The following is a 144,179-nucleotide window of genomic DNA, read 5'->3' as shown; positions in this document are numbered from 1 at the left end:
GTTATTTTACATAACTTTATGGATGTCACCTGTTACAGCAGAGTCGATTGTGACTGGGCTTTCACAGCCACCACCCTGGTTCAATACACCTGTCCATTTCAATATCTTCAGATTCTTCTATTTTTATCTCCTTCTCTTTCTTCTTGACTATTTACATCAACTTTGTGCGTGCCACCTATCAACATCAGTTCAGGGTGTAGCCCACCACCTGCCTGCAGTAAGCTGGGATAGGCTCCAGCATGCCCGCAACCCTAGTGAGGATAAGCGGTGTAGAAAATGGATGGGTGTTTGCACAACATGCATCCTTGACTACCACTGTGCTACTAACATTTGGGGGCATAGCAATGGAGTCTTTATACATGAAAACCAGCTGCTCCCCTTCCTGCTGCCAGCTGCCACTGTGGTCTTCTCTGTGCTGTGTGTAAAGACAAACGAGCCACTGGTGACTAAAATTTATGACTCCTTTCTTCAAAACTTGCTTTTTGACTGAACTTTCTTTCGTATTTACAATCGTGCTCAAAAGATTATTTTAGCCATGACTGTATAAAAAGTCACATTATGCTTCTTTTTTTTTACTATCTGACATGATATCAGAGTAAAATTTCCTGTGTTAGGTTAATTAGGATTGCTAAAGTTATATATAAAATTATATATATATATATATATAAACATTGGCACCCCTCGGGTACGACTTTATATGTTAAATTTTAGAGTTCCAAAGGAAATTCATTGGGTCAGTCGCTTAACATGTTTGCATAACTTTTGCTTTGAGGTTTTTAATTATTTACCACTTCGACTGCTTGCATATAGTTTCATAAGAGATTCTGCCTTTAGAAAGAGAATGTTGCTCAGTTTTAATGACTGATGACATCATAACATTCAAGTATCCACAGATTATTCATTTTTAAAGGTTAATAATGCTGAGCACACTGCCAAAGAGGGTTTAATTTAGAATGTTTATTATGGTGAGGGGCGGCACGGTGGACGACTGGTTAGAGCGTCAGCCTCACAGTTCTCAGGAGCGGGGTTCAATCCCTGGTCCCGCCTGTGTAGAGTTTGCATGTTCTCCCCGTGCCTGCGTGGGTTTTCTCCGGGCACTCCGGTTTCCTCCCACATCCCAAAAACATGCATTAATTGGGGACTCTAAATTGCCCGTAGGTGTGAATCTGAGTGCGAATGTTGGTTGTTTGTATGTGTCCTGCGATTGCCTGGCAACCAGTTCAGGGTGTACCCCGCCTCCTGCCCGATGATAGCTTGGATATGCTCCAACACGCCCGCGACCCTAGTGAGGAGAAGCGGCTCAGAAAATGGATGGATGGATTATGGTGAGGGTAGTTTGCCTGGGAGTTTAACTGACTTTATACTGAGAGATGTGTCTACACCACTGCAAAGCACAATCAAGCCATTCATTCTGTGTACTGCGTATCTTCTTTCTGGTTGCCTTACTTTGTCGCCAGCCAATTGCAGGGCACATAGAGACAAATGAGCAGTCTTTAATGAACCTTAACATGCATGTTTTTGGAATGTGGGAGGAAGCTGGAGTACCCGAAAAAACACCCACACAAGCATGGGGGCAAGGCCGAAGCCTAGATTCGAACCCCCAACCTCAGAACTGAGGCGAATGTGCTAACCACTGGCCCACTATGTACAACAGTGAACATAATTATAAAATAAATTGCTCTCTGCCAGTTTGCTACATGATCTTACATAGATGGCTTGTACTTGATCTCATTAGATTTGTTAGTCTGTCATTCTCATACTGAAGTCCTCCGAGGATCTATGACATGCTTTGTCAAAAAAGAATTAAGTTAATTTGGACTGTGCAAGTCTTGTTCTTGTTTCTTGAAAATGAGAATTGCAGTTAAATTATATATTTTGAAGAAAAATAATCTATAGTACATTTAATTTGTAAATTGATTTCTATATAAACATAAGTAGGTGGAATTTGTTTTAATATGTTTAATTCCTTTGGCTTCTAGCAGCATGAATGATGGTCCCTATGTACAAAAAAAGGGGTCCTTGGAAAATCTCTCCTCTAAGTGCTCTCTTGTCCCCAAAAGTAAAAAAAAAAAAAAAAGAGAGAGTTTTAAGAGGGCATAATGCTTTGGCTGGTCAGAACACACCTGACCATTGACACATGAACATTTGACATTTGCATGTAATTGTAATGGTCTCTCAGTAGTGAAGAAACAAAATTAAAATGTCACAATTATCTTGACCAAAGTCATCACTATTATTGGTATTATCATGATATTACTAAAATACTTGTAAATAAAAATAAGATACACACTTCAAAAACATTGAAAAATGTGTTATTTTGACCACAAGAAATATCAATCAAACAATCAGTAACCCATTGTATTTTTTGATATTCGAAATTGAAGTGAAGTGAATTTTCATAAAAGGATGTTGATATATTTGTGAGTCTATTAAATCATGACTCTTGTTTATAAGCTGTGAATAATTTCCTTTTAATAAAAAATAGATATTTGACACCAAAAAAACAAAAAAAACTTTTTTTGTCGTTGAACAGCCATACTATGGAAGTGCACATAATCAACAAATATCAATCCAAATTGTTTTTTTTCAATCCGACTACTACATAATCTACACGAGCAGCCAATTTACAAACAGTGCAATGATAGGAATACAATTTCAAGCTGAATTTTGAGCTGATAATATTTATAAACCACAAATTCACTTCAACTCACTCAAATTAAAGTTTGCTTTCGTTAGCCTTTTAAGGACTTTTTTTTTTAACCGAAGCACTTTACCCACGTGACAACCCTTTCTGCCTGAGTTTCCAGACAACTTTGTCTGCTGCTCAATGACTTACATCAGGGACACCTTCATTGTAGGGCTAATTTCCTGTTTTTCCCGCAGTACCTAAATGAGTGGAGACAGACACCGTTTGTAATTTTCTCCATGGAACCACCTTCTTTTTTTTATATAAAATATGTTGCGCGCACAGAGTAAGCCTAGATTCCTTTAATTTCACAATCGTCACTAATGCAGCCACCATCCCTTTCCCCTCTGCTTCGGACAGGCAAAAGTGACCCAATAGTGACATGGTGAAAGTTACTTTTTAAATCCCGGGCAGGCTCAACTGCTCGGGATGAAAATTGCTAAATTTGTCACTGGTCACTGGTCACTTTCTGAAACAGAGTTCCAAGAGGGGTCTGTATACTTGGTAAATATGGTGACTAAGTGGGCAACACTTGTTCCTGTATATAATCTCGTTCAATAAAAATGTTACAACCTTCGCACAGCTGGTCTTGCTATTTCTCATAAGAAATTATACATTAATATTGGTATGACAACACAATTTTGTTTTTTTGCACTGGAAAATGTTGGCTTTTATGTACTTCCATGGTTAGAATTATGTACCATTCAGAGAACACATTATTTTCCCTACATACTGTAGAATGTAATAGCCGACCTAAGCATGTGGTATTTGGAGCGTCAGCAATAGTAACCAGATTTTTATAGCATGCAGTAAGTATAGCATTGCAAAGGTCAAGCGAACTGCCATTCTCTGTAGTCCTTAAAAATATGTAAATAATCTTCAAAATGTATTACACTTATGGTGATGATGACACAGTGGAGTGCAGTAAACCAACATGCTTCACGATTTTAATATACTTTTAGTATTGTACCTTAGCGGTGTACGATATATATATTTTGGTATCGATCTGACACCAAGTAAATACAGGGCCAGTATTTTTATTTTTCCATGATTTTTTTTATTTTTCCATGATTTTTTTTTTTAAATATATTTTGGCAGGGTTGTTAATGACACTCTTCTTTGTGGTGTGCCAAATTGAGAAGATATTTATTTTTACTTTACAGGGACTTTATTTAGTGTCATTAGTACCTCTCAAACACCTGCCCTAACATAAAAAAAACAATATTTGTAGTTCTGTCACCATTTCAGCAATATTTGTTTCTTCATTCCACTCTGTGCTCCGCCATGTTATTGTCTGTACATATTTAATCTTTTTTTGAAACTGTAAATGCTTTTACACAAAGGATGTGTTTGTGTCTTTCATCATTTGTTTTGTGAAACACTTTGTGTTGCTTTTTAGGTATGAAAGTTGCTGTTCGAATAAAGCTTGACAGATTGATTAAATGGTTGGTTGATTGATTGCGTGATTATGTTTGATCTTATGAAAATAATGTTAATATGCTTGAGCACATACAATGGATGCGTTTCCTGTCCTCCTTATATCTTTTTATTTCTTGTATACACTATTGCTGCTGAAATGAAGCGAATGTCCCCATTGTGGGACCAATAAAGGTTATCTTATCTTGTGTTATTTTATGTACTGCACTTTGTTAGAATTGTGGGTGTTTTTTTAAAGTGCTCTATAAGTGCTTTATTTCCCAGTTTATATTTTGTAGCATTCTGAGTATGTGCATTACTAAAGTGATATAAATAATATATATTCTATATAATATATTTTATAATCAATTTTATTATCACTTCATTTTAGGCAAAATTTGGTAATAGATTACCGTAATTTCTCGTGTATAATGCGCACCCATGTATAATACGCACCCCCAAAGTTGACCTCAAAATTGTGGAAATACCTATGTATAACGCATTTTTTAAATGCACGATTTTGCTTCTACCTATATGATCAAAACATGAAGTATTATCTGTAATTTGTTAGTTTTTTTCAAAGAATTATTCTGAAGTTAGGCACTTTATTTGAACACCTAATCCTTTTTTTTAAATATACTTGCTCCTATTTTTAAATTCACAGCCCTACTTTTATTTAGTAAATTAGAAAAAACACTGTTGTGCTCATATGTTTATTACCCAGGCAGAATTTAAATTCTTTAAAGAAAACATGAAGGAGCAGGCAAATTTTTTATTTCAATGGGATTAAAATTCAACGGTCAAGCATTCCTGAAAAGCATTATCATTAAACAAAACATAACCAGAAAGAAACTAATGATGGTTGTTTGTTCAGTCATCAATCATATAAAAAAAAAAAAAACATTTCACAAATTCTGCCAGGGTATGTCAACTTATGAGCACAACTGTACATATATGCAGTCACCCGTACGCACGTACCTTTGTCATATTGGAATGAAAGTGTAGGCTACACTTTTTTTTATAACCACTAGGTGGCGGTGGGATTTTGGAATGAAAGTGTACAGCTTGTTCATAACCACTAGATGGTAGCATACATTTATAAAATTGGCCCATTTGGCCCTATACCCATGTATAATGCGCACTATTGACTTTTGAGATTTTTTTGGGGGGGGGATGCGCATTATACATGAGAAATTACGGTATTTAACCCAACAAAAAAAACATTTGTCACTTGAGAGCCAAAAGAGTCGGCTCTTTTTGAGGAAGATGCGACGCTTGAAAAAGAGCCAAAATTCACACCACTAATTCGGTGAAATGTGTTTAAGTGATCAAGTGTGCTGATTCTACAAGAAAGACTTCGCCGATGTTGGTTGCAACCAAATGGGTCAAAAGGATCTTGAGGATAGTAACAACAAAGAAGATAACTGACTCTGTGCAATTAATGTGACTTGTCACTCCTTTTGAAGGGTTAGGATTAAAGGTAAATTTTAATTAAGGTTAAGGGTTAGTTTAAGAGCTTGTCATTCTAGTACAATCACCTATTATGGATTTTTATTCACAAAGCATAATACTTACGATTTCAGGCCAATTTTGTAGTTGTATCAAAAGTGTGGACTTTTGAGATTTTCTTGGAGTTCCTTGGAGGACCTCTTTGAAATGCAACTTTTTTTTCTCCCAAAAAAATAGACTCTTAATTGCTTAATAAATATTAATTTGGAATACCCTAAATAAAAATTATTAACTTTAACCTGGAACAAGAAATAACCATTAAAACCCCACAAATTTCACTCAATTCACAAAAAAAGGAAATATCTGCTTTTGTGTTTGAACTCAGTACAGTTGCTCGATACTTCCAAATCTAAGCCCGGACTTTTCTGAGGAGTTTGCATGTTCTCTTAGTGCATGTGTGTATTTTTGTAGGATACTCCTTCTTCCTCCCACAGTCTAAAGTCAAAGTTAATTATTCTACCATTGGTTTGAACGTGAGTGTGAATGGTTGTCTCGAACCATTTTGACACTGCCTGCTAAAGTTGTTAAAAAAAATAAAGTTTCTCCCTTTCTCCAAGTCGCTATTCTACATAAAAACTGACAAGACAAGTCATCCGGGCTATTTTCCTCTGGAGGTACTATCAGACCCATAATGAAGGTGCAAACTGAATACTTCCACTGACCTGTTATTTTAAAAGCAATGTCGCTGTCACACCAGCTGGCATGTACAACACCATGTACAGAGTGTAAGTACAGTATTTGATTGCACTGAAGCCCATATGGTTAAATCACACTGGGTTTGTGAAAAAGGAAAGGGCAACATATTGCCATAATTAATGTTGAGGCTCTGATGTGGCTATTTTGTGGAATACCTGTCTAAAAGAGGCATAACATTGTTTGTGCTTATGCCCTGCAATGGAGTGGCCTGTACCCTGCCTCTCCCCTAAGGAAATTGGGTTAGGCTCTTGGTCTAGCTGTGACCCCAAACAGGATTAGCAGGATAGAAACCGGGTCGATTATATAATTACGTGCATAAACTGACCTTGAGGCATTATCCATAAAATATTTGTTGATTCAGCTTTGTTATCAGCCTCTGGAAATTACATAATGATTAATACATAATCATGCTGTAGCATTAAATCAATAACTATAACCACATAACAAAGTTGAAGGTTATTTTTCTAATTCCTGCTCGGTAATTTATTGTATAGCAAGCAGAAAACGCAACCACATGCAAACATTTTCCAACTAGATTAATAGATCACCTAACATCATACAGCTGTGATGATACACATAAACTTATTTACCAGTAGAAATAGTGGTTCAAGTAAAGCGTTCCCGACAGCACCTGCACACATTTCCATCAGCTTCTTTATGACTTTTTATGCAGTACAATGTAACCTCCAAAGTCAAACACGATTTGAAATTTTCTTTTCTAGAACAGATAAAATAACTTGAATTATTCAGCTCTAGACCCAACCTCTCGCCATCATAAAACCTTTGATGATGCCTGAAAGACACAAAATGGTGACAGAATAAGGACGTTTGCAGGCCAATTCTATCAAATATTTTTTGGGGAATTGCTGGAATCAATAAGCCTTGTTGTATTTCTGTCGTCAGGCAGCATTTGCACACATCTTGTGGTTTGCGGTTGTTTTGGTGGTATGCACTGTTAAGAAACTCAAATCCAACATTTTTAGACGTGGAAAAAGACATGTTTTCAGTACAGTAATATGTACTGCTTCTTGGAGAGTTTATCTGGTCATTAACAGGCTTTTGGCGTCGGCTTGGGAAGGGGAAAAAAACTTATGCAATTGTGCAGCCAGGACAGAGATGTGTACCTCTTTCCTATGTTGCATTTAGTTAAATATCGAAGTTTATAACACTGAATTTAGATTCAAGCATGGTTACAGTAATGCCATTTAATTTTGAAGGTCTAAATCCAAATTTAATGCTGAAGAGTGAGTGATACCACCGAAGGGTGTGCTGACTTAAACTATATTAAATAAATGAAATATTATTCAATGACCAAGTCAGCACATGATTCTTATTTACAGAAGACAGAACTGAAGGCGGCGGCACAGTGGACGACTGGTTAGAGCGTCAGCCTCACAGTTCTGAGGACCGGGGTTCAATCACCGACCCCGCCTGTGTGGAGTTTGCATGTTCTCCCCGTGCCTGCGTGGGTTTTCTCCGGGCACTCCGGTTTCCTCCCACATCCCAAAAACATCCAATTGAAAAACTCTAAATTGCCCGTAGGTGTGAATGTGAGTGCGAATGGTGGTTTGTTTGTATGTGCCCTCCGATTGGCTGGCAACCAGTTCAGGGTGTACCCCGCCTCCTGCCCGATGATAGCTGGGATAGGCTCCAGCACGCCCGCGACCCTAGTGAGGAGAAGCGGCTCAGAAAATGGATGGATGGATGGAGAACTGAAGGCAGCGAGAGGTGGATGCAATGGAGGCCTGGTGAAACAACTCCAGAAACAGAATCCTCATTAAGCCTACTGGCCAAGTATGTTAAAACATGTACAAAAAATATATATATATATACAAGGAATTTGTCTCCATGCTTTAGAAAGACACTGTAGCAAAGTATACATTTAGGACATATTCACATATTTACGAAATACAGGGAGTTATTCACAGCAGCTGCCAAGTGGCAATAATATCACTTATCCACAGTACAAAAAAAGTATTAGCTTAACCGTACCCATTATCTGGTAATATGCCACACAAGTTACAGAATCATGTTATCAACATGAACCAATCACATATTAGTGTAGTTGAAGCCACATTACATCAGCAACTTAATGCAGACTTGACATGCCAACATAGTACAGTAAGTACCTCAACGTAAACAAGCACACCGTTCTCAGTACACTGCCGATTGTGGTCCATGAACGCAACAGTGTGTGTGTGTGCGTGTGCGTGCCTTTGTCCGTGTGTGTATGTAAACATGAAAGTGAGTGACACACACACACTATTGCTCCCACCACAGTAATTTTGAAGCGAAGAGCGAGAAAACTTGTTTTCTTACTACGTGACGTCCACCAGCTCAAAGACGAAGTTGAGAGTTCTCACTTTTCATTGTAAATGTTATTAAAGCTAACTATTGTAAGTCCTTCAGTGAGTCAGTCCTGACCCTCCATGACCAATTGATGAACGCATACTCGGTATGAATAATTAACCTACAATGCATTGCGCGTTTAACACACCAGTAAAACTGTATTCTTAAGGTGTAAATAAAAACTTAACTACAATCAAATATACTTTTTACTAAGTAAAATAACAAAAAGAATGTGCCGACAGTGACATTGTGTATTTATTTGCACTTTTAAGGTACTGCACCGTCACTGTGCATTGTGTAACAATCACTTCCCAATCGCTTTCTTCTATTTGTTGGAAAAAAAGGGTGGTCTCGGTGAAATGCCAAATTTGGACTGCTCTTTGTTGGAATCACCAGCTACAAGTTACAGTACAGTGACAGCCATTGATGATGCAAAAGTAACTATTGTTGGATAGAAGAAGTAACTGTAGTCTAATTACTTTCTCGGGAAATGTACTCAAAATGGTGGCTTTTTGGAGTCATACTTTGTAACGCGTTACTAGCATCACCATATAATCAGAATCAGAGTCATTAAGCCATATAAAGTGTGCAACAGCGCAGCAATAATGATCAACAAAATAATTTAATAAATGATGCAGTGTCGACGCTCCAACAATGAATACAGTAGTAGTAGGACAATAGAAATGTGCGAAATGGCAAATTCCTTAAAATTCCTTTAAAGAAGTTAATGGCAAGGGGAAAGAAGTTTTTGGAATGTCTGCTTGTTTTGGTGTGCATTGTTCCTACCAGAGGAAAGAGTTGGAAAAGTGGTGTCTAGGGTGGCATGATCCTTTTAGCAGTCCTAACTCTTCATTTGTCTTTATTTGTAGCAGCACCAAACTAGATTGTGATGGAGGAACACTGAACTGACCAGACCCGTGTAGAACTTCCTCAACAATTCCATGCTTCCCCAGCAGCCGCAGAAAGTACATCCTCTGCTGGGCCTTTTTGAGGATGGAGTTGATGTTGGATACCCACTTCATGTTCTGAAAGACTAGTTCCCAGGAACTCGCATGTCTGGATGGTTGACACAAGGAAGTTAGACAGTGATCTGGCAGGCATGGAGAAAGTTTCCTGAGTCCACCATCATCTCTACGGTCTTGAGCATGTTCAGCTCCAGGTTGTGCAGGGTTGCACCAGAGCAACAGCAGCTCTATTTCCCATCAATATGCATGCTCATTTCCATTGTTGATTCGGCCAGTGACTGTGGTGTCATCTGCAAACTTCAGGGGTATGACAGATGTGTTGAAGTGCAGTTATTTGTGTAGGGAGAGGAGTGGAGAGACCACTGACCAATTTGATCGGTAGGCAAACTACAGGGAGTCCTACGGGGTCCTGTGATGCTCTTAAGGTGTCCAACATTAGGCGTTAAAAAGACGTCATGACCACAGATGTCAGAGGGACAGGCCTATAGCTATTCAGTCCTAAAATTGGGATGCTGGTTGAGTGTTTGAAGTGGGATGGGACGTCACACAGTTCCAGAGATGTAGTGAAGATCTGAGTGAAGAGCTGATCAGTGCAGACTTTCAGGCAGGAGGGACAGATGCAATCTGGGCAAGGAGATTTATAATATTAATCTGTCGTCGCTTGAAGAGCTGACTCATGTCCTGTTATTGACTGGTTGAAGTAGGTTCGGTAGCAAGGTGTGGGGGGAGTCAGGTGTGTAATGGCAGCCGTTGATACAGGTTCAGTAGCAGGGGGGAATCGGTGGTGGCAGAGGTGTGATGACGGTCACTGGTGGTCTGGACAAGTGTGTTGTGAATATGTTCTTTTCAAATCTGCAGTAGAACATATACACAACACACCAATACAGTACACCAATGGCCTGAACACCTGAATATGTTCTTTTCAAATCTGCATTAGAACTTATTCAGGTGTTCAGGCCATTGGTGTACTCCACTTTGGGCGATGGTCTCCTTGGTTGTTTCTTGCAGGCCTAAAAAAAACTGGTTCTTCATTTTATCTGCAATTCTGCATTGGTAATGTTAGTTTTCTTTGTCAGCTGGTTTCTGGCCATTCTTGTAGGCGTCCTCCCTAGCCCAGCGAAGTATTGAACGCGGGGGACATCTTGGTTGGAACAATCACATCTTTACAAAAGCTGATAGAGGAGGAAACTCAGTATGCGGTTATGTTCAGACTTCAGTAATTGGGTGTTATGTTTTTGTCATCCTATACTCAAAATTATAGTTATATCTACAAACATGTTGCATCCAAATACAATAAAGCACGCTGCCAGAATCAGACTAACTCAATGAATTAGGAAATTAAATTAATTAAGAAAGACTGGTCTTGATTCAATTCCTCCCACCATCAACACCATCCAGACATAATCTACTGCTCACATAATCTCCATCTGTTTCCATCCTTCACTTAGACTGGGGTTCTGCACTGAAAGCCTTTCAGACATGTTCATACTATCGCATAGAATGTACTATCATGGCAAGAATATAAATAAGCATTCAAACTCACTCGAAAACAGCTAGATTCCCAGGCTACGATCCACCCCATGCTGTCTACATAAATCACCACTTGAAGCCAGAGGCCTGCCATCTGTTCGCCCCTTTCCTGTGGTTCCATGAGTGAAGAACACAAGAGACACATCTAATCCGCATCTTCCCTTAGAACTGCAAAGATCTGATAGTTTTCCCTTTGTCAAAGTGAAGGACAGTCAACACACTTCTGCTATGTAGCTGCCAAGGTCACAAAGTCTCTAATCTCTGCCTCTCATTCTGCTGTGATTTTTTTCCTCCCCATCCTCTCTTCCTCATCATCAGGATTCACTACGTATTCCACCCTTTTCTGTCTTGGCTTTTTATGAGTACATGTCCTTTAAAGGCTTGATTACAGTGAACAGTGAAATGGAGCCAGTAAACTCTACAGAAACAAAATACTGTAAATTATATGTTTTTGTTCTCAAAGACTGCACAGTTTAAAGCAGACTATAAACTACAGTCATTTTACTTTTTTTTTTACTGTCCCTGTGATTCCCTCTTGGCCTTGTAATGAGTTTTCATAGAGGTACGGAAAGTTTTCAGACCCTTTAAATTTTTCACTCTTTGTTATATTGCAGCCATTTATTAAAATAATTTAATTTCATTTTTCTCTTCATTAATGTACACACAGCACCCCATATTGACAGAAAAAAACATCATTGTGGAAATTTTGGCTGATTTATTAAAAAAGAAAAACGGAAATATCACACAGCCATAAGTATTCAGACCCTTTGCTGTGACACTCATATATTTAACTCGGGTGCTGTCCATTTATTCTGATCATCCTTAAAATGGTTCTACACCTTCATTGGAGTCCAGCTGTGTTTGATTATACTGATTGGACTTGATTAGGAAAGCCACACGCATGTCTATATAAGACCTTACAGCTCACAGTGCATGTCAGCGCAAATGAGAATCATGAGGTCAAAGGAACTGCCTGAAGAGCTCAGAGACAGAATTGTGGCAAGGCACAGATCTGGTCAAAGTTACAAAAAATCTCTGCTGTACTTAAGGTTCCTAAGAGCACAGTGGCCTCCATAATCCTGAAATGGAAGACATTTGGGATGATCAGAACCCTTCCTAGAGCTGGCCGGCCGGTCAAACTGAGCAATCTGGGGGGAAGAGCCTTGGTGAGAGCGGTAAAGAAGAACCCAAAGATCACTGTGGCTCAGCTCCCGAGATGCAGTCAGGAGATGGGAGAAAGTTCTAGAAAGTCAACCATGTGTGTGTATTTGCATGCATGCGTGTATCTGTGTTGATTATTGTCTGTAAATCAATGGTGTGTGAGAATTGGTGAATGTAAGGTATGATAATAGAGGTCATGAGCATTATAAAGCTCTTGACCCCATTCTGTTGCCCGTTTGGTTGTTGTGATGCAAACCTTCCAAAATGTCTCAGGTTTAGAGGCCAACAATGTGAATCAAGAACCACCAACAGTTTTCAGTTGAAATCAAATAAATCTGTTTATGCATCTCTTCTGTTACAAAGTGATGTTTTTTTTTGTGGACTCAGTTATTGCTTTTTATTTTTAGAAGCACCACTCAGACCACTTCCCCAACAATTCTATACAAATTGAAGTGATACCTTCAAGCAGTGTTTATTAGCATGGCTGGGGCAATTGTGTCTTCTATCACTGAGATGCAGTTTTCATATTAAAAAGAAACCCCACTAACTATATCTTGTGAAGGCATGGCACTCAGCCAAATTTAGTGATCATGCTTACAGATAGGCGGCACGGTGGCCGACTGGTTAGCACAGTCCCGGCCCTGCCTGCGTGGAGTTTAGATGTTCTCCCCGTGCCTGCGTGGGTTTTCTCCGGGCACTGCGGTTTCCTCCCACATCCCAAAAACATGCATGGTAGGTTATTTGAAGACTCTAAATTGCCCTTAGGTGTAAATGTGTGCGCTAATGGTTGTTTGTTTATGTGTGCCCTGGGATTGGCTGGCGACCAGTTCGGGGTGTAGCCGAAGTTAGCTGGGATAGGCTCCAGCACGCCCGCGACCCTTCTGAGAATAACGCGGTAAAGAAAATGGATGGATGCTTACAAATAAATTCCCTTTTGATGAGCAGGTTTTGACTGCAGTCTGTATGCAGAAAGAATAAAGGTCACATATTGCACAAAATGCCAACAGAAATGTCAGAAGTTCAATTTCACAAATGTTACTGATCTATAATGTTTCAAAATAATAGTATGAAATACAAAAATGAGGTTCATCTGACAGTGATATAGCATGCCGGACCAGAGTATACTGCACATTTTTTCCCCCAAATACTTAACTAATCCTCGACATAGGATCTCCAGCTTTTTCAGGTGACATTTGGTTCCACATAACTACACCTATGGGTCCACTTGGCGCTTACTCTGGTTTACTGTGCTGTGAAATTACACACACAACCCTGAAATGATTCCCACAATAGCAAGTGGTCTCAGCCATGAAGAAAAATTAGATGTGTCCATTTCAAGGAGAGTGACAAAAAAGTGAGGTTGAGTGAAAAAGTATATAGGGTGATCTTGCTGAGGAAGAAAATAGGATTTAATCTTATTTCCTCTAGTTTTAAAATTACAATGTACATAGAAAGTTGTGAGACAAATAACATAATTAGATGAATGTATGGAATAAGCAAGTGTATTTTCAGAGTGTGTGAAAAGAATGAAACAACATTGCACTGCAATGTTCTATAATAGAATGCAAAGTACTTGTTTAGAAAATGCAAATCTGATAATCCCAAAAATATAGTACAAGCAAATGGCTGGAAATTCCAAAATAATACACTAAATAAGGCCTGCCTTAATCAGCTATAAGCACAGTGAAAACATGCTGATTCATTTGAAAAAAGGCTTGTTCTCAAGGAAAACCACATGATTTATGAGGTAAATTCAAATGGGACCATTTTGCCATTAAAGAGGACAATGCTGAACCAACCTCCTCGCTTTCATTTCCCAGACCTCAAAAGTGAATGATTAATGTCGATGCTGATGTGCTTGCTGCACATTCCTATTCTAAATTGCAGATCATGTCAGAGTATATGTGGCAAACACTGCTGCATTCAAAGTCAAATGATAACATTAGGGGTAAGTGTATCTACAATACTTATAGTTGTTGATTTATGCTATTTAATAACTACAAATAATCATCATCAACAAGAATTAACTTGCTGTATTTTTTTTCTTTCAGTTTGAGCTATAATTACAAACTTAAAAAGAAATATAACACTGAAATTGACCTTATCACTCAGTTTATTGTCAAACGAGACAACACACGTAAAAATCGGTTTGGCTGGATCATTTCTTGAACCAATCAAGTTTGAAATACTACCAAAATTTTGTAGTAAATAATGGATTAAGTTCAAAGGTTATGGGTTGAGGTTAAGTGAGTTAAATTCTAAATTATGTTGAAATGGTCTCGTTAAAAGGTATCAATGGCAGGAAAATGTTCTTAATTAATAACACCTTTAATTATAATGATTAACAAAAGGAGACACGTCTTCTCATAACCTTAACTGTATGTTTTCATATTTATTGTATTTTTTTGGCGGCACGGTGACTGGTTAGAGCGTCAGGCTCACAGTTCTGAGGACTCGGGTTCAATCCCCGGCCCCGACTGTGTGGAGTTTGCATGTTCTCCCCGTGCCTGCGTGGGTTTTCTCCGGGCACTCCGGTTTCCTCCCAAATCCCAAAAACATGCATAAATTGGAGACTCTAAATTGCCCGTAGGTGTGACTGTGAGTGCGAATGGTTGTCTGTTTGTATGTGCCCTGCGATTGGCTGGCAACCAGTTCAGGGTTTACCCCGCCTCCTGCCCGATGACTGCTGGGATAGGCTCCAGCACGCCCGCGACCCTAGTGAGGATAAGCGGCTCAGAAAATGGATGGATGGATGTATTTTTTTGGGACAGGTTGCACCTAATGATCACTAGTGGAGGAAGAAAGGTAATACTTGGCAAACAGCTCCCACAAAGCCCAATGAATAGTCCACCTGGTCCAGAGAGAGTCATGTAGCCCAAAGGTGTAATAACCAAAGTTATAGATCACCCAGAGTGGGGAATAATTGGGACAGATATTTAAAGACCCAGGTAAGTAATTTTCATGTTTTTTTTCTTCTAAATGCATTGAATATGGTATGTTTGAAGGTAAGTGCTGAAAGCATGCAAAACTGAGAAGCATATAGTCATGAATTGTTGAGATACAGCTTAAAACTCTTTTTCACCATATCAGATGGCTGGATTTTTTGGGTGGGGCTAAAAACTAGCCTTGTGATTAAAAGCAAACAGGGGCATATACTTTGTGGCATCGGCTTTATTCCATGCAATGGCCTTCTTATTCTTATTCTTTTCCTGTCGGCTTGTCCCGTTAGGGGTCGCCATAGCGCATCATCTTTTTTCATGTAACCCTATCTCCTGCATCCTCCTCTCAAACACCTACTGCCCTCATGTCTTCCCTCACGACATCCATCAACCTTCTCTTTGGTCTTCCTCTAGCTCTGTTGTCTGGCAGCTCCATCCTCATCACCCTTCTACCAATATAGTCACCCTCTCTCCTCTGGACGTGTCCAAACCATCGAAGTCTGCGCTCTAACTTTGTCTCCAAAACATCAAACCTTGGCCGTCCCTCTAATGAGCTCATTTCTAATTTTATCCAACTTGGTCACTCCGAGAGCGCACCTCAAAATCTTCATTTCTGCCACCTCCAGATCTGCTTCCTGTTGTCTGTTTAATGCCACTGTTTCAAATCCATACATCATGTCTGGCCTCGCCACTGTTTTATAAACTTTGCCCTTCATCCTAGCAGAGACTCTTCTGTCACATAATACACCTGACACCTTCCTCCACCCGTTCCAACCTAGACGGTTGACCCGAAGTATTTAAAGTCCTCCACCCTTGCTATCTCTTCTCCCAGTAGCCTCACTCTTCCCCACCACCCCTCTCATTCATGCACATTTATTCTGTTTTATTTCGGCTAATCTTCATTCCTCTGCTTTCCAGTGTATGCCTCCATCTTTCTAACTGTTCTTCCACCTGCTCCCTGCTTTCACTGAAAATCACAATGTGCAAACATTGTTTGCAACATTCTGCAAAACATCATGGTCCACGGGGATTCCAGTCTAACCTCATCTGCCAGCCTACCCATCACCACTGCAAACAGGAAGGGGCTCAGGGCTGATCCCTGATGCAGTCCCACCTCCACCTTAAATTCGTCTGTCACACCTACAGCACACCTCACCGCTGTTCTGCTGCCCTCGTACATGTCCTGTATTATTCTAACATACTTCTCTGCCACTCCAGACTTCCACATGCAGTACCACAGTTCCTCTCTGGGTACTCTGTCATTGGCTTTCTCTGGATCTACAAAGACACAATGTAGCTCCTTCTGACCGCTGTACTTTTCCATCAACGTCTTCAAGGCAAATAATGCATCTGTGGTACTCGTTCTAGGCATGAAACCATACTGTTGCTCGCAAATACTCACTTCTGTCCTGAGTCTAGCCTCCACTACTCTTTCCCATAACTTCATTGTGTGGCTCATCAACTTCCTCTATAGTTGCCACAGCTCTGCACATCACCCTTGTTCTTAAAAATGGGCACCAGCACACTTTTCCTCCATTCCTCAGGCATCTTCTCACGCGCTAGAATTCTATTGAACAAGCTGGTCAAAAACTCCACAGTCACCTGTCCGAGATGCTTCCATACCTCCACAGGAATGTCATCCGGACCAACTGCCTTTCCAGTTTTCATCCTCTTTAATGCCTTTCTAACTTCCCCCTTACTAATCATTGCCACTTCCCGGTCCACCACACTTACCTCTTCTACTCTCCCTTTTCTCTCATTTTCCTCATTCATCAACTCCTCGAAGTATTCCTTCCATCTAGCTATCACACTGCTGGCACCAGTCAACATATTTCCATCTCTATCCTTAATCACCCTAACCTGTTGCACATCCTTCCCATTTCTATCCCTCTGTCTGGCCAACCTGTATAGATCCTTTTCTCCTTAGTGTCCAACCTGGCATACATGTCATCATATGCCTCTTATTTGGCCTTTGCCAGCTCTAGCTTTGCCCTATGTCGCATCTCAATGTATTCCATTCGCCTCTCCTCTGTCCTCTCAGTGTCCCACTTCTTCTTAGCTAACCTTTTTCCTTGTATGATTTCCTGTACTTTGAGGTTCCACCACCAAGTCTCATTCTCTCCTTTCCTGCCAGAAGATACACCAAGTACTCTTCTGCCTGCCTCTCTGATCACCTTGGCTGCAGTGGTCCAGTTTTCTGGAAGATCCTCCTGTCCACCGAGAGCCTGTCTCACCTCTTCCTGAAAAACTGCACAACACTCGTCCTGTCTCAGCTTCCACCACAAGGTTCTCTGCTCTGCCTTTGTCTTCCTAATCTTCCTCCCCACCACCAGAGTCATCTTACACACCACCATCCTATGCTGTCTAGCCACACTCTCCCCTACCACTACCTTACAGTCGGTAACCTCCGTCAGATTACATCATCTGCACAAGATGTAATCCAACTGCGTGCTTCTACCGCCGCTCTTGTAGGTCACCCTATGTTCCTGCCTCTTCTGGAATAAGTGTTCACTACAACCATTTGCATCTTTTTTGCAAATTCTACCACCATCTGTCCCTCCAAATTCCTTTCCTGGATGCCATACTTACCCATTACGTCTTCATCACCCCTATTTCCTTCACCAACATGTCCATTAGAATCTGCACCAATCATGACTATCTCTCTGTCTGGGATGCTCAGAACTACTTCGTCTAGCTCCTTCCAGAATTTCTCCTTCACCTCTAGGTCACATCCTACCTGTGGGGCATAGCCACTAATCATATTATACATAACACCCTCAAGTTCAAGTTTCAGCCTCATCACTTGATCTGATACTCTTTTCACCTCCAAGACATTCTTAGCCAACTCTTCTTTTAAAATAACCCCGACTCCATTTCTCTTCCCATCTACACCATGGTAAAATAATTTAAACCCTGCCCCAAAACTTCTAGCCTTACTGCCTTTCCACCTGGTCTCCTGGACACACAATATATCAACCTTTCTCCTTATCATCATGTCAACCAACTCCCGAGATTTTCCTGTCATAGTCCCAACATTCAAAGTCCCCACATTCTGTTCTAGGCTCTGTGCTTTCCTCTTCTCTTTCTGCCGAAGAAACCGCTTTCCACCTCTTCTTGTTGTTTGACTTTGACCCACAGTAGCTGAATTTCCACCGGCACCCTGCAGGTTGACGGCGCCGGTTGCGGACGTTGTTAACCCGGCCCACGACCAATCCGGTATGGAATTCTTTGGATGAACGCTCACATTTGTTTGGGAAAGTTGTAAGCCGGATGCCCTTCCTGATGCAACCCTCTGCATTTATCCGGGCTTGGGACCAGCCTACAGTTTGCACTGGCTTGTGCCCCCCATAGGGCTGCATTATTCCATGCAATGGCCATTCGGCAGAATTGCCACTTCCTTATTCATAATAACGGGCCAATTATACCACTATAAGGCTTCTTTATACTCACGCGGGCGGCGACCGTGCTGATGTCACTGCGGCGGTTTGCCTTTATATTCAAGCACAACCCGCGCAAGCTGTTTTGAAAATGTGCCGCAGTTTTCCTCCAAGTCGGGGGTGTCGCTACAGCTGGTATTGGCTCATACACCCCTCTGCATTTTATGGCCATTTTCAGTAGCCATTTTTCCTTTCCTTTCCGGAACAAGGAACAAAGCAACAACAACAGCAACCGTGGAACAGTGTCAGCTCGAACAAATGGCCCTAGATGACTGGATGATACGTTTAATTATACTGCAAAATCAATCAAGAAGTCGTCGGCGTCTGTGGTATGTGGAACCAAGGGGAAAGCTGAGTATGTCACAGTACGTGACTAAAACGGACCAATCACGAGAGAAGATCTCCGCGGCGACAATTTGTGCCGTGTGCGCGTCAAGTGCCGCATAGGGGACGCGTGGCCCAATGCGTCGGTCACATGATCCAATGTGGGCGCTGTCAGCCGCGCGAGCGCGAGAGTATAAAGAGGCCTACAGCCTGCAGTTAGCCATCAACCGATTTCTATAACTCGAAAAAATACATCTTCCCAGAAGTGTAATGTGTTTTGTGTTAGTTGGGCTACAGTGTATCTGCCGTGGTGTGACCATACTCACAGTGCGTAGCAAGGCAACGTTAAAGCTGATGGCTCCGCCACCCTGGCAGCCCCTTCCCAGCCCGCCAGTGGCTAAAGCAGGCACCGGAGGTCCGGCGCAACGGCGTTAAGGCCGTCTGCGTCACAGTTGGGGACTGCGACGTTGCGGGGTGAGGAGGATAAAAAAATCATCCAGTTAGACTGCTGTGTCTTCCAATTCTGTGGCCGCATATGGTGCACCCTTTGGAGGCTACAGCAATGCAACTGATGGCCACTGAATATCAACCGAGGAGTGCCTCTCTGCGGCCTGTGAGAACTTATGCAATATGCCTCGCTGGGACACATATTTGATCGACGACTGAAAGTTCCAAGGGGTGGGGTTTTCAGAGCATTCAGGGACACACCCACAGTGTCTGGAAGCTGATAGGACATCTTAATTCTTGACTATTTTGGAGCCTGATTTCACATACTTTCCCATTTTTTTGTTCTTTCGATTTTGTCCAGGTTGTGAACAATACTCTTCTCGGTGGAGTGTCAAATTTACAAGACCTAAAGACCTACTTGAGACTTTAAAGGCAATAATACAGGCAAGCTGAAGTATTGGAACCACCTATTTTTTTATTAATTAAGTGCCACTGTGGTAATCAGGTATGTTTCAGCATTTTTCACCCTTCATTCTGTGGCAGCAGAAGTTTTTGGGAGACACGAGAGCATGCGTGACATGTAACAATCCACAGAACACAGATCAGCATTATCTCATTAAAGAATGATTTAAGGTGCAAACCAACTCAGCATTTGTGCATCAGCAGTACTGCTATTGCAGTCGATATGCTGCTTTAGAATTCACAGTCGTGAGTCATTACAGTAGTCTAACAAGGTCACTCTGAAGTTTCAGCCGTGCACTGTCAGTGATGATTTGTTAGGGGTTTTAACAACAAATTCAATTACATATGACCAGCGAGGCGTGTTTGCTCTGACACACTCACAGTTACATATAACTGCACCCCAGTGAACACTGTGGTCGAAAATACAGTTCAACTTAAATGTTGTTTTGTAAACAAATAGCACCCCTAAATAATTATTTTTTAATCCAAGGTTAAGGGTGAAATGTGCGCTTTGGCTTAATTCCTCCTCCACATTTCTATTATTTTTAGTTACTCACCATTCTCTCTTCCAGTTATTTCAAATCATTCTCCTTACCCAACGTTCTTTACATCTTTTATTCTGTACAAGTTTCACAGATGGAGTGACTCGAGGCTATGGCAGTTATGCAAAATGTAGCTCTAATGAATTCAGGGCTCCCATGATGAATGTCATAAAAGGAACACAAAAAAATGAGACCATGGTGGAGGTAGAGAAGTACATTTTGCATTTCATTATATTAAAAGCATGGGGAGCATTTTTTTCTGTGCATGGCTAGAATGAAAATATAAGCAGGCACCAAACTTTGATGCTCACGATCATGTTTACTGTACATCAGAAGTCATTCCTGTATGAACTAATAAAGATTCTAACTTTATTCACCCGACCTATCAAACCAACAGGTTGTGCTGACTCCCTGTTGCAGGGGAGAGGGGAAAGAAATCACTTGTCCTATGCAAAAATAAGACACAAATACAGTATAGGTGCAGCGTGATGACTCACCCTCTTCATTGTGTGTCTCAACCCACGACTGTTTGAGGCTGTTTCTGCCCAAGATTTCTTCTCATTAAAGTTCTACTCTGTCTGAAAGGTGTCTTGAGTTACCTGCTGTTGTTATTATATATGAATAAGATTACCGGTAGGTTGAAGCATGATTATCGCAACACATAATGAAATTAATAATTTAGCGTCTATTCATTGAATTGTAGATTGATCCTTACATTATCAAAATGTTAAATAATTATTTCAGCATACAGCTGTACTCAGAATGGGTTTTTGTGTGCTGCTCCATGCAATGATACACCAAAAGGAAGATTCTCCAAATAACACGCATTCTATTGAATGAGAGAAATTCAAGGCCAACTTCAAAGTACCAAGTAAAGGCACATACGATAAAGTGGTATTTTGACTTACGAATGCCCCAACCTACGAGTTTTTTGAGTTACGAGCCATCACTTTGGTTTATTTTTTTGCTTTGTGTTGCAAACTAAAATTTGATTTGAGCGAGCTTCAGATACATGTGGACTGGAGTGAAGTGAAAAGACAGGAGAGCAACAGTCTCTTTTGCACTTTCAGCTGTTTATTGCACAGAACAAATAGTCAAACACAATGTAACAGCCTTTTAGTTTTCTTTTGTCGCTCAACTCCCCCTGTAAAGGTAAAACAGGAGTGGTGAATTTTTTGGTTCATGCATGAACACTGCACAACAAATGTGTGGAAGTGGTTTTCTACCTCATATTTCTTCACTCTCTCAGACGGACCTAAAACACATATATAAAATGACAACACTTGCTGGGGTCTCCAATAAGCCACAATTCACAGGAAGAAGTGAACATGAAGACTAACTACTCTATACTTCACTACACTTCATCTGTTGTTGTGACTCGGCTTGTCCCATTGTACTTGACCAAACCAATTTATTTCTTAACATTCAATCGCCATGTAGGTACGAAAGTGCTGGCGTATCCAGTCTTCATATCTATGGTTGGGAACATTGGGACCAGTGCTGGAATACACTGCCGTTAGACAGGGATGTCCAAGGTTTGAGATGACTTTCAACCAAAATGGATGAAAATTAAGTGGTTGCAATTGCTGCAAATACAGAGGTGTGCTAACATAGCAGGAAAGATAACGTTCCCAGGTCATATGAGCTTCGCAATGTACTATGGTACTGTCATGTTTGTTTGTTTTTTACTTATTAGCCAGTTTGCTATATCCTACAATCGCTAGTTATAACGTAAAACGTACTGTAACCCTACAATCGCAAGTTAGAATGTACTGTCGCATGTTTGACTGCAGTCAATGACGCTTGTGTGTGTTTCAGTGCTTGTGACATTGAAGCTGACACTTTTTTTGACACAATGCTAAGATTGAGTAGGAGTGTTGTGTAAAAAACACAAAAGCATTATGACCTGGCTTCTCCTGTGTTTGTTTCCTTGACTTGTGTTCAATATTCCTGAGTGAACACTGCTGCCATGCCGCTCTCTCTCTCTCCACTGTGCTCAACAACACAATAAACAATACAATAGATAGAATGATCATGACATGGCCGCCATGTCAATGCTCCACATTCAACATGGCCGCTACGTAGGCACGGGATGTACGTGTAGACATATTGTATATCTGTGACCTGTACGTCAGTCCCATTCTCTGGCTGCATTACGCCATAGAATCAGAATCATCTTTATTTATTATTTATTTCTTTATGAGTATGTCAAAAACACACAAGGAATTTCTCTCCGGTAGTTGGAGCTGCTCTAGTACGACAACAGACAGCCATTTGACAGGAAATACTTTTGAGACATAAAAACATAAAAACACTGTACTGAGAGTCATTGAGCAATGAAAGGTATTGTGGTAATCCCGATGTTTCTTTTTTTTTTTTGACAATTGTGCAAATGATGCAGAGTCCTCTCGCAATTTAGAGCAGTTTGAAATGTCTAATAGAGCAATAATCTGGTACAGTGACCATTGTGCAAATGGCGCAGATACTTCTCAAGCACTTGAGTGGCCAGTATTGCAAATACTGCTGAGTGGGGAGACTACTACAGTGAGATGTGACAACAATCTCAAGACAAAATTGGCAGCATGTTACAATGGAATTGTAAGTTAACTGTTTAAGAAGTTAATGGCAAGAGGGAAGAAGCTGTTGCAATGTCTGCTAGTTTTAGTTTGCATTCTTTGATAGGGAAGGAGCTGGAAGAGATGGTGACCTGGATGTGGAGGGTCCAAGAGGATTTTGCATGCAGCGTGCAAGTTCTCCAGGGTGGGTAGGGGATACAGACAAATTTTTCAGCAGTTTTGATTGTCCGTTGCAGTTGGAGTTTGTCCTTTTTTGTAGCAGCACCAAACCAGACTGGGATGAAAGAACACAGGACTAATTTGATGACTGCTGTGTAGAACTTCTTCAACAGGTCCTGTGGCAGGCCATGCTTCCTCAGAAGCCGCAGGAAGTACATCCTTTGTTGGGCCTTTTTCGGATGGAGTTGATTTTGGTCTCACACTTCAGGTCCTGAGAGACTGTAATTCCCAGGAACTTCAATGTCTTGACGGTTGACACAGGGCAGTTAGACAGTGTGAGGGGCAGCTGTGGTGAAGGATGCCTCCTGAAGTCCATGATTATCTCTACAGTGTTGATCGTGTTCTGCTCAAGGTTGTGTTGGCCGCACCACAGCTACAGCCGCTCCACTTCCTGTCAATATGCAGACTTGTCCTTGATGAGGCCGATGACTGTGGTGTCGTCTGCGAACTTCAGGAGTTTGACAGCCGGGGGCATTGAGGTGCAGTCGTCCGTGTAGAGAGAGAAGAGCAGCGGAGAAAGGACACATCCTTGGGGCGCCCCGATGCTGGTGGTGCGTGTGGATGAGGTGGTGTCCCCCAGCCACACCTGCTGTGTCCTGCCCATCAAGAAGCTGTAAATCCACTGGCAGTGGCAGGCAAGACGCTGAACTGGAGAAGCTTGGAGGAGAGGAGTTTGGGGATGATAGTGTTGAACTCAGAGCTGAAGTCCACGAACAGGATCCTCGTGTAGGTCCCCGCACTGTCGAAGTGTTCTAGGATGAAGTGCAGTCCCATGTTGACTGTGTCATCTGCAGACCTGTTTGCTCAGTAGGCAAACTTCAGGTGGTCCAGCAGGAGACATGTGACGCTCTTGAGATGATCCAGCACGAGGCGTTCAAAGGACATCATGGCCACAGGTGTCAGGGAAACAGGCCTGTAGTCATTCAGACCCAAGATTGCATGATCTTTGGGACTGGGATGATGGTGGAGTGTTTGAAACAGGATGGTGCTACCACTTTGTTGATCTTCTGTCGTTTGAAGATACTGTCAACACAGGAGGGGGAGTCAGAGGTGTGATGTTGGTCGGTGGTGCGGCTGGGTGAGTGTGTGATGTGAAAGTGTCTTTTTCAAATCCGTAGTAGAAGGTGTTCAAGTCGTCAGCTAGTCCTTTATTGTTCTCTGCTTGGGGGGATGGTTGCTTGTAGTTGTTTCGCGATTGTAATACTATGTTCCCACCGGATGCGAAAATCGCTTCGCCTCGTGTCCCTCGCGTGACACATTTGGACACATTGAACGTGCATGTGCTTCATCGGCGCTGTAAACTTGGCAAGGGGTGGGGCTTCTCCTCCGGGAGGCGCCGACAACATTTCCTCCCGCCTTCACACTAGCAGCAATGGACGACAACCTGACCTGCATTGTGGCTTTGTAGATGTTGTGGAAGAATTCCAAACGTCCTAAAAAAACGCCGTTTTTTCTGGATACACGACACCATCCAGAGGTGCAAACAACTTGGAGAATACCACCGCCTTCTCCATGAACTGCGTCTGGATGACTGCCGTTTCCAGCAGTGTTTTCGAATGACCTGCGCCCAGTTTGACCACCTGTTGGCTGTTATTGGTCCCAGGATCAGATGCCAGGACACCAACTACTGGCGTTTTATCCCACCTGCGGAATGCCTGTCCATTTGTCTCCAATGAGTGGCAGTTTCGTTTGGTAAATATTCACTGTATCAACTGAGTCTCACGGCACTTCATTAAAGTGCTAAAATAATTATTTTAATATCCAAATGATATTGAAAAACCTACACCATCCAAACAGTGACTCTTGACTGTCTGACATGAAATCAGACTAAACTTTTCCTGTTTTAGTCAATTAGGTTTACCAAAATTATTCTAGCTGATAAAATACAGAATAGTGAGAGAAGGATTTTTTATAGACATCCATCCATCCATCCATTTTCTGAGCCGCTTCTCCTCACTAGGGTCGCGGGCGTGCTGGAGCCTATCCCAGCTATCATCGGGCAGGAGGCGGGGTACACCCTGAACTGGTTGCCAGCCAATCTCAGGGGACATACAAACAAACAACCATTCGGTCTCACAGTCAGATCTACGGGCAATTTAGAGTCTTCAGTTAACCTACCATGCATGTTTTTGGGATGTGGGAGGAAACTGGGGCGGCACGGTGGCCGACTGATTAGAGCGTCAGCCTCACAGTTCTGAGGACCCGGGTTCAATCCCCGGCCCCGCCTGTGTGGAGTTTGCATGTTCTCCCCGTGCCTGCGTGGGTTTTCTCCGGGCACTCCGGTTTCCTCCCACATCCCAAAAACATGCATTAATTGGAGACTCTAAATTGCCCGTAGGCATGACTGTGAGTGCGAATGGTTGTTTGTTTCGATGTGCCCTGCGATTGGCTGGCAACCAGTTCAGGGTGTACCCCGCCTCCTGCCCGATGACAGCTGGGATAGGCTCCAGCACGCCCGCGACCCTAGTGAGGAGAAGCGGCTCAGAAAATGGATGGATGGATGGAGGAAACTGGAGTGACCGGAGAAAATCCATGCAGGCACGGGGAGAACATGCAAACTCCACACAGGCGGGGCCGGGGATTGAACCCAGGTCCTCAGAACTGTGAGGCAGACGCTCTAACCAGTGCATCACCGTGCCGCCTTTTTATAGACAAATATATATAATACACAATACAGTCATGCTCGTGGGGTGCCAATATTTTTTAACACGACTGTATGTTTTATAGACTACTACTTTTATAAACTACTACAGTTTCTTCAATACGACTCTAGTAAATTTAATGTGTTATGTATTTGTTAGAGGTCCAGCGAGTAGTACCACAGTAACAAAAATGTTTACCTGTATGAGCAGGTGTAAAGTAGAGCAAATGAGGACGATGCGCATTACTCATTCCCAGATTGCATGTGGTTGTTTTATTAAACACAACTACAATACATATACTCTTTGTATTGTAGTTGTGTTTAATAATAATATAAATAAATAATATACAATATACTCATCTCAGTATATTTCTGTCTCTCTTTGTCCAGTCTTCTCAATCCTTTCTAAATTCACCTTTCACAATATTTTACAATTATCACATTTCCGAAGACATTCATTTCCCATAAGCAATGAAAATGATTTTAAAATGCTTACTTTTCCAACCAATAAACCTTTGTAAATGAAATTACAACTTGTCACAGTACCAGACTCTTTAAATGTTTCACATTTGTGTAAATCAATGACATGAAATGTTTCATTGGTATAGTATATCGTACCCTTCACTTAACTTCTGTAATCTATACTGGTCACTGAAATGACTATGAGATATTTGCTTATCATGTTCTAACATTGTAGCTTAACAGAAAATTATCACCTAAACAACTCTTATTCAATCAACCTTACTGGTCACATAATTCAAATCTTATACATTGTCGTCAGGGTGGCATATTTCTAGAAAATTCACAGTATTACAAACATTTTCCTGAAGTAACGCTTCAAAATCGTAAGTGCATCATACAAAATGGCACCGATGAAAACTTAGGAAAAAAAACAATCTTTCTGTGCTGTTTTTATACGTTAATGTTATCATCGCGACTCCAACACCTAATAGTTAAACAACCATTCACATATAACTTCATAACAGAGGTAGTGGTACATAGTCTACTGTCTACTGACCTGTATGAGCAGGTTGAAAGTAGAGCCAATGAGAACGATGCGCGCTGCTCACTACTAAATTGCATCTGAGGCAAGCGGCGACGTCCAGCTTCCTTCCAGGTCCCGACCCAGAATAACTCCTCCGACTACTTCCCCATATTTCCATCCCAAAGAAAATGCCATTTAAGTTATTAATACAATGAAAATTACAATTTTGACCCCAGCATGAATGTAAACAATAGCATAACAAATGTGATCACCCTAGTTCACGGGTGTCACATATTGCAGATACTTTGCCACAGGTGACTCCTTCAGGACCATCGCCAACAGTTTCCGTGTTGGGGTCGCCACCTTATCCTAGATTGTTCCCGATGTGGCAACAGCAATTTGGGACTGTCTAGTGGATGATTTCATGGCTGTGTCCACCAGAGAGGAGGGGAAGTCCATTGCAGAGAGGTTTTGAGAAGCAGTGGAATTTCCTTCACTGCTGTGGTACTCTGAATGTAAAACATGTGGTCCTTAAAGCCCCTGCCAACTCTGGATCGCAGTTCTATAACTACAAGGAAACATATTCACTTGTTCTCTTGGCAGTTGTAGATGCTGAAAAATGTTTCAGGGTCATTGATGTCAGGGGCTACGGAAGAACCAGCGATGGTAGCATTCTGGCCAACTCAGTTTTTGGTCAAACACTGCGCTCCGGCACCGTCTTACTGCCCGCAGAACGGCCACTACCAGGAGCTACCCAACGAGGACCCTAGCCATATGTTTTCGTCGCTGATGGCTTTTCTGCTCCGGAGAAATTTGATGAGGGCATTCCCCGGACGCATTATTCCGCCCGAGCGACAGATGTTTAATTACAAACTCTCCCGAGCTCGGCTGGTGGTAGAGAATGCCTTCAGGAGCCTCTGCCCAGTGGAGGATGTATAGGCGTGCCATGGAGGTTCATCACCAATTTGCAGAGAAGTGTGTGAAGGCCACCTGTGTTCTCCACAATTTCCTGCGGCAAACCCAGGCATCTGCTGGTAATTTGTGAAATTGAAATTTTACAAATTCATTCGTCTCTGGTGGGAGTCTTTTCAAGCAAGGAATCATGCTCGTAGCGGCACGGTGGACGACTGGTTAGAGCGTCTGCCTCACAGTTCTGAGGACCGGGGTTCAATCCCCGGCCCCACCTGTGTGGAGTTTGCATGTTCTCACCGTGCCTACGTGGGTTTTCTACGGGCACTCCGGTTTCCTCCCACATCCCAAAAACATGCATTAATTGGAGACTCTAAATTGCCCGTAGGCATGACTGTGAGTGCGAATGGTTGTTAGTTTCTATGTGCCTTGGGATGGGCTGGCAACCAGTTCAGAATGTACCCTGCCTCCTGCCTGAAGATAGCTGGGATAGGCTAGTGAGGAGAAGCGGCACAGAAAATGGATGGATGGACGGATGGAATCATGCTCGTCATAAAAAGCGTACCCTCACAGGGGGGTGGTGGTGGACGATTTGATTCTTGTTCCTCAATTCTTCTCTCATTTCCTCCTCTCTTTTTATATTTCCTCTTTCGTGCATCAAATGTAAACATTTTTTTTGATACAACACAGTTTGTAAAGTTCATATTTGTTAATTATATCAGTAATGCATTTATTTTGGGTGCCTACAGCAGCGGTGTCAAAAGTTCAGGGGCCACATAAAGCCAAATTAGATGTGAAAGGGCCCAGACCACAACAGGCACACTGTGCTGGTCTTAATATAATAGAGAAAATACATTTCCCCTTTGTTTTAATGTAAAAGAACACACGTACATTAGAAAAATCTTTAGAATGAATGACGTTTTTTAAATTTGAGAGGAAAATCCCGTTTTCTTATTTTGCTTCAATTTGTCATCTACATGTGTGCATAATACCCGATCACAGTGATTGTATTTCTGGCTGTATTTCAACTATTTGGGACTGATACAGTATAGCACTTTAAAATGAAATGTGAAGACCAAGAAATTATTTCCTCTCCATTTTCTAGATGAGCATAGTATTGTATAAATCTTAAAATCATCCTTGTCCCCATAACCGCAATGTGTTGTATGTTTTTTCACTTTCAAATTAAAATCAGAGCCGTTAAACCGGTAGTTGAAACAGGCTGTATTGTACAGTTCCGGGTGTCCACACACAGCGATGATAATTTTCTCCTCCATTTTCCTCTACTCGACAAGTGTACAGGATGATGTGCGTGACGTAGTCTATTCTCGATGCGGATTGGCTGTCACGATATGAATGTGGCTTGAAGTTCACCTTGTCCCAGCTTCAAGAGTTCTGGTGGAGGAGGGGAATTTGCATGTGTCCGGCCACACGCCATGTCATACGCCATGTCATACGCACCGCTCCGCACGGGTTCGTATCCATCTGCGTGAACTGCATCGACTTTCTATGTAATCACGTCACATGAAACACCCAAAACGCATCCGGTGGGAACGTAGCATAATCCATGCCAGACTGACTAAGAGTTGTTAGCAGTAAACTGTTTTTCCAGCTTTTCTGCATAATTTATCTTTGCGATGTTAATTTTTTTCGTCAGCTTGTTTCTAGCACAATTATACAGAGCTCTAACCCCACTTGGATAGGTGTCCTCTTGAGCCTGGCGTATTTAGGGAGTTTGTGGTTGAGGTTAGCTTTGTTAAAGTCCCCAAGAATAATGAGGGGTGAATCTGGGTGCTTTTTTTCAAGTTTGTTTACAATGTACTTGTTCAGCGAGCCTTAGCAGTGCGGCATTCATTTTAGCTTGAGGAAGAATGTAGACACCCGCCAGTATGAATGAAGCGAACTCGCATGGCAAGTAGAATGGCTTATTGGGCTAGGTTGTGGAGCTCTGTGACGTTGGTACTCAATTTTTCATTGAAATAGAAGCATGCCTTTTGTTTTCCCCGATAACTTTGTGACGCGGTCTGCCTGGTGTAGTTGGAAGCCCAGAAGCCTTACGGCACCATCGGGGATGCGTTCCCAAAGCCATGTCTCCGTGAAGCACATGGCGGCGGAACGTGCAGTCTTTACTGGTCTTTGTGAGATGATGAAGCGCGTCCATTTTGTTGGGTAGGGAGCATAGATTTACGAAGTGAATCGAAGGGAGTAGCATTTGGAATCCTCTCTTACGGAGCTTGACCTGCTCTCCGGCTCGCGTCCCTCTGTGGCGTTCGCCTCCATGTGTCGTAGACCGTGGCTTCCCCGCCGGTGAGTAACTGAGAAAAAACTAAGCAGATTTGTGAAAGCTGGTGAAATAAAGTCCGGGGTGGACTCCCTAAAGTCTTCCCTTGTTTATGTGAGTTTCGTAACGTCTCCAAAGACGAACGAAAAACTGACAGAAAGCACGTAACCAAGGCAACAGCACGGCTTGCCAACGCCGAGTAAACAAATGCGGCACATTCTGGAATGAACAGACTTTGTCAACAGCAGTTTAAATGACAAATGGAAACTATTTTTGGACACATTGTTCAGTCCCAACGGTCTGTTTTATGCGTTATGTCATGGTCCATTTTATCGAGGTTCCACTACTGTATATCCCAGCTGACTTTGAACAAGTGGCGGGCTGCAATCTGAACTGGTTGCTATCCGGTCACAGGTCGCATAGATGACGATTCACATTCAAAGAACCTAACATGCACATTTTTTGGAATGTAGCACAAAGCCAGAGGACCCAGTGAAAGCCCATGCAAGCACAGGGAGGAAATACAAACCCCACACAGAAAGGCCTGTATTCCGGATTCGAATCCCCAATCGCAGAACTGTGAGGCGGATGTGCTAATCATTTGAACACCTTATATTATTATTATCATTATTATTGTTCTATTTATTGACACTGACTATGTCATCACATTGCTTTTATTTATTTTTTTACTAATCTTCTGATGGTCAAAATGGTCAGCTATCTGCCTGTTTGTGTTGAGCCTTGCACAGCTGTTATTTCAGTACATTCCATCATTCTTAGATAAGACCAGTCACCACTTTTCATAAAGAAATTATGGATTTTGGCTTTGGACATACCAAACTTCAAACCGACTAATTGCTAGCTGTAATTGTATAAAATTGAAATTAGTTTTTTTAATGACTGTACATTGCTTGATATTATCCAGTACACTGTATGAGGTGCGGTGCAACTAGTGTAAGAGAATGGCTCATTATTTAGGAAATGTACAAATGTAATCAATATCCTTGTGTCAACACCTCTTATTTCAGTCAAAACAGTTGAGAGATGACACCAAGTCACCTCTCTCGAGAAGAACTAGAGAATTTTAATGGGCTGCAAAGATTTATTTGCTTTCACTACAGACCTAACAGGCCATGTTGAATCTGTTTTTAGATTATTTTCTCCTTCGGCACTAATTTAAAATTTTCTTAAAATTGTGTAACAATCCAATCTGCTCCACTATCCTATCAATGCTCCAATCCTAATTGCTCTTTTTTTTCAAGAGTTCTCTGTGTTACTATCTACATTTTTACATTTTGTAGGTTTATGCTCGGTCCTGTCAAGTGCTAGGTCACACTCTTAATTCAGTTTTCAATCTGAGGGTTGACTTTCAAATAAGTGTATAAATTAGACCTTGTATCAGATCATGAGTACATTTTGTTTGACGGACCCCTACCACAAAATCCAACAATGCTGTACATGCATTTATATGCATTGACTTAAAAAACATAATTACAACATGCATTTGTGTCTTGTAGCAGACAAGTGTTATTTCTATGTGTATGTGTGTGCTGACTTATTCATGCCCCATCAAAACCTAAAGAATCACAATCATCACAATAATTTTTATTTGCCAGGTATGTAAAAAACACACACGGAATTTATCTCCAATCTCCTCAAGGGCCTATCTCACTAGCCTGGGGACTAGTTGATGACTTGATGGTGATTTGAGTCTCTGCTGGTTGCGCCTCCTGGAGACTAGCCAGATTGCCAGGGACACGCGGTAAATTCAAACATGTTTGATTTTTTGGAGACTTTTTCAAGTCTCCAGCAGTTCTTACAGACATTGTGGATACTAATTCTGTCCACGACTGGGGGAGACGTCTCTGCATAGCAACTTCGGGCCAATTGGTCTGAACGAGACAAACATAAACAAGCACACACACGCGCGCACGCACACACACACACACACACGCGCGCACACACAGAACACTTATTTTTTTATTATTTCAAACTAACACCTATTTCGACAAGAAAGAGTATGATGAAGACAGGCAGAAACATAAAGGCAATAATTTGAGTAGCTTGATACTTCATGCATCCCAGGTCACCCCAAAAGCCAGGGTGTCCTCAAATACTTACACAGAGCACTCGTGGCCACAATCACTTATGCAGCACCAATTCTGGGTCCAACCAGCACTCGAACTTGGGCCTCAGTGGTTGCTGTCATGTAGTCAACCAACCTTTGCAGCTAGGTGCTCAGCCTATCCTGCTTCCAAGCTAGGCAAACATCCCCCAGGACACAGAGGCCAAGGATGCATGGCAGGCAAGCCCCATGGAGACAGCAGAAAAATATTGGGGAAGATTGAGACACTCATTTGGGACCTTCCCCAAATAAAGCAGACATTTCTAATTGATTATTGGCTCCGTATTTGTGCCACATTCATCTGTGTGACACAGCATGATAGTGGTGTGCTCCACAAAAGCCTAAAAAGTGAGAGAAGTGAACAATATCATAAAAGAACAGTGGTGAGATATTGTGTTACACCTCAGTACAAAAATTGGCCACAACTTTATGGCCAGATATTAAATGAAAATACATACAGTGTATAGAATTTTGTAGTCGTACATTGATTATTAATTTATTTTGTTGTGTAGTGTCTTTCTGGCAGCCTCTTCTGAATCTAAGGAGCCACGGCCTTGACCAAGACTTCAGTCTTTTTGTCACTGGTCTTCCCATACCAATGGATGCTTGGTATTGGAACGAACAGCCTTAGTTCACTGGTAACAGTAACAGGGTCATTGATATAACAACAAAGAGCAGGGTGCCTAAAACACTGCCCCTCAGATGTATCTGAGAACTTCTGCCCAGAAGGATGTGTTCCTCACTTCTTGCAAGACTACTGGTAAATCTCTAATCTATTTCAGGAAGGCATTTATTTAGCTTTTCTTTTATTTCTTCTATTTTTTTATACGTTTTCCTCAAATACAAATGTAATTAACTACAGGTAAAGGCAAGATAAAAGCTTGTGATGATGGCAGTACTGTAACTGAAAAAGGAATGCCAATAAGCTTCACAGTTTTTTATTTAAAGACCCCCAAATTGAAAATATGTTTTGTTTCTAAATGCATTAAACATACTGTATTTGAAGATAAGTGCAGGAAACATGTGCAAATACTGAGAACAATGAACTCGTAAGATATGTTAAGCGCTTTTTCACTTTCTAAATGTTCCTGATTCTGTGGACGGGGCTAAAAAGTATCCTCGTGATGTCTTATGAATGCGGCTCCCCCACTATATAAACATCAAGCACCCTTATTCCATGCAGTGGCCATTCGGCGGAATTGCACTTCCTTGTGCACCCAGTTCTACCAGTATAGCATGCAATTGACCATGAAACTATGGCCACAACTGGGAAAAAAAATCTTCCCTTTAAGAATAATGTGTTTTGTGTTATTTGTCAGTAAAACAGTGTTACGGCCGTCAGCTTCACAGTTGCCCAACCGTAAGTCGCAGGGAGTAGGAGAGGCAAAATTTATCCATGGGAACCAGTGTGTGTCGCGAGCTATGGCTGCAAATGGGGCACCCTTAGGCGGCCACAGAAGCATGTTGTCCCGCTGAATTTCAATACAGGGAAGATTGGTGGGGCAGCCTAGGGTCATAATGTCAGCACAGAGGCTGCTTCTCTGCAGCCCGTGAAAGCGTGTGCTATCTCCGTAGCTGGAAATTCCACTTACAAGCCGTGACAGAAGGAAGTAGCCTCTGTTTATTTGATTGAAAGCTGAAAGGTCCGGGGAGGCGGAATTTTCAGTCTCAGCGACACGCCTACAGCACCTGGAAGCTTAAAGAATGCCTCAATTCTTGACCATTTTGAAGCCTGATTTCACATACTTTGCAATTTTATCCATTCAGTCATTGTTCAGCTTGTTAAAGAAGAGTCATTTCCATACAGGAAGGCCAGAGCCCGGATTTCAACCCATAATCTCTTAACTGTGTGGTGGATGTGCTAACCAGTCGGCCACCCTGTTGCCTATTAATTAATTATTAACTATTTTTCCAGGCAATTTGAGAGCACTACGGAGAGAGGACTTGAGAGACACTGGTTTTCAAAGTGTGGACACAGGAGGAAAGAGAGACAGATGACGATCCTGCGAGCGAGAAGAGTGAAATACAAGCAAGTGTGAGACAGACAGACAATTTACAGGTACTGCATGTGCATCCAGAAGGACTGGGCCATCAAGTTTGTGATGTTGAAAAAAAAGAAACATTTGCCTGCTTAATGTGCATGTGTGCAAGTGTTTGTGTGTGTGCACGTCATGCGTACATGCGTGTTATTGTTTTTATTTCATTGGCGTTAAAATTAACATTGTTTATTTAACAGGAGTCGCGGCGGACGCGGAAAGCGGTCGCCGACCGGCCGGTGAGGTGTCAGAGCTTGGTCCGCATTGCCAGCAATAAGTCAAACTCGTTTCCAGTGAGGGTTGGACTCCGCCAAGGCTGCCGAGGCGTAGAGCGGGTCCGGTTTGGTGGCCTCAGTATTGCATGTCTGCTTTTTGCAGACAATGTGGTTCTATTGGCTACATCATGCCGTGATTTCCAACTCACTGGAGCGGTTCTCAGTCGGAAAAGGGTAGCGTGCCCTCTCCAGGTCGGGGATTAGATCCTGCCCCAAGTGGAGGAGTTCAAGTATCTTGGGGTCTTGTTCACGAGTGAGGGAAGAATGGAACGAAAGATCGACAGGCGAAACAGTGCAGCGTCTGCAGTGATGTGGACTTTGTATCGGTCCATTGTGGTAAAGAAGGTGCTAAGCCAAAAGGCAAAGCTCTCAATTTACCGGTCGATCTATGTTCCTACCCTCACCTATGGTCACGAGCTGTTGATCGTGACCGAAAGAACAAGATCGAGTGGAGCCAGATGAGGTGGGGGGGGGTCATGTGATTCGGATGCCTCCTGGACGGCTCCCTGGTGAGGTGTTCCGGGCATGTCCCACCGGGAGGAGACACGCTGCAGAGACTATGTTGGAAGAGCTGGTTGAAGTGGCTGGGGAAAGGGAAGTCTGGGCGTCCCTGCTAAAGTTACTGCCCCTGCGACCCGAACTCGGATAAGCGGAAGAAGATGGATCTATCTCTCTCTCTCTCTCTCTCTCTCTCTCTCTCTCTCTCTCTCTCTCTCTCTCTCTCTCTCTCGGTCTCTCTCTCTCTCTCTCTCTCTCTCTCTACATATATATATATATATATATATATCCATCCATCCATCCATTTCCTGAGCCGCTTCTCCTCACTAGGGTCGCAGGCGTGCTGGAGCCTATCCCAGCTGTCATCGGGCAGTAGGCGGGGTACACCCTGAACTGGTTGCCAGCCAATCGCAGGGCACATAGAAACAAACAACCGTTCGCACTCACATTCATACCTACGGGCAATTTAGAGTCTCCAATTAATGCATGTTTTTGGGATGTGGGAGGAAACCGGAGTGCCCGGAGAAAACCCACGCAGGCACGGGGAGAACAAGCAAACTCCACACAGGCGGGGCCGGGGATTGAACCCGGGTCCTCGGAACTGTGAGGCTGACGCTCAGTCGCCCACTGTGCCGCTCTCTCTCTCTCTCTCTCTCTCTCTCTCTCTCTCTCTCTCTCTCTCCCTCTCCCTCTCCCTCTCTCTCTCTCTCTCTCTCTCTCTCTCTCTCTCTCTCTCTCTCTATATATATATATATATCCATCCATCCATTTTCTGAGCCGCTTCTCCTCACTAGGGTCGCGGGCATGCTGGAGCTATAATCTCAGCTATAATCGGGCAGGAGGCGGGGTACACCCTGAACTGGTTGTCTATATATATATATACATATATATATATATACATATATATATATATACATATATATATATATACATATATATATATATACTTTCTTTTTTACTTACCGTAATGAAAATGTAAGGAGCACACTCTTGCCGTTGCCGTAATATTGTTGGTTAGATTTTTTATTATTATTATTTTTATTTTACAGCTGAAATCAAAGCCACCCAATATAATCTGAAACTACTAGGAATTCTCTCTTGCCCCCATCAGGTAGGAAAGCTGTAAACACGTAGTCTGTTGTTGATTTTTTTCCTTTTGCGATCATGTAACACAGCATCGTCTCACCATACTTCAATTTGAAGGACAAAATATGAAGTAAACGGTGAGGCAACACCAAGCACGTCTTCAGTTGTAAACAAGAGCCTGATCGCGCCCCGTCTCCAAGCCCTCACTTGTCGAGGAAAAAGCTGGCAACTTCAGCATCACTTTTAAAATCTTTTTCTCTTATGAACTCCTTTCACCTGGGGAAAGCTAGGCCGATATTTATCCTCTTTTGAATGCTCCGCTGCTTTTTTGCTTTCTCGTCGATGGCAAAACTGTCTCCATTGCATATACTGCATTATGCTGCTGCAGTAGTGCAGATTTGTCTGGGTATGGTAATAAGATGATCTTCTCCTCTGGTGTCTCAATCTAAAAGCATAGTTATTCTGCGTTTGGTGCTGCTTGTCCCATCCGGCAGCTGTAGTTTCAAGATGGCAGACTGTCAGGGCACTCCCCTACTTGGTCACCACTCTTATGTAAAATACTTCGCTTTCAAGAATGTATCATATTATTAGCAGAGGACATAAATGACCAATGATAACACATATATAAACAGAGACATAAATTTTGCCCAGTAAACAACTGAAAATGTTACACACTGTCCCTTTAATATTTATGACAAGTTCCACATTAATGGGTCTTTATAACCCTATATATAACCTATATAAGAGATAATGTCTTATTTTCTGCAGTTGACCTTATATTGCTCAACATTGCTGGGAAAGAAAACAGATGTTGCAGCCATAATGTATGCAGGTTGTTAGTTTACCTTGGTCTTGCGCATGGAAGTGATCTGTCCTCTCTGTTTGGCTGCCTCATCTGGACTAAGCAGAGACCATGGTGTGCTTGAGGTGAAGACAAACCCCCTGGAGTATCACCAGCTGTACATAACATTTGCCTAATGCGTTTTATAAATGAGGCATCTGAAATTATTTTATTTTTTTCGGGAGGTGTGGGGGGGCAGATAACTATCATTAGACACAGAGTTGGATAGAGTAGCCAAAAACGGTTCTCAAGTAAGAGTACTGTTTAGAATAATATGACACTTTTTTAATAGTAAAAAGGAGTCATCCAAATAATTGCTTGAGTAACATTAAGGTAATATGTAAAAAAAATATTCAAGTACTCAGTAACCGGTGTGAACTTGGGATTTATTTTTTTAATCAGAGCATGAACATCAACAAGACAAAAATGCAAGCAAGGAATGTCCTCACCAGGCAGAAATAATTAAGAGAGCTCCAACGGATAGTTGGATAGAGTAGCCAAAAACGGTTCTCAAGTAAGAGTACTGTTTAGAATAATATGACACTTTTTTAATAGTAAAAAGGAGTCATCCAAATAATTGCTTGAGTAACATTAAGGTAATATGTAAAAAAAATATTCAAGTACTCAGTAACCGGTGTGAACTTGGGATTTATTTTTTTAATCAGAGCATGAACATCAACAAGACAAAAATGCAAGCAAGGAATGTCCTCACCAGGCAGAAATAATTAAGAGAGCTCCAACGGCACTAATTGTGTCGGACGAACTGCAAATTGCATTCACGTGCTGTGGTTGACCTCAGGGGTGAGTCCAGGTTGAGTATTGTGGGTGGCCTGAGCCCATGACCTAATTTTGGAAAGTCTTCTTCTTTTGCTGCTGTCATGTCTTCCCTCACTATATCTATCAACCTTCTCTTTGGTCTTCCTCGAGCTCTCTTGCCTGGCAGCTCCATCCTCATCACGCTTCTACGAATATACTGACTATCTCTCCTCTGGATGTGTCCAAACCATCGAAGTCTGCTCGCTCTAACTTTGTCTCCAAAACATCTAAACTTGGCTGTCCCTCTGATGAGCTCATTTCTAATCCTATCCTACTCCTAGAGAGAACGTCAACATCTTCATTTCTGCCACCTCCAGCTCTGCTTCCTGTTGTCTCTTCAGTGCCACTGTCTCTAATCCTTACATCATGGCTGGCCTCACCACTGTCTTATAAACTTTGCCCTTCATCATAATAGAGACTCTTCTGACACATAATACACCTGTCACCTTCCTCCACCCGTTCCAACCTGCGTTGACCCATTTCTTCACTTCCTGACCACACTCACCATTCCTCTGGACTGTATTGTAAGTATTTAAAGTCCTCCACCCTCACTATCTCTTTTCCCTGTAGCCTCACTCTTCCCCCTCCATCCCTTTCATTTATGCACATACTGTATATTCTGTCTTACTTCGGCTAATCTTCATTCCTCTCCTTTCCAGGGCACGTTGCCACCTTTCTAACTGTTCCACCACCTTCTCCCTGCTTTCACTGCAGATCACAATGTCATCTGCAAACATCACAGTCCACGGAGATTCCAGTCTAACGTCATCTGTCAGCCTATCCATCACCACTGCAAGCAGGAAGAGGCTCAGGGCTGATCCCTGATGCAGACCCACTTCCACCTTAAACCTCTCTGTCACATCTACAGCACACCTCACCGCTGTTCTGCTGCCCTCATAAATCCTGTACTATTGTAACATACTTCTCTGCCACTCCAGACTTCCGCATGCAGTATGTAACTCCTTCTGAGCTTCTCTGTACTTCTCCATCAACACCTTCAAGGCAAATAATGCATCTATTTATAGGCATTAAACCAGGGGTGTCAAACTCATTTTTATTTGCAGGCCACATTGTAGTTACGGTTTCTCTGAGAGGGCCATTAAACCATATAAATGTTTTATCGCATCCTCATATTACTACAGAGACACAACAAATTGATGGATAGCTAGTTTTGAAATCAGAATTCAAGGATAATAGTTTGTTCAGCTATTGTTCAAGTTACTGTAAAGAGGGGTTTGGTCAGCAAAAAGTGCTTTAAATTTTGGTGAATATTTTAGAAAGAATCATGGAAGTTGCACCTGATTTGCTTTCGCGGGCCACATAAAATGATGTGGCGGCCCGGATTTGGCCCGCGGGCCTCGTGTTTGACACATGCATGAACCCATACTGTTGCTCACAAATACTCACTTCTGTCCCAAGTCTAGCCTCCACTACTCTTTCCCATTACTTCATTGTGTGGCTCATCAACTTCATTCTTCTATAGTTCCTACAGCTCTGTACATCACCTTTGTTTTCTGTTTTTCCTCAGGCATATTTTCACCTGCTAGAATTCTGTTGAACAAGCTAGTTAAAACCTCCACACTCACCTCTCCTGATGCTAGTCATCAGGACCAACTGCCTTTCCATTTTCATCCTGTTTAGAGCCTTTCTCACTTCCCCCTTACCAATCATTGCTACTTCCTGGTCCACAACAGTTGCCTCTTCTACTCTTCCTTCACTCTCATTTCCCTCATTTATCAACTCCTCAAAGTATTTCCATCTATCCGGCACACTGCAGGCACCAGTCAACACATTTCCATCTCTATCCTTCATCACCCGAACCTGCTGCACATCCTTCCCATCTCCATCCCTCTGTCTGGCCAACCTGTCGAGATCAGTACCCTTCTGAAATTTGATAAAAATATTTTTAGACCTTTGCTCCATTACATTTACTTGTCAGAGTACTCTAATAATAATAATAACAATAATAAATATATTATAATAATAATTATATATAATATGCAGTAATTGTATTATTAATATTATATCCATCCATCCATCCATTTTCAACACCGCTTATCCTGGTTAGGGTCACGGGACGCTGGAGCCTATCCCAGCTGACTTCAGGCGAAAGGCAGACTACACCATCAACTGGTCGGCAGTCAGTCACAGGGCACATTCGCACTCACATTCACACCGTCACTGAGTGGGAACTGAACCCACGCTGCCCGCACCAAAGTCAGGCGAGTGTACCACTACACCATCAGTGACTTAATATTATATTATTATTATTGTATAGTATATATAATATAATATATAATATTCATTTTCCGTACCGTTTATCCTCGCTTGGGTTGCGGGCATGCTGGAGCCTATCCCAGCCAATTGCAGGGCACGTACATTATATATTATTAATGATTACATATATATATATAATATACAGTATTTTTTATAATAATAATGAATACATAATAAAATAATCCATCCATCCATCCATTTTCTGAGCTGCTTCTCCTCACTAGGGTCGCGGGCGTGCTGGAGCCTATCCCAGCTGTCATCGGGCAGGAGGCGGGGTACATCCTGAACTGGTTGCCAGCCAATCGCAGGGCACATAGAAACAAACAACCATTCGCACTCACAGTCATGCCGACGGGCATTTTAGAGTCTCCAATTAATGCATGTTTTTGGGATGTGGGAGGAAACCGGAGTGCCCGGTGAAAACCCACGCAGGCACGGGGAGAACATGCAAACTCCACACAGGCGGGGCCGGGGATTGAACCCGGTTCCTCACAACTGTGAGGCTGACGCTCTAACCAGTGCCGTGCTGCCAAATAATAATACATATAATCAATTTTATATTTATTTAAATATTATATTAATAATCCATCCATTTTCTGTACCGCTTATCCTCATTAGGGTTGCGGGCGTGCTGGAGCCTATCTCAGCTATCTTCGGGCGAGAGGCAGGGTACACCCTGAACTAGTCACCAGCCAATTGCAGGGCACATATAAACAAAAAAACATTCGCACTCACCTATGGGCAAATTGGAGTTTTCTATTAACTACCTAGTGTAGTATGTTCCGAGTGTTTCATTCCATCTTTTTCGCGCGATGTGAATGTAAGAGCCGCAAGAAGCTGATCAAAGAGCCGCATGTGGCTTCCGAGCCGCGGGTTGGCCAGGCCTGTGCTACTTGTAAGACAAAATCTCAACTTCAACTTCTTTTTTTCTTCTGCACCTTTAATTCACTTGTTTCAGTTCTGGTTCCTTTCCAACCAAACAATCATACTTAGTGGTTAATGTTAATAATCTGTTCCAAAGACTGTGGCTTCTCATTGTTTATGTAATGGGTCACAAACACAAGGTTTCAGGGCATACACATGGTGATTGGTAAGGTACCTTGACTCCCATGTTACTGTCTTAAAGTGCATTTATTAACATAATATTCTGGTTAACTTTTGTATATATATCTACTCAGACGTCAATATGAAATTGACAAAAATCGGAAACTGCTTTTGACCTAGAATTTCTCAGAGCCTGAACAACAAATCTGTATCTCCATGTATAATATAAACTTGATTTCAATATCTGTTTAAAAATATGCTTGCTTTATTCAAATTTGCGTGTATCTGACATACCTCACATTGCACTTTAGGGAGCTGATTAAGAATTCAAGGCCAATAACTAGTGGTCTGTTTTTTAGATTAATTAGATGAATTACATTCACTATTTTTCTAGATTTAGTTACAGTAGAATAATTGGGAGTGAATTAGCATATTCTGCCTCTTTGAATAGCAATTGTGACAGCAGAAGCTATATGTCAAAGTGGGATTTTGTCTTGCTTTTGTAAGGTTGTTGTACAGCAATATATCTGCATCAATACTTTTATATGTAAAGCTTTCTCTATGCAGCATAACACGACCAATGTTCTGTCAAGACAGTAAATGAATACAAATGCTCAGTCCCAAGCCTGCCAGCCTGCCTGCTAACATTCTGGGGAAATTCAAGGGGGACAACTGAAGAGCCACAGTTATTTGGTCCCAAACTTTAAATGTTTTGTTGTTGTTGTTGTCCAGACCTTGTGTTTGCCTTAATCAGCAAAGACAGTCAGATCTTTACAATGCTAAAACATTGCTAACTGTTCTCATTATTATTTATATTTAATAATCATTGTCATCTAAATTGTAATGTTAATAATGTCAAAAGTGCATCTGTTTTATACCAATGACGGACAGTGAGGGCCTTCAGACCCTTCCCTGCTGCCCTAAACATTATCAAAAGCACTGATAAGCATTTACAACTTACATAAAATTGTATTCATTTATTTTCAACAGTCTCTGGTCTTCATTTCATAGCGTGTGTCTTGGTTGGGCAGCTTCCAGTCGTTTTTGTTTTTTGTACAATTACATTTGAGCTTCAATGTGTTGCCATATGAATGTAATCCTCCCATGGCCTTCAGAATCAGGATTGCTGGCTGATGCCAAATAGACACAACAGAAATGGCTGGTTCTTTTTTTTTCTTTTCTTTTTTTTACTTTTAAAACCATTCTGAACCAATGAGATTTCAGATTCAATGTCCGAATTGTACGGCCCGCCACTGGATCAATCACACTATATTGTTGTTTGTAGTAACCAAACTATACAGTTGTAAAACATGACTTAGTTTAGATGACTCCACCGATCCATCCATTTTCTTCCACTTATCCGAGATTGAGTCACGGAGGCCGTAGCTTTAGCAGGGAAGCCCAGACTCTCCTCTCCCAGCCACTTCAGCTCTTCCGGGGAGACCCCAAGTTGTTCCCTGGCCAGCTGGGAGACATTCTCTGCAGCGTGTCTTGGGTTGTCCCTGGGGTTTTCTCCCTGGTGGGGTATGACAACACAACACCTGCATCCAAGAGGCATCCTAATCAGATGCCCGAGGCGTGAACAAACTTCTGTCAGCGAATGGAGTTGAAACTCCTGATGGGATTCTGTTAGATGTTCCCAGCAGACCTTCACAATACGTTTGGGCCTGCCAGGTTGGACCGGCATCTTACCCCACCATCGTAGCCAACACACACCCAGGTGGTGATCAGTTTACATCTCCGGCCCTCTCTTCACCCGAGTGTCCCAGACATGCAGCTGCAAGTCCAAGGACACGACCACAAAGTCGATCATTAAACTGCGACCTAGGGTGTCCTGGTGCCAAGTGTACATATGGAAACCCTTATGCTTGAACATGGTGTTAATTCTGGACAACCCATGATGAACACAGAAGTCCAATAACAGAACTCTGCTCGGGGGGGACGTTCCTCCCAATCACGCCCTTCCACGTCTCACTGTCATTGCCCACGTGAGCATTGAAGTCCCCCAGCAAAACGATGGAGTCCTCAGCGGTAGCGCTCTCCAGCACCCCCTCCAATGACTCCAAAAAAGGGTGGGTACTCTGAACTGCATAGTTGGTGCATAGGCACAAACAACAATCAGGACCTGTACCCCCACCCGAAGGCGGAGGGAGGCTACCCTCTCGTTCAACGGGGTGAACACCAATGTATAGGCAGTGAGCCGGGAGGCAATAATAATACCTACACCTGCTTGGCACCTCTCACCGTGGGCAACTCCAGAATGGAAGAGAGTCCAACCCCTCTCGAGAGTACCGGTAGCAGAGCCCAAGCTGTGTGTGGAGGCGAGCCCTATTATGTCTAGTAGGAAATTCTTGACCTCACACACCAGCTCGGTATCCTTCCTTGTCATAGAGGTGACGTCTCACATCCCTAGACCCAGCTTCGGTAGGTCCGAAGCTGGAGATCACACTGCACCCGACCCCTATGGCCTCTCCCACAGGTGGTGAGCCCATTGGAAGGGGGACCCACGTTACCCTTCAGGCTAGACCCAGCTTCAGTAGGTCCGAAGCTGCAGCTCACACTGCACCCGACCCCTATGGCCCCTCCCATAGGTGGTGAGCCCATGGGAAGGGGGACCCACGTTACCCTTCAGGCTGTGCCCATGGGTGCAGACCCGGGCACACGGCGCTCGCCTGCTCTCTCCCTCTCTCGCTCTCCCTTCCCAGTAATAAGAACCACCTCGGCCTTCACCATCACTTGCATTTAAGCCTGCCAGATCCAGGACTGCCAGAGTATTAATGTTCACCCGTGGTACACCGGCGCTGTCCTCGCACGTAAGCCATGCCTTCTTCACAATTGTTTTGACCTCCATGTTCTTCCTCGTCTTCAGTGCTCCTTCCGTGTTCCCCGCCTTGCTGAGCTCTTCACCCACGCCGCCAAGCCCATCTACCTGCTCACGCCATCGCCTCCCGCACGTTCCTTGTCTTGACGATCCGCCATTACACCTCAAAGGTCCAACTCTAAATTCCTTCTCAATAAACCATTCTCCACAAACTTCTTCAGCACCACCTGCTTCTAGGTTCAGTTTAAATTGATACCCTTGTGTCGTGACAACAATTGTGGTTATCATGTTGGTGTGGCCTTCGATAACCATTCCAGTTTCCTACGTGGTCCCATTGGAAAATAAATTGCCCACCCCTTCCCTAAAGCATTCCTACTTTGAATGTTAGTGGACCATTATGGACAAAGGATTCCCGTGAAGTGTGCCAAAGGGGGAAATTAAATACCTGGCAAGGTAGCTGAGGGCATAATTGTTCCCACAACTCTGTTTAAACCCAGAGACAAACAAGTGATGAGTTGCAATGTGTAGGTTTGGAGCAAATAGCCTATACAGCACATACACAGACACCACAGACATATAACCAAATAAAATAAAAGTTATACTACTCAATTTTGCTATGATTGACTGGTGAGCATCCAGGGTCTTGCCTGGAGACCGCTGGGCTTGGCGCCAGCTACCCTTATGGGTATAGAACTAAAATGTCCCAAGAATATAATAATTATCATAATAATATAATCATAATCAATGCCATGTTTATGGGTCAACAAACATGTTTTATTGTTTTCTTGAAAAATGATAGTTATGGAGCTGTGAGGATTCTGCCCGACACCAGCGATATATTATTGCATAATATCTATGTTTGTACAGTGTGATGTTACTTTTGTTACTTCATTCATTATCATCAGATTGCAGGACTGCAGAGTTACTGAATGTGGCAACAGGGACATTCTGAGAGAGAGACAAAGCACTAAAGAGTTCACAACCACATCTGCAAGAGATCATAAATCTTTCTCAAATGAATAAGCACACTTTTTATTTCTCTTCCAAATCCATAACACCTCCCCCTCTGTGTCTACTTCCCGGCTCGTTGTGGCTCTCTTTTTCCTCTCTTACTTGCTTTCTCCAATTGTATACTCTCGTACGTTTTAGTGTCTGCATCCGAAAATGAGACTGAAGACAGTAATTTCATTCTCAGTCTCCATCTATTTAGAATATTATCGAATTATGGTTGTTTTTCGGTAAGCCTAAGGGGGTAAGAAGGCATGAAAGAATGTCATAAGAAAAGCCCAAGCAGTAAGACACTGTCAGGTACTCTTGCTTTGTTTTTCACAGCAAATATAATCTAGCCAGACATTACTATCATGTACTGTACATTATTGTCTATTATAAAACATAAGTACCCATTTAAATCATTTAACACAGAGCTAAAATAACTAATTATGGCAGTTGATGTGCTCCAACTGTCTTGGTGACCTTGGAATTTTATGTTTTGCTTTTCTTATGTAACTATCCATCAGCGGTTTAACTCTAATTAGTCAACTAAATGTTGCCTTAAAAGATGGCATGCAAATGATCCAAAGCCAAATATGTATTCATTTTTCTGCCCTAATTAAATGTTGAAGCACCCTCAGGATGAATGATTTCCCCATTTACTAGAACACTTAGTGACCAGATTAAATTACGTTTATACACACCGAACACAAATATGAAATATGGGGAACAGTTCAATTATATTTAGTAACAGAAATGTTAATTCATGAATTTCAAAGAGGTATAAATCATGTCCCATGCATGCTAGTGTAAGGTTTGTCATGCTTAGTAGAAAATGGCTATTTAATTCTGTAATGTTGCAATAAGATTTGCCACGTCAGCCTGATGACAGGGACAGCCCAGTTCACATGTGCCTGGTGACAAATTGTCTACTTCCACCAGACTGCCTCTGATCAAACAGATCAATTTTGAAAATATCACAGCACCCCCAGCATCTCTTGAGAGAAAGTCGCAAAACAACACTGAGAGGGGAAAGAAATCTCACAAACACAGGCACCTGATGTTGACAGGAAAAAAAAAATGAAATCAATATTCCTGGAGGGGCGACTGTCGTGTATGTTAGATATCAAATAACAATCACCTTTACAAGCCTCCCGGAGGCTCATGATAGAATTACGTATATGGGCAGAAACAACATGCAGTATTACAGACCCAGGGTTATGGATGTTGTCTGCTTGTTTTTTGGTCAGTTTTCAGAACTAAAGGTGTTTGCAGTTCAATACTTGATGAGATGAAATGTCATCGTCTGATGTCTGTCCTTTTAGTTTCTCTTGTTTTCAGTATTCCACATCCTCGGACTTAGAACCCACTAGCATTTTGGTTAGGGAAACACTTGCTTTAAAACTAAATGGTACCTTAAGACTATGGTTGCAGCCTGAATCAGTTTAAATAAAATCCACATCAAACCAAATCTAGTCATGATGAAATAAGTACTGTGTCAATATAATGTACTGTGATTTTTGTCTAGCCACGCTCAACTGCCCATGATTTGGTTGAAATCCTTATTTTGTGTGAATTTCTCAGTCCTGTGAATGACAGGTGACCTGGGTGCACCCACCTGTGATAGCACCTGTCGGCGATAGGCTGTAGCCTCCCCATAACCCTCATCGGAATAAGCAGCATAGAAAGCAGATGAATGGCTGTTGACATCTTGCAATCTTGAATCTCTATTGTGTTCCTTATTGCAAGTCAACCTGGAGACTGAGAAACAGGGATTGGTATCACTGAATAATCGCTACTGGAAGCCGTTTATTGCGTTTTACCACTCGTTTTGACATTTTGTATTAGCAACCAATGCAGATAGCCCCTGAAAAGAGAATCATTCTTCCTAAAATGTATTCTTGCAACAAGCTGAAAGGTTGACTGCTATTTATATGAGATAATGTATTACACACACTTGACAACCTGTCACAAGCTGGACATAGAATGAGGAAACAATACATGGAAAGCAAAAAAGATGAAGAGGAACAAAAGTAGTGATGTCCATCAGTTACAGGCACAGTACAATGTTATTAACAAACAATAACAGCCAACCAATTAAGGTCCACATTTTGCGACAGCCTTTGTTTTTAAGTGCACTTTTCTTTAAATTGTCCTCTGGCTTATTTTGTCAGTAGAAAAAAAAATTAGCAAAATAAGATGTGCTTTTAATTTGCATTTGCTTAGCATTTTTGGTAATCAGGGCAGAAGGTGTTACAATTAATGGCTTGGAGTAGAAACCACGTCGTGTGTATTTTGATGTGAAGAGTTTTAGTTGTAAAATGTTTTCTTTCTAATTAAACTGTAAAGGCAAATGTATCCTGTTCTTTTCTGAAATCATTTTTCATGGCAAAACACTACTTCATAAAGAAAAAATACCTGGCCAAGGACAAGCACAAAAGCTGATTGTGTGAAGCCACTGTGTCCACTGAAGCATCATATTACCAAGACTGAGCATTAAATAGATATCGACAGTGGTCTGATGCTGGTCAGCTCAAACAAAACATGTTGAAACGCCTGCTGAAGCTGAACAAGGTCGTCTGTAACTCGCACAGTCTCACAATGGGACTCATTTAGTGTCTTTTCAGTCGAGAGATGCCAACTCTTGTCCACCTTCAGATATTTTAAATCTCTGTCAATAAAAACCATGACTTTTATCTGAGGTTGTTTAAGGTTTGCAGTCTCTCAAAATATTTCACAGTGGTCAAATCATTGGCGGTACATGGGCCACATTGTGGGCTAAGATGCAGAACTGTATCAATTTGTCAAGAACAGTACTTTTTTTTTCTTAAAAAGAAGATTAGTCTGTGATAGTGTGCCAGTTTTTAATATTCTGAGGTCAATAGCTGAGAAAGTTCAACAAAAAGAGAATTTACAATGATATCAGTAGTAACGTTCAATTCTTATGCAAGAGATATATATATTTTTTATTACTGGGATGCAGTGTGATTGGTCATGATAATTTTTTTTTACACAAGGCTACTTCAAATAGTAATAACAGCACATTGGAATCAAGATTGTCAGCAGATTTTCTGAGACAGAGACAGAGACAGGCTCCTGGTACTTCCCAGTACATTGAGACACAGACCTGTTTTGGTTTACATCAAACCCTTTTTAACGTCAGATACTATTCCAAAGGGTGGTTTGTAAGTGGGGTCAACTCAAATATACAGAAGATATTGAAACATACAGTAAATAATGATTACCGAGACTGACATGATCATATCATTAGAGCAGAGACTGCAATCAAGCTGAAAAGGTTTTCAATCAATGTGTCGTATTCTCCTGTATGGGTAATGGCACACAATAATAAAACAATATATGTTGTATTTGTATGATTTGCCTGAATTTATGGAATTTTTTTGAACTGCTGCAGGATAAAAGGACTTCTGCATTTATTATAAGTATAAATGTATTGCTAGAAGGCTGGGGTGGGCAATTCATTTTCCAAAGAGGCCATGTGATAATATGAAAAGGCTGTCCAGGGACTCTATTCATTTATTTCCTGACAAATATTAATAGCTTTATTGTAATGCAGTAAATCTCATTGTTTTGATAAGATGTTACTTGTGTAGAAATGGTATGTTTTTATAATTAGGAAATGAAAATGTACACAATTATTAGCAGACATATTAAAATTACATATATGTACGTATATACACATATTAGCATTGTATCATTATTTAATCAACAAGTGTGCTGGCATGAACACCAATTGCTAACTCATATTAGAAGTTCCTAGTTGGCACTCTCTTCCCTCCACAGGGAAATAAGAATGCTGCTAACATGACGACCACTATCACTTGTTGCTTTTTGAAAAAGGAGTCGCCAGAGGGCCCAGAAAATTAAATACAGCGTAAAAGTTAAGTCACTAAGTTGGAAACAGTGAAGGCACAAGTTGTTGCTCTTTCTCGATTGGACCACCCACTTACATGCGCATCAAAATGAAACAACTACTTTCAAAATGAAAACACAACATATTTTAGATTGTATTTTTTACTTCATAACATCTTTGCCAGTCAGAGACTGCGGACAGGCTCGATATAGCCCATGCTCTGCTTAAAGCCAACTTTTGTAATACATCCATCCATCCATTTTTTGAGCCGCTTATCCTCACAAGGGTCGCGGGAGTGCTGGAGCCAATCCCAGCCATCATCGGGCAGGAGGCGCGGTACACCCTGAACTGGTTGCCAGCCAATCGCAGGGCACATATAAACAAACAACCATTCGCACTCACATTCACACCTATGGGCAATTTAGAGTCTTCAATGAACCTGCCATGCATGTTTTTGGGATGTGGGAGGAAACCGGAGTGCCCGGAGAAAACCCACGCAGGCACGGGGAGAACATGCAAACTCCACACAGGCGGGGCCAAGGATTGAACCCCAGACCTCGGAACTGTGAGGCTGACGCTCTAACCAGTCGCCCACCGTGCCGCTCTTTGTAATACAGTCACAAGATAGTAGCAAGTGAGCATGAAATGACTTGAAGACATGCATGCATGCTACTGTTGGTTAATTGAAGACTTGATTTATTATTCATAGGTGTGAATGGAAGTGGGGATGGTTGTTTCTCTCTGTGGCCTACAATTACCTGGCAATCAGTTCAGTACCCCTCCTCTTGCCCTAAGTCACCCTGGTTAGCTCACCAGATGAGCTTCATTTTCATTGACTCACAAGCACAGTCATTTGATTTACATTCATACAATGTACTCTATGTGATCTATCAGAAGTAAATTATTATTCACGTCATATTTTTGTATTTCTTATAATTGCACAGAAATATACATTGGTTATGGATCATGCTCATTAAGGATGTCAGTATTTATATACTTATACAAAAAATAAAAACATGTTTGAGAAGTCCATGATGTAATAACGGCCCATAACGTAATACATTTGCCCTTTTAAAAATGTAATCGGGCAATAGCGTAATAACCGGCCGATAACGTAATAGAAGTCCTCAATCTATAGCATAATAACGTTTCGCCTATTCATTGGATGATGATTATGACATTATTGGCCTGGTTAAAAAATAAAAATAAAAAATAAAATTTCCAAATGTAATAACTGAGCTCGCCGGCACGGTGAACGACTGGTTAGCTCGTCTGCCTCACAGTTCTGGGGACCGGGCTCCAAATCCCAGCCCCGCCTGTGTGGAGTTTGCATGTTCTCCCCGTGCCAGGGTGAGTTTTCTCCGGGCACTCCGGTTTCCTCAGGTTTGATTGGAGACTCTAAATTGCCCATAGGTGTGAATGTGAGTGCAAATGGTTGTTTGTTTCTATGTGCCCTGCAATTGGCTGGCGACCGGTTAAGGGTGTACCCTGCCTCCTGCCCGAAGATAGCTGGGATAGGCTCCAGGACGCCCGCAACCCTAGTGAGGATAAGCGGTAAAGAAAATGGATGGATGGATGGATAACTGAGCTCATAATGTAATATTAATTATGTTATGGGTGTGTTACAATTATCAAAAGGCCAAATTTATTATGTTTTGGGTCGTTATTATGTTATGGGCTTTTATTACATCATTTTCTCTCGTAGAAGCCCATAACGTAATAACGGCATGATAAAATTCCTGAACCTATAACATGCACTACATTTGGAGATAGCTTGAAAGGCGAAGGAACAGCAGAAAGGACTAGAGAGCATGCTCACCATCAAGTTAAATCGAAAAATACAAACCCCAATTCCAATGAAGTTGGGCCAAGTGTAGAATGTAAATAAAAAAAAAATAGAATACAAAGATTTGCAAATCCTTTTCTGCCTATATTCAGTTGAATACACTACAAAGACAAGATATTTAATGTTCAAATTGATTAACTATTTTTTTTTTGCAAATTGTCACGAACATGGTTAGGGCGACGGCGAGGAACGCAAGGCAAGAACATGGTGGACCCAATTGCAGGGAAGCAGGGAGGCAAGGCAGGAGTGCGGGAATCTCAAAATAATAATATTTTTAATTACAATGACAAAACAACTGGCGACTATGACAAAAACAACTGGCGACTATGACAAAAACAACTGGCGACTATGACATGGCAAGACATGTGACAACGACAATGAACCGACAAGGACTGAAAGAACCCAGGGAACTAAATACAAACAAATTGACGAGACAACGAGGACCACCTGGACAAGACACGAGTGGCTGGAGAGAGCTGATTGGTCGACACAAAATAGACGAGAACAGGTGGACTCAACAACCTAATGAGCACACGACAAACATGGAACACAGGAAAACATGGAACAAAACTAAACATAACCCAAACCAAAACACAGACCATGACAGTACCCCCCCTCTAAAGGAACGGATCCCAGACGTTCCCCAAACAACAACCAAAAAGTCATCAACCCAGGGTGGGCGGAAGGGGGCCTGGAGGAGGGTACAGAGTCCACCCCTCAGGTCAGTCTGGTGGCCATCCAGGCCACCCGAGGTGAGGTGCTTGGCTGAGCGGTTCAGGAGGTCGTCCAGGACGCCAAGCACCAGGGTCTTTACAGGGCCATTCAGGCGGACGGCCACGGACGAGCGCCGCCGGAGCAAGGACGGGTGGCGGCCGCTGGACGAGTGCCGCCGGAGCAAGGACGGGTGGCGGCCGCTGGGCGAGCGCCGCCGGAGCAAGGATGGGTGGCGGCCGCTGGACGAGCGCCGCCGGAGCAGGGTCAGGTGGCGGCCGCTGGACGAGCGCCGCCGGTGCGGGAGCCTGGCGCAGCTGCCGAGGAGCCGGAACGGGAGCCTGGCACAGCTGCCGATTAGCCGGAACGGGAGCTGCAGTCGCTTCCTCAGCCTGCCGCCATTGAGGTGTGGGAGTAGAGGGTACACACGACATGAGCACACGACAAACATGGAACACAGGAAAACATGGAACAAAACTAAACACAACCCAAACCAAAACACAGACCATGATACAAATATTCTCTGCTATTATAAAAACAGAATCTTGACAGAATCTTCCACAAAGGTGAAGAAAAAAAAGCCTTACTACATTTCACCTTCAGTAAAGACAATTGAGGCCACTGTTCCCTATTTCCAGCTTTGTTTGACTCACCAGTTGCATGAGATTCATTCCAAGTTTAAATTTTTCCTGAAAGTAGGACAATCTCAAGCCTCAATACCCAAAACAAGTGTGCTGGGTCAAAAATGCTCTGATGTCATGCAGAAAATGGCAAATTGATCAATTCCACTCACTTAAGTCACATAGCTTGATATATATGAGTACTTCAGCATTCATGAATAAAATATGTAGAAGTGATAATGGATGGCAAGAAATGTGCTACCTCTTTCTTTAACATGGGTCAATAATGTGTTGTTGGAATAAAAAAAAGTAGTAACAAAAAAGAAGCTTCAATTGAGACTTCAGCTTTCACCACAAAAAAAAACATATTTCAGGTTTATGCCAAAATGTCACAAATGGGTTGAGATGACCCAAGTAAGCAGTCATCAACTGCAAAATAAGAAAGACTGCAGCTCAGTCTGACATGAAAATATCAGTCTGTCAACTTTTGGGATTTGTACTTTGAAAAAAAGAGAGAAAGGGTGAGCGAGAGGCACACACATTACTGGTAAATGTGCAGAAGTATGGAAAGGTTGCCTTGCTGTCAAACACAAACTGTAGTAATATAGGTGACCCATTTGCAGTTAAAACAGCTTCCAGCTTTTTACCAAATTTTGGTATGTGTCCTTATTCTTATCCATTCATCCACAAGAGCATCTGTGAGGTCAGAGTTCACTGGCAGACTTCCCTCAATTTCTGTTCTACGTAGTTCATTCAGATGTTTGATGGGGGTTGAGGTCAAGGCTCTGTGTATTTTAAGTGGTTAAGTGGTTTAAGTAACACAATAATGATATGCGTCATGGCAGTGTAAATAAAGTAATAAAGTGTAAGTAAAAAACCCTGCATGGAATCGAATATCCTCCGACAAGAATCAGACCTCTTTCAAATGTGGATACAAATCTGATATACATTAGATATGTGTCTAGATATCTGTCTACTATTATATATAAAAAAAATATATATATATATATGATCTGATCTGATCTTATTTGTTCTACTTTCTTTGTATGCATGGATTACGTGGGTGGTTCGCAACATCTGATGAAATTTTCAGCTCAATAGCACCTTTGGAAACATATTTAATGAGAAAACTGGTAACGTGTTAAATACTTATTTCAGCCGCTGTAGACATAAAATCTCAATTGGACCTGCATTTTAAATTCTGCCAAATTCCACACTAAACCCACCTAAGTATTTCATTATGGGTCTTTTTTCATTCTGGGACACGGCTTCCTAATAATTAAGAAATAAGTTAAGACTATTGTTCATATTGTCAATTATCATCATAGATAGCAAATGATATGTTTATATTTCACTATGGTGTACACCAGTGGTTCTCAACTGTCACTGCATTTTTCTATTGTTGCTAAATCATGACACACTTTTATCGAAGTTAGGAACAATAAAGAACATGTATTGTTCAAACGTAGCCTTTGAATACATGTGAATATCATATTTTTAAACACAACTATTCATGCTTACATGTTTAAAGTGCTTTTTAGAGCATCTTATTAAGAAAATGAGGATGTACATAACCTCATGTAAAAATATATATCTTGGCAGTGATCTCTTCTTTTCATGAAAGCCTTCTTTTTTGGAAATGAAGCCTGCAGATAAAAAAAACAACAACTTGGTTTTCACATTATGAATTATGCTATACTGTCAATGTTTTACTACCTGTCCGCGACCTACTTTTGGGTCCCGACCCAAAAGTTGAGAATCACTTTTATACACTGATATAACTTCTTGTAGTAATCACTTTAAATATTAACATTATTTTATATTATCAGTAATTGCATATGTACTGTATGATAGGCCCAAAGAATGGGAATTAAACAAGCTCTTATTTAACTTTGTAAGCAAACTATTGTTGGCCTTCCACCGCCTCAGACAAAGTCAAAACATTACATTGACGCTTTTCATGATTTCTTTCTGTTAACTTAACTCCCTGTTGTTGATGTAGCCTTGGTGTTGAAGTCTTGAAGAGAGCTTTTAAAATCAGGCTGACTCGATTCCCTCACCACACTGAAGCCCTGACAGCCCAATAGGGTTGAATGAGGATGAATGTGCCTTAACTTGGGAAAACATCAACATTGCCATCACCAGCACTGCACTTCACTTCCTAGACCTTGCAGCACTCTGATGTCACAGTATACTAGTTTCAGTCTCTCGCTGGTGAAACCTAAACTATGTGTTGAGCCTCAATTCAAGCAAGTGTCATTTGAAACCCAGCACATAGTCATAATAATGTGAGTAAAAGGCACAAACGTTTGCTCTCTCAATGAGTATGTGCTTACCATTTGGCTCGGTTACGGAATTGCCCCCTTTCGCCCACACTTGCAGCCCATGCACCTTTTTTTCTGTCAACCAAGACTAGTGAGGACAGAAATCAGTCAAATGAAACTGATGTGGACATCAGGTGGAGGATCCACTTACAGCTCGTCTCGCCCGAGCTCCCTTTAACTGCTGGTGCACTCTGAATATGCTTCCATGCCTCCGCCAGACAGCTCTATATCCCTGGTCCCCTGAAGGTGTTCAGGAGTGACTAAACACCCCCAAATGACCTTATCAATTGTTTTATTATTTTGGTGTAGGAGGGCATGTTGGTTGACAAGGTGGTTGACACATTTTTCGCTCAGAGATTAAGTGTGAATCTTACTTGCCCCGTGGGGGGTTTGGTGCTGTGTAATTATGCCAAAGTCAGTAATTTTCCTGACTCATAATTCAGGGAACAAGGGATGCTTTAATGGGGACTTCTAAGGTTACCTTGATTTTTAAAGGTCATTCTTTTATCCGTGTTCCTCTTTGTTCATTCAACAGTCACTGTATGTATGTAGCTTCTATTTTGAATGAATGAATAATAATCACTGTAGTGCAACATGGATGAAAGAAATCTAAACTAATGCATTCCTGTATTATGAGTCATATGTGCAAATATGACAAAAGTCAAGGTTTTTCTCTTGCCGGGAAAATAAATTGTTTAATTTACCGCAAAATAATTGCCTGTATTGTGTGGGTGGGGTGCAGCTAAGAGTTACTTTACATGATAGGTCAGTGTCCACTAGTGGCTGCAAAGCGTACTGTAGCTGTATGTAGTCAAGAAATATAAAAACTATTTTCTATCGCTTTCATTTTATATATAGAGAGCAGTGCCGACAATGCACAGGAAAGTGTATACTGTGGCTTCTATAAACTTGTCGTTGTGTGATAAGATGAATGAACCTAAAATGCACTCCATACACAAAAGAAATTAATCAAAAGAGACAATACTTGGGAAACAAAAACTACGCTGCGGGTAATGTGTTAAACTAATGTTAGGTCAAAGACGATGACTAGCTTTTTGTTTTCTTACTTTCTAGTTGACCACTTACTCTAGCTATGTTTTTAACACTAAATAATATGATAATATAATTGAGGCTTTGACATTATTAACCACGTTTCAATCAAGTACAAATACTTGACAAAAGTATATGTTTTCTAATATGTTGACTGAAACAACCTGTTGTTTCACCTAAGTCTTGTATATGCAGTTTTGGGCAAGCTACTTGGAAAATGTAGTGCGTTCAAGTTATTCTAAATTAAAAGAAGTGTCACAACACTGAAGCTACCCATCAGAGAAATGTAGCAAGCTAAGCTACATTAAATGACAAAAGTATCTTAACATCAAAGCTACAAAAGAAAAACCCAAATTTGAGGTTCAGGGTTTGAATCCGGGCTGCGGCCTTCCGATACAGTCTGCATGTCCTCCCCGTGCTTTGATGGGTTATCTCCAGGAACTCTGGCTTCCTCACACATTCCAAAAACATATTTTTTAGGTTAATTGAAGACAAAATAGTTTTTCAGTGAATGTGAGTGGTGAATGGTAATTCGTCTATATCTACCCTGCAATTGCCTGTGAAACAGTCTAGGGTGTGTCCCCCGACTCTCGTCCAAAGTCATGTGGGATAGGTTCCAGCTCACCCACGGTCCTAGTGAGGATAAGCGATATAAAACAAAATGGATGGGTATGAATGGACATTTAATTTAAAATCTGTGGATAATCATACTTCTTACAACCACCATCAATGTCGTGGAGTAATGCTGTAACTTGATCATTAACATAACTGAACAGTGTGTACCAAGCAAATAATGTAGGCCTACTATGGTTGCAGACGTGGTCATCGCTCTCCTCTTTTAAATTAAGCTTTTTCTAGTCAACAAATATCAAAAGAATGAATTAGATCAGAACAGTTCCATTTTCTAGAGAAATTAATCTGCACAAATAATATTTCAGAGTAAGTTTCAGTAAGTTTCAGCTTCCTCTGTCCTCTCATTTGACCTACCTCTTCCTGTCCAAATTCCCTTCGCACACACATGCACGCACACACACACGCACACCCACAGTTTTGTTCTATTGCTGCCAAAAGACACATTGTTAGCTAGTGCTTTAAGGTAGCTGTGGATGTTGACCATCTTAGATTGCAATTGTGGTGTTAATTTCGGGAAACCCCTGAATGTGTGGCGTTAAATTTGCGTTGAACATCTTGGATATTGACAGGAGTTTCCTTTTGGGGTTGCATGGTAAAAAACCAGAACATCTAATTATGTGAGGACTCGATAAGTAACACGAATTTGTTAAGGCATACCCATGGCGATTCATTAGATGCAAAGTAAACATCTATGCTCCCTTCTCTGCCATTGTCTCCAGGCAGCTGCTCACTTTTTATCCCATCGTGGTGCATTATCGGACAATTCACAACCATCTTTTTATGCACCGTTTACAGCAGATAGGTACGAGACGTCAAACAGAAGGGATGCATTTAAGTGTTACAACTTCCTAGGGAAATCTAGCATTTGTGGATGCCACCATGTTATGTGATCATGAAAGTAGCTCCAAACCTGAAAAGTAATTTGACATTGAAAGCAGCAATGCTACGACCGCACTACTGAGAAATGTGTCGTTAAACTAGTAACACCTGTACTTATAAAGCCGTTACTGCTCAACACTGTGTAGATGTCAGTAATTACACACTGTTGCTGTCAAAACAAATCAAGAAGGCAGTTCTGCGGTCTCTGGACTAGGAATTTATATATTAGCCTCATTATAACCCCTCAAGGGGAAATTCAAACTCACACTGCTGTATATTTTTTTGTGTTGCAGACTGCACAGAGAACCAAACACACACACATGCAGACATGCAAGAAAATATGTTAGACTAAACAGGGTGCACAAACAACTAGTTGCCATTATTTTACATTTGTCCAGACTTTAACAGTGACCCTGTGGCTCCAAAGTCCTTACAGATTAGCTAAAATCACCAAATGCAAATGCTAAAAAAAAAAACGTCAACATTCAACCATCCGTTTTTTATACAGTACCGCTCATCCTCATTAGGGTTGCATTTGTGCTGGAGCTCATCCGAGCCGAGTTCAGGCGATGAAAACAATATGCTTCTCTTAACGGTGTGTGCCTTCATCTTTGACACAAACTCACAAAGAGACGCAGGCACCTACTAACATACAAATACCTTCAATATGTGAATTTTATTTACCAACTTTGCACAGTCGCAGTGTGGGAAAATTATTTCTGAGATTGGAAAATTAAGTCTGACCTTTACGTCATGTGTTTAATACAATATATACTGTATACAGGGATTGCCACATTGTGTCCACCACCGAGACGCGTCTCAGAGCGACCATCCAGCATCATTAAGTGCTTTAATGCAGAATTTCAATGAGCTCTCAACAGTTTACAATTCGGAACAGGAATTAGGAGTTATTATTATTATTGTTATCTATTAAATAGATGCTGTTTTGGAACTGTGCTGTAACATTTATGTTTGTTCCTCTCACATGTAGCAATTTATGGTTCTTGCCCAAAGGTTTTTAAATATTACGTATTGTCCTAAATGTGAATTATGAAAATGGGTGAAGTCTGTGCATTATTAATGATTAGTATCAAACTAAGTGAAAGTCTATGTCTGCAGACAGAACAGGCACAATTGCTGTTTAGAAAAAATGTAGAAGCTGATTTTTATTTTTATTTTTTATAAGAATTTCATACATTCAGTTATAACCGAACTAGTACCGACTTTGCACATTTATAATACACCTTACTAAAACAATTGCACTGGCCAACTTACTATATTATTGTGTCGAAAATTGTAAAACACTTATCTTGATGGGAGAGGTAATTAGTTACTTTCCCTTTGCTCTTGTTAAGTGTCGGAAGGCTTAATTAAAATGACACATTTCGTAAAAAAACAAAGTAAGACAGAATTGTTGCACTTTGGTGGCCACTCACCTCAAAAAACAAAGATAAAGCCACTTATAAAACCACTTATACAGCTGAATAACAAATATTGATGCATGTCTTCTTTTCAAACCAGTTGATTTATCTACTTAATACCACAGATTGTGCACTGTACAGTGTTCTAAAAATTGACCAGAAAAACAAGAGCATAAATTTTCATTCTCTTCTGTCTCCGATCTGTCAAAGTCTGTAGATGCAGCATTCATATTACTCTATCTGAGCTGCCTGCTATAAAATCTTGATTTTGAATTTGATTCGAAATGTTGACAGAAAAGGCCACCCAACCAAAGCTTTTCTTCAGCGCGTACCAACAAGTCTGATCCAACAGGCACATTATGTGAGCAGTCTTGCCCAGACAGATATTGGCGTTTCTGAGTGAGGGAAAAAAGCCAAAGAGACAATGAATCCAGCAGAGAACAAATCAATGTATTGTATTCTTGTGTACAACTGATGCTGTTTAATTTATTTGGGCTTTTTTTTATTATTAGCCAGGTCACCTATACATGCTGTTGGTTGTAAAATGTTTTAACTCAAGAATTAATATTTTTGTTACCCTAAAGCAGGGGTGGCAAACTCATTTGTGTCGCGGGCCACATTGTAGTTATGGTTTCTCTCAGAGGGCCGTTAGTATTTTGTAATCATATAAATATTGAACCACCTGCTTATATTATTACATAGACAACAAATTGATAGATGAATAGTTTGGAAATCACAATTCAAGGGTAATACTTTCTAACTATTGTTTAAGTTACTGTATTGTAAAAAGAGGTTTGGTAACAAAAACATGGTTGGAAATATTTATTCCATATGACAATTTAATTTTTTTCTACAGATTTTACCAAGAATCATGGCAGTTCAAGCATATGATCTGCTTTCGCGGGCCACACCCTATGATGCGACGGGCCAGATCTGGCCCCCGGGCCTTCAGTTTGACACCTGTGCCCTAAAGCAAAATTGTCTATTTAAGTTTTAAACGTTTTTGGTAAATAAGAAAAAAACACAACAAAGTCAAATAACAGGAAGAGTTCAGTTGCTTTCAATACAACCTTTTACAAATTACTGTCTACATAAATAATAATAATAATAAAGAATAATCACAATTATAGCAAGCACTTTGGTATTTTTTCATATTGATATTGCGACGGTAAATTCAAAATGACTTTCGCAATTATCCTATCAGACGAATGTTATGAGTCATTAGTGCTGTGTGCTATAGTTGTCACTCTCTTTATTTCTACTTGGTTCCACTGGTAAACAATGTGGATTTCTACCCATTGGTTAGATTATAATTTAGGATTTGAACAGGTAACGTATGCATTCAGACACTCTAATTCATGCTTTATCATATTTAGTGGAGCAATCATTATGGGTCCCTGGTGGCAATATAGATTTACGATTTCTGGAAAGAAACAATGGCGCAGTACTCACTGTTTTCTGCTGAGGGAGGCTGTTCACCCCAACTAAAGGAATCGAGGAGCAGGTGCTCCAATTTCATGTTTCACGCAAAAGGTGTTCAATTACATTATTATTAGTAGTAGTAGTAGTAGTAGAAGTAAATGGACTGCTTTTATATAGTCCTTTACCTACACCATTAGAGTGCCCAAAGCGCTTTACAGAGCCTCACATTCATCCATTCACACACACATTCATACCTGTACATCAGAGTACAGTGTTTTGCACAAGGACACTTCGACATGCGGACAGTCGGAGCCGGGATTCGAACCGACGGCCCTTCACTGTACCTGTCACAGGACAACCCGCTCTCCTGATCCACAGCCGTAATAGTAATAGTAGTAGTTCTAGTTGTCGTAGTGACATTTTGAATCCCAATAAAAACAAATGTGAAGGAAAATACACCACAAACCCAATCATTGATTTTTTTTTCATTTTTTAGCTTTCTATACCTATCCTATTTCTACTTCCCATTGGGAGAAAAGCAGACTCCACCCTGGATTGGTTACCAGTCTGTAGCGTTACAGAGTTATAAGCATTGATCAGCAATCAATCCCAGGCTAGCAGCATTAAAGTCAGTGGTGTGAACCACTACACCACCACTGATATGAAAACAGTGGTGGTGCACTGGTTAATCGTAATTTTAATAGATTATGGACCTACAAAAATACAGTATAGTTGCTTTTCATTCATCATGTGGCTGTCTAAAAAAGATACATGAACGATTGTGCCCGAAATTCTACTTAACAGTTTTCCTTTGATCTGTTTATTTCCATTGAACTGAGTGACAACACTTCATTTGTGGATTCATTAATTTGTCAGAATCATAGTAAACGGAGTAAAATGTAAAAACAAGTTGTGCTTAATCCACCTGTTCCAAAGCTTCTAATTAACGTAAATGTATATTTTTAAATATAGAATATATTGGCTTTAATCATGTTATTTATGAAAACAAGCACAGTATTTGCAAAAAAAATGTTTTAGAAAAGCTCTCTGGCATTTACTGTATCCTTACTTCTCCTGAATCAATAGTTGCAATATATACAACCTGTACATCAATAAAAACAAACAAGCCCTAATGAGACAGTTCAACACGTACAACACAGCCACCTCCAACACCACCACACACCAAACCCCCCCCTAAAAAAATATCACTCAAAGCTTGAGTACTGTGGCTGGAGGTTGTCCAAATATGAATCTGTACCGCTGGAGCAATTACAGCGATCTATAGAAGGGTGATGACTGCAAGGAAATGAACTCAAGATCAATCCGAGCATTTATCAGCATATAATGGAGTCAGTCCAGGTTCAAGGAGACTTCAGTCATCTGTTTGTCACTGAATGCAAAGTAGCGTTGGGTGGTAAAAGACAGCCAATCACACGTCAAGTGTGTCAGTTTATGTAATTATGTTGTGTCTTTCCTTTCTGTATTTGAAATTCACATTTGCATTTTTAGTAGTAGCCTTTTCCCAACACCCCAAAAAAAATGTCTCCTTCCTTTAGAATCTTATTTTCATAAGCATTTATGTGCTGAAGTTGAGATACTAAGGGTTTGATCATGTAAATCTCCAAATCTCTAATAACTGACAATGACCATCTTCTATTTGACTATCAACATTTCACATTCTCAATTAATTATTATTATTATTATTCCTGACAGAGGTGTCACTTTGATTGACTACATCAGTAACACAAACACACGCAAAGATGGATACCACTGTTTGAAGTCTACTGAGATGAAATGGGCTTGCATTTCCAGGAATTACATCAATTACAGACATGAGAACATGAAAAATGATGAATTATTTCCAAAAATAAATTGTGTAAGCTACAACTTACTTCATTACTAGGGGGATGACAAAGTTCACACATACACTTACTAATTGGTGTTGATCATTACACTGATTAGTGAGCAAGTGCTAAAATTGTCATATGGCCAATATTCTAATATTCAGCTGAACAAAAACAGCCTTTAATCATGAAGGGCTAACATATTGATTGTTGAAAAGGCTTTTAGATCTGCTGTTTATTGAAGCTAGTGGTTCCACTGTGGTTCCACTGGCTTTCATTTGAGAGTAAAATGTGTGCAATGAGAATTCTTAGAGTAGACCACGTGTGTCAGAATTATTCTTTATCATAGACCACAACAAAGTTAGGATGTGGATCATCTCATTTAAATTGAACATTTAAATGTACTTTTTAAAAATGTGTTCGTAAATAAAAGCTGTTGTTTTGAGGAGAGCTACAGTTCCACATGGGAAAATATCAGTTATTTTACAATGAATCTGTCACAATAATCATTTCCTTCATTCCTATTATATTTACACTGATGAAAATATTGATTTACATGTGTGTGTGTCAGGCTTTAAATTTAGTCTAGACTGTTTCCAAACTTTTTTTCTCTTCGGAGGAAATGTTCAGACTTAACAGGCCAGATTTCTCTCAGATTAGTTTAGCTATTTCATTTGTAAATGGCTGCTGGGCAAATACACAAAAAAACGACCTTCACAACAATACTTTAAGCAGGACTCCTTATTTAAGCAAGAATAAAATCAGTGCTTTCACTAACCCCTTAAGCTTCCCTACAGAGACTGGCATGCCCTTGAACTGCTTCACGAGCTTTGCAATCATTACACATATAATTTAGTAATATCATTTGCATTTAGCCAGTGTTGTACCTGAACGAGTTCAATGAATGAAAGTTCATGAACTAGTTCATATTTTGTGCGAACATGAACGGAACTGAGTTCATTTCTGCCGTAATGGAGAATGCGCTCATTCTGGCGTCAAAGAACATTTTTCAAATGAAAGTTGATTTTCATTCAAGAGTGACATTTTTTTAGCAACTTCCAGGAAAACCCCATCTGAACACACGATATACGAGCTTTCATATGTTGGCGGATAAACGCTGCAATGGGCAACCGATTCTGTGCGGCCACGGCCACCATTTGTGTCAGGCACATTGCAGCTGCGTGAGAATGCGAGGTGCATTCAAGGACACTGTGTAAATGTATCCCCAATGTGTTCTTCGGTGGTTCTTCCGTAATACAGTACTTTATTGTAAAAATGTATGAGGCTGACAAGGAAAACTACATATGATCACACTGTCATGATATGGAATTTATTTTGTTAGGTAATAAAAGAAGAGAGGCGGCACGGTGGTCGACTGGTTAGAGAGTCAGCCTCACAGTTCTGAGGACCCGGGTTCAATCCCCGGCCCCGCCTGTGTGGAGTTTGCATGTTCTCCCCGTGCCTGCGTGGGTTTTCTCCGGGCACTCCGGTTTCCACCCACATCCCAAAAACATGCATAAATTGGAGACTCTAAATTGCCCGTTGGTGTGACTGTGAGTGCAAATGGTTGTTTGTTTGTATGTGCCCTGAGATTGGCTGGCAACCAGTTCAGGGTGTACCCCGCCTCCTGCCCGATGGCAGCTGGGATAGGCTCCAGCACGCCCGTGACCCTAGTGAGGAGAAGCGGCTTGGAAAATGGATGGATGGAATATAAGAAGAGATAAAATAAAATAATTTGTTAAGATAGTCAGCCAGAGCTGCAAGGAATGCAAAGTTATTAATGTCATTTCAATATCATTCCTGTCATACTCCGTTGCGTGTTTTTGTGAGCACATTAAGGATAAAGGTTTTTGTTTTAATTCCTCATTTTAAAAAAAGACCATGAAAAGTTTTTCCTCATGTTATTGGGCTTGTAGGGTGAAAGCTACAGCTGGCTTCCAGTGTGGACTGAATGGGTGGGAACAATATGAAAATTAAATGCCAGTATTTTAAGGGGAATAGCCCATCAGGATCATATTGAGAAAAAAAAAAAAAAACTGTAAAATAGTTTGATCCGCATATCCGGCAGTAAGTCGGACTCGTTTCCGGTGAGGTTTGGACTCAGACAAGTCTGCCCTTTGTCACTGATTCTGTTCATAACTTTTATGGACAGAATTTCAAGGCGCAGCCGAGGCATAGAGGGGGTCCGGTTTGGTGGCCTCAGTATTGCATCTCTGCTTTTGCAGATGATGTGGTTCTGTTGGCTTCATCAAGCCGTGATCTCCAACTCTCACTGGAGCAGTTCGCAACCGAGGGTGAAGCGGCTGGGATGAGAATCAGCACCTTCAAATCTGAGACGATGGTCTTCAGTCGGTAAAGGGTGGCGTGGCCTCTCCAGGTCTGGCATGAGAACCTGCCCCAAGAGGAGGAGATCAAGTAGCTTGGGTTCTTGTTCACGAGTGAGGGAAGAATGGAACGGGAGATCAACAGGCGGATCGGTGCAGCATCTGCAGTGATGCGGACTTGGTCTCGGTCCGTTGTGGTGAAGAAGGAGCTAAACCGAAAGGCGAAGCTCTCAATTTACCGGTCAATCTACGTTCCTACTCTCACCTATGGTCACTAGCTGTGGGTCCTCCACATCGAGAGGAGCCAGATGAGGTGGCTGGGGCATCTGATACGGATGCCTTCCGGGCACATCCAACCGCGAGGAAACCCCGGGGATGACCCAGGACACGCTGGAGAGACTACGTCTTTCGGCTGGCCTGGGAACGCCTCGAGATCCCCCCGGAAGAGCTGGATGAAGTGGCTGGGGAGAGGGAGGTCTGGGCATCTCTGCTAAAGTTACTGCCCCCGGGTCCCGACCTCGGATAAGCGGCAGAAAAATGGATGGATGGATGGAACTATGAGCTAGTTCATTTTTGAATGGTGAACTTAGTTCCGAATTTTAAACTATGAATTATGAACTGAACTAGTTCATTTTTGGAATGGTGATCTGAACTTTGAACTAGTTTGGGTAGAAAATAAACTTTTCCCACACGGCATTTAGCCTTGGTTTACCATAATAGTCAGATACTTCATGTCTAAATACGTTAACTGCTGTAATAATATTATATATATATATATATATATATATATATATATATATATATATATATATATATATATAATATGTAATAATAATATAATGTAAGAACACTCATTCTTAACTTTATTTTGTAATGGAAACAAAATTTGCATCACAGAAGCACCTTTTGCATCTCACTTAATCATATTCTTATTAGCTTTACTTAAATGTCAAAAGTTAATCACTTTAAAAGCAAAGTGCATGGTTACCTGCATATGACATAAGAATATGTAGTCACGCACTAGAAGGCACACTCAGTTACTGCCATACAGGGATGGTTTCTGATATGGGCGATATGGGCAGCCACCCAGGGCAGCATTCTGTGGAGGACGGCACTCCCGCCCCTTCCCCCTTTGACAAACGGCCAGGGAGGAGCACTCGACGGGCGTCGCAGAGGGCACATGGACTATGAACATAATTTTCTCCGGAGGCAAAATCTCTGCCAGTGGTTCCTATACGGCTACGTTTAGAGCAGGGGTGTCAAACTTTTTTTCTTTGTGGGCCACATGGTTGTTATGGTTGCCCTCAGGGTGCCAGTTCCAGTATAATAATGAAACCAAATTAATGTATAATATCTGAGTAAAGCTTGGTCTATACTTGACGTGACTGCACGCCTCCACACAACAAAACGTTATCATTTCAGCAACCACGCCCCTCCGCGCGGCATTCCACATGACCCAAATTTTCTGCATCACACACCTACAAAAATGTTTATTTTATATTTCTAAAAATTGTAACTATGCGGACAATCCCGCGCGGAAAAACATGGCGGACGAGCAAGAGCTCCTACCAGTGGCAAAAAAAACAAAACAAAACAAAAAAAACAAAAAAACGTGTTTTCTACTTCTATTATCTGTCGTTGTTGTTCCTATGTCGTAGAAGCGCTACACTGGCCCCTATGGCCTGGGAGAGTATTGACTAACAACGAGGGCAAGATTCCACACGTCTCATTTCCGCATGGAACATACATGCGTTAAGCATAAACCAAGTTTAATTGTATGCCAAAAATCCCAGTTCGGTTCATACTTGTTTTTTGGTGTGATTGTCATCCCGTACAGTAAGGGATCAAAATACAAAAAAAACAACAACAAAAAAAAACAGGAACAGAATTAACATTTGAAATAAAACATCCAAGGTTTAAATCTTTTCTTCTGTAACATCAATAGTTTGTCTGCTTTTTTAGTAAATTGACAATGCAGACAAGTGCAAAAGTAACAGAACGATGTGAATTATGTTAAAAAAAACTCCAATAGCATGACGTCCACTACCCAGAAGCTCAACTGCAGCTGTGTTCGTTTACGAACTAGAAACATGTAGCTCGACCTTGTGCCAGTTACACTTCCTTACTCAAAATGTTCTGTGTAAAAATCACTCTATATTATTACATGATTATCTTTGCATTTGATCATTATAATTTTTATGATAGGTAACTAGTTTTGTACTTAAGTCAAGGATAAAAAATGTGGCAAGCTTCGGCGGGCTACATAAAATTACATGGATCTGGCCCATAAGCCTTGAGTTTGACACCTGTGGTTTAGCGTGCCAAAGTGCTTATGTGTCATTTTCATGAGTAATGCAGCTTCAGGAATCTTCACATAGCTTGCTTATCATGCAACCATATAACTGCCTCACAATTTTAAGCCCTCCCTAACGCGTGCTGTGATGGATGCTCTTTCAAAGCATGGTATTAAGATGAGTGTGCCAATAAATTATACATTCAGGGGCTATTTTGATCAACACGCCTTTATTTGACCTCTTTCTTCTTCGTATGCCTTGTCACTTTGCTGTGGAAGTACAAATAAAAAATGCCATTATTACTCAGAGTATTGTCGGGCTTCATGTTGGTTGAATTACATTCTGATTATGCATGTCTGCCCTGCAGGTTCAATAAGCTATTTGGGGAAAACTAAAATGTGTTTTTTTGCATGAGTCGGCTCATGAATGGCCTGAAGCGAAGAGGAAGGCACCTCTGCAAGACGCTGTAGTGTAATTATACAGTCTAGCTTATATTACCAGTGTTTAATTTTTATGCTCTTTATACTTTCATGAGCGAGACAAACCTGTTTTTAGTCGTGTCTAAAATGTGTAATATACTAAGAGGGGTTCAGTTTATAGATAGCGCATTATAATTTGCAAGTATACATCAATGCAATGTTTCTGATTCTCATAATTAAAGTTATACTTTGAAGGGATTGCACACTGTTATCTTAAAGTAATTATTCCTTGATGAATGTACTTGCAATTTAGTTGAAAACGTCCTGCAAGACAAGTTAATCTTGTCCATTTCCTGACAGGAAAATGTTGCCCAAAAAAATTGTACAATAGAATGCAAAAGAAAAATCCACATAAAAGAGAGAAGGACATGGGCGATTCAGTCATATTATTAGGATGGTGCTAACAGAAAAGTGCGTCATACTACGAGGAAAGGTCTTACAAGAAATGATGGATTTTACATCATGAGGAGGTGGTCTAAAGATGGTAGATATGGCACATCACTTGCGACTCCTACTGTTGACAACATGTGTAAGGCACATTGTGTGCATGTGTGGAATGGAAGGGGAAGTGTGTCGTCACTTTGCTCTACATATCAAGGATGTGCATTCTGCATGAGGAAAAAATAAGGGGAACATTTACATTTACTCTCTTCTACGGTGTCCTTGCTTCATAAAGTTTGAGAACACCTGGTCTAAGGAATGTGTGGTGTTATTGAGGGGTATGGGCACGTTTATAGTAACTATGGTACCCTGGAAGCTTTTATCTAACCCCTGTATTTGTTCTTGGAGAAAGAGGAGAAGAGGCGCTGTCAGACATACTCTCATTAAGGATGCTCTCAGCAGTGTTGTCATGCAGACTGAGTTAGGGTCTTGTGGAAAACAGTGACCTGATTGCTGATGTTTCAGCGCGCAGACCACCCTTGAATAGTTTTTTTTTTCCCCCCCAATTTAACTGACTAATAGGGTCTAATTAGTGTGCTTACTCTTTCCAAATCTGTTAAGATAGATGCCATAGACAAACCGCTTGACAAAAAAAAAAATTTGTGTACAAAAATAGCATGTTCCAGAGACATCTCTTCAAGTAAAAAAATGCCACCTTCACGCCATGGTGTACTTCCCCTGCGCAGAGCAATATGCGACAATAGATAGAACTTCTGCCATCAAGGCCGCCGCGTTAATGAATTGCCTGTAAATGCCGCCACATTCAACATGGCCGCCATGTAGGCACGGGCACATATGTTGGCTGGCTCTCGTCTTATTGTATATTTGTGACTCGGGAATACGTCACCCAGTCTTTTGCCTATATTGTGCCACAGCCCCAGTAAACATCTGTGGCCAATTCTGGAAATCACAGACTTTGTCAACAGCGATTTAAGTGACAACTGGAAACGATTTTTGGACACATGCACTGTCTAGACCAGGGGTGTCAAACTCATTTTTGTCGTGGGCTACGTTGTAGTTACGATTTCCCTCAGCCGTTATGAATGTGAAACCATATAAATGGTTAATCGCTCATCTTATTGCATATACACGACAAATAGATGAATAACCAATTCTGAAATCAGAAGTCAAGGATATTAAGGTGTTCAGTTACTGTAAAAACAAAAAAAGAGGGATTGGTAACAAAAAATGCTTGCAGTATCTTAACATTATTTATTACATTTGACAATTAAAATTTTTGGTACAGATTTTAGCAAGAGTCACGTGTTGAGGGACATGATTTGCTTTCGCGGGCCACATACAATGATGTGGTGGGCCGAATATGGCCTTGAGTTTGACACCTGTGGTCAAGACAATCCGTTACTTCGATTATCCGTGAAATCAGGGTCCGTGAAAGCGAGGTCCGTTAAATCAAGGTTCCTTTGTATGTGTAATTTAAAAATGAAAACTCAAATCAATGAAAGATCACTTATGGGGTCCTCCAAGGAAATGTGCTGGGCCCCAAGTTATTTGTATTATATATATTAATGATATCTGCATTGTTTCCAAAGTATTCAAATTTGTCTTATATGCTGATGACACAACTCTCAGCAGCTCGGGGAAAAACCTAGAACAGCTTCTGACTACTGTGGAAAATGAATTGAATACCTTGAAAAACTGGTTGGACATCAATAAATGGTCACTAAATTTGAAAATTGTTTTGCACTAGACAGATTTAAAAAACAAAAATGGGCAAAAATGATGATCAATTCGATTAAGATAGAAAGAGTGTGTGAACATAAATTTATTGGAGTAATAATTGATGATAAACTATGTTGGAAATCTCATATAGACAATGTGAAAACCAAGATGTCAAAAAACATAGCTATTCGTCATAAAACTAAGGATGTCTTCAATAAGAAGTCATTATACACACTTTACTGTTCCGTGTTACTGCCATATATGATTTATTGTGGGACAATATGGGTCAACACGTATATAACCAACAATCAGCCTATCTTTATGCTACAAAAAAAGGTAATCAGAATTATTACTTGAGCTGGCTGCATACTGTAGAACTACCCGATCCACTATATATCAACTTAAATACACAAAATTTTAAGACTCTAAGTAGAATTCAAAACAGCACAGGTAATGTACTGTAGCGTATATTGCTTGACTGACGTTAATTGAACACTCTAAATTGCCCATAGGTGTGAATGTGAGTGTGAATGGTTGTTTGTTTGTATGTGCCCTGCAATTGGCTGACAACCAGTTCAGAGTGCACCCCGCCTCCTGCCCGATGATAGATGGGATAGGCTCCAGCACGGCTGCGGCCCTAGTGAGGAGAAGCGGCTCAGAAAATGGATGGATGGATAGATGATAAAAAGAAGGAAAATAGGCGTACGAAAAGGGAAATAGAACATCGTGTGTTGGACTAAAGCTGAAACGTGAGCGTTTACTGCGTCCAGTGCAGATGGGAGAGAGAGAAAGAGGACAAAGTTGAGATTTTGTCTGAAGCTAGTAATTTCCCCGAAATTATGAGGCACTATTATACAGTGGCAAAAGTTTGCCATGTCTACTCACGAGCGTAGGTTCAAGCTGGTGGGTGGTAGTCTCTCTCTCTGGGCGCGTCTCGGGAAGCAAGGATTTAGTTGAAGACTAAAAAAATGTAGAAAAATCAAACAAGAAACAAAAGAGTCAGAAGACAAAAAACGGCCGCCCCGTGGCTGGGAAGCCAAGAAGCCAACCAAAAACTCAAGAGAGAGAAAAAAAACACACCATGGTCAGGGTTAAGTACCCCAGGGACGTGTCGAAGAGGGAACGAGAAGACCACACCCATCAGCTTGAATCTTGTCTGCAAATTTGATTAAATGGCTTTAAAATCATATATTAATATAAAATAACCTAAACTAACCCTACTAACCCTAACCCTAACCCTCTCTTTACTCAGAGGCCAAGCATATCAGAGTGACTGGTTATACCTTAGATTTGGCAAATCAACTGCTTATGGTTCAAATCACGTTTCATGCTTCTTGGAGTCAAATCAAAGACAAACAATTCTCAAAATTTCACAATTGCACTTGTAAAGTTGACACACTGACACAGACACCAAGGCATACATTTGGAAAATTTCTGCAGAGTTCGTGAAATAGTCACTGATGGTGTAGTGATACACTCGCCTGACTTTGGTGCAGGCAGCGTGGGTTCAGTTCCCACTCAGTGACGGTGTGAATGTGCGCGCGAATGGTTGTCTATATGTGCCCTGCGACTGACTGGCGACCAGTTCAGGGTGTAGTCCACCTTTCGCTCGAAGTCAGCTGGGATAGGCTCCAGCGTCCCGCGACCCTAACCAGGATAAGCGGTGTTGAAAATGGATGGATGGAGTTCGTGAAATATCAAAACAGACATTTATCCTTGATTAAACATCAAATGAGAGTTTCCACCCCCCCTCCCCCCGGTTCGACTTTGCAGTTCCTCTCAACACCCGCCTTGTCACAGCAATTGTTCCTCTTCCCAGACAGGTGGTCTGGTGGAAACATCTGGCCTTTGATGCTTGGGAGTTCAGACTTCGAGGGTACATTTTAATTAGTTTAGGGTCCACAAGGAGTCTCCTTGGGGGCAGTCTCACAGCAGGGCCGCTTGGAAGAATGCAATTTATCACGCCGTGTGGAGTCACTGTGTCACGTCAGTTTGCAGGGAGCATGTCTGCTACAGTACAAAACACTCAACAGTTTACTTCGCCACTGTACACAGTTGTTACAGTTTGAGGAGAACACTCGAGTCTTGACTTGGACTCGAGTCAGAGTCGAGTCATGAATTTGATGACTTTTGACTCAACTTGACAATATGTTAAAAGACTCGACTTGGACTTCAACAGCAGTGACTCGTGACTTCACTTGAACTTCAAACCATTGACTGCAAAAGACTACTTTGACCAAAGCACAGAAAAACCAACACTTCATAGCTTTCTCTATCTGCATCTTTACATCTTCTTCTTTCTACATCTTTTTACATGTTTATTACATTCGCTGGTCTGCGAGCTAACGACCTAGCGAGCTAAGGGCTGGAGCTGAAAAGCTCACTCAATCGCTGCGACATCGGTAAATCTTCAGCGCTCGGAATTGTGTGTGTGTTCCCCAGGTAACACGCACACACACACACTTAAACACACACACACACGCAGAGGGGAATGTTAACTGTTTATGAACCATAACCACAGCGACACACGTTATCAACATTAAGGCAGTAGTTGAATTCAGCGAACTCATTTTCAGCGTCATTTTACTGACAGGTAAATATCTCACATCACAGTCCAGCAGCTCGAGGGCGGGGCTTATTTTACATTTTATTTATCCTTTATTTAACCAAGTAAGAGCTTATTGAGAGATAAAATCTCTTTTTTTTTTAAAGCCAAAAGGAAGCAGAAATTATACAGTACATACCAGAGGTGTGGACTTGAGTCACATGACTTGGACTCGAGTCGACTCAAGTCATGAATTTGATGATGATGATGACTTGAACAGCAATGACTCGTGACTTCACTTGGACTTAAAACCATTAATTGGAAAGACTTGCTACTTTGACTAAAGCATTGAGAAACCAAAATTCATAGCTTCTCTTTCTGCAGCTACAGTATATGTGTCACTTATTTTTATACTACAGGAAACATGAAAAGTGACAACATAATGCTGTGGATCTTACTGATTCTTTATTAGGTCAAAGTGCACTATGCTATAATTGCTATAGTTAGTTCGAATTATCTTTCGACTGTTAACGCGCTGATGGGCACACTCTTGTAAAGTAATTGACCATGAGGTCATTCTATCACACACTACTAGTAATTGTTTCAGAGGGGGAAAAAACATACAGTTCAACATAAATCAGCAATAAATCTGACAGTTAAATGAGGTATACATTCCAAGAACCACTGTTAACATAGGGGCTTTCCCACTGCAAGAACTTTCGCAGGAACTTCCCCAGCTATCCTGGTAGCTTGAGTCCACCCTGTCCCACCGAAAAAAAATACCAGGGTACGGAAGGTTCCCCCTGGATTATTTCGTTCCTCCGAGAGTTACCAGGAACTCTTTGAGGGGGCGGGCTGCGCTAACGAATGCTGCTTGGTTGACAGACCAATATATATATATATATATATATATATATATATATATATATATATATATATATATATATATATATATATATATATATATATATGCCTTCCCATGGGCTCAGGGGCCAAAGGGGTCGGGTGCAGTGTGAGCTGGGCGGTGGCCGAAGGCAGGGACTTTGGCGATCTGATCCCCGACTACAGAAGCTGGCTTTAGGGACATGGAATGTCACCTCTTTGGGGGGGAAGGAGCCCGAGCTGGTGTGTGAGGTCGAGAAGTTCCGACTAGATATAGTCGGGCTCATGGCTTGAGCTCTGGTAGCAGTCCTCTTGAGAGGGGTTGGACTCTCTTCCACTCTGGAATTGCCAATGGTGAGAGGCGTCGAGCAGGTGTGGGTATACTTGTTGCCCCCCGGGTTGGCGCCTGTACATTAGGGTTCACCCCGGTGGACGAGAGCGTAGCCTCCCTCTGCCTTTGGGTGGGGGGAAGGGTCCTGATTTTTGTTTGTGCCTTTGCACCAAACAGCAGTTCAGAGTATCCACCCTTTTTGGAGTCCTTAGGGGGGTCCTGGAGAGCACTCCCGCTGGGGACGCCATTGTTCTGCTGATGGACTTCAGTAATCACGTGGGCAATGACAGTGAAACCTTGAAGGGCGTGATTGGGAGGAATGGCCCCCACCCTGATCAGAATCCAAGTGGTGTTCTGTTATTGGACTTCTGTGCTCATCACGGATTATCCATAACAAACACCATGTTCAAGCATAAGGGTGTCAATACGTGCACTTGGGAACCAGCACAACCTAGCTCGCAGTTCGATGATCGACTTTCTTGGTCGTGTCATCGGACTTTGGCCACATGTCTTGGACACTACGGTGAAGAGAGGAGCAGAGCTGTCAACTGATCTGGTGAGTTGACTCCGATGTTGGGGGAAGATGCCGGTCTGACCTGCCAGGCCCAAAGATATTGTGAGGGTCTGCTGGGAACGTCTGGAGAATCCCCTGTCAGAAGGAGTTTGAACTCCCACCTACGACAGAACTTTGCTCATGTTCTCGGGGAAGCGGGGGACATTGAGTCCGAGTGGACCATACATCGCTGAGGTGGCCGACTGGAGCTGTGGATGTAAGATGGTCGGTGATTGTCGTGGTGGCAATCTCCGAACCTGTTGGTGGACACCAATGCTGAGGGATGCCGTCAAGCTGAAGAAGGAGTAATATCAGGCCTTTTTTGTCAGGGCTGCTGTTTCAGCACCCTGAGTCCAGCCCGTGTGTGTGTGTGTCTGTGTGGTGTGCGTGTGTGTGTGTTATGAGTGCTTTGCAGGGTTGACGTGTTGGAGTCTAGCAGCTGCAGGTTTGGAGAGCGTTTTGCACAGCGCTTGGTATAGGTGTTAGTCTATCCTCTGGCTATTATCCTCAGACTAACGGGCAATGTGAGCGCACCAATCAACAGCTGGAGACGGCGCTCCTTTGCATATCCCAGTCTTGTCCCGCTTCATGGAGCACCCACCTTGCCTGGGTTGAGTATGCCCATAATTTGCTGCCCATCACCTCCTTGGCCATGTCCCCTTCTCAATGGTCCTTAGGCTACCAACCTCTACTGTTCCCATTGCAGGAGCATGAGCTTGCAGTCCCTTCAGTGCAGGCCCACATACGCCGGTTCTCCAAGGTCTGGAAGCAGGCCCGCGCTGCCTTTCTCCGGTCCTCTGCCATGTCTCAGGTACAAGCCAACTGTCGGCGCATCCCTGCGCCCGCTTACACAGTTGGTCAGAAAGTGTGGCTCAGTACGAAGCATCAATCACTCAAGGTTGAATAAAAAAAAACTGTCCCCCCGTTTCATTGGCCCCTATGAGATTGTGGCTGTGGTAAATCCATGTGCGGTACGCCTTAAGCTCCCTGCCTCTCTCCGCATTCACTCCGCATTCCATGTTTCCCTGATAAAACCGGTTTCTTCCAGCCCTCTATCCCCCCTGTGGAACCCCCTCCTCCTCCCTTGGTGGTCAGTGGTCATCCCGCTTGGGCCGTGGACAGGCTCCTGTATGTGCGTCGCCAGGGTCGCGGCCTCCAGTACCTGGTTGACTGGGAGGGCTATTGTCCGGAGGTGCGGAGTTGGGTCCCTGCCCGGTTGGTCCTGTGCAAGTCATTGATCCGCGACTTCCATCGTGCCCACCCCGGTTGCTTGGCTCGTGCGCCGGGTGGCGCCCATGGGAGGGGGGGTACTATCAGGGCTGCTGTTTCAGCACCCTGAGTCCAGCCCATGTGTGTGTGTGCGTGTGTGTTTGTGTGTCATGAGTGTTTTGCAGGGTTGACGTGTTGGAGTCTAGCAGCTGCACCTTGTCATCCTAATTACACCTGACAGCTCTTAAAACGCTGTGGGACTCCAACTCGTTGCCAGACTACCAACACTCTACGTCGAGTTTGTAGCCAAGCCACTTTTCTTTTTGCTTCCTGAAGACAGAGTGAGTTACCTCTACTTAATTATTGTTCTTTGTCCCCAGTCTGCCATCTGCCCTTGCTCCCTACAAACCAGTGCTCACCTCTTGTGGCCCACCGACAACACGGACTCTTACCATGCCAGACCGGTCCTCGTTGGAACCCTGCCAATCCCAGATTTAGTTCTCGGAGATCCTTTGTTCACTTCCAAGCTGCAATAAACCGTTATTCACAAACTCACCTCCCTGTCCTCTCTGCATCTGGGTCCAACTTTCAACTTGAATCCTGACATTTTTGCTGTGGTACTCCTGAGGCAGCTGATGGTATCGGCTGGCCAATGCAACTTTGGTGGTCGCTGAAGTAAAAAACACGGGCATGGGAGAAATTCGGTGAGCCCATGGAGGAAGACTTCCAGACGGCTTCGAGGAAATTCTGGTCCACAATCTGGGGTCTCGGGGGGGGGAAGAAGTGCACCATCAACACTGTGTATAGTGGCAATGGGGTATTGCTGACCTCGACTCGGGACGTTGTGAGTCAGTGGGGAGAATCCTTCTAAGACCTCTATTCCACTGACACACCTTGCCATGAGGAAGCAGAGTCTCGGGTCCCTGAGGAGGACTCTACTATCTCTGGGGTTGAGGTCACCGAGGTGGTTAAAAAGGTCCTCAGTGGCAAGGCCCCAGGTGTGGATGAGATTCGCCCAGAGTTCATAAAGGCTCTGGATGTTGTGGAGCTGTTGACACGCCTCTGCAACATCGTTTGGACATCGGGGACAGTGCCTCTGGATTGGCAAACTGGGGTGGTGTTCCCCCTTTTTAAGAAACTACAGGGGGATCACACTCCTCAGCCTCCCTTGTAAGGTCTATTTAGGAGTGCTGGAGAGGAGGGTCCGTCGGGAAGTCGAATCTCAGATTCAGAAGGAGCAGTGTGATTTTCGTCCTGGCCGTGGGACAGTGGACCAGCTCTCCACACTCGGCAGGGTTCTCGAGGGTGCATGATAGCTCGTCCAACCTACATTTGGAACGGGAGATCGACAGGTGGATCAGTGCAGTGTCTGCAGCAATGCACACTTTGTGCGTGTCCCACAGCACAGAATGTCTCACTGCCTCGTTCCTCTGAAATGTCACGTAGAAACACACTACAATAATGTAACACAATAGAGTGGTTTGAGGTTAAATCATATATTCGGCACTAACAATACTAGACAATGAATACCTACAGTCTATGTTTGTGAGTGTCATTCAACAGTTGTTTGGCTGGGCCGACATTCTCATGCCAAACACAAAACGCAGCACCGACATGAACATTTTTGTTGTGACTGAATCTTCAAGTTTCTCTATACTCACTTCTCTTTGGAAAAACAAGAGAGCCAGCATCTCCTTGTCTGTCAATATCTGTGGTACCTGTATATCTGGGAATCTTCAACTAAATTATTATCAAAACAGTGAGAGTCAAGGAACACCTGTAGACTATTCTAATGAGGATGCTGATATACAATACAGCAAGTAGTCATACAATCAGAGATGTTGTTTTGCATTGCAGTCCCCACATTGACACAACCTGACGTGTTTGTACAAACCAGGAAATTTATCAGACTAAACACTGAAATTGTTCCGATCTGTCCTCAAGTTGGAGAGTTAAAATTGACCAGAGCTTGCGAGATTTGTGAATTTATTCTCCAGAGGTACAGAAGAGATGTTGGATCCCAGATGAGAAACACGCAATCCCGATTGCTATTTAAAAGATAATGGTGCAGCAAAAACCAATTAGCTTTTTGGTCTGTGCTGTCTGTTGCTCACAGCTGTTGTCATTGCAATTACAGGGTCAGTTCTGAAGTCAGGTATAAGACAATATCGCCACATCATCCAAGATAATTTTGCTTCGAAGCTAATTATGGAGAGGATTACTTTATGGAAGTGAAGAGCATTGTTTAAAGTGTGGCAATTAAGTTTTTTTCCATGTACAGTACATATATTCTTGCTTAAAATTTTCAAGTATCAAAAGGTATATGGTATATTATGAATATTTGTTTTCAATGTAACACAATTCTCTGCTTTCTCTGTGTAGTACTATGCAAAAATACAAGGGCTGGGATCGTGTTGAGAGGCAAAACAAGAGCAAACTACACCAAGCTGGCAGTCTTTAAGAGTTCCGTATTTTATCAAACCAACCTTTTCTCGTATTTAAGATGATAGTGTATATTGGCTCTATGGTGCCTCAGTAAACGTGAAATATTAATTAAAATCATCCAAGTATTTGTGTGTTCCAGACGTTTTTATGCAGAGAGGCCTGCAATTAGGTCAGTCCAATTTCTCGAGGTTACCTGTCACTAGCTCTTCACCCCAGAGCATGCGCTGTCAACACACAAACACATGTGCTCTCATAAGTAGTGAGGGTTGGGTCTTCTACACAGAGGCAACCAATTAGAGGAAAAGGGGCAGTCTTAGCCAAATATGGACAAAGCAAATATAAAACTGGGTCAAACAGAAGTAGCTATCAGAGGGGCCTTTTCTGGAGAATAGTATGACAAAACCAAGGCGTAATGAAATTCACACTTTTATACTAAGTCCATGTTAAAGTCCCACTACATGGAGGTCTAAATAGCCAAAATAGGGGACCTTTTAAAGAAGTCTTTACTTGAACACCGTGTGTTCTGTTACAAAAATTGCATCTTGAAATCGAGCAGAAAGTGGAGCAAACATATTATTTGGTGCTGTCATTGAATTATCTTTACCAATTGGGCCATTATGAATAGTATAGAAATTGCAATACTCACTCTTGCTGTTTTGAGTGTAATTGAATTTAATTGAATGTTGTCGTTTGTTGTCATGAAAAAACAGCCAAATGTTTGTGTCCCTTGTTTAATAATACTGTATACAATGCTTTTACACTGATAACAATTTTTTTCTGAAAACTTTTTTAGTATCTACAAAATCTCTATCCAAATAAACTGATTCTGGAGTATTATTATTATTATTATTATTATCATTATGCTTTCAGGCGCATTTCCAAATAGATATGCGGCACAAAATGTACTTACCAGTTGCTGTTGTTGTTCTTCCCATGCAAAAATGCAAAATATTAGCAGTGACAGTTATGTGTCAGAGAATGTTGGTCATTTACAGTATGTTGGTCATGTTGGTGTCTCTAAATTCCTGAGGTGAGTGACCACACAATGACTGATTATAGTTATTGGTGGAAAACAAGGAGGCGAGTGGTGAGACAACAAATGTGGCGAGCAAGTCTCAAGACTTAGTGCGGTCAAGTGTTGCCAATTTAATTAATATACTTTTTCAGTATGTTTAGCAACATTTCTGGCCTCTCTCGTGACTGATTTAAAAAAAAGCAACACAATCCAGTAACTTTTTGTGGTGTTATTGGAGAACTTGGCCTCTAGAACAGGATATGTCCACGCCTCCATCTTCAGGCTGTAAGTGAATTATAGCACACTTGCGCAAAGCAACTGTAAGCTGATTTTACTCTAGCTGTTCACTGGCTGCGAAGGAAGATAAAACAATCCATTGCTAAAATAGGTCGTGTTAAAATCAGATGTGCTGATTTTTTTATTTTATTGTATTTAATGTGCCTTAATCAATGACGTGCAGTGGGGTTAATGGCTGGGGAGGCCCTGGCATTAGAGTCAGATTTACAATTTTACAGTATGAGCCAAACCGTGAGGTGTTTTTGCCACTCAAAAAGCAGGCTGATGTTATAAACTGGTAAACTGGTATTTTTCTGACCTGATGTTTGAAGCACCACTCCTTGAGCTGTCACCTTATCGTGGTGGAGGGGTTTGTGTGTCCCAATTATCCTAGGAGCTAAGTTGTCTGGGGCTTTATGCCCCTGGCAGGGTCACCCATGGCAAACAGGTCCTAGGTGAGGGACCAGACAAAGCACAGCTCCAAAAACCCCTATGAGGATAAACAATTCAGGAAGACATTTCACCACGGATAGTCCATAACGAACACCATGTTCAAGCATAAAGGTGTCCACATGTGCACTTGGCACCAGGACACCCTAGGTCGCAGTTCGATGATCGACTGGTCGTGGTCGTGTCATCGGACTTGCGGCCGTATGTCTTGGACGCTCGGGTGAAGAGAGGGCTGTCAACTGATCACCACCCGGGGGTGAGTTGGCTACGATGGTGGGGGAAGATGCCAGTCCGAACTGGCAGGCCCAAACGTATTGTGAGGGTCTGCTTGTAACGTCTGGCAGAATCCCCTGTCAGAAGGAGTTTCCACTCCCACCTCCGGCAGAACTTCACCCACGTCTCGAGAAAGGCGGGGGACATTGAGTCCAAGTGGACCATATTCCACGCCTCTATTGACGAGGCGGCTGACCAGAGCTGTGGCCATAAGGTAATCGGTGCATGCCGTGGTGGCAATCCCCGAGCCCGCTGGTGGACACCAGCGGTGAGGGATATGCCGTCAAGCTGAAGAAGGGGTCCTATCAGGCCTTTTTGGACTGCGGGACTCCTGAGGCAGCTGATGGATACCGCCGGCTGGCCAAGCGGAATGCGGCTTTGGTGGTCGCTGAGGCAAAAACTCGGGCGTGGGAGGAGTTCAGTGAGGCCACGATTTCCGTAGGTCTTCGAGGAAATTCTGGTCCACTAGCCAGCGTCTCAGGAGGGGGAAGCAGTGCACCATCAACACTGTATAGTGGGAATGGGACACTGCTGACCTCAACTCGGGACGTTGTGTGTCAGTGGGGAGAATACGTCAAAGACCTCCTCAATTCCACCGACACGCCTCCCCATGAGGAAGCAGAGTCTGGATTCTCTGAGGTGGCCTCTCTCATCTCTGGGGTTGAGGTCACCGAGGTGGTTAAAAAGCTCCTCGGTGGCAAGGTGGATGAGATTCACCCGGATTTCCGAAAGGCTCTGGATGTTGTGGGGCTGTCCTGGTTGACATGCCTCTGCAACATCGTGTGGACATCGGGGACAGTGCCTCTGGATTGGCAGACTGGAGTGGTCGTCCCCCTTTTTAAAAAGGGGGACCGGAGGGTGTGTTCCAACTACAGGGGCATCACACTCCTCAGCCTTCCTGGTAAGGTCTATTAAGGGGTGCTGGAGAGGAGGGTCCTTCAGGAAGTCGATTCTCAGATTCAGGAGGACAAGTGTGGTTTTCGTCCCGGCCTTGGAACAGTGGACCAGCTCTACACCCTCGGCAGGGTCCTCGAGGGTGCATGGGAGTTCGCCCAACCAGTCTACATCTGTTTTGTGGACTTGGAGAAGGCTTTCGACCGTGTCCCTCGGGGAGTTCAGTGGGGGTGCTTCGGGAGTATGGGGTGCCGAACCCCCTGATATGTGCTGTTCGGTCCCTGTATACTGTACTCTCTATAATTGGCTTTCATTTGGAGTGACATTTCAGAATATACGGAGAGCAGCTGCAGCTTTATTTTTTACCACAACCGGGCCAACAAGTTTGTTTTGTCTTCCTGAATCAAGTCTGTACATGCACAGTAGGAAGATGGACTAGTCCATTTGGGAGGAGCTGAAACGTTCACAATGCACTTTAAATCAAAGATAACTGTATTCATCTTTTTTTTATGCACTGCAAATCTTGGGCCCCAGGCAATTGCCTGTTTGCCTTCAGTCCACCATTTTGAGGCAGAATAGTGTCTGCCTCGCCTCATGCTTTTTCTGGAGTTGTATGCAAAACTAAATATGTACCAGGTCCAAGGGCCAACATCAACATTTTTTGTATATACAGAACAGTATATTATAGTTTACAGGTATTCCACATGATGCCTAGCAGATCATAACATTCCCACACTGTGCCATTAACATTTGCTGGCCTGTCTGTGATGATGTCATGTGGAAACTGTTGCATAGCAGCATGCAATGGCTACTGGGAGTTTCAAGTCAGCTCTGACAAATGGCTATAGCAGGCATTGGATCAGTAGACTCCAGGGCAGACTGAGTTATCGCTCCACCAGCAGACTTCATCATCGCCACTGGGCTTGTCTACATGCCTGGGTGCTCTTTTAGTCTTCCTTTGGAAAATCTTGCAGTATTTTATTCACTGGTCAATCCTTTTCACATCCTCCAAGTTGTAGTTCTCAAGCCAAAAGTGGACCTATAGCTTTTTTTCTGCAGAATGAACAGTAAAACAGGAATCACAACCCCCCCCCCCCCCCCTCACCCCTCAAGTTTGGTCCAAGTTTACTTTACCCCATGTTCATATCTGCATGTGTGAAACAAGACTCTTGTTATTATATTGTCGGCATGTCAATTCCATCAGCAGCTGCACAAACAATAAGACTGAACAGACCATTCAAACATCAAGAAAAACCTTTGAATGACTTTAAAAAATGTTGTAATAGGTATGTCAGTTATAATTATAAAATTGATTCATTGGCCAACTGTTAGCTTTCTTCTTCAGTGTGCGCTTCCAGTAATATGATACAAAAGGCATTGTGAAACTTCAAAGGCAAGTTCAATTTGACTATTTTAAGGTGAACCTTGGTGACAAGGAATCTCTTATTACCCCTGATGGATGGATACTTCATTAATTTTTTTTAAAACATTTGAAAACTTTTTCCACATTACTCGGTTTAGCAGCTGGTATTGGTAATACAGTAAAGTTTTTAAATAAGTAAAGCAGTGGGTGATCTGTCACGGGATCGTGAAATATTTACAGTACTTACATGCAGCTGCGGCCTTAGGGCTATGCTAGCACCTTCATTAGCCTCACCAGCAGTTGGGATGACTTTGACAGAGCACAGTTTTGTTTGAAAAGTTTATTAAAAACGAAAAAGTGCCCAGTGAATAAATGATCAAAACAGTCACGTCCATTTTCTTCGATTCCCATTCAAACTGGCAATGTTTGGGAAGACAACACTGATATAGAAGTTGATGATTACAGATTAAGATTGCAACTTGAAATGGATGTATAGTTCTCCTATAAATTTGTGACTACAGTAACTACTACTTTTTAAACAGTACTTGTAATAACACATATCTACAATTCAAATGAATTACAGATACTTCTACTTACATCACCTTTACATTAAAACACAATCTTAGATGTATACATTCAGCTGTATTATTTGCCAGGAAAAAAAGGCATGGACCAAGACTTCCATAGACAAAGAAAGGGAAGAAGAGCCATTATGACAAGAACATAGGTGCCGGCATATGCAACATAATTTGTAAAAAAAATAAAAATAAATACAAGCACATGTGACATACCTGGAAGCCTTTTATGGTGGTGGAGCAAAGTGGATGAAGAGGATGATGACAAGGAAAAGCCTGAGGGCATTGTGAGCCCTTTTTTTTTTTTTTTTTTTTTTGCACACATTGAAAAAGATGCTGCTGGTTAGGATAAAGTCAATGCAGCAGTTTTCACCAGATACTAAATTATGGAAGGCATGTACAGAAAAAGATTTTGATCCTTGAACATGCCAAAAGATTAAACTCCTTCTGAGCGGTATGAAGACTGAAAGAACACTACAGTAGAGGACATCACTGTGATGCTGGCTTGAGGTGACTTATGAAGTAATATACATGAAAAGTTGAAGAAATACCAGTGTCTACATTAACCTATTGAATGAGTTTTCAGATGTCCTCACTGCTAGACCAAAAAAAAAAACTGAAAGCAAGAGGGAAGAGGAGTAAGAGTCTTTATCCACCAGTGTCTCAGAGACCAGGTCAGCAGTGGTGTCTTAGCTACATCATACCTAGCAGAAGGAAATTAAAGTGTTAATTGATCCAGAGCTGTTTCAAGAGATGCCTGACTTCCCAAGTCTGGTCCATCAAAAGCTGTTCCCTGCCAGTGCTACATAAGGTCTGGTCCCAAAACTTAAAAAGGAGATTTACCTGAGATCATTGAGGCGTCAACCAGAGAATGGTGAACACCAAGAGTTCTGGTAATGAAAAAGGATGATTCAGTGAAGATATATATATATATATATATACATTTCAGATACTTTTATTTAGTTGTGAAGCTTGAGACCAATCCCATGCCATGGATTGACTAGCTTAGTGCGGAGATCAAAATTGATCACAACATTTGACCTCAGCACAGGATATTAGCTTCTTGGCCCTTGCACCCAGGACCTGCCTGCTTTCAGTACTCCTTCTGCCAATTTCCAGTTGTAGGTGCTGTTGTTTGGTCTCTACGGAGCAAAAGCAACCTTCCAAAGCGTGATAGACCAAGTAGGTGACTGCACCAAAGTGAATTTGACAGATGAGTCTGAGAAAGCCTTTAAATACATCTAAATGCCATCACCAGTGACTGTTCTCCAAACTCCAAACTTCTCTGAGCTCTTCATCCTGTAGACAGACGCCTCAGGCATTGGAGACCATTGAGCGCTTCAGTGGCTAAACAGAATAAAGGTAATCAATATGCGCTTTATAGGGTAGCACCTCACCTGCCATACCTACAACCGTCCACCCCAAGTCTGGGAAGGCCAACAGAGTTACTCTCCTGAGTATATGAAGACTGAGGTACTGCACTACTCGTAGTGGTGGGGAGGAATGTGATAAGAAGGCGCCATCACTTCTTTGGTTGGCTTTAAACTGTGGCTTGCATTTATCAAACCATTTATCGATTACTGTACAGTAAATGAACAATGACTACCGATATTTTATAACTTTTATTTGGGTGATTTTACATGTAAATATGCAATCATCAACTGTTCTGCAAATGTGCAAGATCCACTTTTCAACCATTCATATTGCAAAGATGTGAGGTGGGCTGTTGAGCTGGTGTTCAAGCACATGGTTTGTGTTGTAATCTGTGTAGTAGAAATGTGAGTTGGAAAATGTATGTTTCATATGTACGAAATATTATTTCTATTAGTTTATACAACCTTCACATGCTTGATTGTTTGATGTTGTGACTACCAGCTGTTTTCCGGCCATGCTGTGCGTACTAGTTGTTCCCAGCCATGTTGTGACTGCTAGCTGTTTTTCCATAAAGACAAATTGAGTGCAGCTGGACAAAGACAATTGTTTTGCTTTCCTTTTCTTCTATGTCACTCCCACTTCTGTATGATTTTTTTTTTTGCGTGGACTTCAGTAAGGGGTAACAACTCGTGACGACTTGTACCATTTCCTCGCTTTGTAAATATTCCTTCTTTTTTATAATAAAAACCCACAGAGACAAGATTGCTTCCTTACTTATTCTGTCAGAAAAATATTTGCCAAAACAATTGGTGTCAGAAGTGGGATTCTAGGATTGATCGGCGATCGAGGGGACCCTGGGAGTGATTGATCATCCAGGACCAATGGACGAGTCCTGCCTCCAGCCAAAGAATTAAGGATGGGGGGCTGCTGGGGCTCTGGATTTCAGCTATCACCTCAGGATCCAAACGAACCTGTTGTCCTCCAACCAAAGAATTACGATAAAGAAAATTTTAATTCCTTGAAAATTGGTCCATTTCATATGGTGTACTATATTTGAAACAATCTTGCCTTTGTAATAAGTGGCACTAGTAATTGCTCTTCCCACACTCCATTGGTAAGGTCTGAGTCCTTACGTTTGGGTTAAAGTCTAGGTTAAGGTCCTGGATTAAAGTCCTTAGGTTTGAATCCGGTTAAAGTCTAGGTTATAGTTCCCCGGTTGGAGTTCGGGGTTTAGGAGTTCAGGTCAGAGTTAGGTTCGAGTCCAACGAGTCCAACGTCGGTCGGGGGTTGTGTCCGCAGGTTAGAGTACGACAATCAGGGGTTAGGTTCCCCGACAATTTTGAAGACGTTCGAACATTGTGAAAAAGAGGGAATTGAAATAATGTGAATTGAAATTGGCCATGAGTCAAAGGCCAGTAAAAATCAGGCTCGAAAAGGAGACAGTGTATACACAACTTTAATGCATCTAATTAATGCGTCTAACGATTACCAAACCCTGAAATGTACCCTAGTTTTTGACTCGATTGAAATATTCATCATTTTAGAGTTTTAATCTACCTTACCTGAATTTTAAAACACACATTTAGGACACAAACTTTATAAATATGACTACAGCCTTATTACAAATACACACATTTCCAATAAGCTACATTGTCAAGAAGTCACTGCCTCATTCATTTTAAGACTTTCTCATCATTACCTAAGACAAAGTAGATATTTGCCAAGAAGAGTAGTTACATGGCCTTGCAGTTACGTTTTGCATTGTGTAGTACCTGTGAGGAGCACATCTATCCAGGTCAGGCTAAAGCAACCATAAAATTCATTTGATGCTCATCCATCCATCTTCTGTACCACTTATCGTTCCTAGGGTCACAGGTGAGCTGTAGCCTATCCCAGCTGAGCTTGGCCAAGAGGCTTGGTACACCCTGAAATGGTCACCAACCAATCGAAGGAGGCTCTTATCCAAACATAACAATACTAATAAATAAAATTATGTGATTACTTATGTGTCAGTGTGTGTGCATGTGAATGTATGTGGGGCATCAGAGTTGAGAGTTCAGGTGGACAGAGGACAGAAGAGGTAGAGTGGCCAGAGCGGGCAGAGAGTTCAGATTCCTGACAGCCTGATGAATAAAGTCAGCTTGTCCTGGCCCGCAGACGCCGCAGTCTCCGCAGTCTCCTCTCTGATGGCAGCAGACTGAAGAGCCTGTGTGATGGACGGGTGGCATCCCTCGCTATGCGGAAGGCTTTGCAGGTAAGGCGGGTGCTGTAAATGTCAAGCAGGGAGGGAAGAGAGGTTCCGTTGATCTTCTCAGCCGCCCTCTCTATGCGATGGAGAGTCTTGCGGCAGGATGCGGTGCAAGCAAAGCATACAGTGATGCAGTTGGTCAGGATGCTCTCCATGGTCCCTCTGTAGAACGAGCGCATGATGGGGGTTCAGGCTCTGGCTCTTCTCAGCTTGCGCAGGAAGTTGAGATGCTGGTGAGCTTTCATGCCAGTGATGACGTGCTGCTGGGCCAGTAGAGGTTCTCGGTGATGTGTATTTCCAGGAATTTGGTGCTGCGCACTCTCTCCACGGCAGCACCGTTGATGTTGAGGGGAGCATGCTGGGAGTGCGTTCTCCTGAAGTCCACAACAATCGCCTTGCTTTTTTTCCCAAATTTAGGGAGACATTGTTATATGTACGTGACCCCTTGTTCTCACCGGTTGTCTGGTGTTAGTCAATCTGTTGAGAGAGCATTTTGACTTCAGATAAAAAGGTGAATTGTTCTGTGGTGAACAGTCTTCACTCGTTCTTCTTTTTTAAGTGTCGTAGTGAGCTAAGACAGATATCCTGCCGGCCTGTGGGCCCCATCCAAGGAATGCCTGGGGTCTTGCTGAGTGGGTTTAGACAAGCAGGGTAGGCCAGTCGTTTTATGTCTTTGTGTTGAGTGTCAGTATCTGTTACAAGGACAATAAGCTAATTTATAACTAATTTCTGAACATGTGATGTTAGCCCTGTTAGCTTGCTAGGTCTGACCACGTGGTGGAACATCCAAAAGGTGCTCTTGTCAATTTCATGCACTTGCATGTTCAGTCATGGGTCTGTCTATTGTGTGCTAATTTTTGTGCACACGCCAGTTGAAATTCTTTATTTTATTAAGCGCTTAACTATGGCTGAAGTTGACTTTTGATAAGCCATTGAAAATAAAGTATTTTCTGAAAAAAAATAAACATGCAATTACAGAAACAAATTTGTTTTTGAAATTTGTTTGAACAGCGATGTCACATTCGGTTAAGACATAGCTTTGAGTATTTCTTTAGTACAGTTACGTCTAAATGTAAAAAATATGAATAAGTTATCAGATATCGTATTGGTCTTGAGAAGTCTGAAATTAGTGTATCTTCAAGTTATCGGCTTGAAAAAAATATACTGTATATTGTGCGTCCCTAATAATATTCCCTCATGCTATTTGGAGATGTGTTTTATTGTAGTTGTGCAGGTCTGAAGCACAGTGTTTGAAAAAGTGAAAACAGTAAAAATAAACAGAATCAAGAGTTAATGACATTCACAGTAGAATGTCATTATTGCAGGTGTTTCATATGAAATAAAATGCTCAACTGAGGGACATCACAATGGCACATTAATTGTCATTGCTGCCTCACAGCGAAAATGTTAGAGTTGGTATTTTCAGAGGGTTGACTCCAGGTACTCCCACAGTGAGGTTAATTGAACACTCTAAATTGCCTATTGGTGTGAATGTGAGTGGATTGTAAATGTGAATGGTTTTCTGTCTTAATGTGCCAACACTGATTAACCGGTCATCAGTCCAGGTTGGACTGCCCTGCCTTAAGGGGGCACGTATTTTTCAAAAGGTTCAAATAGAGACAACAATGGCATAAAAACAATTATTTTTTTACCTGTGAAAATGACTGAAAATGTTGTAAGATGCATGCCATGTGAATACAACAGGCACGTGTACCAACTATCTGGATTTCTCGTGTTTATCCAAAAGCATATTAAAGACCTCTGTAATGGTTACATAGTTATGTACTTAAAACTGATGTCTGAAAATAGCCCCAAAATAGACTCAGTGGTAATTTTAGGCTTGTTTTCTGATGACATATTTGATTTTCAGCCAGATTTTGATCTGCCCATATTTAGGTTGAAACCTGAGTGAGCCTGTTGACGTCAGTGACAGAAGATGAGCAGTTTTCCTTATTAAACTAGTATGTGTTCTGCGTTGTAATTGTCGCCTATATTGAAAGTCTGAATGTGTTTTTACAAAATAAGTGAAAATACTGAGGTTAGATATATTTAAGTAGGCTTGTTTTGTTCAAATCAATCGCTGTGATGCTTCGTTGCAGAAGAAAGGCAGCCACGAGGTAAGTGCGTGCAGATTAATAGTATGAAAATAGTTTGGGTAGATCATGTAACACAGTCGTCTGCTTTTGTGAAGTTAACAACTTTGTTTAATGTTTATCAGTTTATTTTTGAAAGGGGACAATGCAATTTCATAAAACACATGAAGTACACATGGTTAAAAAAGCCAGAATTAGCCAGAAGACTAGTTTTCATCTGTAGTCCCCTGGCCATAATGTAAAAAAGCAGTAAAATACATCTACAAGACAATATAATACAGGATACATAATCAAACTATACTATTAAGAGAGAATAAAACCATAATTTTTTTTATCATAACAAAAAGACAACATAACATACTTGTCTTTTAGTGTTGGCAGCTATAGGTGTTAACTAGCCACATTTTCAGTTTTTTTGTGAAGGCCTTGTATGTTGTAAGCAGTTTAACCTCCTCAGGTACTGAGGAGGTTAAACTTAAACAAAGCGGTGTACGAAACTCAAGCAAGTCTTTTTTGTAATTTCCTGAAAAATTGTGATTTTGGAGGTTGGGGGATTCTGCCTGAGAGTGACGATGTATAAAATATTAGTAAATTCTGCTACTTTAAAGTATAGTACATTCCTTTGTCCATACTGGCTATGCAGCGAATTTCACACCAAGACATGGGGTTGTATCGATTTTGGCAATGAAAAATGGGCATTCCTAGGGATATTAATCATTTTACAATTGCTCCAAAATAGATTTATATTATTGGAAATGACAGTCAGTATCATTTTGTTGAGAACTTGTTGGTGAAATATATATCATCTGAATGCTATAGGTCCTGTAAATAGCTTTCCCATGCGTCTAAGCGAGATTAGAATTTGAGCTATGCAAGTACAGTATGTGACTAATGTAGCCCTATGGGGGGCACAAGTCAGTGCAGAAAGAGAAGAGGAAAGCACAGAGCCTAGAACTGAATGTGGGGACTTTGAATGTTGGGACTATGACAGGAAAATCTCGGGAGTTGGTTGACATGATGATTAGGAGAAAGGTTGATATATTGTGTGTCCAGGAGACCAGGTGGAAAGGCAGTAAGGCTAGAAGTTTAGGGGCAGGGTTTAAATTATTTTACCATGGTGTAGATGGGAAGAGAAATGGAGTCGGGGTTATTTTAAAAGAAGAGTTGGCCAAGAATGTCTTGGAGGTGAAAAGAGTATCAGATCGAGTGATGAGGCTTGTCCTGTATTATTCTAACATACTTCTCTGCCACTCCAGACTTCCGCATGCAGTACCACAGTCCCTCTTTGGGTACTCTGTCATAGGCTTTCTCTAGATCTACAAAGACACAATGTAGCTCCTTCTGACCTTCTCTGTACTTTTCCATCAAAATCCTCAAGGCAAATAATGCATCTGTGGTACTCTTTCTAGGCATGAAACCATACTGTTGCTCGCAAATACTCACTTCTTTCCTGAGTCTAGCATCCACTACTCTTTCCCATAACTTCATTGTGTGGCTCATCAACTTTATTCCTCTATAGTTCCCACAGCTCTGCACATCACCTTTGTTCTTAAAAATGGGCAACAGTACACTTTTCCTCCATTCCTCAGGCATCTTCTCACACACTAGAATTCAATTGAACAAGCTGGTCAAAAACTCCACAGCCTCTCCTAGATGCTTCAATACCTCCACAGGAATGCCATCAGGACCAACTGCCTTTCCATTTTTCCTTTCCTGCCAGAAGATACACCGAGTACTCTCCTGCCTGCCTCTCTGATCACCTTGGCTGGAGTGGTCCAGTCTTCTGGAAGCTCCTCCCGTCCACCGAGAGCCTGTCTCACCTCTTCCCGAAAAGCTGCACAACACTCGTCCTGTCTCAGCTTCCACCACATGGTTCTCTTCTCTGCCTTTGTCTTCCTAATATTCCTCCCTACCACCAGAGTCATCTTACACACCACCATCCTATGCTGTCTAGCCACACTCTCCCCTACCACTGCCTTACAGTTGGTAACCTCCTTCAGATTACATTGTCTGCACAAGATGTAATCCACCTGCATGCTTCTACCTCCGCTCTTGTAGGTCACCCTATGTTCGTGCCTCTTCTGGAAAAAAGTGTTCACTACAGCCATTTGCATCCTTGTTGCAAAGTCTACCACCATCTGTCCCTCCAAGTTCCTTTCCTGGATGCCGTACTTACCCATCACTTCTTCATCACTCCTATTACCTTCACCAACATGTCCATTACAATCTGCACCAATTACGACTCTCTCTCTGTCTGGGATGCTCAGAACTACTTCGTCTAGCTCCTTCCAGATTTTCTCTTTCACCTCTAGGTCGCATCCTACCTGTGGGGCATAGCCACTAATCACATTACACATAACACCTTCAATTGTATGAGGGCAGCAGAACAGCGGTGAGGTGTGCTGTAGGTGTGACAGATGAATTTAAGGTGGACGTGGGACTGCATCAGGGATCAGCCCTGAGCCCCTTCCTATTTGCAGTGGTGATGGATAGGCTGACAGATGAGGTTAGACTGGAATCCCCGTGGACCATGATGTTTGCAGATGACATTGTGATCTGCAGTGAAAGCAGGGAGCAGCTGGAGGAACAGTTAGAAAGATGGAGGCATGCAGTGGAAAGAAGAGGAATGAAGATTAGCCGAAGTAAGACAGTATATATGTGCATGAATGACAGGGGTGGTGGGGGAAGAGTGAGGCTACAGGGAGAAGAGATAGCAAGGGTGGATGACTTGAAATACTTGGGGTCAACCGTCCAGAGCAATGGTGAGTGTGGTCAGGAAGTGAAGAAACGGGTCCAAGCAGGTTGGAACGGGTGGAGGAAGGTGTCAGGTGTGTTATGTGACAGAAGAGTCTCTGCTAGGATGAAGGGCAAAGTTTATAAAACAGTGGTGAGGCCAGCCATGATGTACGGATTAGAGACAGTGGCACTGAAGAGACAACAGGAAGCAGAGTTGGAGGTGGCGGAAATGAAGATGTTGAGTGACCAGGTTGGATAAAATTAAAAATGAGCTCATCAGAGGGACAGCCAAGGTTCGATGTTTTGGAGACAAAGTTAGAGAGAGCAGACTTCGATGGTTTGGGCACATCCAGAGGAGAAATAGTGAGTATATTGGTAGAAGGATGATGAAGATGGAGCTGCCAGGTAAGAGAGCTAAAGGAAGACCAAAGAGAAGGTTGATGGATGTCGTGAGGGAAGACATGATGGCAGTTGGTGTTCGAGAGGAGGATGCAGGAGATAGGCTTACATGGAAAAGGATGATGCGCTGTGGCGACCCCTAACGGGACAAGCCGAAAGGAAAAGAAGAAGTACAGTATGTGACTGCTGGTTGCAGTAACTGTGCAGTAGTGGGTGAGAAGCATTATCAAACTCAATACACTTTTGTTAGTCTTTACATTTGAAAACTCCAAAAGTTGTAGGATTACACGTCTGGCCAATATTAGAGTGAAAATGTCTGTTATGGTACTAGAGCGGCTACAACTACGGGAGACAAATTCCTTGTGTGTTTTTGACATACTTAGCAAATAAAGATGATTCTGATTCTGATTCTGATCCACATCACCATATAACTCGAGCCAACAGCTCACCTCAGGAGGACTGAGTTGTGTATTCTACTGATGTGAGCTAATGTTTGCTACACTTTTTATCAATGATAATAATCACATAAATAAAGCAACACAGTTGCCCTAATGTAAGCCGCGTCTTCTGAGTGTGTTTGTTTTTCTTTTTCCTTTTGGCTGTTTGATGTTTACTCCTGTTTTCTTTTAATTTTAATCCCATCTGTGCTGCTATAGCCATTAGAGAGCTAGCCCTCTAGATGCCATGATTTCGGTTATCAAAAAGGTTCAGTCATTGCATTTTGTGTGCGTTTATTGTTTTAACATTTTACTTTACATTTGTGATTGATTTTATTTTATACTTTTGTGACTGTAAAAAAAAAAGTATAATTAATTAATTAATCTATTTGTTTATTTCAGTTGTAATTTATGACATTTAAATCCTGTTTAAGACGTTATTGTAAACACACACATTTTGTGTCATGTAAGGTTGTATGCTTTGTTGATCGTAATGTGTCTCAAAGTGTTGCTTTGGACCAGAGGATGCCCCTTGTTGGGCTGCAGGTGGGGCCTCAGCCCTTCCAGCACCATAGACAGTTCTCTCAGGCGGATGGTAGGCTGTTGGTGGACTGCAGACTGGACGTTCTTGGTTGAGCTAATATTTTAAAGTTTTCGGAATGAAATGAATGGCCAGATGACAAACCAAAAGCTTCAAAGCTTTGAACAAACAGACAGCAATTGTCAAATGAAAAAAATAATAATAATAAACTGAATAAGCGAAATGAATGCATTGACTTAAACACCCTCTCCCTGGGAGTGGCCCATTTGTTTCTGAGTCCACCCCTTAGTTACCTTATCTGGCATGGGTTTTAATGGTGACAAGAATTATAGATATTCATGTTTTTCAAACTTTGATTTAGAATTATCTCTTAGTATATTGAATTATCGTGACTTACTATCTTTAATTAGGCCATGCAATATAACTATGTACTAGGTGTTTAGTTTTTAATGGTGTCTGAAGTGTTTGGTTAAGACAGGTTCATGAGATAGCTATGACATTCATTTTTTCGCCTCTTGGTGGCACCATTGGCTTTCCAACTCAGGCCTTGCTGGAGGCTACCAGTTTAGACTGTCGTAAAAGATGTAGGTGTCATCAGGATTTTACCAAATTAGCCTGTCACACACATGTAAGCAGTTTAAATGATACTTACTAGCACCTTGCCTTCTACTTTCAGCTTGCAGTTGTAATGGTCATTTTGGAATGCCCACACCTTTCACTAAGTCAGAAAGATGCATTTGCGTCCGGACTTCCTAATTACAACCTGTGTCAGGGCCTGAGTGTTCAGCATTCACAATTACAAGATAACTGACCATAGGAAGAGACAGCATAATATTAATATTTTCCAACTTTAATACTTCATAATAGGGTTTGGGACATTTTGCATCTAAACACCAATGCCGCAAGTGTTCCTGTGTTCTACGTTGAGAATAAAATCCAAATTTGTTCCACCCTTGACACACTTCATCAGTTGTTGGTGTTTTGACATCCTGTTTCTTTCAACATTTTGAAGGAATAAAAGAGGAGAGATGAGTGTGAATGGAGGTAAAAGTATTAGTTTAGAGAAAGGGGGCAGGTAAAATGTCCCCAATAAACGGAACTAAAGCAAAGCAAGTTACAATGATTGTTCTTTGCCACCAAATGTGAAGCATGCATGTCATATCAAGATGTCCCACGCACAGTAAAATCAATCCACTGACAGCTTTTGGCAAACGCAGGCTGTCTGAATAGAAGTGGCTATATCTTACACACAAATCTTCAAACAGCCGCAGCCCACTCACAGCTATCTGTAGAAACAGCATTCAGCTTGAAAGATTGTTGGCAAAAACCGGCTCTACTGCACCTTCTCTATTGTAAGATGACGATGGCCTGAAGCTGCCCTTAGTGATCAGATGATATGCATAATCAAGGACCTGTCACTGTTACCAACTGCAATAATAATGGCATTTGTAACTATGAATCTCTGTTTTGTTTTTATTAACATTTAATAAAATTATTATTTTATTAAATTATTATTTTATTAAAACTGTTAAGGCTAAGGTAAACTAATTTCATTTTTGCAAACAGCTATGATACTTCTTTGGTAAAATATAAGCATAAAGCACCTTTCGACTGTCACGGTACCCAAAGCACTCCAAGGTAACCTCATTCACACAATGGTGAGTGGTGGATGCTGCCACGTGGAAAATATTGCACATTGGTGGCACAGCATCAGAAGCAACCAGGGGTTCAGGGTCTTACTCAATGAAACCGTCATTCGCCACTAATCTTCCATGTGCAAGACACTGAGCCATACTGCCTCCAAATAGACCAACTGTCCCCTCACCTTGGGATCCACATTTTTAAATGGTGAAACAAGTAGTGACTTTCATAGAAGTCTGACCAAAAAACCAATTATTCATCCATTCTCTTTACAGCTTATCCTCATGAGGGTTGCGTGTGTGCTGGAGCCTATGCCAGCTGACTTTGGGCGAGAGGGGGGGTACACCTTAAAGCTCGAAATACTTTTTTTTCTTCTTTGAGGAGCAGTTTTACAAATCATTTCTTCATTTAAGGAGCAACTTTCTAACTTTGAGAAGTAATTATTTTTCAGGTTAAACGCACAAGGAACCAAAGCAAGGATTTTAAGAAACAATAAAAATACGACAATATAACGCGGGGAGTTGAATGTAGGGCTGCAGCTACTGTATCAAATAACAGTTTTTTTTTGTTTGTTTAATCCACACTGCACATAAAAAGATAAGGCATAATTAAAAAAAAAAAAAGCACTAACAGCCTTTGTGAATCTTCACTTAAGCAGCTAGCATTTTAGCATTTTGTGGCCTATGAATACATTAGGTTCATGGTTGTGTATTTATTAGCTTAGACCAGGAAAAATATTGTTTTTACTCCTACAAGTTTTGGAAGTTTTCAGTTCGTTCTAACTAAAATGAAGAAACCTCGAGAGAAAACAAATATTTCCTTCATCTGACTTCACTAAAACCCTCCTCGGTTTGGGTACCTGGCCCATTTTACTCTTATTCCTCTCTGGCCACATTTGCCACGTTTTTCACCTACTTGACTCAAAGTTTTCTAATTTACAGATCATCAGATTGGCCATATGTCACACAGTGACTGCACTGAGCTGAGTTCATGTACTCCCACTTCCTTCAACTGAGGATGAACTGAAAAATACTATTACTATATATTTACTGTAGCTATAGTATTTGATCAGCCTGGAAAGAGCATCGATGTTTGCCGAGTAACCATAGGGGCACCCATTGAGTGTCTGTAATGGTACCCTACACCACATGAAATTGCATAAAATCAGGCAACTTTAGCTACTAATTGTGAAATAATATTACAATAAAGTTACATGGTATCTGTTTGAACACAGGGAGTGTTTTTATGTAAACTCAGTATATATAAAATATATGTAAAATCTGCAAATTTAGAAAGGCCCACACTCACTCCCAAATATTCGTCAAGACTGTTGAAAGCTTCTACATGTCTTTTAAATATAAAATGCTTTTGGGCATGCTCAACATCAGAGGTGTAGTCAATCATCTTAAATATCCAATATATAGTCCACGCCCCACTTTTGTGTTGCAACCCACTAGTTAAGAACCACTAAAGTAGCTCATTCTTTTATCTTCCTTTCATGAAACCACCCTATGAGAACGCTGCTATTGCCCTACTGGAGATTGCTACAGGTCCTTCAATAATGGCTGCCCCCAACGCTCTCGCTCTCAAATCTAGATCTGTTGTTATGGACGTTTGGGGGGGTAAGAGCCAAGTCATCACAAAGTAATTATCCTGAAAAGAAGTTGACTTGTGGCAACTCTTTTGAAACCAATTTCACATTAAGTGAGGACATGTCATTGAATAGTATAGGTCATTTGTTCATTATTAATGTTCTATTCCTCTTATCCTTCACAGGGTCACTAATTTCCAGTCTATCACAGGCCGTGCATGAGCCCCACAAGTATAGAAAGTACATGTACATGTACAATCTGCGATTTAATGGCAACCAGTTCAGGGTGTACCCCGCCTCTTGCACAGAAACAGCTGAGATAGGCGACCCTAGAGAGGATAAGCAGTTCGGAAAAAGAATAAATGGATATATATATATATATATATATATATATATATATATATATAGTGTGTGGTGGTGAATAAATGGATAAACATATATATATATATATATATATATATATATATATATATATATATATATATATATATATATATATACACACAGTATATGGTGGTAAACACTGACTTAAAGGTCATTATGGAATTTAAAAAATGACATCACTCAGTACGAAAAATTAATAAATTATTATTATTATTATTATCATGTATTATCATGTATGCATGAATTGTGATTTGTTACAAGGGTGTGTAACAGTATATCTCCACCATGGAGGATTTTTACAGCGTGCACGGCATAACTGCTCATGTACAAGCACACACACAATACGTGTCTTATACTCAATGCAATTTGTTCCTCTCATCAGTTCATGCTTACTGACAACTTGCATATCCAGAACCACTGAAAATAATACATGAAGTATGGTTGAAGCAATGCAGTGTTGTATCAGTGCTGTGGAGTGCAGAATGCAGGCCAGTGGGGAACAGGTGAGAGAGAGGGTCGTCCGACCATGCCAAATAGAGTAGGTTTGCAATGCAATAATATCTATCTAACGCATGCTCTGTTTTCTGTCGGAAGAGTATAAGAACAACTTCAACTTATTATTTTGTGCTCTTCTGTTAGTCATCGTAAATTAGAGACAGAGTGAGAATTAAAGAAATAAACAAACAATATATATTCTGTTGGGTAACGGATCCAGTATATTATCTTTTGTTGAACATGGTCATACTGAGTCAGTGACATCTTTTAACAAATAATGATTTTCAATCTCGTCTTGCTTAAGACATTGTTTTTTCAGAATAAACTAAATGGATTTATAACATATTGGAAAAGCAGTCTTCACATTTCACATAAAAAAAATATGTAATGGTAGGTCAAAACATTAACATTAACAAGCCTTATAAAGCAGGTATGTCACTGCGAGCAATGGGTACATTAAACACATGGCTTAACTTTAGAAGAGTTCAGGCAGCACGTAGGCTGTATATACTTACTATATACTTTTATATACTGTATACAATGGTTTCCTTCTACTCGCTTCTGCATTTTCGGCTCACGCCCCCCAAACGCCAGTTGAACCAACCGGGCCTTTGATTTTATGGAGTATTGTGTGCCTGTGGGCTGAAAACGTCTTTCTCAGAGTGGAAAGCAAAGCAAACTTATTTATATAGCGCATTTCATACACAAGGTAACTCAATGTGTTTTACGTGATTAAAAGCATTTTAAACAAAGAAAAAAATAAGAGCTTATACAAATTTAAAACAAAGAGAAAAATAAAAGTACAATTAAAACAGTGTACAGTGCAAGAAATATCATTTAAAAGTGGAAATGCTCTAAAAAAATAAGAGAAAAAAGAAGAGTTTTTAACTTGGACTTAAAAACATTCACAGTTGGGGCTGACGTCACTTCTGTTGACAACTTATTCCATTTGTGTGCAGCATAATAGCTTAATGCTGCTTCACCATGTTTGCTTTGGACTCTGTGTTCCACTATTTGACCTGAGTCTGTAGATCTCAGAGGCCTACTGGGTTTATATTCCATTGGCATTTCTTCAATGTATTTAGGTCCTAAACCATTTAGTGATTTATAGACCAGGAGCAGAACTTTAAAATCTATTCTAAAGCTGACTGGGAGCCAGTGTAGGCACTTTAGAATTGGAGTAATATGCTATGACGTCTTTGTTCTGGTCAGAACCCGACCAACAGGTGTTTAATGCTCTTTTGGGGAGTCCAGTCAGAAGATCATTACACTAGTCAAGTCTACCTGCGATAAAAGCATGGATGAGCTTCTCCTGGTATGCTTGACAGATACAAGCCTTCACTCGAGATATGTTCTTCAGATGGTAGAAGGCAGTTTTAGTAATTGATTTGATATGACTGTTTAAAGTCAGGTCGGAATCTACATATCAGTGCATCCAGGTTTCAGACTTGGTTATTAAAGAGAGTGAGTCCAGGTATTTACTAACAGCAATCCTCTTTTCTTTATTGCCAAAAACAATTCTTTCAGTTTTGTTGTGGTTTAATTGAAGAACATTGTGGCTCATCCAGTTATTGATCTGTTTTAGACAGTGACACAACACCTCAAATGAACTGTAGTCCTCTGGAGACACTGCTAGATATAACTGTGTATCATCTGCAGAGCTATGCCCCTTACTGAAGTCTAAGCAAAACAATCACCTCCCTTATACAGACATGAGAGAGATAAAGAAGCAAAGGAAAGTAAAACAATTATCTTTGTCCAGCTGCACTCAACTTATCTTTATCGACAAACAGCTCGTAGTCACAACATGGCTGGGACCAACCAGGATGCACAAAACGGCTGGAAAACAGCCAGCAGTCACAACATGGAACAATAAAGCATGTGAAGGTTGTACAACCCCAATTCCAATGAAGTTGGGACGTTGTGTTAAACATAAATAAAAACAGAATACAATGATTTGGAAGCTAGCCCAAGACGGAAGTTGGAGGAGACTACAGTGTAGGCTTGGGAATTATCAATTTCTAATACCTTCTTATCTGTTTGCCATTTTACCATGCATGGCATACTACAGCCCCAATTCCAATGGAGTTGGGAAGTTGTGTTAAACGTAAATAAAAACAGAATACAAAAAAAAAAACAGAATGATTTGCAAATCATGTTCAACCTATATTTAATTGAATACACTACAAAGACAAGATATTTAATGTTCAAACTGATAAACTTTATTGTTTTTAGAAAATAATCATTAACTTAGAATTTTATGGCTGCAACACATTCCAAAAAAGCTGGGACAGGGGGCAAAAAAGACTGAGAAAGTTGAGGAATAATCATCAAACACCTATTTGGAACATCCCACAGGTGATTAGGCTAATTAGGAACATGTGGGTGCCATGATTGGGTATAAAAGAAACTTCCCTGAATTGCTCAGTCATTCACAAGACGGGGCGAGGTTCACCTCTTTGTGAACAAGTGCGTGCGAAAATACTCGAACAGTTTAAGGACAATGTTCCTCAATGTACAATTGCAAGTAATTTAGGGATTTCATCATCTACGATCCATAATATTGTAAAAAAGTTCAGAGAATATGGAGAAATCACTGCATGTAAGCGGCAATGCCGAAAATCAACATTAAATGCCTGTGACTTTCGATCACGCGGCACTGCATCAAAAACTGACATCATTGTGTAAAGGATATCACCACATGGGCTCAGGAACACTTCAGAAAACCAATGTCAGTAAATAGAGTTGGGCGCTACATCATAAGTGCAACTTGAAACTCTACTATGCAAAGCAAAAGCCATTTATCAACAACAGCCAGAAACGCCGCTGGGTTCTCTGGGCCCGAGCTCATCTAAGATGGATTGATGCAAAGTGGAAAAGTGTTCTGTGGTCCACATTTCAAATTGTTTTTGGAAATTGTGGACGTTGTGTCCATCCATCCATCCATTTTCTACCGCTTATCCGGGCAGTAGCTTTAGCAGGGACGCCCAGACTTCCCACTCCCCAGCCACTTCATCCAGCTCTTCTGGAGGCATTCCCAGGCCACCCGAAGGACGTAGTCTATCCAGCGTGTCCTGGGTCGTCCCCGGGGTCTCCTCCCGGTGGGAAGTGCCGGGAACATCTCACCAGGGAGGCGTCCAGGAGGCATCCTAATCAGATGCCCCAGCCACCTCATCTGGCTCCTCTTGATGTGCAGGAGCAGCGACTCTACTCTGAGATCCACCTGGATGACCGAGCTTCTCACTATCTCTAAGGGAGAGCCCGGACACCCTGCGGAGGAAACTCATTTCGGCCGGTTGTATCCGGGATTTTCTTCCTTCGGTTACGACCCACAGTTCGTGACCATAGGTGAGGGATAGGAACGTAGATCGACCGGTAAATTGAGAGCTTCGCCTTTCGGCTTACCTCCTTCTTTACCACAACGGACCGATAGAAAGTCCGCATCACTGCAGATGCTGCACTGATCCGCCTGTCGATCTCCCGTTCCATTCTTCCCTCACTCGTGAACAAGACCCCAAGATACTTGAACTCCTCCACTTGGGGCAGGATTTCATCCCCGACCTGGAGCGGGCACGCCACCCTTTTCCGACCGAGGGCCATGGTCTCAGATTTGGAGGTGCTGATTTTCATCCCAGCCGCTTCACACTCGGCTGCGAACTGCTCCAGTGAGAGTTGGAGGTCACGGCTTGATGAAGCCAACAGAACCACATCATCTGCAAAAAGCAGAGATGCAATACTGAGGCCACCAAACCAGACCCCCTTTACGCCTCGGCTGCGCCTTGAAATTCTGTCCATAAAAGTTATGAACAGAATTGCTGACAAAGGGCAGCCTTGGCGGAGTCCAACCCTCACCGGGAATGAGTCCGAATTACTGCCGGATATGCGGACCAAACTCTGACTCTCGTCGTACTGGGACCGAACAGCCTGTATCGGGGGGTTCGGTACCACATTCTCCCGAAGCACCCTCCACAAGACTCCCCGAGGGACATGGTCGAACGCCTTCTCCAAGTCCACAAAACACATGTAGACTGGTTGGGCGAACTCCCATGCACTTTCAAGGACCCTGCCGAGGGTGTAGAGCTGGTCCACTGTTCCATGGCCAGGACGAAAACCACACTGCTCCTCCTGAATCTGACATTCGACTTCCCGACGGACCCTCCTCTCCAGCACCCCTGAATAGACTGTACCAGGGAGGCTGAGGAGTGTGATCCCCCTGTAGTTGGAACACACCCTCCGGTTCCCCTTCTTAAAAAGGGGGACCACCACCCTATTCTGCCAATCCAGAGGCACTGTCCCCGATGTCCATGCGATGTTGCAGAGGCGTGTCAACCAGGACAGCCCCACAACATCCAGAGCCTTTCGGAACTCCGGGCGAATCTCATCCACCCCCGGGGCTTTGCCACCGAGGAGCTTTTTAACTACCTTGGTGACCTCAAACCCAGAGAAAGGAGAGCCCGCCTCAGAGAACCCACACTCTGCTTCCTCATGGGAAGGCATGTCGGTGGAATTGAGGAGATCTTCAAAGTATTCTCCCCACCGACTCACAACGTCCCGAGTCGAGGTCAGCAGAGCCCCAACCCCACTATACACAGTGTTGGTGGTGCACTGCTTTACTCTCCTGAGACGCCGGATGGTGGACCAGAATTTCCACAAAGCCATCCGGACGTCTTTCTCCATGGCCTCACCGAACTCCTCCCATACCCGAGTTTTTGCTTCAGCGACCACTGAAGCTGCATTCCGCTTGGCCAGCCGGTACCCATCACCTGCCTCAGGAGTCCCACAAGCCAAAAAGGCCCGATAAGACTCCTTCTTCAGCTTGACGGCACCCCTCACCGTGGGTATCCACCAACGGGTTCGGGGATTGCCGCCACGATGGGCACCGACCACCTTACGGCCACAGCTCCGGTCAGCCGCCTCAGCAATGGAGGCGCGGAATATGGCCCCCGCCTCCCCCGGAACATGATCAAAGTTCTGTCGGAGGTGGGAGTTGAAACTCCTTCTGACAGGGGATTCCGCCAGACATTCCCAGCAGACCCTCACAATACGTTTGGGCCTGCCACGTCAGACCGGCATCTTCCCCCACCATCGGAGCCAACTCACCACCAAGTGGTGATCAATTCGAGCACAGAAGTCCAATAACAGAACACCGCTCGGGTTCTGCTTGGGGGGGGGGCGTTCCTCCCAATCACGCCCTTCCGGGTCTCACTGTCATTGCCCACGTGAGCATTGAAGGCCCCCAGCAGAACGATGGAGTCCCCAGCGGGAGCACTCTCCAGCACCCCCTCCAAGGACTCCAAAAAGGGAGGTACTCTGAACTGCTGTTTGGTGCATAGGCACGAACAACAGTCAGGACCTGTCCCCCCACCCGAAGGCGGAGGGAGGCTACGCTCTCGTCCACCGGGGTGAACCCCAACGTACAGGCGCCCAGCCGGGGAGCAATAAGTATACCTGCTTGGCGCCTCTCACTGTGGGCAACTCCAGAGTGGAAGAGAGTCCAACCCCTCTCGAGAGGACTGGTACCAGAGCCCAAGCTGTGCGTGGATGCGAATCCGACTATATCTAGTCGGAACTTCTCGACCTCACACACCAGATCGGGCTCCTTCCCTGCCAGAGAGGTGACATTCCACGTCCCTAGAGCCAGCTTCTGATCGCCAAGGTCCCCGCCTTCGGCCACCGCCCAGCTCACACTGCACCCGACCCCTATGGCCCCTCCCACAGGTGGTGAGCCCATGGGAAGGGGGACCCACGTTACCCTTTCGGGCTGTGCCCGGCCGGGCACCAGGGGTCCTTCATCATACGGGGTCTTTGAGCCGTGCTTTGTCTGGTCCCTCACCTAGGACCTGTTTGTCATGGGTGACCCTGCCAGGGGCATAAAGCCCCAGACAACTTAGCTCCTAGGATCATTGGAACACACAAACCCCTCCACCACGATAAGGTGACGGCTCAAGGAGGGGGGACTTCGTTTTCTCCGGGCCAAAGAGGAAAAGAACCATCCGGACTGTTATGGACGCAAAGTTCAAAAGCCAGCATCTGCGATGGTATGGGGCTGTGTTAGTGCCAATGGTATGGGTAATTTACACATCTGTGAAGGCACCATTAATGCTGAAAGGTACATACAGGTTTTGGAGAAACATATGCTGCCATCCAAGCAATGTCTTTTACATGGACGCCCCTGCTTATTTCAGCAAGACAATGCCAAACCACATTCTGCACGTGTTACAACAGTGTGGCTTCGTAGTAAAAGAGTGCGGGTACTAGACTGGCCTGTCTGCAGTCCAGACCTGTGTCCCATTGAAAATGTGTGGCGCATTATGAAGCGTAAAATACCACAACGGAGACCCCGGACTGTTGAACAGCTGAAGCTGTACGTCAAGCAAAAATGGGAAAGAATTCCACCTACAAAGCTTCAACAATTAGTGTCCTCAGTTCCCGAACATTTATTGAATGTTGTTAAAAGAAAAGGTGATGAAACACAGTGGTAAACATGACCCTGTCCCAGCTTTTTTGGTACGTTTTGCAGCCATAAAATTCTAAGTAAATGATTATTTGCTAAAAACAATAAAATGTATCAGTTTGAACATTAAATATCATGTCTTTGTCGTGTATTCAATAAAATATAGGTTGAACATCATTTTCAAATCTTTGTATTCTGTTTATATTTATGTTTAACACAACATCCCAACTTCATTGGAATTGGGGTTGTATAAAACTAATAGAAGTAATAGTTGGGATATATAAAACATACATTTTCCAAATCGGCTCTCCCCTTTTGATTATATTAATCACATCTAAAAGGAAAATTATGACATATAACATATTGTTAAACACTAATGTGTCACGTGTGCGGAGTAGCTGGAGGCAAGAGCAGGCGGAGGCAGATGTAAAATGATGAACACTTTATTGAGGAAAGGTTATGGAGGTGGTCCTTTATGTGTTGGCAGGTGGTGGCGTGAACAGGTGGCAGGCAGTGGACAGAACAGGCGGCTGGCTTGGTGGCAGGAATGACGTGGGTCAGGAACACAGGCGAGCACGCTTGAAGAGGCTGCAATACTTAGGCGAGGATTTCCGGGAACAGGCAGGCTTATATACACCGGTGGTGATGAGGCTGATTGAAGACATGTGCTGAAAACAGAGAGGTGAGGGGGGAGAGAGAGGACACAAAGCTCCCTCCCGGCTCCAATTATGGAACTGCAGGGCAGTATATAAAAGTACCCCTCTCTCAACGGACACCTCCCGGCGTTCTGCCAGGCTTCCCCGGGTGAGCCGCGTAGAAGTCGTCCAAAAGAGTAGGATCGAGAATGAGCCTCCGGGAAATCTAAGAACGCTCCTCCGGCCCGTACCCTTCCCAGTCGACAAGGTACTGGAACCCCTTCCCCCGAGGCCTCACGTCGAGGATGCGCGACACCGTGAAAGCCGGATGGTCGTCAAGGCCGGAGGGTTTAGGGCGCAGGTGGAGACAGGCTTCAGCAAAGAGACGTGGAATGTGGGATTAATTTTGAGAGACTGTGGAAGCTTCAATTGGACGGAAGTGGGATTGATGATCTTGGTGATGGGGAAGGGAGCAAGGAAACGTGAAGTGAGTTTCCGGGACTCTTTCTGAAGCGGGAGGTCGTGAGAAGAAAGTCAGACAGATTGGCCCACCTTGTATTCGGGCGTCGGGGAGCGATGACGGTCCGCGAGCTGTTTATTGCGTGCGGTGGTCAACGCCGCTTGGACGTCTATCCACACTGCCTGGATTCTCCGGAGATGATCCTTGACGGCGGGGACTGCCATTGCCTGCTCCTGTTCTTTGAATAATGGGGGTTGGTAACCATAGCCAGACATGAATGGGGACATACCGGTAGTGGAACTGGGAAAGGAGTTGTGGGCGTACTCAATCCATGGGAGGAATGAGGTCCAGGAAGAGGGGTTGCATGCGGTAACACAACGGAGGGCAGATTCAAGGGATTGGTTTGCCCGCTCCATCTGGCCGTTGGTCTGCGGATGATAACCTGACGACAAGCTGGCTGCTGCGTCCATCGCTTTACAGAATTCCTTCCATACCAGGGATGAGAACTGAGGACCTCTGTCAGAAACAATATCGATGGGAATACCATGGAGTCTAAAGACATGCTGGACAATGAGGTTAGCAGTATCGAAGGTGTATGGTAGTTTGAGGAGGGGTACGTAATGGACAGATTTGGAAAAGCGATCGACAATAGTGAGAATGATAGAGTTACCTTCAGAAGGAGGTAGACCGGTAACAAAGTCCAGAGCGATATGGGACCAAGGGCGGCTAGGGATAGGCAATGGACGCAGCAGCCCAGCTGGAGGCATGTGTGAACACTTCCCTCGGGCACAGACGGAGCAGGCTTGGGCGAACTCCCGGGTGTCTTGAACAAGGCTGGGCCACCAGAAATGCTTCCATTTGTCCCCCTCTCGGATACAGATGAGGTGGTAGGCCAATTTGGTGAATACCTGGGCGTCACAGAGGGGTTCAAACGAGGGGTCGATGAGGGGAAGCGGAGATTTATTCTTCACGGTGATATCATTGGGACCACAGAAGTCAATACATGGGAGGAGAGTGGTGTCTTTCTTTGCAACAAAAAAGAAGCCGGCCCCAACTGGAGAAGAGGAAGGTCGAATGAGTCCGGAAGCCAGAGAGTCATGGATTTTCATTCTCCGGTCGGGAAAGGTTGTAGAGACGGCTGGAGGGAAGAGGGGCCCCCGGCAGCAGATTAATAGCACAGTCATACGGGCGGTGGGGTAGAGAAATGGCCAGGTCTTTATGAAATACCGGAGAGAGATCATGATATTCTCCAGGGACTCCAGAGAGGTCAACGAGCATTGAAGAGGATGGTGGTGTACCAGAAGGAGGTATAGCTGAGAGTAGGCAGTGTGAGTGGCAGTGAGGGCTCCATCCGGTGATGGCTAAGTGTGTCCAGTCTATGGTGGGGTTATGTTTTTTAAGCCAGGGAATTCCAAGGACTAATCAGGAGAAGGGATAACAAAAAGGGAAACGTTTTTGTGGTGATTTCATGAAATAAGCAAGGTGAATGGCACAGTTTGGTAACAGTGGAGATGATACGGCCATCCAGGGCTCTGACCTTCTTCGGAGCCGGAAGCAGTTGGAGAGGAATTTGGAGCTGGTGAATTATGGCTTCATGAATGAAATTGTCATCGGCACTGGAATCAATCAGGGCAGTGATGGGGGTGTTAAGAGCCGAAACTGTAATGCAAGCGGGAACGGTCATGCGAGAAGGAGAGCTTGAGGGGATGGATGTTTGGCTCACCACGACCCTCTCAGGTTGCGGTGAGCCTGGTTTTTTGGCCAGAGGGGACATGAGGAAATAAAGTGACCGGTTTGACTGCAGTAGATACACAGCCGCCCGAGCGATATGACGCTGACGCTCCTGTGGATCTAACCGTGTCTTAGCAACTTGCATGGGCCCTTCAGTGGCTACGGGGAGTGACGGAAAGGCGGAAGACTGTGGGGGAGGCGGGTGTGAAGCTGACGGCGCAGCGGTCGGAGTGGGAGGGTTTTTGCGTGAGAAAAAACCCCTCTCTCGTGTCCGCTCTCGCAGTCTGTTATCCAGACGGATGGAAAGGCCGATAAGATCCTCAGAGAGGAGGGCTCGTCCCGGACTGCTAGCTCATCCTTGAGCTGCTCGGAAAGGCCATTGTAAAAAATCCCCCAAAGTGCCGCGTCATCCCACCCACATTCACCCGCCAATATCATGCCACATGAAGGGTATACAGAAACCAAACATTGTCACGTCTCGTAAGGTACAAAATTGTGTCAATTGTCAAAGTGTGAGCATCAATACACAGTTTAATCACGATAACCATGGTCATTAATGCAGTGTGGTTTTTGTCCTGGCCGTGGAACAGTGGACCAGCTCTAGACCCTTGGCAGGGTCCTCGAGGGTGCATGTGAGTTCGCCCAACCAGTCTACATGTTCTTTGTGGAATTGGACAAGGCCTCAGAATTGCATCTCTGCTTTTTGCAGATGATGTGGTTCTGTTGGCTTCATCAAGCCATGATCTCCAATTCTCACTAGAGCGGTTCGCAGCCGAGTGTGAAGCGGCTGGGATGAGAATCAGCACCTCCAAATCTGAGACCATGGTCCTCAGTCGGAAAAGGGTGGCGTGCCCTCTCCGGGCCGGGGATAAGATCCTTCCCCAAGTGAAGGAGTTCAAGTATATTGGGGTCTTGTTCACGAGTGAGGGAAGAATGGAACGAGATTGACAGGCGGATCGGTGCAGCTTCTACAATGATGCGAACTTTGTATCGGTCCGTTGTGGTAAAGAAGGAGCTTAGCCGAAAAGCAAAGCTGTCAATTTACCGGTCGATCTACATTCCTACACTTTATCAATTCACTTGCATGTATCCGCAGGCACACACCCCTGACTGCAACAAATAACCCATTAATATGCAAATCGCTTGTGTATCCCTTCACTTATACTCTCGTCCAGAACACTTTTATAATTTACTTAATTAATGCCACCACACTTCAGTTGTACAGCCAGGTTCAAGACCTTGGTACTCCATGCTTCTTCTCTTGTCCTTATCCTGTTCGATCTTCTCCTGTCCTTCCCTCACAGGGTGTAGCACTACAGCCACATGCAACACTCATATTTAACGTTTCATTGTTGTAAATAATGTAATGGTTTACTTCTCTCATCCTGTTTACAATTAGTGCTTTGTCTTTTGTCTTTGTTTCTCTCTCCCTTCTAGAAACTTTGTTCTGTTCGACTGATCAAGTCTGATTCTCAATAAACCTCAATTATAATACCACAGCGGAAGCTTAAAAACTCCACTGTAACACACACAGTAAAGTAAAACTGTTCCGGCATTAAAGGGGAACAGCCGAACAGGACAAAAAAAGAATGTGACGAACTGACTGAAGGTGGGAAAATGGCTATTCCTTTCTTCCATTTCCACAGACATTCTATTCCAGCTAGCCATTAACCAGTCCGCCGGCTTGGAGACAATCTTCCTGTTCTCGTTGCGATCGTTCAAGATTTCAAGAGCCTTTATGTGGGTCATTGCGGCCTCACAACTGCGGAGACAATCTGAGAAACGTCTGAGCTTGAGGCTTTCCTAAGGTCCTATTTTGGGCCACATGTGGAGCTTGTCTCGGTATGACTGTGCAATTGTGAATTGGTTTCCATTTCTCTCATTTAAACGCTCCCGCGCTGCAACATAGGCGGATGCTGTGCCAAGTAGCAAATACCCCTTGATCGCTTTCCTTGTATCTCCGTCCACATACCTACGGAGATAGTGGATCTTCTCATTCTCATGAATGTTCTTCTGGTCGATCAGCATTTGGAAAGACATTGTACATCAACGGATCCCCTTTGAATACTACAGGTTCCGGCATTGGGATTCTGTTGGTACTCACTGCATCCGCTAGCACCTTGAAGAGCTCTGCTGTACTTTCAATTGGGGAGGAAATCAGAGTCTTTGGTGCAGAGAGCACATATGGGCATGGAGGACTTTTGAGAGCAGGCACTTGCTTGACTGTTCTCAACTCACCATCCAGTATGGCTTCCTTCTTGTCTTCTGTGACCTCCTTGTACACTTCTATTCTCGCTTGTGGCGCACTTACCCTTTTTATTGTCCCCAACTCCTGTACCTTTGTTTTCCTTTCATCAATGGTTCTTTGGAGGGGTGTATGTTCTCCCCTCATTTGAGCTTTGATTTTCGCTTCCTCTTCTTCTATTTGAATTCTTCGTTTTAACTCTTCAGCTACGCGTTCCAAACAATGCTTTACAGCTGCTGCCTCTTGTTCAGATAGCTTGTTCATTGCATCCTCTTCCAAGTGCTGTATTTCTTGTTTTTCTCTTTCTTGTTCTTGTGACACTTTCAGAAAAGCATGGCAGAGAACCTACTTCAGGCCACTCATCTTCTTCAAGTATATATCCACCTGTCATATGTGTGTGTGTGTGTGTGTTCCGGGTTTTGTCTTCCCCCCTGTTTCACACACACCTGCTCCTGTGAGCATCTTCACCACCTGTGCCTCGTTCACCCTAATTACCCTTTGTATATAACCTCGTGTCTCATTTCCTCTCGTTGCCAGTTCGTTGTACCTTGTCGTCGCTTTCCAGCATTCCTTGTTTCCACGTCATAGATTCACAGTAAGACTTGACCCTGTTCCGATTATCGACCTTGCCTCTTTTCCTCATGTTTTTGGATACTGTTGCCTCTCTTGGATTGCCTGCCTGTGTACCGACCTATGCCCGTCTATTAAACCTCTCTTTTTGGAAACTGTCCATTTGTTTTGGAGTCGTGCATTTTTGGGTCCTATCCTCTGTTCCAATCATGACAGAACGAACTGGCCAGAACATGGACCCAGCAGACTCAGACCCGGTGCGCAAAGCCCTTCCAGCGCAGGGTCACCGCCTCGCGAAGCAGGATGAGCAGATTGCCGCCCTCCACCTTCATCTAGAGGGACTGTCAAGGAATCAGGACAATATGATGAGACAGGTGGCCTCGCAGTTTGAACTTCTTTTGAAATTTTTTCAAGAGAAGGAACCAGTTGGCACCACACCCAGTACTGCCACGGTATTTCCATGTGAAGTAGTCACCATGCAGCCACCTGCCACCTCCGCTGCTGTCTACCCACAGCTCTCTCGACCGGAGAGGTTCTCTGGAGAATCTGGGAACATTAAGCCGTTCATCACGCAGTGCGAACTCCACTTTGAACTGCAGGCAGCCGCCTTCCCCACCGAGCGGGCAAAGATCGCATTCGTCATTTCCCACCTGACTGGTCGTGCGGAGGCGTGGGCTACTGCTGAATGGAGCCGCAATTCCGCCGCGTGTCATTCATTTTCGTCAAGACTATGGAGCAAAATTTTCAATTTTCCACTCCTGATCGTGAGGCAGCTCGCTCCCTTGTCACCTTACAACAAGGCAAGCGCAGGGTGTCAGATTACGCGATTGAGTTTCGCATTCTAGCAGCTGAGAGTCATTGGAATAATCGGGCGCTACTCAATGCCTTTGTTCAAGGACTATCCCCCGCCGTCAAGAATCATTTAGTCCCGCTAGACCTGCCGACCGACTTGGACACTCTCATTGCTCTCGCCGTAAAGATCGACAAGAGGCTTTTGGATCGCGAGCTAGATGGAGATCGGCGGAGGACTGCGTCAACGCGCACTTGGAGGACGAGCCTCGGTGACCAGCCAAACCAAGACAGATCCCCTGGTTCCAGTCTCAACCCACTGGCTAGTGTCCCCACGCATGAACCCATGCAACTGGGCAGGTTCCGTCTCTCCCCTGAGGAACGTCAACGCCGGCTGAGGGAAGGGTGGTGCTTCTACTGCGGTCAGTTGGGTCATTCCGTGAGCAACTGTCACGTCAAAGTTGCCGGTGCCGGCAGCCAGGGCACGGGAGAGGTGAGTCTGAATTTCATTAAGGAAGACCCTACACGGGTTCTTCCTAAAGTGACACTATGCTCTCCTGATCAAGAAATTCATACACCTGTATTAATTGACTCTGGTTCTCATGCAAACTTACTCAACTCCATCCTTGTTAGACATATGCACCTTAGAACCTTTGGAATAAAACGCCACCGCAACACCTATGCTGCAGACGGCAGTTTTATGGGCAAGATCACTCACCGCACCCAAACACTCACATTGACAATCCCTGATTCTCACTCGGAACGCATTAGTTTTCATGTTTTTGACGCCATGAATCAAGACCTTATCTTAGGGAACCCATGGTTGAAATTACATAACCCCCACATTGACTGGTCCTCTGGGCAGGTTATGTCATTGGGCAGCGATTGCGCCCGGAACTGTTTCAAACCGCCATGTGATGTTCAGGGTCATGTTTCTAAGGACAATCCACAGACCCCATCTGGGGATCCTGATTTATCTCAAGTGCCCACCTGTTATCAGGATATTAAAGATGTTTTTTCCAAGTCCAAGGCCAAATCCCTTCCACCCCACAGACCTTAATGACTGTGCTATTGACTTGCTGCCTGGAACCACACCCCCACGAGGGAGGTTGTTCTCTCTTTCAGGGCCGGAACACAAGGCCATGAAGGAATACGTAGAAGAATCACTGGCAGCCGGGATCATTCGCCCATCTTCATCCCCTGCGAGAGCAGGATTTTTCTTCGTGGACAAGAAAGACAAGACCCTGCGACCCTGTATCGATTACCGGGGTTTCAATGAGATCACGGTAAAAAACAGGTACCCTCTTCCTCTCATCTCCACCGCCTTTGAGTTCCTGGAGGGAGCCAAGATTTTCACAAAACTGGACTTAAGAAATGCATATCATCTAGTCAGGATAAGGGAGGGGTATGAATGGAAAACAGCATTCAACACACCAACGGGACATTATGAATATTTGGTAATGCCTTTTGGGCTTACTAACGCTCCAGCTGTTTTCCAGAACCTTGTCAACAATGTCCTGCGCGACATGTTGAATGTTTATGTTTTTGTTTATTTAGATGACATTCTGATATTCTCCCCGGATGAGGAGACGCACATTATTCATGTCCGCTCTGTTTTGCAGCAGTTACTGCAGAATGAACTCTATGTCAAGGCTGAGAAATGTGAGTTCCACAAGGCGTCCGTTTCTTTTCTGGGTTTCGTCCTGGCTCAAGGTGAAGTCAAGATGGACCCTTGCAAAGTCGATGCCGTTATTAATTGGCCTACTCCCACGTCACGCAAAGATGTACAAAGGTTCTTAGGGTTCGAAAACTTCTACAGGAAATTCATCAGGAATTTCAGTTCTATAGCCTCTCCTTTGCATGATCTTACCTCGCCACACAAACCTTTTGTATGGAACCCGCTTTGTCATGCAGCTTTTCAAAAACTTAAGTCAAGCTTTACCTCCGCTCCCATCCTTACTTTGCCAGATCTCAAACAGCAGTTTGTGGTAGAAGTCGATGCGTCTGATGCCGGAATAGGAGCAGTGCTCTCCCAGAAATCTCTCAAGGATGAGAAGTTACATCCTTGTGCGTTTCTCTCCAAAAAATTGACCCCAGCTGAAAAAAATTATGACATTGGTGACCGTGAACTGTTGGCAGTCAAGGTGGCTTTGATGGAGTGGAGGCACTGGCTAGAGGGGGCACAGACTCCGTTTTTAGTATGGACAGATTACAAGAACCTTGAATATATTAAAACTGCCAAAAGATTAAATGCGAGGCAGGCTAGATGGGCTCTGTTCTTCTCTAGATTTAATTTTACGTTATCATACCGACCGGGTTCTAAAAATGGTAAGCCAGATGCTTTGTCACGCATTTTCTCCGAGGAGAGTTCTTTGTCCGACCCTAAGACTATTTTGCCTAAGTCATGCTTCATTTCCGCTTTTGTTTGGGACATTGAGACTGCGGTTGAAGGGGCTCTGAAAGACACTCCTAGCCCTGAAGATTGCCCCGAGAACAGGCTTTATGTGGTTCCGACCTTAAGGGGAAAAGTCATCCACTGGGCTCACACGAACCGAACTGTATGTCACCCAGGCATTGCCAAGACGCTATCAGTGGTCGAACAGCGGTTTTGGTGCCCTAATGTTAGGAGGGATGTTAGCGATTACGTCAATGCTTGCCAGGTATGTGCTGCTAACAAGGCCTCTCATCAACGTCCTTCTGGGGAGTTGCGACCCCTGCCAATACCACAACGTCCTTGGTCAGACATTTCCGTAGACTTTGTTACAGGATTACCGGCCTCTAAAGGCAATACCACCATTCTTACAGTTGTTGACAGGTTCTCTAAGATGGCGCACTTCATTGCACTTCCAAAACTCCCCTCAGCTAAAGACACTGCCGAGCTAATGATTAATCAGGTTTTTAAGTTCCATGGTTTCCCCAAGAATGTGGTGTCTGATAGGGGTCCCCAATTCATTTCGCAATTTTGGAAGGAGTTTTGTAATCTCAGAGGTGCTACCGTCAGTCTGTCATCCGGGTTTCATCCTGAAACCAACGGCCAAACCGAGAGGCTGAACCAGGACCTGGAGACGGGGCTCCGATGTCTCGCTTCACAGTAGCCGCGATCCTGGTCTCAGAAACTGGTTTGGGTCGAATTCTCCCATAATTCCCTCCCCTCTGCATCCACTGGTCTATCGCCTTTTCACGTTGTGCATGGTTACCAACCATCTCTGTTTCCTGCCATAGCCCCAGAATCCACAGTCCCAGCGGCATTAACCTTGGTGAGACGCTGCAGGAGGACCTGGGAGCGAGCCCGCCAGATGCTGCTGCGCCAGGGACGGTCCTACAAAGCCGCTGCTGACCGTCGGAGGACACCGGCCCCGAACTACAAAGTGGGTCAGCGAGTTTGGCTTTCGACCAAACATATTCCACTCCGGGTGGAGTCCAAGAAGCTCGCTCCCAGGTTCGTTGGGCCCTTCCCCATCACAAAAATCATCAACCCTGTCACCGTGAAGCTGAGGCTCCCAAGGTCTATGCGGGTCCACCCTACTTTTCACGTCAGCCTACTCAAGCCAGCCCGGAAGTCCCCTCTGGTCCCGCCTTCCAGGCCCCCTCCTCCCCCCCGGTTTGTGGATGGGGGCCCTGTCTTCTCTGTGAAGCGGCTGTTGTCATCTCGTCGGAGGGGCAGGGGGTTTCAATATCTGGTGGACTGGGAGGGCTATGGGACTGAGGAGCGTTCCTGGGTACCCTCTGCGTTTATCGTGGATGATTCGCTCATTCGGGACTTCCATGTTGCGCATCCAGGGGCCCCAGGGCCGTCTGGGGCCGGCCGTTAAGTGGGGGGTACTTTCATATGTGTGTGTGTGTGTGTGTTCCGGGTTTTGTCTTCCCCCCTGTTTCACACACACCTGCTCCTGTGAGCATCTTCACCACCTGTGCCTCGTTCACCCTAATTACCCCTTGTATATAACCTCGTGTCTCATTTCCTCTCGTTGCCAGTTCGTTGTACCTTGTCGTCACGTTCCAGCATTCCTTGTTTCCACGTCATAGATTCACAGTAAGACTTGACCCTGTTCCGATTATCGACCTTGCCTCTTTGCCTCATGTTTTTGGATACTGTTGCCTCTCTTGGATTGCCTGCCTGTGTACCGACCTATGCCCGTCTATTAAACCTCTCTTTTTGGAAACTGTCCATTTGTTTTGGAGTCGTGCATTTTTGGGTCCTATCCTCTGTTCCGTTCATGACATCCACCCAGGTTTCTTGAGGCTCTGTCAGAGATGAAGTTGGATACTTGGATACATACATTAGATCTACTCTCTGGCGAGTTTCATGATCTGATCAACCTTCTCTTTGGTCTTCCTCTCGCTCTCTTACCTGGCAGCTCCATCCTCATCATCCTTCTATCAATATACTCACCCTCTCTCCTCTGGACGTTTCCAAACCATCGAAGTCTGCTCTCTCTAACTTTGTCTCCAAAACATCGAACCTTGGCTGCCCCTCTGATGAGCTCATTTCTAATTTTATCCAACCTGGTCACTCCTAGAGAGAACCTCAACATCTACATTTCCGCCACCTCCAGCTCTGCTTCCTGTTGTCTCTTCAGTGCCACTGTCTCTAATCCGTACATCATGGCTGGCCTCACCACTGTTTTATAAACTTTGCCCTTCAGCCTAGCAGAGACTCTTCTGTCACATAACACACGTGACACCTTCCTCCACCCGTTCCAACTTGCTTGGACCCGTTTCTTCACTTCCTTACTCCACTCACCATTGCTCTGGACTGTTGACCCCAAGTATTTGAAGTCCTCCACCCTTGCTATCTCTTCTCCCTGTAGCCTCACTCTTCCCCCTCCACCCCTCTCATTCAAGCAAATATATTCTGGTTTACTTTGGCTAATCTTCATTCCTCTCCTTTCCAGTGCATGTTTCCATCTTTCTAACTGTAACTCTGTCACACCTACAGCACACCTCACCACTGTTCTGCAGCCCTTATACATGTCCTGTATTATTCTACTTCTCTGCCACTCCAGACTTCCGCATGCAGTACCACAGTTCCTCTCTGGATACTCTGTCATAGGCTTTATCTAGATCCACAAAGACACAATGTAGCGCCTTGTGACATTCTCCTCCATTCCTCAGGCATCTTTTTACCCACTAGAATTCTGTTGAACAAGCTGGTCAAAACCTCCGCAGCCACCTCTCCTAGATGCTTCCAGACCTCCACAGGAATGTCATCAGTACCAACTGCCTTTCCATTTTTCATCCTCTTTAATGCCTTTCTAACTTCCCCCTTACTAATCATTGCGACCTCCTGGTCCACCAGGCTTGCCTCTTCTAGTCTTCCTTCTCTCTCATTTTCCTCATTCATCAACTCCTCAAAGTATTCTTTCCAGCACACTACTGGCACCCGTCAACACATTTCCATCTCTATCCTTAATCACCCGAACCTGCTGCACATCCTTCCCATCTCTATCTCTCTGTCTGACCAACCTGTAGGGATCCTTTTATCCTTCTTCAGTGTCCAATATGGCATACATGTCATTATATGCCTCGTTTGGCGTTTTCCACCTCTACCTTCGCCCTACGTCGCATCTCCATTTATTCCTTTCTCCTCTCCTCAATCCTCTCAGTGTTCCACTTCTTCTTAGCTAACCTCTTTCCTTGTAAGATTTCCTCTACTGTGAGGTTCCACCACCAAGTCTCCTTCTCTACTTTATAAGATACACCAAGTACTCTCCTGTCTGTCTCTCTGATCACCTTGGCTGTAATGGTCCTGTCTTCTGGAAGCTCCTCCTGTCCACAGAGAGCCTGTCTCACTTCTTCCCGAAAAGCCGCACAACACTCTTCCAGATTACCACTACATGGCTCTCTGCTCTGCTTTTGTCTTCTTAATCTTCCTCCCCACCACCAGAGTCATCTTACACACCACCATCCTATGCTGTCGAGCCACACTCTCCCCTACCACTACCTTACAGTCAGTAAACTCCTTCAGATTACATCGTCTGTAATCAACCTGTGTGCTTCTAACCCCACTCTTTTAGGTCACCCTACGTTCCTGCCTCTTCTGGAAAAGTGTTCACTACAGCCATTTCCATACTTTTTGCAAAGTCTACCACCATCTGCCCCTCTATGTTCATTTCCTGGATGCCGTACTTACCCATTACTTCCTCATCACCCCTGTTGCCTTCACCAATATGTCCATTACAATCTGCACCAATCACGACTCTCTCTCTGTCTGGGATGCTCAGAACTATTTCGTGTAGCTCCTTGCAGAATTTCTCTTTCACCTCTAGGTCACATCCTACCTGTGGGGCATAGCCGCTAATCACTCAATTTCAGGTTTCAGCCTCATCACTCGAGCTGATACTCTTTTCACCTCCAAGACATTCTTAGCTAACTCTTCCTTTAAAATAACCCCTACTCCATCTATTTTCCCCTCTACACCATGGTAAAATAATTTGAACCCTGCCCCTAAACTTCTAGCCTTACTGCCTTTCCACTTGGTCTCGTGCACACACAATATATCAACCTTTCTCCTCATCATCATGTCAACCAATTCGCGATATTTTCCTGTCATCGTCCCAACATTGAAAGTCCCCACATTCAATTCTAGGCTCTGTGCTTTCCTCTTCTCTTTCTGCCTAAGAACCCGCTTTCCACCTCTCCTTCGTCTCCGACCCACAGTAGCTGAATTTCCTCCAGCGCCCTGCAGGTTAACGGCGCCGGGGGCGGACGTTGTTAACCCGGGCTGCGACCGATCCGGTATGGAATTTTTTTAGATGAACGCTCATATTTGTTTGGCAAAGTTTTAAGCCAGATGCCCTTCCTGACGCAACCCTCTGCATTTATCTGAGCTTGGGACCGGCCTACAGTTTGCACTGGCTTGTACCACCCATAGGGCAACACAATAACTAAATAGCACAATTACAAAATCGCCTTTTCCTTGGACCAGTGTCCAAGCTTCTTGTGGCTTCTTGATGTAAATGTAGCTCTTATGCAATCATCTTGCCTTGTGTGTGTTGAATGGGAACTGAGCTTTGCTTTCACTTTGCGCCATTGACGTAGTAATGTCACCGTTGGCACGCACTGTTCAACATTCGATGAAGAAGTCTCCGGCGCCATCTTGTGACCACTTGTGTTGGTGAAACAGTCGAGTTTCCACTATAATTCCCCCACAGGCACGACAAACACAAGCAGCTTTCTTGAGCGGGTTTATTGAAGACATCCAATCTCCAATCGCATTTGTGAAAACTATACAAAGAATTATGATCCAATTCACACTATTTACATAAATAAGAACAACAAAAGGACATGGCTACACAGGTAGCTAACAATGTCACATGGTGAAAATAATATAGAAAACGAAAAATACCTTGTTGGCTGCTGCCGCAAAAGAGGGAATTGAAGGGTCTTCGAGTTGTGAATCAATGAACTCCGTGCACAATTTTGGATACATGTACACTGATCGTTCGGCATAATTTGTTATTAAGTGTTCATAATTTTTTCATGCTTTCTATTTTGCCATATACAGTAGTGTGCTGATAAGGTATAGCTCATTGTTGTGAACCAGGTATGTGCTGTGTGTCGTCTTTAAAGTTATGTTTTTCAGATGGAAGTACACTGGACTCATAACAGGTGCTACTGGTCGCACACAGGAAGGTGAGGGAACCTCCACCCTTCAAGGGGGATGACATGGACTCAGTGAATCTGCATGAAGAAGAAGAAGAATCATCTTTTATTGTCATGAACATGCATGCATGCACAGAAAATTTGTTCTCTGCATTTAACCCATCACAGTGAACACATACACATGTTAGTGGAACACACTGGAGCAGGGGGCAGCTGAAGCGCCCAGGGAGCATTTTTGGGGTATCACTGTCTTGCTCAAGGACACCACAGCCGTGAGTCTGGGGGATGTTGGTGGATGGTCCAGTCAGGGTCTTGAACCTGGGTCCCCCACGGTGGCAGGCGATGATCTTAACCATTGGGCCACGGCTGCCCAATGAGTGGGAAGACCTGATGAGGAACTGCATGAAGAGGGCAAATGTCAGAACAGCATCAGACAGAAGAAATTCTCATTCACCTCAGGGGTAGAGCTAAAGACGTTGTAAAGGTTAACACAAGAAACAGTGCAGTTGATGTGTCCCAGAACCCAGATGTAATCTATGGCCTTCCTCATAAACATTTTGCTCCCGTCCCCGGCTCACCTCTTCCTCTAGCAGACTTCTACACGACACTGCCAAAGAATAATGATGACGGATACGACTACTGGCTGAGTCGTACCAAGCAGCAGACATTGCCACTAACCGCCACAGGGAACAAGGCAAAGACTTGGGCCTGTCCTCTCTTGAAGTGATGCGAATGTTTATCAAAAATTATCCTTCTGGATATATTTCCATGACATTCAGATCACATCTTCTTTCTCCTTTCCAACACAGAGAAGTCATGAGGTGAGAGTGTACCTGACAAAGCTGGCACGCTGAAGTTGCAACGATCTGTGATCCTCCAGCTAAAAAGTGAGCATCTTGTTTGGGGTAGGCTCCCTGCCAGCTGGCAGCTCTGTGATTATTGAACTAACTCAATCAAGGCGCAGGTCAAGGAAGATTCTGGTTGACAGGGTTCTCACACCGTTGTGGGGCGATCGATGATCTGCCAATGAGGGTCATCAACCCCACTAGTGAGCCAGTGGTGCTGAAGAGGATCACTAAGCTGGCGGATGTGTTTCCCTGCATTTCTGCTGAAGATCTGTCTCAGCCTGACTACGTCTGTGTTCTCTCCCAATCAGTAACTGATTCTACAGAGCCAAGGTCCAGAGAAGACATTAGGATAGCCCTGGGCAAGCTTGGACAACATGATCTGGACCTGGATGCATGCGCTGTCTCTGACGTGTGGAAAGACAGGCTTTTCCAAATCATTGAAAGACACGAGTCAGTCTTCTCGCGGGACAAGATGGACTGCAGGGAGGCATCTGGATTTGTACACAAAATACATCTGGTGGATGAGAGACCATTCCGGCTGCCTTATTGGAGAGTGATACCAAGTCATTATGAGAAGCTGAGAACAGCTCTCAGTGAGATGGAAGAAAAAAGCATAGTTCGAAGATCCACCAGTGAGTACACATGGCCCTTGGTTCTCATTTGGAAAAAGAATGGGGATTTGCGTATCTGTACACATTTCAGGTGCCTCAATGCGAGGACAATGCGTGACTGCGGGCACCCTCTGCCTCATCAGGCTGATGCTCTTGCCGCACTTGGGGGAAATGTCTTCTTCTCCACCATGGACCTCACTTCATGGTTCTATAATGTGCCCCAGTTTGACGAAACACAAAAGGTACACTGCCTTTTTGTCCCCCTTTGTCCTGGATGAATACAACTGGATGCCGCAGGGTCTTTCGAATAGTCAGGCTACGTTCATGTGGATGATGGGCTCCATTTTGGGGGACAAGAACTTCACCCGTCTCTTGTGTTACCTTGACGATCTCATGGTCTTTGGTCCGACTGAGCAGATTGCTCTTGAGCGGATGGAGATGATTTGAAGAACCATAATCTCAGCCTCGTGCCAAAGAAGTGCCACTTTCTTCAGAGATCGGTGACATTTCTCAGCCATGTCATTTTAGAGTCGGGAGTACAGACTGACCCTAGAAAGGTTGAGGACACAAGCCGGGTGCAGGTATCTGAGTTGATGGACAGTGACAGTGTCACTCCCTCACAGAAGAAGATTTGATCCTTCTTAGGGATGGTACTATACTATCAGCATTTTATTGAGGATTCCTCCATCAAGGTCAGGCCCCTGTTCAAGTTCCTCTCTGGCCAGAGGACTGCCGTTGGGACTAGGCAAGGGAAGAAGCCTGTGGTGAAGACCACAAGCCATGTGAAGCTGGGAGCAAATGACTGGACCAGCGAGTGTCAGGATACCTTTGACACCTTCAAACACGATCTGTCACACAGTATGACATTGGCCCATCCAAGGGAAGCCTTTCATTCTCGCTGTTGATGCTTTGTTTAACGGCATTGGGGCTGTTCTTTCCCAACTCCAGCCTGGTGAGTAGGTCGCAAGGCCAGTAGCTTTTGCCAGTAAAACACTGTCGCGAGCCCAATTCAACTACCCAACTCACAGGCTAGAATTTCTTGCGTTGAAATCCCACTGGCTCAAGGGAAGGCACTTCACTGCATGGTCTGATAACAATTCCCTGACATATTCTGATGAAGCCCAGGCTGGATGCCTGCGAAGAAAGATGGATGCCGAAACTGGCGTCATATGACTTTGACCTGAAGTACGTGCCGGGACCAAAGAACACAGTGGCCGACGCCCTGAGCCGTGAACCTTTTGTAAGGTCTTGCGTGAGTCATCGTTTAGTGAAAGCTTTATCTGTCTCTGTTGGATGAAGTCAATGGTGTTGATAATTGAATGTTACAAGATACTTTCCATTTGACCACCAACTGTCAGGCTGTTCAGGCTGGGGGAGACTCTGCTGATGGAGAATTGTTCATGGAAAAGGTTCCCTGTCAGTCACCTGGAGGTGCTGTTGGTTGCTGAAGACGTGTCTGCAGTTTTGGACGTTCATCGAACTGGTGGTGTCTCCTGGATGCCTGGGGAAATCCCGGCATTTCTACAACTGCCTGAAGAGGACCCATCCATTGTCATCCCTCACAGTCACTTTTGCAATCTGCAGCAACAAGATGCTACAATAAGCAGAGTCCTCTCTTATGTTCAACAGTATAAGAGACCCAGCACACGTGAAAGAGGAGGTGAGTCAAGCTGTGCGTTCAAGTTGTTGAGGCATTGGAAGAAGTTCGAATTCTCGACAGAGTGAGGAAAGACTGCCACCTGGACCGGAAACTCTTTCAGTTTGTCATACCTGAGTCTCTAAAACGGCAAGTCCTGTCCGGCTGGTCATCAGGGCTGATCAAGGACGCTTTCTCTGGCCAGCGAAGAGTTCTTCTGGACTGGTATGGAGAAGGACATCACAAAACACGTGTAGGACTGCCAGAGATGCATCTTGGGAAACACACCTGTACCAGACGCCAGGGCACCACTTGAGAACATCCGCACTTCTGCCCCAGGAGCTAGTGTGCATTGATTTTTGGACAGCTAAGTCGGGAGACAAGCAAACAACTGATGTCCTAGTTGTGAAGGACCATTTCTCAAAGTTGGCTCTCGCCTTCCCCTGCAGAAACCAATCGGCGAAGCAAGTTGCCCGCTGTCTGGGGGACAAGTTGTTCTGTGTTTATGGCTTCCCCAAAAGGATCCATTCGGATCAGGGAGCTAACTTTGAGACCAGGCTCATCACAGATCTCCTTAAAATGGCCGGGATGCACTAGTCCCACGCAACACCGTATCATCCCATAAGCAACAGGATCGCGGAAAGATTCAATAGAACCCTTGGAGGCATGATTAGGATTCTCCCCACAAAGTCTAGGTGGCCACAATTGTTGAACATGTTAATCGCATCACCTAAATCCGAAATTGATATCCGTTTCTCTTTTATAATTATTTGTCACAATTGTTGTACCATGAAAATGTCCATCCAGCCATCCATTTTCCGAGCTGCTTCTCCTCACGAGGGGCGCGGGCGTGCTGGAGCCTATCCCAGCTATCATCGGGCAGGAGGCGGCGTACACCCTGAACTGGTTGCCAGCCAATTGCAGGGCACATACAAACAAACAACCATTCACACTCACATTCATACCTACGGGCAATTTAGAGACCCCAATTCACACTTTTGGCCAAATGTTAAACCTGGTTATTAGGATAGGGACTAAAAATTAATACAATTCTAAGTCACTTTGATACAATGGTGCATCGAGATACGAGTGACCCAACTTACTAGTTTACCGAGCTCCACGCCATCAATTGGCCAAATTTTTGTTTTGACTAGCAAGCCCAAACTTGAGAAACGAGTGCTGTTTGGCAGCATGAGGCTCCACTTACTTGACAACAAGCAGCACTTTGGTTGATACAGTATTCTTCTTTTCCTTTCGGCTTGTCCCGTTAGGGGTCGCCACAGCGCATCATCCTTTTCCATGTAAGCCTTCTCCTGCATCCTCCTCTCGAACACCAACTGTCATCATGTCTTCCCTCACAACATCCATCAACCTTCTCTTTGGTCTTCCTCTAGCTCTCTTGCCTGGCAGCTCCATCTTCATCATCCTTCTACCAATATACTCTCTATTTCTCCTCTGGATGTGCCCAAACCATCGAAGTCTGCTCTCTCTAACTTTGTCTCCAAAACATCGAACCTTGGCTGCCCCTCTGATGAGCTCATTTCTAATTTTATCCAACCTGGTCACTCCGAGAGCGAACCTCAACATCTTCATTTCCGCCACCTCCAACTCTGCTTCCTGTCGTCTCTTCAGTGCCACTGTCTCTAATCCGTACATCATGGCTGGCCTCACCACTGTTTTATAAACTTTGCCCTTCAGCCTAGCAGAGACTCTTCTGTCACATAACACACCTGACACGTTCCTCCACCCGTTCCAATCTGCTTGGACCCATTTCTTCACTTCCTGACCACACTCACCATTGGTCTGGACGGTTGACCCCAAGTATTTCAAGTCCTCCACCCTTGCTATCTCTTCTCCCTGTAGCCTCACTCTTCCCCCACCACCCCTCTCATTCTTTCATTCATTACTTCAGCTAATCTTCATTCCTCTCCTTTCCTTTCTAACTGTTCCTCCACCTGCTCCCTGCTTTCACTGCAGATCACAATGTCATCTGCAAACATCATGGTCCACAGGGATTCCAGTCTAACCTCATCTGTCAGCCTATCCATCACCACTGCAAAAAGGAAGGGGCTCAGGTCTGATCCCTGATACAGTCCCACGTCCACCTTAAATTCTTTTGTCACACCTACAGCACACCTCACCGCTGTTCTGCTGCCCTCGTACATGTCCTGTATTACTCTAACATACTTCTCTGCCACTCCAGACTTCCGCATGCAGTACCAGAGTTCCTCTCTGGGTACTCAGTCATGGGCTTTCTCTAGATCTACAAAGACACAATGTAGTTCCTTCTGACCTTCTCTGTACTTTTCCAACAACATCCTCAAGGCAAATAATGCATCTGTGGTACTCTTTCTAGGCATGAAACCATACTGTTGCTCGCAAATACTCACTTCTGTCCTGAGTCTAGCCTACACAACTCTTTCCCATAACTTCATTATGTGGCTCATCAACTTTATTCCTCTATAGTTCCCACAGCTCTGCACATCACCTTTGTTCTTAAAAATGGGCACCAGTACACTTTTCCTCCATTCCTCAGGCATCTTCTCACGGACTAGAATTCTATTGAACAGTTGGTTGATACAGTATAATGAGTAAATATTCTTCAAAAAAGAGGTTTCAAGGTGTACATTGCCACTATCAGTTGGGGTTTACTTGAAAACGAACTCTAAAACCAGGACAATGACACGTATTGTATTTGAAACAACCACAGAATCAGAATCAGAATCATCTTTATTTGCCAAGTATTTCCAAAAAACACACGAGGAATTTGTCTCCGGTAATTGGAGCCGCTCTAGTACGACAACAGACAGTCAATTGACAGAGAACACCTTTGAGACATAAAGACATTGAGAAAAACAATCACTGAGCAATAAAGGGTTGCTAGTTATCTGATAATGCCGGTACTTTTTTTTTTTTTATTGCCTCCACATTTTTATTGTCACAGCCTCCATCAAACATATGATGGAAAACACCACAGCCCCACGGGCTAACAATGCACATCACACAAAATAAAATACAATAATGTCAGCCAAGTGTCTAAAACAATTTGTAGCGGTGGTGATCGCCAGAGAAGTTACACCAATAATTCAGCCGAAGATGCAAGACACTGATGTGGAGGAGTCACTTAAAAGCAGATCGATTGGCATGAAGCATTACTATTTTAAAGAATAACTGAATGTTATGTGGAGTGCAAATGTTGTTAATTTGTATTTGTACACAATACCGTACTGTTGAGTCCAATTTATTTATTTATTTATTTATTTTAATTAAAAGACATGTAAGACAAAGGGTTGTGTCACGCATACACACAGCCTTACTGCACATTAGGAGCAGAGAGGGCAGAGGTCAATCGAGTGCAGGAAGAGAGAGAGGGGGAAAGTGAGAGAGAGAGAGAGAGAGAGAGATAGAGAGAGAGAGAGAGAGATGGAGAGAGAGAGACACAGCGCATTTAAAAGTACTGGCACACAAATGAAACCTCAGTGTGTGTGCACTTGTATGAGACTTTTGGCTTGATTACACTTCATAAAACCAGTTAATATCTTTACATTCTCCTCTATTATGTTTCTATGACTATATTTTAGAATATAATGCTACTTGTCTTCATTTAAAAACATGCTTAAAAAATATTGTGGTGTTTTTTGGGGGACTGGAACGGATTAATTGTATTTCCATTCATTTTAATAGGGTAATATGTTTTGGGAATCAGGTGTAAGTGCTCGATAAGAGCATGATTACGGAAATAATGAAACTCCTCTTTTGTATTCTGTGACTACTATGCCTGCATAGTATCATGTCATTAGAAATAGCATTTATAGCTAACCGTATACACCAATGTTATATGGTCCCACCACGCTCGAATTTCATCATGACTACGTAACTACATGTTGCAGGTAAACAGATTAGCATGTTGACTAAATGGACAAGTCTTTGGTTTAGATTGCTCATAATTAGCACACTTATACTGTAGATAGCAGCATGTTTTCTTTTCATTGTTCAAAGTAAGATACTATGCTGAAATTGTGCTTTTAAAGTGCTTTCTGCTCTTTGCTGGTGTATTGTATGTAACCTGCTAGTTTGTCCAGGTAATTATGATGATTATTATCAACAAATTTCAAAGTTATTTTCTCAAAAGTTGTCTTTACTTGCTTATCAATCCCTTGTTCATGCAGTAAACCTCTTTACATTTCATGATCTACAAGAGCAGAGAGCCATAGCACATGGTTTGTTGTAGTGTCTTTTGGTATGTTTGTATTTTTTACTGAGTTAGCATTCAAACATTCAAGATTAACATTATTGTCTCACAAAGTCAGAAATTTGTTCTGGGCCATTCACCCATGCTCCAGCCACAACAAAGAACATACAATACGTCTTTATCATACAAGTGCAAGCAAAAAGAAAAACCAAAAATAGTGAAATTACAAGGTAAATAAATAATTTGTAAATAACACCTAATAAAGCAAATCAGGAGTGTTTACAAACACAGCAACTAATTTCCGAATCAGTTTCGAATCAGTCCACAGAACGCAAACTAAAGGTATGAAGGCAACCAAAGACTGCCTTCCAAAAGCATTTTAAAATAATAACATTTTTACACTTTCACTACACTTATTTTTATTTATTTGGGTAAAAGAGAAGCAGTTTATTGACCATCCATCAGCATGTCCACTAAATCTTCATTTCAAACTATGTTTTCTGCCAGTCAGTTTCTCGCTTTCGCCTGTCCAATTGCAATTCCACAAGTGACATTCTGCATGATCCAAGATTTTCATCTTGTTTACAAGTATCCTAGTGTTCTGTTAGACAGGTAGCATTTGCTTGCTATGCTAAATAAACACAGAATTCTCACTGATGAGAACCATCTGGCCTCATTTGGGGGCAGTTGTTCAACTCACTTAAAAGACTAAGCAAAATGAAAAACGTCTCCAGCTTCTGTCACCATGGTGTTACAATACTCTACTGTGATAATTGTTCATTCAGTTTATCAGTCAGATTGTCACGGGTCTTTGTGGCAGTCTGGAGGAAGAGGCAGAGAAACAGGAGGCAAGGCAGAAAAGACAAAAAAAAAAAAAGATTGTAGTTACTTACAAAAGTGGAAAACCAGGATTGAACAGCGTATATATATATATATAAAAAAAACATGACATGACATGTTGAAATCGTAAATAGAAGAGGAAATGAATATACTGTAACTAACGAGAAATGAGGCAAACCTAGACAAGTGGAAGGAGAGACCGGATTGGAGGAGACATAAGTAGCGGACACAGGAGGAAGAAGATAAATCAATTAACTTTTACTTTTAGGGGCTTCATCACCTAAATGTAACGACTTCTTGGTCCAGGCAATGTTGTCACTGGTTAGGTTTAGTTTGTCTAGTCCTGCTAGCTACCAACAAAGTAGCTACATACAGTGGCTAACAATCTGAATAACAAACCAACAGTCTAAACTAGTCAAATTGGAAATTGGGACTGAATGTTGCGGAGATCGTAATCAGTTCATTTTCCGAGCACTGCTTAGTAGTGATGGGTCAGTCATGAACAATTATGCACATTGAATGGAGATTTCTTTTCATTGTTCTTTTTGTCACAGTCCTGAGGACTCTGCTTCCACTCACTAAGCACTTCACGCACACAAAAATCAGGCGAGGCTTGGGGAGGGGAGGGGTGAGCGCCAATGGACCTAAGAGAGTTGTCAGCGGACAAAATGAGTGACAGTTGTAAACTGAGCAGCATTTATATGAATCAGAAAGGGTTTACAGCAAGTAAAAACTGAGAAAAGTAACCGAATTAGCTGTCACGGTTGGGGTTTTCGGAGTAGAGGAAGGCAAGGCAAAAACTTGGAGGACCCAAGTGCAGGGAAGCAGGGAGGCAAGGCAAGAATGCAGTAGTCTCAAAAATATATATATTTAATTTCCAAAAAAAAAGGGCAAACAAGGAACATGGATAAAGCAAACGAAACAAAGTCCCACAACAGATAACCAAAGTAAAAGAGAAACACTTGAATGAACCTAAAACTGGAAACAAACTATCCCTGGTGAGTAAGACGTGGAATAGACAGGGATAATGACACCTGACAATGCCATACCACAATGACAATGAGCCGACAAGAATTGAAAGAAACCAGGGAACTAAATACAAACAGTTTGAGGAGACAATGAGGAACACCTGGACAAGACACGAGTGGCTGGATAAAGCTGATTGATCGATCGACACAAGGTTGACGGGAACAGGTGGACACATAAACTAAATGAGCACACGACAAACATGGAACACAGGAAAACATGGAACAAAACTAAACACAACCCAAACCATATATATATATATATAAATATATATATATATATAAAGTACAGTATGTAGCAAAAAGCATGCGTGCGACGTACTCACGTTTGCAGATAAATAAAACATACGTACATTATGATGTGCAAGTGGTCTTATTATGAATAGCTGGCCAGTGTACTAAGATGTCAGAATAAATATATCTGAATATAAACACATATTGTAGATTCAAAGGACATTTACATTATACTGTATAGTGTCTCTCTGCTGGTATAATGAAAAAAAATCTGTTTTTGAGAGGGATAAAATGTGAATGTTCTTGCCTGCCCCCTGGAACTTTATTAAAGTCCTCCAGTGAATATTTTGCACCCTATTAACCAGAATGACCCAGAAACAATTTGGGGGAGCGCTTATTCATCTCACTGTTTTCACTACGCAGCTTGCTGAAAATGCTGGGGAAAAAGAAAAATTGTATTAAAACACCTCCCCAGGACACAGTTTGTAAATTACTATTAGCCATACGTGTGGAGGATAACACATTTAATTTATGTATTTCTTTCTGCACAGAGCACCAAAGCAAAAGGCAACTGTAGGACCCCATTAATTGTTACAAAAACCTATGAACCTTTTTAATTTCCATACATCCTGAAGAGATAAACTGAAGTACAACAGAAACAGATTATATTCCTGTGCATGTGTTGTTGCTGGCCCTCGATCATGCAAACGTAGGCCTCTGGGAACTGACTGGTCCAAAGCTGTATACTGAGATGTCTGGGATGAAATATGACCTGAATATATACGCTGAAATGGGAAATAGCACATTACGAGTGTACAGTGTATTACTCCATGCCCTGAAGATATTAGGGTTCATTACCCACCAGCTTTGATGCATCTGAAAGAATTTCAATGTTTAGCATGTGTTCAGTCTCTTTCTACACCACAACATGTGCATTAATTTTGTTATTTCCACTCTCAACTCTGGAGTATGCAAAGTATGCAAAGTCTAGATTACTGGCTATATCCGTTCCATTGTTCCATCTTAGTTACATAGTAAACCGGAAAGTGTATTTCCTGTGTTTGTTGAGATTTGGGCCAATTTAAGAAAAAACAAGGAATGTATAGAATGTTGTTGTGGACATCATTAGGTCATGAGAAGGATATCAGAATGTAATAGGTCCAATCAGAGCATTTTAAGGGGGATTACACTCTGACACTTTATCAGTACTCCTACACTGATGAGAAGATCATCATGAAGGTCACACAATAGCTGTTTAAAATCCTCTCAAGGCAAGTGTTTCTCAGCACACTGAGCAGATTTAGAACATAACAGGATGTGGCCAAATGGGTGAATGCCATGAGTCAGGACCTACCCCATTATTTCACATGAGATGGGCCCCAGCTCATATATACTGTATAAACATGTATTTTCTAATTCATACTAATAGTGTGAATTTATGCAGATAAGCAAAAAAATCTTTTATAATTTACAATCAGCATAGAAATCTGTGATCTAGAAATCTTTAAGGACACCACTCTGAGTTTTGACAAAAGCACCATCACCAAAGTGAGTCAGCAAAAAATCTCGGCGTTATATTTGAGTCAACTCTCTCTCCTTTCAAAAGCACGTTAAAAATATTACCACAACCGTGTTTTGTTTCATCCTTGCAATATCGCTAAGACACGCCCCATCCTATCCGCTACTGACGCAGAGATCATAGTCCACGCATTTGTTACGTCACGTCTTGATGGCTTTCTGGTCTTCCCATGTCCAGTATTAAAAGCCTACAGTTACAACAAAATGCTGCAGCCAGACTTTGGACAAGGACGAGAAAATTAGATTATATTATCACATTCTGGCCAACTTGCATTGGATCCCGGTGTACTTGACATGCGATTGTAAGGTCCTGTTACTAACTTGTAAAATATTACACTGGCTAGCACCCTCTTATCCTACAGTAGTTTTCCCGTATGTTCTGTCCCAAAACCTACGCTCACAAAACGCTGGTCTTTTGGTGACTCTGAGAGCCTGAAAGAAGTCCCCAGGCTCTTGAACATTTAATATTTGGCCCTCCAGTATTCTGGAATGCCCTACCCGTGGATATTAGAGCTCCTACCTCATTTGAAATGTTTAAATCCCGACTTCAGACTTATTTCTATTCTTTGGCATTTAGTTGAAGTACATGTAGGCCTGTTTTACTGCCGCTTCCCTTATCCCCCACCCCCCTCACCCGTCTCCTGCTTGGAGAGAGGGCTAGGTGACGTTGACCGAATCTGAAACTGTTGCTGGTTGAGTTTTGCACCGACACACTGGGACAAGGTCTGAGGTGGACCACTTACCCCGGATTCGTTGTCATGGAGGATTCTGCTCTGACCAACCAGGTCAGGTCCTGTGGCAGAATCACCGAGGCCATCTACCCTGCAGCGCCTTTACTCTATAAAATGAACTCTTATGCCATTTTAATGAATATTGTACAGCATCTTGCCAACGCGATGAACATTGTACAGCACCAAACTATGTGATAAATGTTGCGCAATCGACATCCATTGCAGTCTGGTCATCCTGGAAGGAGGATTCCCCCCATCTGCGACACTTTCTCTAGGTTTCCTTTTTCCCCAAAATTGGGTTTTGAGTTTTTCCATGCCCGATTGGATTTAGATCAGGGAATGTTGTCAACTGTGGGCCTGGGAAGCCCTTTGAGATGTTTTTGTGTTTAAGGGCTATACAAATAAACCTGATTTGACTTGACTTCACATGTTCCAAGTCACATTTCCCCCCTTGCACTTCCACATTCAATCATAAAATGATTATCAATGAGCCGTCTTTTTCCGTGAATCAAAACAACAAGGGAAGAAAAAATAAATAAATATATATATATATATATATATATATATATATATATACACACACACTATATTTAATGACGGAAACTGAGTTACACACCGTTGAGTTAATCAGGAGTTTAGTTTTTGGGTGCAGGAACCCCTTACATTGGCAGATTTTTCAAGACCCCCTCATAATCCTAATTATCCAGCTCTTTTGGATGATGGGGGTATCTTGAGGCCAGCCAAGCGACATATTCTCTCCAATCTGTCCTGTGTCATTCCCAAGGCCTCCTCCCGCTAGGACATGCCCAGAACACCCCACAAGGGAGGCATCCAGGAGGTATCCTAACCAGATGCCCGAGCCACATCACCTGCATCCCCTCGATGCGGAAGAGCAGCGGCTTTACTCTGAGCCCCTCCCACTTCGCATCCTCTCTCTGAGGGAGACCCCAGACACCTAGCGGAGTTAACTCATTTTGGCTGCTTGTATCCATGATATTCTTCTTTTGGTCATGAGCCACAGATCCTAACCATTGATGAGGGTGGGAATGTAGATCGACTGGTAAATCGCGAGCTTTGCCTTTCGGCTCAGTTCCTTCTTCACCACAACAGAGTGGTGCAGAGTCTGCCTCTCGATCACCCGCTGCTTTTTTCCATTAAAAAAAAAAACGGAAAAAAAAGTACCATTAAGGGGTGGGGGGTTCCGGAGAAGACCATGTAGGAGCTGGTGTCCCTGCCGCAGTCAGTACACAAAGACGGGACACAAGCCCTCATGGCTTCATTGTAGACAAGTCTTGAGCGGGGGCTTCGGTAGGCGCAGCTAGGCCGGCAAAAAAAATCTGTAGTCCTCCATCAAGACAAAAATGTGGGAAAAGTTGATCAGTAGCTGAGCCTGAGGTGCCACATTGATGTACAGGTCTGCGCCATGACCAAACCCAAAAAGGAGCCAATGCTGGAGGTGGACGTCAACCGCAACAGATGAATGGGACAAAATGCAGCAGGATCAACCACTCCAAGGCAGATAAACACAGCATGGTATTAGAGTCATCTGGTTGCATCATCTGGTTGAAGCGGTCCCAGTCGGCGAGAGCTAACCGCATAGAGAAAGGTGAAACCCTGCTCGAGTGCCACCTTTGGCCACAGTATGGAGATTAATTCTAAAGAAAGTCAAACATTTAAAACTGAAAAGAAAAATTTTGTATGAAGAAAAGACAGCAAAAATGTGCCACTGTTGGTACAGCTTGGAATCAATGACCTGATCTTATTTGATATTTGCAATTTTGTGATATAACGTAGCATTTTTATAGGTCATAAATGTCTATGCTGTTGCGACAGCATTCACTACTGTAGTAGTAGACGGTTGGCAACTCGTGAAAAATTGTTGCAGAACACAGCACACTGAATTGTTCAGTGTTGTTGGCCTGCGTGCTCGGTCGGCTGCTGAGGCGTGTTTTTGGATGATGGGAGGAAGCCGGAGTACCCTTAGAAGATCCACAAAAGCATGGGGCCCTGCCACCGATGAACTCTACAGAGTGTCACGATTTTTTATCGTATAATATTGGACTGGACCCAAAAGCAGACGGAGGCGGAGGGAGTAGAGGAAAATGGTTTATTGAGGATATGCTCCAGGTTGTATTTCCAATGCATGAGGGTGGTCCGAAGAAGCAATGAACAGGCAGAAGGCGGAAACGTAAGCAGATGGATGGGCTTCCCGGCGTGGCTGAACTGGGCAGTGAAGTGGGAGACACGGAAGGAATACTGTAAGCGGAGAACAACACAAGAGGATCAGCACAAGTGCAGATAGCCAGGTAATCAACTTAAAAACATGAAAAGTAGTCTCGAGAGTCAGTGTGTGCCATGGACGAGTGCGAATACTTTGGTGCCGGATTCCAGGGTCAGGCAGGCTTAAATACAGGCAGTGAAGAGTGGTGATTGGAAACAGGTGTGCAGGCAGTGATGAGTTCTGATTGGGAACAGGTGCGCAGGCGAGCGGGTGGTAATTTCTGGGGAGAGAGAGAGAGAGAGAGAGAGAGAGAGAGAGAGAGAGAGAGATAGAGAGAGAGCGGGGAGGGCGGGGCGCAAAGCGCCACCCAATCTCCAAAAGAGAAACTGCAGGGCACAGGTCATGACACAGAGGAGGGTATGAGATCAAATCCGAACCCAGGACCTCTTGACTGTTGGGGACACGGGCTGAGCACTACGCCCAGAGACTTCTTAGAGCAGGCAACCCAGGTAATTGCCCAAGCTGAAGGGGGCACTGAGAGACGGCTGACATTGGACCATATTCATGTGGGTAATTGATAGGAGGGACAAAAGGGGACATTCAGCCCCCCCCCAACACCTCCTCCCCTGCCACCCCAAAAACATGCATTAATTGGAGACTCTAAATTGCCCGTAGGTGTGACTGTGAGTGTGAATGGTTGTTTGTTTGTATGTGCCCTGCGATTGGCTGGCAACCAGTTCAGGGTGTACCCCGCCTCCTGCCCGATGACAGCTGGGATAGGCTCCAGCACTCCCGCGCCCCTAGTGAGGATAAGCGGCTCAGAAAATGGATGGATGGATTTTAAACCATTTTATGGGTCAGAATTGTCGACTAGATTCAAGCTGATGGGTGTGGTCTTGTCTGGTCCTCGGTCCTCTTTGAACACCCCCCCTGGGTATTTAAACCCTGATTCCCACTGCCAGCAGCTCTTCTTGGTTCTTCGCTCTTGCTTTGCTCCCTGGGTCTTGCTATCAGCTCCCCAGCTACAAGGCGGACTTTGGCCACTCCCCTTTCTTTGTTTGGGCACACGGCTCGGTAACCGCAGGCCTTGGGGATGGAGATCCGGCTCCCTAGCCTCCGTGGATCGCCGCTGCTAAGCCTACAGTACGGTTGCTACTGAGCTACCAGATACGCTCCCAGCCAAGCGTGAGTTCTTGCTAGCAGATCCCGGAAACGGGCGTGAAGAGAGACGGTCATATTCTCCCAACGAGGCATGACGAACAACATTTTTTTTGTCTTGCGCCTCTTTTATTTTATTTTCATTTTTCTGCATCCTTTTTCTCATTCGACCAAACCTGTCTCTGTGGTTCCCGAGATGACTGAGACAAACAGAAAGACACCTACCAGCTGATCTACGTTCCAGAGTAACACACCAGTGTTTGCCAGGCTGTACAATTTTAGTGCCTTATAATTTCATGAAAATTACTAGCTTCACACCAAATCCCAATTTTGTCCTCTCTCTCTCTTTCGTCCGGACTGGACGCATTAAACGCTCGCGTTTTAAATTTTAGTCCAACACAGAATGTTCAATTTCCCTTTTTGTATGCCTATTTTTCTTCTTTTGACCATTATTAGTGTTATTTTCTTTCTTTAGTTAGACCCCTTTGCGTGTTTTCTTCTTGATCCATTGTAGATGTCATTAAATATTCGATAAAATTCCACTCCTTTGTAGTATTTTGTGTGGGTTGAATTTAACTATGAACCTCTGTTGTCTCAGACTCAAAATTTCATAAAATGTAGCAACCTTTAGATTATGAGACTGATAAAAAGGTTTCTTGTCACTTTCCCTAAATTTTATACAAATATAAAGTGACATGGTGCCCTCTACGTGACTAAATTAGTTTGATTTTAACGGTAAAAATGTAAATCGGACTAACCCGGAAGTGAACGCAGGCATTTACCTCCCTTCGTATCTTTTCCCAAATTAATTAAATTTTTATCGAGGTGGGGCTCGAAGGCGAGCGCCTGGCACCCATGGGGCCCGGCCAGGCAAAGCATGAAAGGGTAACGTGGGTCCCCCTTCCCATGGGCTCACCACCTGTGGGAGGGGCCATAGGGGTCAGGTGCAATGTGAGCTGGGTGGTGGCCGGAGGCGGGGACCTTGGCAATCTGATCCCCGGCTACAAAAGCTGGCTCTAGGGACTTGGAATGTCACCTCTCTGGCAGGGAAGGAGCCCGAGCTGGTGTGTGTGGTCGAGAAGTTCCGACTAGATATAGTTGGGCTCGCCCCCACACACGGCTTGGGCTCTGGTACCAGTCCTCTTGAGAGGGGTTGGACTCTCTTCCACTCTGGAGTTGCTCACGGTGAGAGGCGCCGAGCAGGCGCCGAGCAGGGGTGGATATACTTATTGCCCCCTGGCTCGGGGCCTGTACGTTGGGATTCACCCTGGTGGACGAGAGGGTAGCCTCCCTCCGCCTTTGGGTGGGGGCACGGGTCCTGACTGTTGTTTGTTCATATGCACCAAACAGTAGTTCAGAGTACCCACTCTTTTTTGAGTCTTTGCAATGGGTTCTGGAGAGTGCTCCTGCTGCCCACATGAGCATTGTGAGACCTGGAAGGGCATGATTTGGAGGAACGAAGAAGGAGTCCTTTCGGGCCTTTTTGGCCTGTGGGACTCCTGAGGCAGCTGATGGGTACTGGCTGGCCAAGCGGAATGCAGTTTTGGTGGTCGCTGAGGCAAAAAAACGGCCGTTGGAGGAGTTTAGTGAGCCCACAGAGAAAGACTTAAGGACGGCTTCAGGGAAATTCTGGTCCACCATCCGGCATCTCAGGAGGGGGAAACACTGTGTGTAGTAGGGATGGGGCGCTGCTGAACTCGACTCAGGACGTTGTGAGTCGGTGGGGAGAATACTTCGAAGACCTCCTCAATTCCACCAACACACCTTCCCATGAGGTAGCAGAGTCTGGGGTCTATGAGGGGGGCTTTCCTATCTCTGGGGTTCAGGTCACTGTGGTGTTTAAAAAGTTCCTCGGTGGCAGGGCCCCGGGGGTGGATGAGATTCACCCGGAGTTCCTAAAGGCTCTGGATGTTGTTGCAACATCGCTTGGACATCGGGGACAGTGCCTCTGGATTAGCAGGCTTGGGTGGTGGTCCGCCTTTTTAAGAAGGGGGACGGGAGAGTGTGTTCCAACTACAGGGGGATCACACTCCTCAGCCTCCCTGGTGAGGGTGCTGGAGAGGAGGGTCTGTCGGGAAGTCAAATCTCAGACTCAGGAGGAGCAGTGTGGGTTTTGACCTTGCCGTGGAACAGTGGACCAACTCTTCACTCTCGCCAGGGTCCTCAAGGGTGTATGGGCGTTCTCCCAACCAGTCTACAATGTGTTTTGCGGACTTGGAGAAGGCGTTCGACTGTGTCCCTCGGTGAGTCCTGTGGGGGGTGCTTCGGGAGTATGGGGTACCGAACCCCCTGATACTGATAGCCCTGATGGGCTGTTCGGTCCCCGTACGACCGGTGTCAGAGTTTGGTCCACATTGCTGGCAGTAAGTCGGACTCGTTTCTGGTGGGAGTTGCAGTCCGCCAAGGCTGCCCTTTGTCACCGATTCTATTCATAACTTTTATGGACAGAATTTCTAGGCTCCTCCGAGGCGTAGAGGGGGTCCGGTTTGGTGGCCTCAGTATTGCATCTCTGCTTTTTGCAGATGATGTGGTTCTGTTGGCTTCATCAAGCCGTGATCTCCAACTCTCACTGGAGCGGTTCGCAGCCGAATGTGAAGCGGTTGGGATGAAAATTAGCACCTCCAAATCTCAGACTATGGTCCTTAGTCGGAAAAGGGTGGAGTCCCCTCTCCAGATCGGGGCTGAGATCCTGCCACAAGGGGAGGAGTTCAAATATCTTGGGGTCTTGTTCACGAGTGAGGGAAAAATGGAACGGGAGATGGACAGGCGGATCAGTGTGTGTGTGTGTGTGTGTGTGTATGTGCGCGCACGCTTGTTATTACAAACACCAAGCGTTTGCCTCGTGAAAAGATTTTAAAAACTGTAAATGTTAGCTAGTAAATGTTAGCTAGTAAATGTAATTTCCCTCACGGGATGAATAAAGTATCTATCGATCGATCTGTCTGTCTGTCTGTATTTCATAAGCCCGTCAATAAAATAATTTCTTTTTTAACTTTTATTACTACACAAAAAACTTTAATAATCACATTAGAGACACAGAGGGGATGATATGTATGTATAAACATATACTGTAAGTACATGTGTTATTTAAAATTTCGTATTAACCTTTTCAAATAAATCTACCCCCTTAAACTCCCTGCTGCTGGCGCTTCAGTTTGCCTTGCATTGGCGAATCTAACTGATGTCGGTCTCCTGTCCTCTCATCATGTGGAGTCTGTTATGATTATGGAGAAACCCCGTGTGTGCCCTTTTTTTCATGTGCTTGACTGACTCCACATTTGCCGTCAGCTTGAAGAAACGGCTAACCAGTGAAAGCTAACCCCGCAAGGACGTCAGGACGAGCGGTTAAAATCACTCATGAGTACACTCACGGTGGCACGGTGGCCGACTGGTTAGAGCGTCAGCCTCACAGTTCTGAGGACCCGGGTTCAATTCCTGGCCCCGCCTGTGTGGAGTTTCCATGTTCTCCCCATGCCTGCGTGGGTTTTCTCCGGGCACTCCGGTTTCCTCCCACATCCCAAAAAACATGCATTAATTGGAGACTCTAAATTGCCTGTAGGCATGACTGTGAGTGCGAATGGTTGTTTGTTTCTATGTGCCCTGCAATTGGCTGGCAACCAGTTCAGGGTGTACCCCGCCTCCTGCCCGATGACAGCTGGGATAGGCTCCAGCACGCCCGCGACCCTGGTGAGGAGAAGCGGCTCAGAAAATGGATGGATGGATGGAGTACACTCATTCCTTGCGCGAACGAATCACTCATCGTACTAGTTTGCAGTGAACCTCCACATGAATCACTGCATACGTACTAGTACATTGCTCCTTAGCAGATCACGAACGAATAAGTTCAACGAACGAATCACTCGTGTCTAATGGATCGCGAACGAATAAGTTCAACGAACAAATCATGAACGAAGAAGTTCAACGAACAGTACATTCAATTCACTTTCAGTTCTTCAGTAGATTCAGTGCACTTTCAGTTTTTCAGTACATTCAGTACACCAGTCCATTCCATTCAATTCAGTCCCTCCCCCGCCTGCATGGTACTGCCTGACGCTGGCTGCTCATTGGTCCTTCACCGAAGTGAGTGACAACGCTGGCGAATCGCAAATCACATGGCAGTACGTTTAGCAAAGTCCCGCCCCCGCCTGCATTCTTCTGGCTGCTCATTGGTCATTCACTGAAGATTCAGAAGTGAGTGACAGAACGTTACAGCAGTTCCAGTTCCGCTCCCAGCCGACTCGCTCACAGCGGCGGCCAAACTCAAAGAACAAATAATTTCATTGAATTGATTAAACTGATTTAGTACACTATGTTCACTTAAATATTTTTTTCTTTTGAACGAAACCGTCGCGCACGTAACAACACTACTTTCTGTCAAAAAAAAAAATCCTTCGATCTAAAAGGGCTGTACCTCAGCGTCAGACAACTCCCTGTCATGGACATTTCATGACAATGACCGACTCGCTCCACATTATTCCTTAACAATTACGTTATCTATTAAGTTATCTTAAATTGTCTACATTATCCATGTGTAATAGTTTTATTCCAATTACATGGCTTGTTTGCTCAACATTTGAAGAGCTCTGCTACTACGACCATACTGTACATCTCTAATCTGATGTCTTGTGATAGGTCTAGTGTGTGCATGTACTGTAGCTAGTTCATGATGCATTTTAAAGAGTAGCTCAGAAACATTTTTAATTTTTTAATGACTGTAAAAATGAGGGAGATATGATATATGGGCAAATGTTAGCCATCTCCTATGGCCCCCTTAAGTTATGGGGCCTAGGCAATTGTCTGGTTTTACCAGCACTGTCGTGGCGACTCTAACTTCTGGATCTGATTAGCAATTTAGAAAATAGCATTATTTGTAAGGAAAAAACAACAACATTGTTTTAGGTGAACAAAAAGTATTGGAACAGGTAGACTTAATATAGACTGTCAAACGTATTGTCCCTGATGAACTCATTTGTCATTTTGACTGTGTTTATGGGTCAATATTTTGCTGCATGATGGTTGATCTCCCAAGTTTGTTGGGTTGCATATGTCTTGAAAATGGCAGATTAAATGTTTCTGTGTTCTTAGTTAATTTGACTGCTGCATAATGTGTTACATCAATGGAGATTAATTAGTCAATTAATCATCTCAGAAGAAGTCATGCAAGGCCAGTTTTAGCAAATTTACGCCTAACCTTTCCAGACCTCTTTCTAATTAGTTTTGGACCTGGTGTAGCCTATGTACTTTTGTTCATTAAGTCTTTTGTGAATTGTAAATTGTGACACAATACATTTACTTCTTCCCTCTGGAGATTGTTTCTGATGTCATTAACAGGTGTTTTAAGGCCTTCTTTACAGCTGTCAGAATGTTTATGTTGTCAGCTGTCGTTGTTTTCCTTGATCTACCTGTCCAGCATCTGTTATTTTGCACAGTGGTTACAGTGGAACCTTGATAGAACGGACTAATCGGGGTATGGCGGTTGTCCGAAATAGCTGATTATGCATTACATTGAAGCACTTTTTATGTTTAGGCCATATGCACCCATATTACTGTACAGTAGAAAATTACTGTTTTGTAGTTTTTTGATGGCCTAAAACACCCAGTACAGTGCAAAGTTATTGTAAATAGATACAAAAAAGAAGCTTGAAAATGACTGTGTGTTTGGTCATGGTGAAATTGTTGAGGTAGAATACTCATCATAGGCGAGTCGCTTTCATGAGCTGCGAGGAACTAGTGTGCTTCCTAGTTCCAAATCTGTTGCCAGAGGCAAACAGCTTGACGAAAAACTGTTACTGTACCAAAAATAGCAAGTTGCAGACTCCAAGGACTTGTTTTGTACACCTCAGCGTTGACGCCACAGCCACGCCGCTCTCGCTCTGCTCTATGTACAATAGACAATAGATATAACCATCGCCACATGGCCGCCACGTCAATGACCCACGTTCAACATGGCCGGCACTTAGGCACGTCTTTTGGAAGTGGATCTCGCAATATTGTATATCTGTGACCCGGAAATACGTCAGTCCCATTATCTGCCTGCATTGCGCCACAGCACCACTAAACAACAGTGGCCTATTCTGGAACTAACAGACATTGTCAGAATCATAATCAGAATTCTCTTTATTTGCCAAGTATCTAAAAATCACACAAGGGCGCCCCGGTGGTGATGGTGCGAGTGGATGAGGTGGTGTTCCTCAGCCTCAGTTGCCATGTCCTGAAAGGAAGCTATAAATCCACCGGCAGATGACAGGTGAGACACTTAGCTGGAGAAGTTTGGAGGAGAGGAGTTCAGGGATGATGGTGTTGAGCGCAGAGCTGAAGTCCACGAACAGGATCCTTGCGTAGGTCCCCACGCCGTCATTGTGTTCTATTATGTGCAGTCCCATGTTGAATGCATCATCCACAGAGCATTTTGCTCTGTCGGCAAAATGCAGGGGGTCCAGCAGGGGTCCTGTGATGCTGTTGAGATGGTCCAGCATGACGGTTCAAAGGATTTCATGGCCACAGGTGTCAGGGTGACAGGCCTGTAGTCATTCAAACCTTAGATTGCAGGTTTCTTGCGGACTGGGATGATGGTGGAGCAGGATGGTACTTCACACAGTTCCAGAGATCTCTTGAAGATCTGTGTGAAGACTGGAGCGAGCTGGTCCGCCCAAACTTTGTGGCAGGATGGGGAGACAAGGTCTGGCCTCGCTGCTTTGTTAATCTTTTGTAGTTTGAAGATACGTCTCACATCCTGTTCGTAAATGGTCAACGCAGAAGTCAGAGGTGTGGTGATGGTCGGTGGTACACGTGAGGTGGATGTGGGGTGTGAAACTGTCCTTTTCAAATCTGCAGTAGAATGTGTTTAAGTCATCAGCTAGTCCTCTTTTGTTCTGTGTTTTGGGAAGGTCGCTTGCAGTTGGTTAATAATTTTAGTCCTAGATCTTTCCTTCTTCTGCCTGGGTAGAATGCCATCTGGCAAAATCAATATTATATCTTAAATGTAATAACAAAGTTTTGCGTTCTATAATCTTAGTTGTTGTTGATGTTGTTTTATTTTCTCCTTTTTCTCATTTATTTATTTACCTTTTTTCACACTTTAGACTGATTTCCCCGATGAACAGACACCTGCATGGATTTGGGATTTTCTCTTCTTGACCCTGTGCTTGCTATGCCAGCGTCTGTGGGGGTGAGATTTTCTTTACTCCTTCCGGCCTTTGAGGGGGTGGGGACGGATAACTGGACGGATCTCCCGGCGTGCAATGGTGGTGGATTCGCTCATGCTCCGCGGGTGCTGGGGTGGTGCCAATTGGCGTCCACTTTTGTTGGTTTGGGGGATAGTGAGGCACCCTGTCGCTCCTCAGGCCTGCTTCCTCCTCTGCTCTCCTGTCCTTCCATCAGGCTGCGGTCGCTTCCACATCTTCTCAGGGGGGCAGGGAATACTCTGCTGACCGTGGGTCCTGTTGTGGGGTTTTGTCACTGTCTGGTCTAGGGGCGGGTTCATCTCCAGCACTCTGGGGCGGGTAGCGAGCGCTGGCTGGTTTTGGGAAGGTTTCAAAGGGGTGGTGCTGCGGCAATGGGTGTGACGGTCCTCTCTCCCTGTGGTTTTCCCACCAGGTGGGCCCGGCCTGCAGGAGCCATGCCTCTTAATCACTCACTTAGCACACACTCACACCATTCACTGTAAATATTTTTCCACTGATCACATTTGGGCACACACACATACTCAGGGTTTCTCAGGGGGCTGGCACAAGCAGAGCTTCACACAAAGAGTCTGTGTGGTGAGGTAAGATCATGCAAAGGCGAGGCTACTGAACTAAAATTTCTCATGCATTTTCTGTAGAAATTTGCAAACTACAAAAACCTTCGTACATCCTTGCATGATGTGGGTGTGGGCCAATTAGTCACTGCATCAATTTTGTAAAGGTTCCATTTTAATTTACCCCTTGAGCACAAAACCCAGAAAAGACATTTCTCAGCTTTTACATATAGTTCATTCTGCAGCAACCGCTGCAACACAGAGCGGACATGATTAATGCAAGTGTCGTCATCAGGGGAAAATATAAAAATATCTCCCAAATATACAAAAATATAAACCTTGAACATGTCACGCAAGACGTCATTGCCAAGGTTTTGGAAGACCGTGGGGGTGTTAGTCCAAAGGGCATTACCAAATACTCATAATGTCTCATAGGTGTGTTGAATACTGTGTTGAATATTCTGACTAGATGATATGTATTTCTTAAATCTAATTTGGTGAAGACTTTGGCTGTGTCCAGGATCACAAAGGTGGTGGAGATAAGAGGAAGAGGGTACCTGTTTTTCACAGTTATTTCGTTGAGTCCCCGGTAATCAATACAAGGTCTTGTCCACAAAGAAAAATCCCGCTCCCGCGGGGCATGGTTATGGACGAATGATTCCGCTTGCCAGTGACTCTTCCACATACTCCTTCACAGCCTTGTGTTTCAGACCTGAAAGAGAACAACCTCCCTCGCATCGATGTGGTCCCAGGCAGCAAGTCAATTGCACAGTCATAAGGTCTGTGGAGTGGAAGGGACTTTGCTTTGGTTTTGGAAAAAACTTCTCTAATGTCACGGTAACAGGTGGGCACTTGAGACAAGTCAAGACCCTCTGATTAAGTCTTCTGAATTTCATTAGGAACATATCCTTTATTGTTACGTGGTTCGAAACAGTTCTGGGTACAATTGCTACCCCATGACATAACCTGGCCAGAGGGCCAGTCAATGTCGGGGTTATTTAATTTCAACCAAGGGTCCCCTAAAATATGGTCATAATTCATAGCGCCAAAAACAACTAATGCGCTCCGAGTGGGAGTCAGGAAATGTCAGTGTGAGAGTTTGGGTGCAGTAAGGAATCTAGCCCATGAAACTACTGTCTGGGGCTTAAACGCTGCGCTGGCGTTTTGCTTGGAGTGTCTTAAGGTGCAGCCGTCCAACTAGGAGAGTTGAGTCAATTTGAGTCAGAACAAGAGTCAATAAATACATATGTTTTAATCTCTTGATCAGTAGAGCATAGTGTTACTTTGGGAAGCACATGGGCAGGGTCCTTCTTAATGAGATTTAGACTCATTGCTCCCAAGCTGTTGTTACCGGCACTGGCAACTTTGATCTGATAGCTGCTCATGGATTGACCCAACTGCCAGTAGTAGAAGCACTGCCTTTCCTTCAGCCATTGACGTTCCTCAGGGGAGAGATGAGTCCTGCACAGTTGCCTGGTTTCATCCGTGGGGGTGCTAGCCGGTGGAATGAGGCTGGCAAAAGGTAATTTGCCTTGGCTTGCCTGGTCGATGAGGTTCCTTCTCTTCAAGTGCGCAGTGACGCATCCTTCTGACGACCTCTGTCCAGTTCACAATCCAAAGGTTATCAATTTTAATGGCGAGAGCAATGAAAGTGTCCAAGTCAGTGGGCAGGTCTAGTGGGACCAAATGATCTTTGACGCTAGGAGATAGTCCTTGAAAAATGCATTGAGTAATGCCCTGTTGTCCCACTGACTCTCAGCCGCTAGAATACAAAACTCAATCAAGTAATCTGACACCCTGCGCTTGCCTTGCTGTAAAGTGACAAGGGAGCGCGTTGCCTCATAATCTGGTGTGGTCCCGAGAACTTTGGGCACACCGCCTTGGAAACTACAGGTGGCAGTGTGGTGACTGGTTCACACGGAAGAAGTGGTACAGAGGAGCTGCGACTTCCTATTCCTATTTCTGTACAGAATTCATTAAAACTTCAGACTCTGAGGCCACCTATCTCATCATCGAGTCCTGACGCTCAGACACCTCTCTTAGATCCAAGTAGAAAGGACCCAGATGCTCATCCGGCTTCGCGAGTCATTGGCCCTGCGCTTGGAGGGCATTATGCACCGGATCTGAGTCTGCTGGGTCCATGTTGTGGCCACTTTGTTCTGTTATGAACGGAACTAAGGACAGGAGCCAAATGCTATAACAAACAAAGGAGAGTTCCTAAAGAGTAGTTTGATAAGCACGCAAGTTTGGTACACAGGTGTGCAGTCAGAGAAGACAACAGTATCCAAAAAGGCAAGTAATCAAAAACTTGGTCAAGGCTTACTCTGAGTCAGGGATGTGGAACTAGGAATGCTGGAATGTGACGACAAGGTACAACGAACTGGCGTTGAGACAGAATGAGACATGGAGTAAAATGCAAGAGGCAATCAGTGCCAATGAGATGCAGGTAGTGAGAGCACTCTGGAGCAGGGGCGTGCAAGAGAGGAGACCTCAGGAGAAGACACCACCTACGTAACCACGCAAGCATGACAATAAATTAACCTTCCATGGAGCAAGTCTGTCTAACAGTTTTTCCAAGCTTCCCTTCTGTAGTGCCTGTACCTTCTGTCCCCTTTTTTCTGGTGTCCCGCAATCTCTATGGCAGCAGGTTGATCACGCTGGTGCAGCTTGAAGCCCCTATACTGGCTCCATGGCAGCTTGAGGCTGTGTACAGGGGCCTCCTTCCAGGAGCTGCCTTCCGCCCCTGCTCGGCAGTGCACATCCTGCCATTCATCTCGGCTGGTCTACCAAAAATATCATGCCTTGACCAACACTGTAGGGTGAGGCATCACGGTTGTCTGTCTGAACTGCCTCGACGAGCCCCATGTGATTGGCGTCCAGGCCATTCTCCCCTCAGGCCTGGACTGAGGTCCAGGCACAATTTTTCTGGTGTCATAGACTCCCACCAGACTGGCTCCAATAGGCATCTTTCTGTCCTTCTAGTCAACTTCCAGAATGACTTTTACAAGACTATACATTTAACGTTGGTTCATATAATTTCAGTTTTCTATGTTGTGATTTTGTTTGGGTTTGTTTTGGGATTATCTGTTCCCCTGTGTCTCTTGTTCATGCCTTCCCTGTCTCCTTGCTATGTCTCCACCTTTTTGCCAGTCCTTGTGTCACCCAATCGGCTCTCTCTAGGTGTGCCTCTTTTTTTCACCAGTCTGTTTGTATTTAGTTTCCTGCTTTTCTTTCAGTTTGTCTCTGACCACTGTCAAATGTCAGTAATGGAGAGTCTGTTCCCCATTTTTCATTTTTCCGTTGTATTTTATTTGTTTTTGGACTTTCCATTCCCAAATTTTTCAAACTATAAGGCGCAGCTGATTATAGGGCGCAATGTCAAGGAACGGTTCTATTTTCTACATAAGGCACACCGGATTATAAGAGCGCATTAAGCGAAGCAAAATAGATGAGTCAAACTTTATTCAACTCATTTACAATAACTCTCAACATTGTTCAGTTGTAACACAAAATACAAAACAATACACTCACTTTTTCAGTTCATTCCTCTTCCACAAATCCATCAAATTCTTCATCTTCAGTGTCTGAGTTTAACAGGTGGGCGATTTCAGCATCAAATATGCCCTGATCCCTCTCGTACTCATTCGAGTCAGTCTCGTTGCTGTTACGTAGCTGTACAGTGATGATTCCGGCCTTCGTGAAAGCTCGGACGAGACTGATACCTTAGCCCAGGCATCCAGGATCCATTTGCAGATAGTGGCGTAACTCGCCCGGCGTTTTCTCCCTGTCTTGGTGAATGTGTGTTCCCTTTCTGTCATCCAATGCTCCCACGCAGCTCGCAATTTAACTTTGAACGACCTGTTGACACCAATATCTAGCAGTTGGAGTTCTTTGGTTAATCCACCCGGAATTGTGAAAAGCTCCTTTTGCTTCCTTTGAGTTTTGACAGTATCAGTGAGATGGGCGCGCATGGAGTCGCAGATCAATAGGGACGGAGATTTGTGGAAAAAGCCATCTGGTCTGTTGACGTAAACTTATTTCAGCCACTCACTCATCTTCTCCTCGTCCATCGAGCACTTTGGGTTAGCCTTGATGATGGTGCCGGCTGGAAACTTTTCTTTTGGCAAAGTCTTCCTTTTGAAAATGACCAGTTTGAAATCCGCTTCGGAAGCATGTCTCTTTACAAGTGCCATTTTGGGGTAATTCTACACACACACCATAATATGATGTTGAAGCACAGTACGTATTACTTCGCGAGGCTCCTGACTACGGTAGCCGGAATGCTCAAACAAGCCATGAAGCAGTGCGGCTTCGTAGCTTACCAAAGTCGTACTAAAAACTTTTGACAGATTTTTCAGGATCAGTTCGAGGTAAGTAAGCACAACCAGAATTAACACATAAAGCGCACCGGATTGTAAGGCGCACTGTAAAGTTTTTAGAAAATTCAAGGATTTTAAGTGTGCCTTATAGGCCGAAAGATACGGTATATATTTTTAATCTGTGCTGCTTTACTTTGCTTGCCTTTTTGTAACAAAATACTTTCAGTTTCCCTTTTCTTCCTTGCTTGCTTCCCTGCGCTTACATTATGCCAGCACACCACCCTGGCAGGAACCATCCTTTGTCATTTGTATTAGACCTAAAGAAAGCAAAGAGTACACTCTGACATAATTTTTAACTGGTTCTAATACACACCACAAATTCTCGTCTTGCTGCTCATTTAGCGTGATGCCATTCTCCTTGATTTATTTCCATTATCTGTCAGACAAAATAGTAATTGTATTTAATTTATCACACAGGAACCTAAATAACACAGATCAGCCATGTTTGCATTGCCAATTTTTGAAAACTATGGAACAGCATAAATATTCAGAACCATAAAAACATTCAAGATAGTTTTAATGACAACAGAATGGAAAACGGCAAACTTAAAGCCAAGCCAACGTTTCTAGAGAGTTCAGCAAATCACTCTCCTCCTATCAGTGGGTGATCTAACTGCTGTGACCAGATTACATGGGGGAGCCCATGAGGCCCATTTTTAATTACTTTGCTGATTGGAAAAATAACAGCCCTCTAACAAGCTCTGTCAATCATGCATGCACTGTTTTCTGAAGTGATTATGTACAGAAATGGTGAGCCTTTTCTGTGTTTTTTTACAAAAATTACAGATGTTGCTGAACACATAAATGTTGGCCAATGTATTTTCACAGCAATTTCCACAAAGAAAACAATGAACACATGTCAAGCCAGCCTATTCATAAACATGAGTCCCAGCCTCACCCAGAGCATGTGTTGTTGGGTACATCTAATTGCGTTTTTCCCTTATATGTGTGCAAGCCCACTAACAGGATAAGGCATGCATTGTGTGTGTGTTTTGTTTGTGGCCAACACAGTGTAAAGCAAAGC

The sequence above is a fragment of the Phyllopteryx taeniolatus genome, chromosome 7 (genome assembly GCF_024500385.1).
Source record: "Phyllopteryx taeniolatus isolate TA_2022b chromosome 7, UOR_Ptae_1.2, whole genome shotgun sequence".
Lineage (NCBI taxonomy): Eukaryota > Metazoa > Chordata > Actinopteri > Syngnathiformes > Syngnathidae > Phyllopteryx > Phyllopteryx taeniolatus.
Note: the sequence above shows the minus strand (reverse complement) of the source record.